Below are 144,179 nucleotides of genomic sequence, written 5' to 3'. Positions count from 1 at the left end.
CTTAAGACCCGGACCAAAATGCAGGTAAAGGACCTGGCCAGTTTTTGCGATTCGGCACTGCGTCGCTTTAACTGACAATTGCGCGGTCGTGCAACGTAGCTCCCAAACAAAATTGGCGTCCTTTTTTTCACAAAAATAGAGCTTTCTTTTGGTGGTATTTGATCACCTCTGCGGTTTTTATTTTTTGCGCTATAAACAAAAATTAAGAATTTTGAAAAAAATGCTGTATTTTTTCCTTTTTGCTATAATAAATATCCCCCAAAAATATATAAAAAAACATATTTTTTCCTCAGTTTAGGCCGATATGTATTCTTCTACCTATTTTTGGTAAAAAAAATTACAATAAGCGTTTATCGATTGGTTTGCGCAAAATTTATAGCGTTTACTAAATAGGGGATAGTTTTATTGCATTTTTATTAATAATTTTTTTTACTCCTAATGGCAGGGATCGGAGATTTTGTTCGTGACTGCGACATTATGGCGGACACATCGGACAATTTTGACACATTTTTGGGACCATTGTCATTTTCACAGCAAAAAATGCTATAAAAATGCATTGTTTACTGTGAAAATGACAATTGCAGTTTGGGAGTTAACCACTAGGCGGCACTGAAGGGGTTAAGTGTGACCTCACATGTGTTTCTAACTGTAGGGGGGCGGGGCTGGACGTGTGACGTCATTGATCGCCTTTCCCTATATCAGGGAACAGACGATCAATGACAGCGCCACAGTGAAGAACGGGGAAGCTGAGTTTACACACAGCTCTCCCCGTTCTTCAGCTCCGGGGACCGATCGCGGGACTACGACGGTGTATGGGGACCCAGGTACTTCCCTGGGGGACATGTATCAATGCAAAAGAAAGTTTTTAAAATGTAGGTTTTTAAAAGGAGCAGTGATTTTAATGATGCTTAAAGTGAAACAATAAAAATTAAATATTCCTTTAAATATCGTGCCTGGGGATCCCCTTAGTCTGCCTGTAAAGTGACAGATCTGTGTAATGTACAATGCCATAGCAATAATGACATTTCTAAAGGAAAAAATGTAATTCAAATTTGCTTGCGGCTGTAATGTATTGCCGGCTCCTGGCAATATAGATAAAAAAATAAAATACGTAGGTTTCCCCCCCAGTCCATACCAGGTCCTTCAGGGAGCTCCTCCCTCCTAAACTGTACCAGGCCACATGCCCTCAACATGGGGGAGTGTTTTGGGGCTCTGTGCCCCCCACCCCAAAGCACCTTGTCCCCATGTTGATGGGGACAAGGGCCTCTTCCCGACAACCCTGGCCGTTGGTTGTCAGGGTCTTCAGGTGGGGGGCTTATGGGAATCTAGAAGACTCTTTTTGCATTCACCTAAAAAACGTCAAAGTGTAAAAACCGCAAGAGACAGTTTTTGTCGACTCTTTTACAAATCCATCGTCAATCACGCCGCCTGACGGACCCCAAAAATAGGAAAAAAATGCAAAATGCTGCGCCTCACGACATATTACAGGAAGCACCTCCATGGTTAACAGAGGACAGAATTAAAATTAGTCCTAGTAGATGATAGGCTCAGCAATGGCATGCAATGCCAAGCTGCTGCTAACAAAGCAAACAGAATGCAAAAATAGGAAGGAAACTTGGACAGCCGCACTCCAAAAACTTTCTTTTAATAAAAATCGATCACAAAATAAACATGCCACAGCAAAAAAATTGGAACAAAAGCTAACGTTTCACACTGTAGCTTCAGTGCTTAGTCATAGCTGGTAAGCAAACTATATATTGGCTTGCATTAAAAAGGGGATTAACTCCAGAGATAAAACGATAATTCTCCCACTCTACAAAACTCGGGTCCGGCCGCACCTAGAGTTTAACAAGACACATGGGTACTCATTAAAATTAGAAGAAAATAGGTTAAACCTTAAACTACGTAGAGGGTTCTTTACTGTAAGAGCGGCAAGGATATGGAATTCCCTTCCACAGGCGGTGGTGTCAGCGAGGGGCATCGATAATTTCAAGAAACTATTAGATTAGCACCTGAACAACCACAACATACAGAGATATACAATGTAATACTGACATATAATCACATGCATAGGTTGGACTTGATGGACTTGTGTGTCTTTTTTAAACCTCACCTACTATGTAACTATGTACCGTATTTATCGGCGTATACCGCGCACTATTTTGCCCTAAAAATCAGGGCAAAATCGTGGGTGCGCGGTATACGCCGATACCCGCTTTCCTGCGCTGAATTTGAATACTGCGCCGGCATATACCGAGCGCAGTACACTCGTGTATCTTCGGGCAGTTTTGGTGACTCTCGCGCTGACGTCCTGGACGTACAGGACGTCACCACGAGAGTAGCCGAGCCTGCCCGGCGATACACGAGTGTACTGCGCTCGGTATATGTCGGCGCAGTATTCAAACTCGGCGCGGGAAACGAGCGGGGAGGACGCGAGGACGCCGCAGAAGGACGCCGGACCCGACGAAGAGGACACCCGAAGCCGCAGACGGACGCCGGACCCGACAAGGCCGTCGATGGACGCCACGAAGACACCAAAACTGTAAGTACATGTGATGGACTTTTTACCTATATGCTTCAGTTTAATCCTCCCTGCTTGTTTAAGGCTGTAATGGTATTTACCCTTCTGCAGCCAGTCCTGTTTCAAATGTTAATTGTTCTAGCCCTGTGTTTACTGGTTACTGTGATTAGATAAGTGGCTCATGTTAATTATGCTGATTGCTTCATTGTGGTAATTATCTCTCTATATGCGGGGTCGAGTTGTCTAGTTAATGTATTTAGTACAACTAGTACTCAACTCCACTGATGTCATTATCTAAAGAAAATGTGTTTTCAGACTCGGCTCCGTCGTGTCTGCCTACTCATCTGTATGGAAGCCCCAGTGTGAGGGGGGCGGAGATTTGTCATTGTAACAGTTTTGGAAATGACATATAAGCTGTGTGTTATAACATTAAACTCAGTCTTGGTTCCAGCATCCAGTCTTGACTCATGTGTGGGGGATCCTGTGATGGTCTTGTATGGAGAGGAGGGAATGCTTGACGGGGATATCATACCGATACCGTCACAATTGGTTGGTAGCAGTGGGATTTTCCCTTCTACTCTCCTTTACACCCGGGATTCCAAGCAGACACTGGAAGAACTACTGGAAGTTCGTGGAAGGATTGCTAGCAACAAAACCGAACGGGTCATCATAGCAGAATCAATGGAGATAGACCAGGAGAACGGGATTGCAGCAACGCCAGCGGTACAAGAGATGGAGACACCAGTGATTCAGGAGGAGGAATCGCCAGCCAACAAGCTAATGAGAGAGAAGCTAGCATGGTTCGGCCCGAACCCAACGCCGGATGTGGTGCTGAAAGTGATGGACCTGTTAGTAAACGCAGAACTACAGTTAAAACTGGCAGCAGTCCAACAAGCAGCCGCACCTTCTCCGAACAGTGAGTACAGCACAGCAGACACAAGGAAGATTCCGTTTAGCGCTTTTAAAGCTTTTGATGAAAAGGACTGTGAGATTGATAACTACCTGGCGGATTTTGAGCGACAATGTAACCTGCACCGAATAGCTAGAAGAGAGTGGGTTGCAATATTGTCAGGCAAACTGTCAGGCAAAGCTTCTGATGCTTTCCGGACTGTGCCAGATCAGGATATCCATAGCTCCGGGTTAAAGAAGTGCTCCTGGCTCGTTATGCAGTAACCCCAGAGTCCCACCGACAGAAGTTCAGGGACTCACGCAAAACCACGAAAGACTCTTACGCGGAATGGGCATGCCAGTTGTCCCTGTCGGCCTCTAACTGGGTTAACAGCAGCCAGGCCACCACCGCAGAGGACATTTTGCAACTAATGCTCCTGGAGCAATTTTACAATCACATCCAGACGGACGTCAAAGATTGGGTGAGAGATCGCAGGCCCATGACTCTACCAGAGGCCGCGAAGTTGGCGGATGAATATGCGGATACTCGCAAGACAAACCAGGTCACACCACGGGTACAACCTCCACGACCAACGGCACCCTCACACCCACCAGCCGCTAGATACCAACCGCCTAACAGACCGATGACATCTAGCCCTCACTACCCACGCCAGGAGGACAACGAACAACGCTGCTTCCGGTGCAAACAGTTGGGTCACTTCAAGCAGAATTGCCCCATGAATGACAACACCAGGTCAAATTGGTCTCAACCTGGGTACCGCCCACCAGCAGCAGCCCATTGTGTAGACTCGGCTTGGGATCCCCAGGAGCTGGGTCAGGAAGAACCATTGGGCACCCCTTACAAAGCCCTCATGGTACAATCTGTTATTACGGACAACAGGGAACACCATTGTCAGCTGGTCATGGGCGACAGCCATGAGCCGGAGGGGCCTTGGAGGGAGCTGGGCAGAAAGAGGCACCGCCAGCTACCCTCCAAGAAGAAGAGGTCCTGGAAGTCATATAACCAGCGGACCTGGGAGGAGAAGAAGCGACTGGAGGAGATGGAATCGCAGCGGGCGCCCCAGATGCGGGCCGAGATGTTCGCCAAGGGCCCACCGGTGGCCCCTTACACCACCACCCAGTTCCTGATGATGAAGGACCACGTGGAGAGCCTGCAGGACATGAGCAAGCAGGATCTGATCCGTGAGTACATAGAGCTGGAGGAGTGCATAAGCCGCATGGAGGAGGAGAACAACCACCTGAGGTCACAGCGGGCTGACCCCCCCAGGCTCCATGAACTGGAGATGGAGCTGGAGAAGCTCAAAGAGGAGAACCGGCGGCTGCGGAGGGAGCAGGGGGTGGCTGACCTTATGGGGCTCTGAGTCCAGTCCCCCCCCCCGGACTCTGAGCACCAGTGCTACAGCATTTCAACAAATATAACTTTTTCTTTTTATGAATCTCCTGTGACTGTCACTTCAGAGCCATAACCTGCCCCTCCCATAGCGGGACACCTAGATGGCGGCGCACAGACCCATTCGCCGTCTTCACACTGACTTCTGGTGACTTTGGGGACTGACCGGCGTGTGATCTGACGACCCGGTGGCATACCTGAGTCTGAAGCAGTTGCCAAGGGAGGTCAGTCATGCCAAACGGAGTTAACCTCGGACTAAAAGCTCTGAACCCGTCAACCCTACTGGACCAGGAAAGGTCCAACCGGGTTTTCGGGAGCAGGGAGAAAAAGGGGGGCCATTGTGATGGACTTTTTACCTATATGCTTCAGTTTAATCCTCCCTGCTTGTTTAAGGCTGTAATGGTATTTAGCCTTCTGCAGCCAGTCCTGTTTCAAATGTTAATTGTTCTAGCCCTGTGTTTACTGGTTACTGTGATTAGATAAGTGGCTCATGTTAATTATGCTGATTGCTTCATTGTGGTAATTATCTCTCTATATGCGGGGTCGAGTTGTCTAGTTAATGTATTTAGTACAACTAGTACTCAACTCCACTGATGTCATTATCTAAAGAAAATGTGTTTTCAGACTCGGCTCCGTCGTGTCTGCCTACTCATCTGTATGGAAGCCCCAGTGTGAGGGGGGCGGAGATTTGTCATTGTAACAGTTTTGGAAATGACATATAAGCTGTGTGTTATAACATTAAACTCAGTCTTGGTTCCAGCATCCAGTCTTGACTCATGTGTGGGGGATCCTGTGATGGTCTTGTATGGAGAGGAGGGAATGCTTGACGGGGATATCATACCGATACCGTCACAGTACAAAAAAATTTTTTTTAACAGGAATCCAGGTCAAGTTTAGGGGTGTGCTATACCCCGGTAAATACGGTAAGTATATTTGGTTTTAATAGGTTTCTAGAATGTCTTCATGCATGACTGTTTTTAAAATGCTGCTACATAAACCAATCTGTTTTCTTTTTAAGAATAGGCACGTTTTTTTGCGTGGCATCAAATATATCATCCTATACTATGACTTTGTGTTTTCAATGTAGTTTTCACAAAACAATGTGTCAGACTTGACCTGTTTTATTGGGTCCACCCACGTAGATTTATCAGGCCAGTATGTATTTTAAATCTCTCCGCCTTGAACAATGATTCCTGTGTTTACTCTAAAAGAGCCAAGAAACCAAGTTCTTCGAGGGGGATCACCCAGCAGCAGATGATGAGCTCCTTCCTGTGCATGTACTTTTATGAGGACTTGGCAGTCGGCACACACTTCCCTGGGAGGCTCCTGTTTATAATTAAGAGATCCCACAGACAGATTAGATGAACACTTTAACAGAGAATCCTACTAAACGGGAAAACCATTTTTAGCCAAAAATGACCTGACTTTATAAACTAATAGACGGTCAGAGTACTACATGCAGGTCTCTGCCATAGATCCAGTGTTCTGAGACTGAATTGGATCCAAGTACTGTTTGCCTGCCAGCTTACTAAAATAACCATATTCCCTCCACCACTGATGTTTACAGTGTAATGCTTGGCTTAAAGCAGAACTCCAGCCAAAAATATCAAGATAAAAATTAATAGGCCATCAAGGAAGAAATTACAAAGCCATCTTTTGCTGCAATATTCACCTTCTATCTAAAGATTTTCTCTGCAGTATTGTTTTCTGCCGATAGATGTCCTCCGTTTAATGACCAATATCATTCAACCCACTTTATTTGAGCCCAAGTTGTCTTGGACCCACCCCAGCCTATGACTGGAAAGTGAATGGCAATGGCGGCCGTCCCCCTAATCGACATGCAGGGCGTCAAAAGCATGGATTTCAATGGGGTTTATTTTTTTTGGAGGCACATGATTAGAGCCCGAGGCTCTAATTGGCTTCAAAAAAGGGTGGGCTCAGGGCGCAAAGCACTGCGCCCTGAGCCCACCCATTTGTGGGACAATAGCAAATTAATATTTGCTATTGTCTTCCTGATTCTCTTACCAGCAAATCAGGAAGCATGTTTTAAAACTTGATTGGCCAAGCGGTGAAGCGACCGTATTGGCAGCCGAGGAGGAAACCGTCAAGGAGGAGATGCAGGGGAAGGCGCCATGAAGCTGCCGAGGAGGAGGAGATGCAGGAAGGAGCCAAAGCTACCTGCAACCTAGATGGGGTAAGCATACCATACCAAAAAAAATGAGGTGGGACTTTGCATAACCTGTCGTGAAATTGCACAAGAGAAAAATCTTTCTGTAGGAACGGTGAACACAATCATTCATGAACATTGGCACGCTGGGTACCAAGACAGCTTTCCACTTTTGACCGACGCAAGAGTTGAAGTCTGCAATGCGTTTAAGGCCCCATACTCACGAGCAAACATGTCTGCTGAAACTGGCCCGCAGGCCAGTTTCAGCAGACATGTTTGGTCGTGTGTGGGCGCGAGCGGGCCGAATTCCAGCAAACATTTGCCCGCTGGGCCTTTTCCCAGCAGACAAATATTCCTGGACTTGTTTTAAAACAGCCCGCTGGAATTCAGCCCGCTCGGACATGTACGGTCGTCAGTACAGACCTACCGTACATGTCCAGGCGCCCGCCGTCCCTCGCATGCGTCGAATGACTTCGACGCATGCGTGGAAGCATTTTAAAGGCGGGCCGCCCACGTCGCCGCGTCATTGTCGCGGCGACACCGCGTCATCGACGCGGCGACACCGCGGACACGCCCCGCGTATTGTTTACGCGCGGACTTCTGTACGATGGTGTGTACAACCATCGTACAGAAGCCCTCTGGCAGACATGTATGGTGAAAACGGTCCGACGGACCGCTTTCACCATACATGTTTGGTCGTGAGTACCCGGCCTAAGGTGCATTTTGACAGGGAAGACCAGGATTTTATGGATCGCAACATTACATGTCAGGAAAACTGGACACATTTTTTTACTCTGGAATCAAAACGAGTATTAAAGCAGTGGTAGCATGCAGACCACCGCCAATTTTTTTTTGTAAAATTGCGTCGTCAGGTAAAAAGATTGCAAGTGTTTTCTGGAAAAACGTGCTGTTATTCATGTGGATTTCCTACCCCATAGTGCCTCTATCAATAGTGAATATTACTTTTGTGTTCTGAGTAATGTGCATACGTGTCTGCGGAAAAAACATCCTGGATTGATCACTTTAGGCGTCCTGTTTCTCCAGGACAACATGCGAGTTCATACTGCTCACCGGACTACATGCACATTACAGCAACTCGGCTTGGACCCCTAAAAGAGTTCATCAGACGTCAGCATTTCAGCACTGGTGACAAAGTGAAGTAGGCTGTCCTAGGATCAGGGCCGCTGTTCGAAATCTTGGGACCCCGTACAGCCTTCCTGACAGGGCCCCTCAACCCCACCTTCACCCACCCCCCTGGGGTGCAGTGAAACAACGGCACTGATTTTATCCCCCCATGCCGTCAAAATAAAAAAAGGCCCACCTTCTGGGTCCATCTGTTGACCTGCTGGGGTCCAGGGAAATGTAATTTAAAGCGAAGTTCTGGCCGCATATTTTTTTTTTCTGGCATCCCATCATAATGCACTAATAACCAAAATAAAATGTATATTTGTTTGCAAGTCGATCTGAATTTTATATTTGTTTTATACTTACAATTAAGAAAATCCTCTTCTGGCCGTTTCCACGATGATTGGGCATGTGAAGCCGAATTGCAACCTCTTCCTGGATTTGCGATGGTGACGGGCAACCAGCATGCACTTCTCGATCTCGCGGATGCACGATGCTCCGCTGGCCGTAACGCAGATTGTTTAGAAAGTTGCCATAACAACAGGCGGCGGAGGAAGGTTATGGGAACATAACAGATAGTAATAATGCGATTTGTGCTCACAGTACTGCCCATTGACTCCTTGGAAATGGTGACTCACATTTCCCAGGAGCACAGGCGAGGGAGGAACTGATGTGGAGCGTTGCGGACCCGGAAGTGGCAGATTAGGAACCACTACGTAACAACAGGTCGTTTCTGGTGAGTAAAATCCCCCCCCCCAAATGTTTATTAATATTATGAAAGGACTGTAAATATGTAAAAACGTTTTTTAGAGTAGAACTCCCCTTTAAGCCCTGGTAAGCAAGTAGGAGCTGGGGTGTGGTCTCTTAAAATCCATTTATTTATTTAGGTAGAAATTAACAATTAAAGTGGAGGTTCACCCTATAAAAAATTTCTAACACTGCATCCAGCCCAGTTGTGCATATAAAATGACACTGACCTTTTTTTTTCGTAGATAGCGCTTTGCCGTGGAATTCACCGCGGCTTCCGAAAAAAAAAGAAAAAAAAGGTCAGTGTCATTTTATATGCACAACTGGGCTGGATGCAGTGTTAGAAATTTTTTATAGGGTGAACCTCCACTTTAAGTTGCCCTGGGCTCCCCTTGTTTAACTGATGAGGCCTGGGCCCAGTACAACAGGACCTGTTGTACTGCATTATCAGCAGCCCTGCCTTGGATAGTTTAGGCGTACTGACAAATCTTTCCATGCCAAACGCTGGGATAAATGTATAAATGTAGCAGGGGAGTATATTGAAAAATAAATGCAGTTTCCACTCCTTGATACTTGTTCTTTTATTATTCAAATACAAAAGTCCTGGTTTGACTTGAATGCCCCTGAGGATTACCAAAGGTTAAAACCAGATCAAGCACAGGTACTTTTAATGTTTGCATACAAAAAGCACATTTAACGATGCATGTCTAGAGTTCAAACTTAACAAAACTTTACATTTTAGGATCTTGCTTCCTGAAATATATTGACTACAGGCATACCCCACTTTTAAGTACACAATGGGGTTTATTTACTATCGCTGAAAAGCGCAAAATCAGGCTCACTTCTGCATAGAAACCAATGAGCTTCCAGGTTTTGTTACCAGGCTTAATTAAACAAACTGGGGTTAGAAGCTCATTGCTTTCTATGAATGAATGAATGAATGAAGAATTTATATAGCGCGACGCATGCGAACTGAATCGCCTCTGGGCGCTGGTTGTTCCTGTCTCCTTTGATATCAAAAGAGATGAGTTTTGATCTTTCTCCTGAAGGCTAGGTGGTTCTCCTCCAACCGAATGTTGGTTGGTAAAGCGTTCCATAGTCTGGGACCTTGGACCGCAAATCTTCTTTCTCCTTTGGACTTGTAATTGGCTTTCGGTATTTGGAGCAGGTTTTGATTGGTGGATCGCAGAATGCGATTGGAGTTGTGAGCTTTTATTTTGTCGCATAGATAATGGGGAGCATTCCCATGGATACATCTATGCGTTAGACAGAGTGCTTTAAAGACAATTCTGTCTTTTATTGGCAACCAGTGTAGAGTTCTCAGTGAAGGTGAGATTGATTCCCATGGTTTTTTCCCAGTCACAAGTCTGGCGGCCGTATTTTGAACGACTTGCAGACGAGCGATTTGGTACTTTGGGAGTCCGAGGTAGAGGGCGTTTGCATAATCCAATCTGGAGTTTACAATAGCTCCCACCACGACTGCTATGTCTTCTTTGGGAATAAAAGGAGTGAGTTTGCGTAGTAGGCGCAGCAGATGGTGAGATCCGCTGACTACTGACCCTATTTGTGCGTCCATTGTCATGTAGGAGTCAAAGATGACCCCAAGACTTTTGACTTTGGCGCTAGGGGTGATGATTTTGCCCAGAATGGGCGGGGGTATCCATGTTGTTGCAGGTTGATTCATGCGCTTGGCGTGAAACAGGAGAAGTTCTGTTTTTGCTCCGTTGAGTTTAAGATAACTCTTTGTCATACAGTCCTCTATCAAAGAGAGGCATGTCTCTAGATTGAGATGGTGATCTTTTTTGTTGCAAATACGGAAATACAGTTGCGTGTCGTCAGCATATGAGTGATAAAGCAGTTTTTGGCTGCTAATGATTTTAAAGAGGGGACGAAGATAGATGTTAAACAGCACCGGTGATAGAGGCGATCCTTGAGGGACTCCGTGCGATACCGTGCATTTCTCAGAAGTTTGTCACTGTTTGTGATCGGTTTTCCAAAAAAGAGGAAAACCAAGATAAATCACCTTCTGCGACTTTGGCTACGTCCGTTAGCCGAGTTAGTAATAGTTTGTGGTCTACCGTGTCAAAAGCCGTGCTTAGGTCCAGCAGAACCAGGAGACAAGATTCTCCTTCGTCTGCGGCCTCGAGAGCGTCGTCCCATATTTTGAGCAATGCTGTTTCCGTACCGTGTCCGGGACGGAAGCCAGATTGAAATGGATCAAGTAGGTTGTGGGCATCTAGATGCTGTTGCAGCTGTTGTACCACTACTTTCTCCATGACCTTGGAAAGAACGTTTAGACCTGTTATGGGACGGCGATGAAGTGGGTCCTTGGGGTCTAAGGTGGGTTTCTTCAAGATGGGTTGGATTATGCCCTCTTTCAGCTGGGAGGGCACCATGCCCTCCTTGAACGAGTGGTTTATAAGCTGCGTGATAGGAGGTGCCAAGATGTCGGCGCATTCCTTCAGCAGTTTAGTGGGGATGATATCATTTGGTGCGGTGCTGTTTCGCAGAGCACCGATGATATTTTTAGTGGCATCGATGGAGATGGGTTCTAGAGTGAACTTTCCTAATTGTGGTGAATTTCTGTGGGTGTTGTGTGAGTAATTGTGGGGGGGGGGGTTCAGGGGGGTATTGTTTTGCTGAATGCTTTCCCGGATTCCCTCGATTTTATTAATGAAGTAATCCGACAATTTTTTGCAAAATTCTTGGGTGTCAGAATTGGGGGCTTCAAGACAGACAGGATTCATGGTCTGAGTGACCAGCTTGAAGAGTTTGCGGGGGCGGTTTAGGGCGCTGTTGATAGCCTTGGAAAAATAATTTTTCTTGGCTTTGAAGATTTCTTTATGATATTTTCTTGTTGTGGTCTTGTATGTGATGAGGTTTTCTTCTGAGGAGCTTCTTTTCCAGGCGGCTTCCGCCCTTCTGCGCTCTTGCTTCAGTAATGACAGCTGGTTGTTTAACCAGCTTGAGGTATTTTTTCGGATGCAGGTTTTCCATTTTGGCGCTATTAAGTCGGCTGACTGTAATAGGGCTGTGTTTATGGCATCCAGTGTTTCTAAGGTCGTTTGATGAGATTGAATTGTTTTTACTTTTTCCCTTAATGTGGTTTTGAAGAGTTCCGAATGGAGCTTCTTCTGACATCTAGTCCAGTGTGTTGTCACTGGTTTTGATGTCTTTGTTAAGGGGGGGATTTTGGAAATTCTGAACTTAATTGCATGGTGATCTGTCCATGGCAATGGTTCATTTTCCAAAATGTTTATTTCCAGATTTTGCCTGAAAATAAGATCGAGCGTGTGACCTGAAGTATGTGTGGGCCCACATACTAGTTGCTCCAGCCCTAAACCTTCCAGGTGGTTGATACAGGCGTCGGCCACGGGGTCTTGTGAGGAATTGGCCCACAGGTTGAAATCCTCGAGCAGCAAAAGGTGTTTGCTGTTAAGGGTGTAAGTGGAGATAAAGTCCGTCAATGATGGTAGAAACTGCGATTTTGGGCCAGGCGGTCTGTAGCAGAGTAGAATACGGACGGTCTCCTGGAAATTTGTTTGTAGTTGCAGAGTAAGGGTTTCCATGAATGGAAGAGGATTTTGAAGGACTGGTTTAGTGATCGCAAGGTGAGTCTTGTGAATCACCGCCAGTCCTCCTCCTCTTTGCCCTATTCTGTTTTCAGTTATAATATGATAGCTTTCAGGCACCAGTTCTCCCAGAATGGTGTTACAGTCGGCTGTGAGCCAGCTCTCTGTAATAAAGAGGCAATCTAAATTGTGTTGTAAAATGAAATCATGGATTTCTAGTCAGTGTTTTACTGCCGATCTTGTGTTGATTAAAGCACATAATATGTGCTTAGGCTGGGGCAAATGACTGAGATTCTTGCTAGTCGATCGTCGATCGACTTTCAGTAATCGCTCAATTCTTAGGGCTTTTTTGGTGATGGCTGGTAGTATTGCGGCGAAACGCCTCAGACCCCAAATGGTTTCGGCAGAATATTGCAGTTTAACCATGGTCGCCAAGCCTCAAAAAAGGGGGGGGGAGTTTATTCTAGGGAGATGGAGGGAAGATTAGCTTAATCTTCCCTTTTAGCTTGGTCCAGAGGAAGGCAAAAAACCCCGGCCAAGCTGTGCCAATATGCTGTGGCTGGGGAAAAAATTCCTTCCTGTCCCCTTAACAGGCGATCGGGTAAAGCCCTGGATCAAGTTCAGGTTGTATTGAGGGGGGGGGGGGAGTGGGGGATATTCTTACTGCTGGGTGTTGCAGAGATGGCCACTGATCAGGCAGCAGGATCCAGGCTGGGGGCCAGCTTTTGTTGGATCGGTTCTGCTGTGTACTGTTCGGATTTTGGACCTGGAGAATAGGTATCCTTCAGGGGTAGGGGAAGGGGGGGGCCTCGGGTCAGTTTGGTGGAGATAGAGGGGTGTGGGAAGCGTTGCGCCGTTAGGCCCCGGGTGAAGCCGCGGTCTTTCCTGAATTGCGGCTGCCGCGATTTTCTGCAGGCCGGCGCGGATGTTCGGAAAAACGCAGAAAACGGCCGGAAATTGAGGCGGGGAGGTGATGGGGGGAATGTCTTGATAGTACTATGGGGGTGTAGAAGGGGGGGTGAGGAGAAGGGGAGAGCCGAGCTAAATAGTTTGCTGTGGCGGCTTGTCCTGAAAAGGACGGCCGCCAATGAACCTAGTAGATGGCCCTGAGAACAGGGGCTTACCTGTAGGCTTCCCTATAGAGGTGAAGAAAAGGGAGCCAGGGGATGTCAGGGTAGTCCGGGGGAAGCCAGGTGGAAGTCTGCGGCAGGAGATCTGACCAGCAGAGGCCAGGGAGAGCGGACAGCAGTGACAGGGGGAGGATCAAGCAGGCTGGAGGTGAAAACCCTGCCTGTCTGGCTCCAGGAGCCGTACGTCCTACTGCTAGGTCCGCACGCCGATTACTACTGGAGCTCAGTTCTAGCCCTGGGGAGGAGTCACTCTTTCAGACTCAAGAGCAGGAGAAATTCAGTGAATGAGTGAAGTGACCCTGATTTTGCGCTTTCCATCTTTAGTAAATAAACCCCATTGTGTACTTAAAAGTGGGGTATGCCTGTATTTAGAATGCTGTAAGCATTTTCAGTCTAAATGTGAAAGTACAACTTAAAGTGACGCTTTCTGACAACGTCACTACGACGAAACGTACGTCGAAGCGCATCCTGGTCACGTTTCCTCTTCTGGTCACTTCCGGTTTCTAAACACCACAATGGTGGAACGCACGCTGGTTCAACACAGCGCGAGCAGGACAGCTGCTTCTCATCCCGAGTGGGTAATAGATGCTGTATTGCTTCAGTCCCGAGGCAAGGCACATTTTAAAGTAAGCGGCCACTTGGCTCATGCTTTAAATAATTGTTTTAGTAAACAGAATTATGCTATGGCCCTGCTTTTTTCATTTTATTTCTGAACAACATTATGGTGGAGTAACAACCAGATACCAGGCTCTTTCTCTTGGTGTGCACCAGCGAACGGAAGCAAATCCATAACCATACAATGCTCCACCTGATCTTTATTTTTAGTTAAAGGGGTCATGGTGGTCTGGTGAGTAGGCAGTCCTACCTTATTCACCGGGTGATGTCTTGGTAGCTGTTGGCAATGGTGATGGTGCAAGCCCTGAGTCGTCTTATAATAGGACCTTATGGACTTTCTCAAATTAATCACGCTTGTTTTTGTATAATTATGCACTTTGTTTATTTGATTATTTACCTCTGAACACTGCAATATTCATGTATTATTCATAATTTTACTGAGCACTAATGCACTTTATTTGTATCTGGATGCAATTATTGTATGCAATTTAGTTCATTGACTTAGCTCCCCCAATTGACACATACCCCACAACTTAAAGTGAAGCTGACCTATCCTAAAACATCAATAACATCAGTGCTGGAGTGCAGGTACCCACTTGAAACCTAGGTCCATGTTGTATATGAGGTCTTTACTTCTGCCCAAAATAGACTAAACCTCAACTCTTCCTGAAGCTAAGCTCCACCCTTATCATTGAACTGTCAAATGTTATAGCCTTTATTGGCTAATGGCATTTAATAATTGAATAGCGGGCAGCAGTAATAAGTTCTGGAGGAGCAAGGCCTAATCTCAATTTGAGCAGAAATCAAAGCCCCATGTACATTGGCTTTAACCACTTAAGCCCCGGACCATTTGGCTGGCCAAAGACCAGGCCACTTTTTGCGATATGGCACTGCTTCGCTTTAACTGCCAATTGCGCGGTCATGCGACATGGCTCCCAAACAAAATTTATGTCCTTTTCTTTCCACAAATATAGCTTTCTTTGGTGGTATTTGATCACCTCTGCGGTTTTTCTTTTTTGCGCTATAAACAAAAATAGAGCGACTATTTTGAAAATAATGCAATATTTTCTTTTTTTTTTGCTATAATAAATATTCCCAAAAATATATAAAAAATGATTTTTTTCTCAGTTTAGGCTGATACGTATTCTTCTACATATTTTTGGTAAAAGAATCGTAAAAGGTTTTTTTTTATTTGTTTGCGCAAAAGTCTACAAAATAGGGGATAGTTTTATGGCATTTTTATTAATCTTTTTTTTTTACTAGTAATGGTGGCGTTCAGCGATTTTAATTGTGACTGTGACATTATGGCGGACACATCAGACACTTTTGACACCATTTTGGGACCATTGTAATTTTTACAGCGATCAGTGCTATAAAAATGCATCGATTCCTATAAAAATTACACTGGCAGTGAAGGGGTTATCCTGTAGGGGGTGCTGAAGGGGTTAAGTGTGTCCTAGGGAGTGATTCTAACTGTTAGGGGGCGTGGCTATGAGTGGCATGTCACTGATCGCTGTTCCCGATGACAGGGAACAGACGACCAGTGACATGTCACTAGGAAGAATGCAGGAATATTGTGTTTACACTGACATCTCCCTGTTCTTCAGCTCTGTGACTCGATCGGGGGACACCGGCGGACATCTAGTCCACGGATCCAGTGGGCAGGGCCCCCCAGGGGGCGCGCCAGTGCACATGTGCCAAGTGATGTACAGGTACATTGCCTGGCCTGCAGCTGTCCCCCCTGCCTGCAGTAAAAGTACTGTGGGCAGGCAGAGTGGTTAAAAGAATTAGTCTGTTCCACATTTTATGAATATTATCAGTGTACTGCCACTTTCACTGTTTAAAGTGTTCAAAGCCCATTATACCCTTAAAAACCACCAATAACCACCTTAAAGTGTTAGTTCCCCTTTACAGAAAATCTATAAAGGTTCTGGCTGCTGTGTGAGCCAATGAAGAACTAGAGACATAGGAGAGCCACTGCTCTCAAGTTCCCTGCTGGAGCAAAATGGGGCTTAGGTAAGGGATGGGGGCGTGCTACACCCACAGGGCCGGATTCAGATACTTTGGAGTATCTTTATGTGCGGCATAACATATCTCAGATACGCTACGCGGCGTAGCGTATGTGTGTCGGCGTAAGCCCGCCTAATTCAAATGTGGATGATGTGGGCGTGTTTTATGTATATTAACTGTGACCCTGCGTATTTGACGTTTTTTACGAACGGTGCATGCAAATCGTCAACGCTTTAGACGTGAACGTAACTTACGTACAGCCCTATTCGCGAACGACTTACGCAAACGACGTAAAATTTTAAAAACTCGACGCGGGAACGACGTCCATACTTAACATTAGCTACGCCTCATATAGCAGGGGTAACTTTACGCCGGAAAAAGCCTAACGTAAACGACGTAAAAAAATGCGCCGGCCGGACGTATGTTTCTGAATCGGCGTATCTAGCTCATTTGCATATTCCTTGTGTAAATATACGGAAGTGCCACCTAGCGGCCAGCATAAATATGCAGCCTAAGATACGACGGTGTAAGACACTTACACCGGTCGGATCTTGGGGAAATCTATGCGTAACTGATTCTATGAATCAGTCGCATAGATACGACGCCGCACACTCAGAGATACGACGGCGTATCCGGAGATACGCCTTCGTATCTCCTTTCTGAATCTGGCCGAGAGTGTTTTCTTCCTTAATGTATAAAATGTCTTTAGAACCACTTAAAGATCAGGGCTCTTTGGGGGGCAAACTATCACTTCCAGGACTCCTTGTTCTTCTTTACGCTGAAGATAGTTTCTTAATGACATTGGTTGTATGTTTGGGGTCGTTGTCCTGCTGCAGAATGTGGGGCCAATCACACTCCTCCTTGATGATCTGGCAGGATGGATAAGTATGCTTTGAAATCTTTGCCCAGGAGAGACCTTGCTGATGCAGTATAACTACTTACCTGCTATGTACATTGGTTTTGCACAGAGTAGCCCTGATCCATCTTTTCTCAGGTCCCTTGCCGGTGCTCTGGGCCCCTTCCCCCTGCTGAGTTCCCCATAGAAAGCCGCTTGCTGGAGCCAATCACTCCTGCTTCTGCATCTCAGCCAATCAGGTGTGGAGAGACCTGGAAGAGCCTCAGATCTCGTGCACATCGCTGGTGGAGATCGGGTTTAGGTAAGTATTAGGGGGCTGAGGGGAGAGCTGCAGACTAAAGTTTTTTTTTTTACCTTTACAATCACTTTAATGCATTCTATGTGATGTTTATTAGAGCAGCAACTCTCCCAGGTCTCTCTCTCTCCTCATTGGCTCACACAGGACATTATCAATCAAAGCCAGTGAGCCAATGAGGAGAGAGCAGGGGGCGGGGCTGAGCCACACTCTGTGTGTGAATGGACATTGCTCATTAGCAGGAGCACAGCTCAGGAGTGAGCCTGCTTGAGTACCCCCATTGCAAGAGGTTTGCTATTGCTGGAACTTAGCAGGGGGGAGCAGCCAGGACCATCGTCTGAGAACCCAAAAAGAAGAGGAAAAATTGCACAGAGCAGGTATAACAAAATTTATATTTAATACAAAACACAATGTTACAACCTTTACAATGACTTTAAGCCTCCTAATCATTTTAAGCCTGTTTTTATTTAAATTAATGACTGTGTTTATTACGAAATTGATAATCATTACCCCCTGCTTGATATGATTGGGTAATCATACGCCTGGATGTATTCCTACAAAATCCCTGACTTTGTGCAAGTGTACAAAGGGCTAGATTCAGGTAGAGCCGTGCATTTTTACGGCGGCGCATCGTATCGTATTTACGCTACGCCGCCGTAAGTCAGAGAGGCAAGTGCTGTATTCACAAAGCACTTGCCTCCTAAGTTACGGCGGCGTAGCGTAAATGGGGCCGGCGTAAGCGCGCCTAATTCAAATGAGGATGAGGGGGCGTGTTTTATGCTAATTATTGGTGACCCGACGTGATTGACGTTTTTCCCGAACGGTGAATGCACCGTCCGTGGAATTTCCCAGTGTGCATTGCTCCAAAGTACGCCGCAAGGACGTCATTGGTTTCGACGTGAACGTAAATTACGTCCAGCCCCATTCACGGACGAGTTACGTAAACAACGTAAAATTTTCAAATTTTGACACGGGAACGACGTCCATACTTAACATTGCGTGCGCCTCCTAATAGCAGGAGTAACCTTACGCCGGAAAAGCCTAACGTAAATGACGTAAAAAAAAATACCGCCGGGCGTACGTACATTTGTGATTCGGCGTATCTAGGTAATTTGCATATTCCACGCCGAAAACTACGGAAGCGCCACTTAGCGGCCAGCGTAAATATGCAACTAAGATACGACGGCGTAAGAGACTTACGCCGCTCGTATCTTAGCCTAATTTAAGCGTATCTGGTTTTCAGAATACGCTTAAATTTACGACGGCGTATATTCAGAGTAACGACGGCGTATCTACTGATACGCTGACGTAACTCTCTCTGAATCTAGCCCAAAGTGTGCAAGTGTAAGAATTGATGCTGGTTTGAAGCCAAAGAGGAGTTACAACAACTAATTATTTGATTTAGATGTTTCTTCTGTTTGTATTTTGTAAATGAATACAAATAAACAATTAAAATATATATTTGTAAAAGTATTCTTACTTTACAGCAATTGTTCACACATGCCTAAAACTTTTGCACAATACTCTATGGCCCAGATTCACAAAGGAGATACGATGGCGTTTCTCCTGATACGCCGTCGTATCTCTGTTTCTATCTATGCGACTGATTCATAGAACCAGTTACGCATAGATATCCATAAGATCCGACAGGTGTAATTGTTTTACACTGTCGGATCTAAGGATGCAGTACCGCGGCCGCCGCTGGGGGGAGTTCGCGTCGTAAACCAGCGTCGGGTATGCAAATTAGGAGTTACGGCGATCCACGACGGATTTTCGCGTTCGCTACGTCGCCGCTAGTCTAGTTTTCCGTAGCAAAGTTAGTCGTCGTTTTGGGTGCCCTAACTTTAGTCAGCAAGCGTATTGCTGTCTAAAGTATGGCCGTCGTTCCCGCTTCGAAATTTAAAAATGAACGTCGTTTGCGTAAGCCGTCCGGGAATACGGAATTACGCTACGCGTGTCGCCGTTTGAAAAAATGACGTCGCTGCGCGCAAAGCACGACGGGAATTGCGAAACGGAGCATGCGCAGTAGGTCCGGCGCGGGAGCGCGCCTAATTTAAATGGCACATGCCCATTTGAATTGGCCCGCCTTGCGCCGGACGTATTTGTGATACACCGCCGCAAGTTTCCAGGTAAGTGCTTTGTGGATCGGGCACTAAAACTGGAAACTTGCGGCGGTGTATCGTAAACGGGTTACGTTACACGGCCGCAAATGTATGTGAATCTGGCCCTATATATTTAGTGTTATGTGTCCTGCACCACGTACACAGGGTCTGTAGTTTTACCTGTTTCATTGTACATATAGTTATAAACGCTCACAATTCACTTCTTGTTAACAGCGGAAATCTAGGAAATTACCTTTAATCTATGAGTCAGCTTTAAAATTATTTTTGGATTATGTAGAAAGAAAATAACTTCATGAAAATAAACAGGAAAACATGTATTACATTTTCTGTGATAAGTGAAACAATTGTAATTTTAGTTCTGGAGAAATATAATTTTTATTTTGGAAAGGGTGGAGTATATAATTTCTTATTGTTTTTTGACCACATGGGCTGTTTTTTTTTTTTAACAACATAAATATACCAGAGCAGTAAATAATCATTAAGGAAATAAATTAAAGCAGAGTTCCAGTCATTTTTGTGTTTATTAAAAGTCAGCAGCTACAAAAAAAGTAGCTGCTGACTTTTAATAAACAGCCCCTCATCTGTCCCGCGATGCTCTCACCCACGCTGTGTTGTCCATGTGTCCTCCCTCGGTGGAGCCGACATCTCTACTATGGGTACCCGACTGTGACAGCTTTCGGTTTCGTAGCTGGGTGCCCACTGTGCATGCCCGAGCGGTGCTGCGCTCCGTGACTGGTCCCAAAGTCTTCGAAGACTTCGAGTGGGAGAGCTTCTGCTTCAACACGCCTAGGCTGAACAGAACAGACGTGGGAGCAGGTACCTGTCAAATTCAGGTACCTGTTCCCCCCACCCCTCCCCAAAAACAGGAGTCGCTGAGGAGGCCTTAAAGCGGAAGTTCCACTTTTGGGTGGAACTCCACTTTAAGTTGTGAATTGAAAATCTGTGAAATTACTTGAAGACTGTAGTCCACATACGGTCACCATCAAATGTAACACAATTTGAGCAGTTCTGTAAAGAAAAGTGGAAAAATATTGCAAAGTCTAGCGACATATCCCAACAGACAAAATACATGACATGGGGGGGGGGGGGGTCCATATTTGTCAAGATCTAATGGAGATTGTACAATCAGATCGTATTGTGTATGGTAAGACTAAAGCCCTATACACATTATTAGATTTTCTGCTGATTTTTGTCTTCACATTTACCAAAACCATGTAGTGCAAATGCCTGCCCGATTGCATACAAATTGAAACTCTTATGCCTCGTACACACGATCGGAATTTCCGATGAAAAAAGTCAGACGGAATTTTTTCATCGGATATTCCGATCGTGTGTGTGCCCCATCAGAGTTTTTCCTTCGGATATTCCGACAGGACTTAGAAAGAGAACATGTTCTCTTTTTTTCAGACGGAAAAAAATGGGAAATCGGAAATTCCGTTTGTCTGTACGGAACTCCGACGGAGAAAAAAAACATGCATGCTCAGAATCAAGTCTACGCATGCTCGGAATGAAGCACCCATCAAATGCAGCCTACCAGCACCCATCAAATGCAGCCTCCCCAGTGCCCATCAATGCAGCCTCACCAGCGCCCATCAATTCAGCCTCACCAGCGCCCATCAATGCAGCCTCACCAGTGCCCATCAATGCAGCCTATTAGTGTCCATCAATGAATGTTTGCTTGCTTCCATTCATTCGGGAGTTGGGACACAGACATAGTCCTCCACCTCCAGTGCACTTCTGACACTATGTACAAATGGAGCAGCGGCTGCCTGCTGATGCTGAGACTTAGTTGGTTGTTGCAGAGAGAAGAGAGTAGGAACACCAGTGACCGGGATCCCCTAGGTAGCAGTGTGCCCTAGGCAGCTGCCTAGTTTGTCTAGTGGTAGCACCGGCCCTGAATGTAGTTGTGAGCCTTTGGGTAATTCAGCACAATTGGTCATTACATGGGTACAAGGCTCTGAATATTACCTGTAAAATTAGAATCATCTGGTTTGCAATGTGTGATATCCCACGGGTGTTATGTTAACTATGTAAAATCTCTTTTACACAACACAGTATTTCACATTAATAAAGTTAAACTCCTTGGGAATTTTTTTTTTTTTTTTTTTAGTTTTTCGGAATACTGGATTACTGGAAGCAAGGCAATAGATAAGAGCAGAGTGCCGAAATACCGAATAGGCAAAAACCTATGGGCTCCTAAAGGGTCCCGTGACAATGGATTAAAATAATGATTTGATCTGGAAAGAAATTTACAATGAAGCTTTCTTTAAATATTTACAAAAGAAAGAAAAAATGAATCAACTCGAAGAAATAAAATCTTTACATTAAAGAAAATACTGTATTACAGTAATGTACCGAAATAACGGCTTAAATTACATAAACCATAGATATCAAGTTCACATTACAGTTTGTCTCCTAAAGGTTCATCTGCTTTCAGCTGTCAGCTGTAAACATTTTGGAGCACCTATGTACGTGTAATGTACAGTAGTGATGGTCATCTCCATCTAGTGGTTGATGTGCTTACTACAGTACCTGCTGCCGATATTGTGTCAATCTCACCTCTGCTAGCGGCTAGATTGACACTCGCGATCCCCGTCGCCGGAAGCGAGCGCCAAGCTATGTCGCTCATCCCGCTCGACAGAAAAAGTTATTGTCGGAAATTCCGATCGTCTGTATGCAATTCTGACGCGCAAGAAAACACGCATCAAGTCGACGCATGCTCGGAAGCATTGAACTTCATTTTTCTCGGCTCGTCGTAGTGTTGTACGTCACTGCGTTCTTAAAGGTCAGAATTTTGTGTGACCGTGTGTATGCAACTCAAGGTTGAGTCAAAATTCCATCAGAAAAAAATCCACGTTTTGCTTGTCAGGATTTCCGATCATGTGTACGCAGCATTATAGGTCGTCCATTGAAAAATCCATAAAAGAGCCCAAAAAATCCAGATTAGTATATGTTATATTTTTCATAATTGAAACACCACTGGATATCTCATCCAATATGGTAAACCCCATGGGACTGCATGCAGCCCACACCCCAAAACATTAAACCGTGTTATTTATAAATTTAATTAATTCCCCAAAAATACAACCTAAAAAAGAAAAAAACACACGGAACAACCTATTGGCATAAATAATGGCCGTGGCCCTTTATTGGTTTGCAATAAATTATAAAATATTTCAAAATTCTTTTTATTCAATCATAAATATTCCAGTATATTCCATATATTCCATATATTCCAGTATAATTAAATCTATCTAGAAGCTATCTAGAAGCTCAGTTAGATGCTCTCTGGACATTACCCATGATTAAGTCACGTGGCAAGTGACGCAACGCGTGGGGGAGGAGTCTGCTGTACGAGATCTGTCGGAAGTTCCCGAGTGAGGACCTCTACACTTTTCGTTACTGAGTGGCTTGATTCAAAGACGGGGAGAGCGTGAGTGGATCGGCGCATAGCATTGGCAGCGGTATTGTCGTGTCTGGCTGTATTACACTATTGTGTTTCCCCTTTTCTTACATGTCCCACACCTGCTGTGGTGTATTGAGGAGGGGGGCTGAAGCCTGTTTTTTGCACCATCACTAATGACCAAGGCTGTGTCGTTGGAGCTACTGAAGTGATTTGAAGCTGAGTATGAGGCACCTGTTTCACAGAACTGTTGTATCCAGTGACACTCTCACGCTGCTGCTAATCAACATTGTTTAACCCTTAATTTTCCATCTAAGCTTACTAGAACCTTCCACGGCTTATGATTGGTTAAAAAATTCCCCTCATAACTCTTAAAGTGACAGTAACCTAAGACACTATATTATATTACCTCACAATAACTATGACTTTTTTTGAGCTGGAAGGAGGCAGGGCAGCATCAAGCCCACGAAGGCGGGCCCAAAAAACTGTTCACTCCTTTAACATTCTGTGTCATTAAGAAAAGGTGAAAAATTATTTTGCTACACCATAATTAATATGTGGACCCTTTATTGATATTGTATTGTTAAACTGAGTGAATGTGTATATGTTTATCTACATTACTTTGAATATTTAAAAACTTTAACAAAACATATCAAACAAGAAAGATCACGTCCCCTTCATCCTTCCCTGCCAGTCACAGCTATGCTGTATGGCAGAGGTGTGTAAATCTGAGTGCTGGATGGACAGAAACACATATCTTTTGGCAGGCAACAACAAATGTATATGTATATCATTGGTGTATTTAGCTGTTTACCTGGAGTTGATATTTAAAGTGGAGGTTCCATCAAAAAAACAATTTTGCTTTAAACTCTAGCTTACGACTAAAAAAGAAAAAAAAAAAAGAAACATGTTTTTTTTACTCATCTGGAAATGCCTGTTGCTATGCGGTCCCACGAAATCTGCCTTTGAATCCACCTAGGATTCTGACATCATCTCCCTCTAATGCTCCTGGGAAATGTGTGTCATCATTTCCCAGGATGCAGTGCGCTGTCCAATTATCACTCCCCATCCAAGACTTCCAGGAAGTAAGTGCTTGTAGGATTCACAATGCCCACAAGCAAAATGACAACGGTGTAGATATAGTTTTATAAACTATCTTTTTTGAATATCTATGCGGATCGGCGGCGGATTGTAAAATAGTAAGTGACCAGATTTATATTATAAAAACGCAGGATGAAAGGACATACATTTAAAAAATGCTAATTGTGGTTGGAACTCCGCTTTAACTTGTCACTTGCAGTAATGCTTAGATAAAAAATCAGGTGCCCTGGGCTGGTTGGATAAATTCCCTATGTGTACACTGACTTTCAGTTTTGATTGAAGTGTGCTCTCATTTTTCTTTCTTTTGACACAAGTGATTTCCAATAGAATGTTATTCATTAGATTCTCTGTTTATTATCAGAGAAAAGCACAGAACAATGGGAATGGGACCACGTTGGCCTAGGCGAGCAGTGAACACAATGATATCCCTGGCTGAAGGAAGAAGGTACACAATGCTTTAGCACTTAGTATTGTTGCTTTAAGGGTGAAATGAAGGTTGGCTGGTGTGCATAAATTTCCACATGCCAGTGTCGCTGTGTCGCTGTGTCATGTATAAACACATTAATGTACATTTTCAAAAGCCACAGACATGCCAACAGGCCCATTTGTTTTATCTCTTCACTGTAACATTTCACAAGTATTCATTTCTACATCATGCATGGTGTTTGAACACAGAACAACAGAAAACACCACATTCAATGTACATTTATAAACTTGAGCCTATCTTTCCACTTAGAAATTGGTCACACAATTGGTTGCTGTTAATTGTACAGTCCAATTAATGTAGAAGACAAAATGATTTATTTGTGTTGGATAGATAAAGTAACGTTTTATGGCTGTCTGTAGGGAAATGTGAATTGAACCCCGATGATAGGCTGCACTGATAGGCACTGATAGGATGGTACTGATTGGCACTGATAGGTGGCACTGATGGGCACCGATAGGTGGCACTAATGGGTGGCATTAATGGGTGGCACTGAAGGACACTGATAGACGGCACTTATAGGTTTCACTGATGGGCACTGATGATAATTGATGGGTGGCACTGATGGGCACTGGTAGGTGACACTGAAAGGCAGCACTGATCAGTGGCACTGATGATGAGGCACTGATGGGCATTGATTGGCAGCACTGGTAGACATTGATAGGTGGCACTGTTGGGCAAAGGTAGGTGGCACTGTGTGCACTGGTAGGTGGCACTGTGGGCACTGGTAGGTTGCACTGGTGAGTACTGCTAGGGGGGCAATGGCAGGTGGCCCTGGTGGGCACAGATGAGGCAGCCGCGGCTTTCTGTGTAAGGGACCGATGTACCTCTGACAGAATCTGGGGAATTACCAATCTTCTGTTTACATCATGTTATCAGGTGTCATTGGCTGACAGCTGCTCACGTGGTAAGGGACCAGGGTCGGCCTCTTACTCTGATCTGTGATCATCTCGGTGATTACAGAGCACACCGCATATGCCCCACAGGGGGTGCAAAGGCAGCTCATGCACGGGAACGGGAGGATATCATATGACAGCCTCCCTGGTAATTAAGGCCTGTGATGTACCAGTCATTCGGCTATAGCACTGACGGGAGGAGGTTAAACATGCAAATCTGAGGATGGACACACCTCCATCCTCCTTTCGTGTCCTGGAGATGCAACAGGTAGGGTCGGAAATCCGTTTAAAAGGGAGTAGAAATCCACCCTCACTTTCACGGGAAAAGGTGTTCACATTGGAAGATTAACCTTCCATATTTGTTGGGAACACAGAACACAAAAAACTGACAAAAAAACTGATAGAGACTCTAACCTTTCCATATTCTATTAAAACAATAAAAAAAGTTATGGTTTTAAATAAACTCCCCACTGAAAATTTGTTTCTGAGGTTTATGTGGGGTAATAATTTTTCTTAAACATGTGGTTAATCTTTAGGGCCCGTTTCCACTGTTGTGATGTTAGCATATGTGTTATTGTGTTTTGTGTTAAAGAAGCCTATTCATTTGAGCCGGCTGCTCAATGCAACAAATTGCAACAAAAAAAGGTGCATTCTGCATTTTTGCGAGCGCAGTGCACTACAATGCACTTCAGGGTGTTGCTGCTCTGCGCGCTGAGAATGTGCGCTGTACATTGTGCAAAGTAAATCTTCCTGACAAAGGCAATACACTGAAATGTGTCAGATGTTGATGTTGTCAAGCACACACATGGCTGGCTAAGGAGGTTTACTGGCATTTTTTGATTGTGGTTGGTGAGGATTTAAACTTTTCCTGCCATACATGGTATCTATCTGGTGGCCACTCAGCAGAGAGTCAATGCTCGTGAGAGTTTAGTGCTACTTAAAGCGGGAGTTCACCCATAAAAAATGTTTTACCCTTAGATTGATGCTCATTTTGTCTAGGGGAATCGGCTAGTTGTTTTAAAATCGAAGCTATACTTACTGTTGTAGAGAGCGATCTTCTCCGCCGCTTCCGGGTATGGTCTTCGTGACTGGGCGTTCCTATTTTGATTGACAGTCTTCCGACAGGCTTCCGACGGTCGCATCCATCGCGTCACGAGTAGCCGAAAGAAGCCGAACGTCGGTGCGGCTCTATACTGCGCACCGACGTTCGGCTACTTTTGGAAAATCGTGACGCGATGGATGCGACCATCAGAAGCCTGTCGGAAGACTGTCAATCAAAATAGGAACGCCCAGTCCCGCAGCCCATACCCAGAAGCGGCGGAGAAGATCGCTCTCTACAACGGTAAGTACAGCTTCGATTTTAAAACAAATAGCCGATTCCCCTAGACAAAATGAGCAGGAATCTAAGGGTAAAAAGTGGTATTTCCGGGTGAACCTCCACTTTAAGCATTTGTTTTCTTATGGTTTTTATATATTTTTTTAAAACATTACTACTCTATGGGGTACCTGATCTTATGAGCTAAGGCTGGGTTCACACTACGGTTTTCCCGTCCGTCAGCCGCATACGATTTATATGAAAAACCGTATGCGGCTGAAACGGACGGGAACGTATGGAACCGCACACATGTGCGTTTTCCATTGACACTAATGTTAAAGGAAAACGTATGCGTTTGCCATACTGTTTTAAAAACGACCGCAAAACCGTGGTTGAACACGGTTTTGCGGACGTTTAAAAAACGTTTTGCCAGCAAATCGTACGCACCCGGATGCATCTGAGTGCATACGATTTGCAATGCATTCTCTATCTATACGTTTTCCCGTCCGGGCCCGTACGTTTTCAATACTGAAATCGTATGCGGCTGACGGACGGGAAAACCGTAGTGTGAACCCAGCCTAAGATGAATTAATCAGTTTTGAGATACTAAACTTCTGTGACGTGTATAGTTGACACAACCAGTTGGAGTATATATTACACCAGATGCGCTATTTGATCTTCCGATAATGTCATAATATTTGGTTAGTGTGATTCCATAAATTGGCAGCACATGTGGTGCACAGGCCAACACACATTTTTGCTGAATTGAATGTTACACCTATTCCTGTGCATATTTGACACGTTGATTCCAAAAATTGCACCAATTATTCCCTATCAGCTCTAGTTTTTGATATACAGCAATAATACCATATACCACTCTTCACTCTGGTCGCCCATCAAAAATCCAGGATATAAATGTAGCAAAATATGTTGGGATGATCCGTGCAGCACTTTCGTGAAGTAGCCATAACCTCTACAGTGCTCAAATGGCAAAAATGAAACAATACGATTGGCAATATATACACACCTCCTATATGATTATAACAATAATACAGTTAATAACTTACACCAGGGGTGGCAAACACAAGGCTCGCGAGACCTTGCCATGTGGCCCGCGCAACGGGCCGTCCGTTGCCTCTAGTGATGCAACGGATCGTGACCGATCCGTGATCCGCGGAGCGCACCGCTGCCTCGGTCTTTAAAAAGGCCGCGGCTTCGGCCTAGCTCCGGAGCGGTCGGCCATCTTGGTACACCCGGCTCCTATGATGGACGTCCTGGAGATCCAATCACAGGACCGCGGGACGTGTGACGTCCATCATAGGCGCCGCAGACTCCAGAAGGTAGCAATTACAAGCCTCCTCGACACCATGCACTAGGGAGCAGAATATGACAACACTAGTGCATGGGCGGGCGGCTCTCCTCTCCTCTCCTCCCCTCCTTTCTGGCTGGCTGGCTGCTGTGACACATGTCAGGTAGGTCCATGTTACATGTATGTCAGGTAGGTGAAGTCATTTAGCTGGATTCAGAAAGCCTGTCCTAACTTTGCGGCGGCGTAGTGTATCTTGTTTATACTATGCCGCCGTAAGTTAGCGAGGCAAGTACATGTACGGCGTAGCGTAAATCGGGCGGGCGTAATGGCGCCTAATTCAAATTTAGCTGAGGGGGCGTGTTTTATGGTAATGGGGGGTGACCTTACGTGATTGACGTATTTTAAGAGCGGCGCATGCGCCGTCCGCCTACATATCCCAGTGTGCATTGCGGCAAAGTACGCCGCACGGTCCTATTGGTTTCGACATGGACATAAATGACGTAAATCCCTATTCACGGACGACTTACGCAAACAACGTAAAATTTTCGATTTTCGACGCGGGAACGACGGCCATATATAACATTACTATTCCAGCTATTTGATGGAATAACTTTAGGCCTGATAATGCGTTACGTAAATGGCGTATCTGTACTGCGTCGGCCGGGCGTACGTTCGTGAATAGGTGTATCTAGTGATTTACATATTCTACGCTGACCGCAATGGAAGCGCCACCTAGCGGTCAGCCTAAATATTGCACCCTAAGATAGGACGGCGCAAGCCGTCGTATCTTAGATAGGTTTAAGTGTATCTCTGTTTGAGAATACACTTAAACTTAGGACAGCGCAAATTCCGAGTTATTTATAAAGAAAGGAGTTCATGGATCCATAATGCATGAGCATGACCACATCCCTGGTATGTACAAGAAAAAGAGAGAAATACCCCCACAAAAAAGGACTTTAAAGACCAAACTCAAAATTACCAAAAAAGTTTAATAAATAGACCAGACAAGATACGGTTGATGCTTGTTGACAAATAAACCTTAATGGTCAAGGTAAATGTACACAACAGCAGTTGCAAAATTGTATGCAGATAGACAACACCAGGGATGAAAGTGCACCAAGTGTCAAAAGAAGAAGAGAAGGGTTTTTTTTTTACAACACAAACAGTGTATTATACAACATGTAATTTAAAAACACTCTCCAAGGGACGGTGGAGGATGTCCGACGCGTTTCTGGTCTTATGGGGAAGCAGAAGACCATCATCAGGGGCCAGAGAGATGTATGGTGTATAGGTTCTCAATCGTTGGTATACAAATAGAGTAATCCCTTGATGGTATGGCAATGGTATATGGGCTCAGAGTAAATCCCCTCTTGAAAATGGAACTGTGCGTATCCAGGAGCAACCGGAGGTCCCAATGCGGGGGGGTCCTTATTTGCAAAAACCCCTAAAAACCTTTGGAGTTTGCTCAGGTGAATCCGATTTGGATGAGGGGAGGGGAACAGTTGCTGGAGGTGGATACAGGAGCAGCCCAATGGTGTTAATCCCAAGTGTAGATACGCCCGAGTTAGGTCGGCATATCTACTGATACGCCGGCCTAACTCCTACTGAATCCAGCTAATTGTCCATGTATGTCAGGTAGGTGAGGTCCATGTATGTCAGGTAGGTGAGGCCAGTGTATGTCGGGTAGGTGAAGTCAGTGTATGTCAGGTAGGTCCATGTATGTCAGGTAGCCCATCCCATCCTATCCCACCCCACTATACCCCATCCCATCTCATCCTACCCCACCCCCATCCCATCCTACCCCATCCCATCCCACTCCATATCCCATCCCACTCCACCCCCACCCCATGCCATCCTATACCACCCCATCCCATCCTACGGCACCCCATCCCATCCACCCCCATCCCATCCTACCCCATTCCACCCCACTCCACCCCACCCCATCCCATCTCATCCCACCCCATCCCATCTCATCCTACCCCACCCCATCCCATCCCAGGGTGGATGGAAGGAGAGTGGAGGGTGCAGCGGTCAGATATTGCACACGGTCCATAGCATACTCCTGTATCCTGCATTTCGTACGCAGCAAACTCCTGAATCCTGCGCTCCATAAAACCAGTAATAAACAAATGCAGTGACAATTATTTATGATAAAAGTGGACACGTCTTACAGATACAACCGGCCCTTTGAGGGCAACCATACTGCTAATGCGGCCCCCGATGAATTTGAGTTTGCCACCCCTGACTTACACTTTACAATTCAATGTTTCCAATATACAATTACAGTTGGAAGTACATAAACACTCTCACTGTATGTGCTAACTTGTATGAAAAAACACAAACTAGGTAACAGAAGAACAAGTTGATCAGCAAGATCTTTTCAAAAACTGATATATAAATTCAACCATATTTAAGAAACTAGAGCTGATGCAGTCTAGCACAGTGTTTCTCTACTCCTGTCCCCAAGGCACCCAACAGGTCATGTTTTCAGGCTTTCCATCATTTTTCACAGGTGATTTGCTCAGTTGCACTGTCTTAGTAATTAGTAATTACCACAACTGTTTCATCCGAGGGAAATCCTGAAAACATGACCTGTTGGGGTACCTTGAGTACTGGAGTTGAAAAAAACTTGTCTAGCTAATGCAATTGTCTGAATCAGCACCCCAAATAACCCAAAGAACAGGTCTAAAAAGCAAAGCACCATAATCGATATAGCTGTCACGTGACCCAACCTTTTACCAGCTCACCTACAGGGAAACATCTGTGGGAGGAGCTTCTAGCTTCTGCCAGTCACATGTTCAAAAAATACTTAATAACCTTGGAAATACAAAGAATTTTTTTTTGTGCAAAAACATGGTGTGGGCTGTCTAAGGGGAGGTTCTGCCAATCACAGCCTGTTTCACACCCCTCCAGCCTGTACCTATTTTTTGAATGTGCTTAGAATTACAAGAAGGTGATACCTCCATCAATCAATATGTAATATCCCGCCCCTGTTGTGTTTAGCTGTTTAGTGGGCATAGAGGAGGGAGGGAGTGGGCTTTATCTCCGGGGTGTATACACCCATGTGTGTGACTCTATAGTCACGTAGGCTCCACAGATAAGAAAAAGGAGGAAATTACCAGATTAGAAGGGAATTGAAACTGGGGCATGTTCAGTAGATGTGGCAACAACTGATCTACACAATCTCAGGCTGCAGTGGGGACACAGACAAGGAGAAGGGGAAGTGAACAGCAGTATCAACCAGTTTTTTTGCAGAATATTGCAAACTAATCCCATAGTGACTAAGGTGTCTGTTTATGAAGCAGTGATCAGCGGTGATCCCAAGGATTGCCACTGATCACAGTCCATAAATGTCAGGAACCATGAATCAGACTGAGGCAGAAGTACAGTTAAATCACTCTTGTTTAATAATAAAAATAAAAAGGTAAACAGAGTAAGCGTAGTCAAAACATGCCAAAGTTCAGTAACCGGATGGGGTAGTTGGCCAAGCCAATGTCCAAGAGCCAGTGATAAAGGTAGTAGTACAGCAAGCAGGATCTGTAGACAGAGGGAACGTAGTCAAGCAGGTCTTCAACAGGAATGCAGGAGAAAGTCTCTTGTGATGTTAACACAGGCGAAGGCGAAGAGCAAATGAACGGGAAGGCTTTAAGTAGGCAGAGCTGACAAATAGGATCATCCACAGGTGGATCACTGCGGAGAGATGGGAGCTGGCAATTATCAGACAGCTGAGCTGCCAGCACAGAGAAGGAAGGGCTGAACCTAGCCCTGACAGTACCCCCTTCTCAACGACCCCTTCCCCTCGGAGGACCCCCGGGCTTGAGAGGAAAACTTCTATGGAAATCACGGAGGAGGACAGGGGCATGTATGTCCGAGGATAGGACCAAGAGCGTTCCTTCGGGCCGCAGCCCCTCCAATGCACCAGGTACTATATGCACCCACGGAACCTACGGGAGTCAACAATGGAATGTACTTCATATTCCCCATGGTTCTCAACCTGTATAGGGTGAGGACGTGGCACCAAAGTGGTAAAACGGTTGCAGACCAAAGGTTTCAATAAGGAGACATGAAACACATTAGAGATACACATACTGGAAGGAAGGTCCAACGCGTAAGCCACTGGGTTTATCCTGCGAAGGATACGGAAAGGCCCAATAAACCAAGGTGCGAACTTCAGAGAAGGAACACGAAGTCGGAGGTTGCGAGATGACAGCCAGACCCTGTCCCCGACCTAGTAGGAAGGCACAGGCAGGCGTCTGCTGTCAGCATGGAGTCTGTACCTCTCGTTAGCCTGTCGCAAAGTCTCCTGGACTCTTACCCAAGTGGAACGAAGATCCACGGAGATGTTCCTCTAACGCAGGAATACTCTGGGGAACAAACGAGCCAGGCAACATGGAAGGTTGGAAACCATAGTTTGCCAAAAACGGGGACAAATTGGAAGCAGAATACAGAGCGCTATTGTGAGCAAACTCCGCCCAAGGTAAGAGGTCTGACCAGTTGTTGTGATGGTCAGAAATATAGCAACGCAGGAATTGCTCCAAGGATTGATTGGCTCGTTCTGCAGACTGCAGGTGATACGCAGAGGAGAAAGCAAGCTGAATTCCCAACTGTGCACAAAAGACTCGCCAGAACCGGGACACAAACTGACTTCCCCTGTCAGAGACAATGACCTTGTAAGTGAAAGATCTCCCGAGCAAAGATGGAAGCCAGTTCTTTAGATGTAGGCAACTACTTAAGTGGAATACAGTGAGACATTTTCGAGAACCGGTCTGCCACCATAAGAATAACTGTGTTACCTTGGAAGTTGGGTAACTCCACAATGAAATCCATAGACAGGTGGATCCAGGGCCTCTCTCCATTGGGTATGGGTTGTAGGAGGCCCACTGGAAGGTGTCGTGGAGTCTTACTCTGAGCACACACGGGACAGGCAGCTACGAAGGCCGTTACATCAGCACATAGACTAGGCCACCAGCATTGTTGGGAAATGGCCCAAACAAGTTGATTCTTCCCAGGGTGGCCAGCAGCCTTGGGAGAATGGTAAGTCTGGAGCACAGCAGTACGGAGAGTCTCAGGAACAAAGCAGCGGTTACAAGGTTTCTCAGGAGGGGCATCGACCTGAGCAGCGAGAATTTTGACTCCCAAAGGAGAAGTGAGACTGGTGAGAACCGTAGCCAGAATACGATCAGAAGGAAAATTGTCGTGCCAAGGTGTCAGCCCTTACATTCTTAGTACTGGGTAAGAATGAGACAATGTAATTACTGTAAATCTGGACAAGAAAAGAGCCCATCATGCCCTTCTGGGAGAGAGGCGCTTAGCCTCAGACAAGAATGTGAGATTTTTATAGTCAGTAAGAATGAGAACAGTGGTACCTTCAAGGAGATGTCTCCATTCCTTCAGGGCTAAAATGATCACCAACAGCTCTCTGTCACCAATCTCGTAATTGCACTCCGCAGGTGACAATTTCTTGTAAAAGTAGCCACACGGATGCATAGCGCTGTCAGAGCTAGGACGTTGAGACAGAAGGGCGCCAACTCCCGTCTCAGAAGCATCAACTTCAAAGATAAAAGGCAACGTAGGATCAGGATGTGCCAACCCAGGAGCAGAAACAAATGCAGCCTTAAGACTCTCAAAAGCCTTAATGGACTCTGGAGACCAACTCTGTGGGTCACCGTCTTTTCTGGGAATATCAGTCAGGGGCTTGACCAGAGACGAGAAGTTACGAACAAACTTCCGATAATAGTTGGAAAAGCCAAGAAATTGCTGCAAAGGATGTAAAACCCCAAGGGTCGAGGCCACTGTGGGATAGCAGAAAGTTTCTCTGGGTCCATCGAAAAACCAGGCGTGGAAATTACATAACCCAGGAATTTGACCTGTTCCCGATGGAATTCACACTTCTCCCGCTTAGAATAGAGATTGTTCTCTCTTAGTTTCTGAAGCACTCGACAGACATCTGTATGGTGGCTCTCCAGGAACTTGAAAAATATGAGGATATCATCGAGATAAACCACCACACATAACTGCAACATATCTTGGAGGACATCGTTAATAAACTCCTGGAAAACTGCCGGAGCATTACAGAGGCCAAAAGGCATTACGAGATACGCATAATGACCAGTTCTGGTATTAAAGGCAGTTTTCCACTCTTCGCCCTCCTTAATCCTCACGAGATTGTATGCCCCCCTCAAATCAAGCTTTGTGAAACCCATTGCTCCCTTGAGGCTGTCAAATAACTCCGTAATAGTTACATACATAGTTACATAGTTAGTCAGGTTGAAAAAAGACACAAGTCCATCCAGTTCAACCACAAAAAAAATAAACAAACAAAATAAAAAAACATAGTACAATCCCATACACCCAAATCCATACCCACAGTTGATCCAGAGGAAGGCAAAAAACCCCAGCAGAGCATGATCCAATTTGCTACAGCAGGGGAAAACATTCCTTCCTGATCCCCAGAGAGGCAATCGGATTTACCCTGGATCAACTTTACCTACAAATCCTATTACTCAGTTATATTATGTACATTTAGGAAAGTATCCGGCCTTTCTTAAAGCAATCTACTGAGCTTGCCAGAACCACTTCTGGAGGTAGTCTGTTCCACATTTTCACAGCCCTTACTGTGAAGAAACCTTTCCGTATTTGAAGATGAAATCTCTTTTCTTCTAGTCGTAAAGAGTGCTCCCTTGTCCTCTGTGTTGACAGTAAAGTGAATTTCTCAACACCAAGTTCACTATATGGACCCCTTATATATTTGTACATGTGGATCATATCCCCCCATGTTCTCCTCTTCTCAAGAGTGAATAAATTCAGTTCCTCTAATCTTTCTTCATAGCTGAGTTCCTCCATGCCTCTTATCAGTTTGGTTGCCCTTCTCTGCACTTTCTCCAGTTCCCCAATATCCTTTTTGAGAACTGGTGCCCAAAACTGAACTGCATATTCCAGATGAGGTCTTACTCAACAGAATCGCATAGGCATTCTTAATGGTGAGACGATTGAGACCCCTTAATGGACTCTGGAGACCAACTCTGTGGGTTACCGTCCTTTCTGGTCATATCAGTCAGGGGCAAGGTCATAGTTCACCACTCTTCTTCTTTGCAAAAAAAAAAACAGCACCAGCAGGAGACGAGGATTTGCGTTTGAAACCTCGAGAGAGTGCGTCTGCAAGATACTCCTCCATGGCCTTATCTTCCAAGACCGACAAAGAGTAAAACTGGCCACGAGGGGATATGGCACCAGGTTGAAGGTCACTTGCGCAATCATACGACCGGAGTGGAGGCAACGTACCAGCTTGACCTTTGTCAAAGACATCACTAAAATCGTTGTACTCTTTTGGCAGGGAGGAGAGTGAAGCGGTGCACAGGTCTCTGCAAGGTTGTACTCCTTCGGCAGGGAGGAGAGTGAAGAGGTGCACAGGTCAATGCAAGGTCTCAGTTCACCACTCTTCTTCTTTACAAAAAAGAAACCAACACCAGCAGGAGACGAGGATTTGCGGATGAAACCTCGACCGGAGTGGAGGCAACGCTTGACCTTTGTCAAAGACATCGCTAAAATCGCTAAAATCGTTGTACTCCTTCGGCAGGGAGGAGAGTGAAGACCTTGGCTACCTTCTGGAAGCATCTCTTACTGCATTGTGGAGACCAGGACAGAACCTCAGCATGGAGCCAATCAAAAGAGGGGTTGTGCCTCTGTAACCAAGGATAACCATAAACCAGAGGAAACTGAGGTGAGGAAATAACTTGGAATTGGATTATCTCATGGTGAAGAGCTGCAGAGGAGTCGAGTGCTTCGATACAAAGGCAGCATCAATGAACAGGCCTGGACCCCCCGGAGTTGATTAGAGTCTGTATCTCAACGAACAACTCAGCCCACGACAGTAAATATATATGAAAGGTACTACAGCGCTAATATGATCAAATAAGGAAAAAACAACAACAAAAATAACCAAATGATAAAGCTGCATACATAAAAAAGGTGCTAAACCAGTGAAAAAAATTGGATAAAATAGGATGAATGCGCTAAATCAACCCTTGCTATTGTACAGTACACATCAATAGCTGGATTCAGAGAGATTTTGGCGGGCGTAGCGTGTTATACCTGAAGGGTTCCACAGGTACTGGCACTTTAAGGCTGGCTCCACCCAGCAGTGATGACAAGGGTCAAGGGGCATAGTAGCCATCTTAGAGAGCACATGTAAGAAGCAGATAACCTGTCCTGTTCTGAGATGCATGTTGCAGTGTACAGCCTGTACTGAAATAAACATCCATTGTTCCAGACCAGAGTCTTGTGTCCCTCACAACACTACACCGCCGTAAGTTAGAGCAGCAGGTCCTGTATTCACAAAGAAGTTGTGCTCTAACTTACGGTGGCGTAGTGTAACTGGGCCGGCGTAAGCCCGCCTAATTCAAATGTCTAAGATGTGGGTGTGTTGTATGTAAATTCATTGTGACCCCACGTAAATGACGTTTTTTACTAACGACGCATGCGCCGTCCGTGGACATATCCTGGTGCGCATGCTCCAAATTATGCCGCAAAGACTCATTGGTTTCGACTTGAACGTAGATACAGCTCAGTGCGGCGATCTCCTCATGCCGATGTATTTCCGTTGATCGCGTCACTTAAGCTTCTCCCCCACTAGTATCGTCACTGGTCACGTGACTTAGTCATGGGTAGCCATGTGACACAGACAGCTGAGCTTTTATCTTACCAGCTGCGAGTCTGTGGTCATGGAAACGGAGGATCATATAACACATCTTTGCGGGTATGTTTTAATATAAGGCTGTATAAAACATATTACATGAAAAAACTTACAAGATTAGTATTTAATACAATATGACATAAAAACAACAGCAAAAACTCACAATAAAAAAAACCCTACTGCACGGAAGGAAGTCCTGCTCCCTCCAGTGGCCAGAATAGGTACTGATGGTAGTATAATAGCAATACAATCAGAGCTAAAATGGGCAATACAAACATATTACCCTGTATATGCCTATATATACAACCATACATAATATAAAAAATGTATAAAAACCAAGGAGGGGTAAATACATAATATTAATTAGAAGCAAATTAAATATAAAATATAATTTATAAAAATATATAATTTATATAATTTATAAAAAAAAACATTTGAAATTCATGTTTTAATAATCCGATATGAAACAATTTAGATCAAGATGGAGGGAGCAGGAAATACATCCGCATGAGGAGATCGCTGCACTGAGTTGTATCTACAGGCTGTCTATGTGTAAAGGATTCGTGAGTGTGGTTTCTCTAATCAGTCCACAATCTCTGTTTTTTCTTGGCCATACTACACTATGAGCATTTTCCTTTGTTTTTTTTCTCTCCCCTCTCTATGAGCTGGCGTTCTGAATAAGCAAGTGGCAGTATTGGATTGTGGATGGGAGGTATGGTGAAGTGCTGAGCATATCACAGGTGCTCTCTATCATTAAGTCAGTCTACATCAGGAATATGCAATTAGTGGACCTCCAGCTGTTGCAAAACTACAAGTCCCATCATGCCTCTACCTCTGGGTGTCATGTTTGTGGCTGTCAGAGTCTTGCTATGTCTCATGGGGCTTGTAGTTCTGCAACAGCTGGAGGTCCGCTAATTGCATATACCTGGTCTACATGCTGGAACTGTGAATGGTTAGTTTCTTGCTGCTTTTACCTGGTGTTTTTCACTTCACAGTGTTTGCACTGATGCACAAGTGCACTTTATATATGTTTGTGGACTTTTTGTTTTTGTATTTTGTTTCATTTGAACATCTGAGTGTTTACACATATATATATATATATATATATATATATATATATATATATATATATATATATATATATATATATACACACTTGATGTGTACTGTACAATAGCAAGGGTTGATTTAGCACATTCATCCTATTTCAGCCCACGACAGGGTAACCGAAACCAGGGGCTTATCCTTCTAGGAAACTGGAGACGAAACGTACAGGAGGCCTCCGCAAGCGCTCCTTAAGAGAGAGTCTCTTTCTGAGTCTGGAGTCAGTGAGGATGGCAAATGTGATCAACTTCTCCAGCTCAGTGGGTGTATCTCGGGCTGCTATCTCATCCTTGATGTTTTCCGAGAGACCATGAGAAAAAGCTGCCACGAGGGTCTCATTGTTCCAAGCAACCTCTGCTGCCAGAGTACAGAATTCAATAGTGTAATCGGCAACCGTCCTCGTACTCTGTTTGATGGACATGAGGCACTTGGCAGCAGAAGCCTTTTGAAGGAAGCCACAAATTCTGGGTAACCCAGAACCACCGTTTTTTGCATCTCCCATAGAGGGTTTGCCCAGGTCAGGGCTCTGTCAGAAAGCAAAGATATCACGAAACCCAATTTGCTTCTGTCCGTGGGAAACGCCTGGGGCAGCATATCAAAGTATATCTCAACCTGGTTGAGAAACCCTCTGCACTGAACTGGATCATCCCCAAATCGTTGGGGAAGCAGAGCGGAACCAGACATACGTCTTAAAGAGGTAAAACTCGAGGCAGGTTCCTGCACAGGGACTACCGGGGGGCGGCCACAGTGGGAGACTCTAGACGAGAGCCGTGCGAATCAGGAGCATCTGTATCGCCCTGGTAACCTGATCCATGCGTTACTCCAGGTCATCCAATCTTAAAATAATATTATTAGTCATGGCCTTCGCCTACTGTCAGGAACCATGAATCAGACCGGGACAGAAGTACAGTTAAATCACACTTGTTTAACTACTTGCCGACCGCCCACTGTCGTTATACGTCATCACTTTGAAGATGGATGTCTCGGTAACGGCAGCAGCTGCTGCCACAACCGAGATATTCATCTCTTCAGTGGGCGGTCCTGTCAGCGATAACGGCGGTCTCCGCGGCGAACTCGCCGCGAGATCACCGTTATCGGTGGCGGGAGAGGGCCCCCCCTTCCCGCCGCTCTCCCGCGCCCTCCACCGCTTACCGTAGCCGTCGGTAGCGGCGGAGGAGATCCGGACCGTTCGGCAGCTGTGTGGGGTTGTGAGTGAAGGAAAAATCTCCTTCACCCGTCCCCATAGCTCTGCTGGGCGGAAGTGACGTCAAAACGTCAGTCCCGCCCAGCGTCTTAAAGCAACATTTTTTTTTTTGTCATTTGAAAAAATGACAGTTTCAAATTTTTTTTTTTTTTTTTTTTGCATTTAAGCCTAAATATGAGATCTGAGGTCTTTTTGACCCCAGATCTTATATTTAAGAGGACCTGTCATGCTTTTTTCTATTACAAGGGATGTTTACATTCCTTGTAATAGGAATAAAAGTGATAATTTAAAAAAAAAATTATTTCAGTCTTAAAAATTGTAAAATAAATAAAAATAAATACGAAAACCCCCAATTTTTTTTTAAAGCGCCCCGTCCCGACGAGCTCGCGCGTAGAAGCGAACGTATACGCGAGTAGCGCCCGCATATGAAAACGGTGTTCAAACCACACAAGTGAGGTATCGCCTCGATCGTTAGAGCGAGTGCAATAGGCCTACTCTGTAACTCAAAAAATGCAACCTGTAGAATTTTTTAAACGTCGCCTATCGAGATTTTTAAGGGTAAAAGTTGACGCCATGCCACGAGCGGGCGCAATTTTTAAGCGTGACATGTTGGGTATCATTTTACTCGGCGTAACATTATCTTTCACAATATATAAAAAAATTGGGCCAAATTTATTGTTGTCTTATTTTTTTATTTAAAAAAGTGAATTTTTTCCTAAAAAAGTGTGCTTGTAAGACCGCTGCGCAAATATGGTGTGACAAAAAGTATTGCAATGACTGCCATTTTATTCTCTAGGGTGTTAGAAAAAATATATATATAATGTTTGGGGGTTTTAAGTAATTTTCGAGCAAAAAAAATGTTTTAGTCTTGTAAACACCGAATCTGAAAAACAGGCCCGGGGCTTAAGTGGTTAATAATACAAATATAAAGGTTAACAGAGTAAGCATAGTCAAAACATAGCCAGAGTTCAGTAACCGGATCGGGTAGTCGGCTAATGTAATGTCCAAGAGCCAGCAGGATCTGTAGCCAGAGAGAACTTAGTCAAGCTGGTCTTCAACAGGAACGCAGAAGAAAGTCTCTTGTGATGTTAACACAGGTGAAGGCAAAGAGCAAATGAACTGGAAGGCTTTAAAGGGGTTGTAAAGGTAAAAGTTTTTTCACCTTAATGCATTCTATGCATTAAGGTGGAAAAACTTCTGACAATACCGGCCTCCCCAGCGCCGTGAACGTGCTGAAGCAGCGCAGCCATTGGCTCGCGCTGTTGTCATTCACAACAAATGACACGGTGCGTCGGTTGGCGGGGCCGAGTGATACAGTCGGTGGCAATGGCCCTGACAACAAACAGTTTATGAAACAGAGATAATCAGGGGAGAAGTGATTGAACTTGTTCTCCCGCCGATTATCTCCGCACAGTGAGAAGTCTCATTGAATGACACAGTAATGGCCAGTTTATGAAGCTGCGATCTGAGCGCTTCACTGGTGATCTGAGCCAGAATTTACACTCTCTGATTCACCAGCTCAGAAGTGGTGAATCGGGGAGTGAAGAGGGAATCCCAGGGGATCTGAGGAGGAAGAAGGAAGATTTTTAACTTCCTTCTACCTCGTTTAGACCCCCCAAGACTGTAACCATGTCCCCCTGTAATATTTATGTATATACATATATATGTAACGCTACCCCCGGAGGAGCCGCTAAATGATTAGGGACCGGCCTGCTAAGTTACCTTGGCAGTGTCTAAGGGTGTAACTGTGAGAAATAGCAACAGTGAGTGGAGGTCCAGACATCCAATAAAGAGTTTTCAATGCTTTATTGTCCAGGCCAAACACGGCCAACATCAACATACATTAGGAAGGTCAAGGTTGATGAAGGAAGAAATAGAACCATGCGGTATCAGGCCTGGATATAGAACTGAGCAATACACTGCTCTGCATTAAACTGAATGTATACACGTCGCCACTCTGCTCGGAGTGCGTAAAGTGCCCCCGGACAGACCCCTATGATAGGCCTGGCAGCCGGAGCGTCACTCTGAATAATACTGGGAGGAACGGGTCTCTCACATAGACCTGTCTCTAGGGCCCCCACCACGGGCCAATTTCTATAGAGGACTTAAGTAAAAAAAGACAGAGAATCCTCCCAGTAGACTTCTTTTGCAAATGGTCCCCGGATGACAGCAAGCATACCTGTCAGTGGTCTGGACACCCAATCCCAAACTAGGATCCTTTCAGTAGGCCTCGGAACCCAGTGGAGCACTGGGGTCCCTTCTCTCATCAGGAAGAGGTTCGCTGCAAACTTCAGCTCTGGCCAGGTGGGCCACGCCGGCACGGTCCATGGATGTGCGTACCCTGAAGGTGGATACCGCACCTGGAACGGGGACCCAACGGAAAGTTTTTCGACACATGACCTCTCTCACAGATATACCCTCCCTGCGAGGGAAAACATCCTCTAATTGGCTGCTGGGAGAAGATCTGCTCTACCAGAACCCCTCTAGCGCCAGCTGCCGGCCAGGGGTGACACTGCACTCCCTGACCACAGTCTGACCCAGTGGAACTTCCAGAATGACAGAGATCATCAAATTTAGACAAACATTGAATGAGAGCAAGGTAACTCTCCCGTTCCCCACTAAATTAAAGCATAGTGCCCATGCTGAAAGCAAGGGGGCGCTACATATATATATATATAATGGGCTAGATTCAGGTAGGGCGACGTAAATTTGTGCGGGCGTAGCGTATGTTATTTATAGAGGCAAGTGCAGTATTCACAAAACACTTGCTCTGTAACTTGCGGCGGCGTAGCGTAATTCTGTAGGCGTAAGAGCGCCAAATTCAAATTGTCAAGAGGTGGGCGTGTTTTATGTAAATAAAACATGACCCCACGTAAATGACGTTTCTCACGAACGGCGCATGCGCCGGCCGTGAACGTATCCCAGTGCGCATGCTCCTAATCACGTCGCAAATAGTCAATGCTTTCGACGTGAACGTAATCCCGACGTCCATACTTAACATTGGCTATGCCTCATATAGCAGGAGTAACGTTACCCCCGTAAAAAGCCTATATATATTATGCAAGGAGATTGTTTTTTTTATTAACATTAAACACCCGTCTGTCAGTGTACTGAGCGGTGATTATTTATCACTGCTTAATAAACTGACATCCGAGATGTTTCTGTGAATTTCTGGTACTGTAATCTCGTAAAGTCTCATGAGATTCCAGTATCAGGGGCCGTTCTGCAGTGTTGGAAGCGTTGGTATATCACTTCACTCCTCCAAGGGTGAAGCGATCTACTCCACTTCATAAACTGGCATCCAGAGGAGATAGATCTCCACTGTGAATGCCGGCGAAAGAAACAGTGAATAGATTTTACTGCTTCATTAACGGACACCTAAGTGAGTATAAACAAAATGTAATACAACATGTACTGACAGTTTTTAATGATGTGACAATTAAATTAGCACAATTGTAGCATCCAAATCAGTCTTGAGCATTAACAACCAGTTAATTTATCAATTGTAGTAACAATCATATGACAATAACAAAAAAAGTGAATTGTGAAATTTTCAGCTGACTGTGCTGCAAGTACACCTTGGAATTTCTTGATGAGTGATGCTGGATGACATCACCTCTAAACACATCAAGAGTTAAAATGTAATATTGTTCTTGATTGCACGTAACTGTGAAGACAATAAGCCTCCAGGGATTGCCTCACCCTACATCCCTAGAAAGTTTTGTTTTAAAGCTTCCTGACATGGATATAAACCCTTACACTGCCAGTCCAACAAATCACAGTCCTAATTAAATGATACAAGCATGATTAAATTATAATTACATATACATAGATAAGCACATAGGTCTTGTGGCTGAAATGTGTAAGACATTAAAAAGCCATATATTTTTATAAGACACACCCTTTTTTTCCACACAGCTGTGTGTTTGACCCTCCATCATATAAAAAAAAAGGGAATAAATTGTATTTAAAAGGGGGCAAGAGGCGGGATTTTGTATGAAGCACACGGGAGCAGATAAATAAGTTGGATATATAGTATAAAAAACAACCTTTATTTGATTCAAATTGTCATATCATTTCATATCTAAATTTTTTGCACATTGCTATGTACAGTATTAATACTTTTTAGATTTAATTTGAACCTGATATTGCACAGTGATTAACATTCCAACAAATACATTTCATATATTTACAAATACATGGAGTAGTTGATGCATATTTACATACATTGCAGTTGATGCCTGTACAGACTATTGACCTACTGGAATATCTCTTAATAGAAAAGAAATTAATATGTTAAAAGAACGTCCATTAAAAAATTGATGAATGTAGACCGGTATCGGTAGTTATCTCTATGCGTTTCGGGGCCTTATAGCCACTCATCTGGAGCAGAACGGTAGTTATCATCTATAAATAAGACAAACAGTCATATCTCAATGATCTAAAGACGTTATGGGAATATATAGGCAAAACGAAAACAAGCTCCTGCGCACGGGTGGATTGTCCAAAGTTATTCAGTATTCCACATGGAACACTCCAGCAGTGTAAAAAAACGATAACAGAGGCCTTGCTGCCTTTCGTGGACGGGGAATGTCCTAGTAGAAAACGACAAAAGCAAAGAAAGAAAGGCGCACCACCGTTGACAGGTTTAATAAAATAAAATGGTAGTAGAAAATTACTCACAAGAGTACTGACATGGTAAGCTTATCAGCAACGTTGTGGTGGATACCCCTCGAACCGCACTCCAAAATAGGGGGGATGTAGAGGTGTGTCACTGCCGGCTGACGTGTTTCGAGGCGACAAGGACCTCTTCATCAGGGCTCAGCAGTCTCAATGATCTAAAGACGTTATGGGAATATATAGGCAAATATAGGATAGGAGAGACCCCTTATATATATGTTGCCTACAGACTTAAAGAAATATTTGCGCAGTGGTGGTGCGGTATTGAGTATCACAAACCAGCCAAAAACGTTACCTCCAGGAGCAGAGGGGGCATGCAGGGCGACAACAGCCAACACAAACAGCACCCCAAGAGGTTCCAAATGTATGGAATGACACAGGTGTATGCTCAATGGGGTGACCCCAGAATAGGGGACCTCTGTGGAAAAAATAAATAAACAATATAAAATTAGTTGAAAAATGTGTTTGAAAAAATTGAGCAGGGTGAAAAGAATGAAGTGTAAGGAAAGGGAGGAAAAGAAAAAACAGAAAAGGGGAAACAGTGAGTTAAGGGCGAGAAAAGAGCAAGGAGTAGAGAAAGACCAGATTGTAAGTGAATGGTGAAGATAAATGGATACCTGTTGTGGAATGGATGAGAGCAATAATGCAATGGTGCATATTGTTCCGCAGTGAAAAGTGATGTGACATGTCCTATGTGTGAGACCAAACTAGGGGTAAAGCTCATATAGGGAGCGCCACCACAGGATTAAATTGTGTTTGTGTGCAATTCACATTAGGGTTTTTCCCTTAAAATATAGATTTGATAAACAGTTACACAAATATGGTGTAGCATAAATCACTGTAACTACCATTTTCTTATTCTAAAGGGCCTTTGCATTCACAAAATATACAGTATAATGTTCTGGGGGTTTTAATTAATTTTATAGCCAAAACTGCAGCTATTAAAATGTGTGTGAAAATGGAAAAATTGCTCTAAGGACCCTTTCACACGGGACAGATCCATCCCAGCGGAATCTGCCTGCTCAGCGGGGGATCTCTCTTCACTGATCCCTGCTGAGCAGGCAGGTCAATGTCTGCTCTGCATAGCAAAGGACAGACAAGGACAGAGCCCGCTCTTCTCTATGGGGCATGTCCATTTCCATTCTAATGTCACCCGATCCGACCCACTGGACGGATGGCGAACGTATTGCCATATGTCTGTTTTCAGCGGATTTTGTCGGATTGGATGCCTGGCTGGTGTCAGCGGACATATGTCCGCTGACATCCTCCGCCCCATAGAGGACAATGGGTGGTCCGATTGGGCCTGCCTGAAAAACGGACAGTGGACCCAATTAGTCTGCTGGTGTGAAAGGGGCCTAAGGGGAAGTGGCTAAAGTGGACTTTTTACAAGTCTGTATATTTACATTTCTGGCATGACAAAGTATACAACAAAAGTCAATTTAAAAAAAATATATATCGCTAGAAAGCAGTCTTTGAGCTTTAGTCAAGTGACTTTGCCTAGCCTAAGTTTTTGGATTACACTTGCACATTAATTAGCATGCATGCATTTGAAGCTGAACTCTATCAGATATAAAAAGACCCAAATTAATACGGCTCTCTAATCTTTAAAGCGGTATTAAACCTAAACACATTTTTCTATTTTTTATGGAAAATAAATGCAGTGGAAAAAATGCTCCACCTGCTTCTGGTTCTTCATAGATGCTCCTCGCATGCACATATCCCTTAGCCCAGCTCCCTCCAGATACATATACTCCAGTAGGGGCAGCTAGAATCCTAAGCTTCCAGCACATGCTCCTGGCTGAGGCAAGGCTGAGGCAAAGCCCATGTAGAGATCACTAGGTGCAAAGATCCTCTCCAGGCAGATTCCCAGTAGGGGAAGAAAGGACCTCTGGAAAGATGCTCTAAATAATTATTATCTTCTCAAACAATACCTCTGAACATAGGCATGCACACAGGGTGTGCCAGGTGTGCCCAGGCACACCATAATCAATGTTTACAGCACAGATTCCCCTACTGACCTGGCTCCCCCTTCCCCCTGCAGTGCTACCAGCTTCCCTCCTCTCCCACCAGCTGTTGCTGCAAGGATGTTTTAGGATGAGTGGAGGAAGGGGCCGGTAAATATGTAATTGACCATCCCCTTCCCTTTCTGAGTGATCAGTAGTGTGTGCTTGAGCTTTGGGGTGCACACACTAATGCAATACTCTGCGCACACCTGTGACTCTGAACAAGAACCTCAAGGATTGGTTGGGACAGAGAAATATTCAAACCTTTCCACACTAAGTACTGGATCCTCCTCAACCAAAACAGACAGAAGGAATCGCAACACTTAAAAGAACCAGCATAGCCCATAAAAGGGTAAACCCCTATCTGTAAAACACACTGGGGTAGATTCAGGTACCGCTGCGCATCTCCTTACGGAGGTGCAGCGTACCGTTTTTGCCCTGCGCCCCCGCAAATTAACTGCGCTACGCTTCATTCACGAAGCAGTAGCCACGTAATGTGCGTGGGCGCTCCTCAAAAATGCCCGGCGTAAGGGTGCCTAATGTAAATGATCCCGTAGGGGGCGGGAATCATTTAAATTAGGCGCATTCCCGCGCCGAGCGTAGGGAGCATGCTCCGTCGGGAAACTTTCCCGACGTGCATTGCGGCAAATGACGTCGCAAGGACGTCATTTGCTTCAAAGTGAACGTAAATGGCATCCAGCGCCATTCACGATTCACTTACGCAAACGACGTAAAATTTAAACTTCGCGACACGGGAACAACTGGTATACGTAGCATTGGCTGCCCCTGCTATTAGCAGGAGCAGCCTTACGCGGAACCCGACGGACGGAAACGACGTAAACTGCGTACGCAGGGCTCGTGTAACGTTGTGAATCGGCGTTAGTATGCAATTTGCATACTATACGCTGACCACAGCGGGAACGCCACCTAGTGGCCTGTGTAAGAATGCAGCCTAAGATATGACGGCATAAGGAGCCTTATGCCAGTCATTTCTTAGGCTGCAGTCGGCGTATCGAGGTTCCTGAATCAGGAGCATTCGATACGCCGGGGCAAGTAAGCAATTGCGCTGCGTAACTATGGTTACGCAGGTCTAATTGCTCTTTGAATCTACCCAACTAAATGTATTTAGGGGCACTTCGGCTCAGGGTAGGGTCCCTACATATTTGTTGCGGCTTCTGATATTGTTTTTCTTTTCATTTTTGTTGTAGGATTGACATGGACAGTAGCCTGTTACTCATTTATAAAAAGTTTTTTGTAATAGTGTTTTGCTTTACAAATTGTTCCTCAAGTGTGTGGTGGTGATGCTCTTTGAAATGCCTGTATCTACGTGTATATCACCGCCATAGGAATGTAGAAATTTCCACTATATTAGTACTTTCTTCCTTCCGGTGATACCTGGTGAAACTTTCTTTGGCTCTTTGATGCTCAGTCCCAAAGGTTTTAATAGAGGATGTCATCCCTTTCCTGAAAAGCTTGTCTTTAAAACAGAAGTGGTTAATAAAGGATGTTTGCAGGGAGGATATTCACAAAGCAGACTGATGTATGATTGGCCCACCTCCCCAAGCAGGAAAGCAAGCAGAGATTAGAGAAAAATATATAAGGGCTTCCCTGTATTCTATCCCCAGTGATCTCAAGTTACTTTGGCAGCACTCATCATGAGCACGCTGGCAGTGTACAGGAACATCTACACGGAAGAGCAGTTTCAAAAGGTGTATGGCACAGCTAAGGACCTGGAGAGGCCTCCACTCTCTCTAAGGGAGAGGATAGCCAGGAGCTGCAAATGTTCCTCTCATTCTATTCATACTTTTCTTAAGCAAAGGATCCCTATTGTGGCCTGGCTGCCCAGGTACAAGCTGAAGAAATGGATTCTGGGAGATCTCATTGCTGGTCTGACAGTTGGCATCGTTCATATCCCGCAAGGTAAGTTAAAAAAATTACTTTTCTATTCCACAAATGAAGTAGTATTTATCTATCTCTCTAATCTATCTATTAATCTAATTGTATCTATCTATTAATCTTATCTATCTATTAATCTAATTGTATCTATCTATTAATCTAATTGTATATATCTATTAATCTTATCTATCTAATAATCTAATTGTATATATCTATTAATCTTATCTATCTATTAATCTAATCTAATCGTATCTATCTATTGATCTTATATTATCTATCAATCTATTTTTTAATCTAATTTTATCTATATATTATTTTAATCTAATCTTATCTATCTATTAATCGAATCGTATCTATCTATTAATCTAATCTTTTCTATCTATTGATCTAATAGTATCTATCTATCTATCTATCTATCTATCTATCTATCTATCTAATCGATCTATTAAGCTAATTGTATCTATCTATTAATCTAATCTAATCTTATCTATCTATTAATCTAATCTGTCTAATAAGCTATATGTATCTATCTATTAATCAAATTCAATCTTATCTATCTATTAATCTAATCGTATCTATCTATTAATCTAATCTTATCTATTAATCGAATCTATCTAATCTATCTATTAATCTAATTTTATCTATCTATTATTCCAAACTAATCTTATCTATCTATTAATTTAATTGTATCTATCTATTAATCTAATCCCATCTATCTATTAATCTAATCTAATCTAATCTCATCTATCTATTAATCTAATATATGTAATCTATCATGTGATCAGCAAAGACCAGAGAATAAAAACCTTTGAATTATCCATGAACAGTTTTAATTAGACTTGATGGGTTGTTTTCCTATATAAACCACATACACATACCTGTGACAATTGAATATTTAATTGTGTTTGTTAGAGCACTTATATCTTTCTTGTGCACAAATGAGAGAACATTTGAAAAAAAAGTGTCACTTTAAGTTAGTTATTAAAGTAAGCTTCTGCTTGCAAATTATTTCATATTCTGGTTCATATTTGTAATTTACAACCTTGTATAAATCTATTGATTTGTTGTTATCTGTGTGTTCTGTACTTGTGTGGCGTCTATTTTCCTTATGTGCAATTGTTTTATTGCCACAAAGTGTCCATACCCCCTACAATGCATGAATTAAATACCTGTCATTAGCCTAATGTGGTGTTTGAGAAACTTTGTAGTATGGGGTAATGAAAAAAAAACTATGAAGAAACACTGACTGTTAGGTCCCGTACACACGACCAAACATGTATGCTGAAACTGGTCCGCGGGCCAGTTTCAGCATACATGTTCGGTCGTGTGTAGGCGCGAGCGGGCCGAATTCCAGCAAACATTTGCCCCCCGGGCCTTTTCCCAGCGGGCAAATATTCTTGGACGTGTTTTAAAACCGTCCGCTGGAATCCTGCCCGCTCGGACATGTACGGTCGTCAGTACAGACCTACCGTACATGTCCAGGCGCCCGCCGTCCCTCGCATGCGTCGAATGACTTTGACGCATGCGTGGAAGCCTTTAAATGGCAGGCCCGCCCACGTCATCGCCGCGTCATCATCGCGGCGACGACGCGGACACGCCCCGCGTAGTGTTTACGCGCGGACTTCTGTACGATGGTTAGTACAACCATCGTACAGAAGCCCTCTGGCAGGCATGTACGGTGAAAACGGTCCGACGGACCGGTTTCACCGTACATGTTTGCTCGTGAGTACCCGGCCTAAGAGTTACTGAGATGGGATACATATCTGTCATCTGTAAATGATTTGTTGCATATAGGTTAATGTACAGTTTATGTTACATAAAATACCTATAGCTTAAAGTTGAACTCCAGAGAAAGCCAACTAATTCCCTTTCAGTGGGGATTCCAGGCTTAAATACATATTTTTATTGATATTGGGTACCAGTAAAAAAAAAAAAATTATTTACCTTATCCATTGGCTCCCTCTATGCTTTAAGTCTGGCCTCTGCAATCGCTTCTCTAAGGCCGCGTACACACGATCGGTCCATCCGATGAGAACGGTCTGATGGACCGTTGTCATTGGTTAACCGATGAAGCTGACTTAGTTTCCATCTGCAAATGGGAAATTCTGGCTAATTTTATTAGAATGTTAAAGATTCAAACAAAAAGATTAGAACTAGATGATGAAACAATACAATATATTATTTTTAGTTGTCTTACTTATTACTTAACCACTTGGCCTTCTGAAGGTCTTACCTCCTTCAAGACCAGAGCATATTTTGCTATTCAGCACTGCATTCATTTAACTGGTAATTGCTCGGCCATGCAACACTGTACACAAATTACATCTTATCATTTATTTTCACACAAATAGAGCTTTATTTTGGTGGTATTTAATCACCACAGTTTTTTTTTATTTTTTGCTATATAAATGAAAACAATACCCAAAATAAAAAAAAGTTTTTGCTATAAAATTTTGCAAACAAATAATCTTTCTTAATACATTTAGGAAAAAATGTAGTCTGCTAAATTTTATGGAAAATTACACAAATCAGTGTATATTATTTAGTCTGTGTGAAAGTGTATTAAATGTATTAAACCTGATGTACCAACGGCCTATCTCATTTCTTGAGGCCTTAAAATGCCAGAACACTACAAATACCCCATATTACCCTTTTTTGGAAAGTAGGCGCTCCAACGTATTTAGCAAGAGGCATGGAGAGTTTTTTGAAGTTGTAACTTTTTGGTCACAATTGTTTGCAAATTGAAAAAGTAAATAAAAAAATGACAATTTTTTGTATTTTTTTTACCAATTGTCATCAGTGCAGTACCGCATCGCCATATGACTGGTATGGCCATAATCAGTGATACTGACTGGTGACAGTACAAAAAAAAAAAAATAGAATAAAAAAAAATCATTTTCTTGTTAAAATTGTTTCCTTTTTTTACATACTTTCCTCAGAGTAGTTCAGTGTATCTATAGTAACACTGTACTACTCTTGGTGATTACATTGGTCATAGCAATTATATGATTACAATCATAGTGTTCACGTGATACCCTGGTTGTTCAGAGGCCAGGTACCCTCCCGAACACAGCAGTCATAGGATTGTAATGCTGCGCAGCCCAGGGGGCAAGCTAGTTCGCATGTGCTAGGAAACGTATGTCACCTAGCCTGGGTGTGCCCCCTGTCTGCAATAAATGTACTGTGGATGGCCAGCTAGCAGATAAAGTGCAAATAAAGACTCCTGTATGACAGTGTGAAAAAGTACCAAATTCAGTACTTCACTATGGATACACTAGGTAGTGAGAAGAAATCTCTCCCAAATGAGGCGAATCCTCTTTAGGGCAATTGTCACCACAATAAATATCTCCATTGGTAGATTTACTGTATTTATTTATTCCTGTATAAACAAAAAGGCAGAAAGTGGAATTGTGCTTTAAATAAAATCTGTCATGTCACAATTCTTATCTCTGATACTTGCTTGCTTCAATACTTTGGGTCATTTACCCAGGTCAAGTATGCAGATGACTTCTGACTTTTCTCCATGATCTTTATATGGGCAATGTTATCAAAAGAAGGAAAACAACTCTACCATATATGCTTGTCTCTTTTACTAAAACAGATACTGTGACATAATGAAAGGCGAGATGGTTGTGGGATGGTATGCTTTACCTCACATGCTTTCATATGTGGAAAACTAAGGTGGAATTTGGTCCATGTGTTCCAGGCCAACTTGGCAGTGTGGAATCTGAGCCAGGTTTTGCTTCCCATTTTTGACCAGCAGAAGTTGTGATAAATAATAGTTACATAGTTAGTAAGGTTGAATAAAAACAACAGTCCATCCAGTTCAAACTGTGTAGGTGTGTGTAGAATTTTTTCCCCCCATATCCCCGTATATTGTTTTCGCTTAGATCAGCCCTCAAAATTTCCACTCGCCTGCTAGCATTTGGCGAGTGGGTTTAAGCTGGGGGCGAGTGATAACAGTTCTGCATGACCAACAGTCCAATCTGTGCCTACACTTAGAGCCACGCTGCGATTGGCGGCCAAAGAGGAAAGGTGCGTGCCCAGGAAAAGTAGTCAGGTGAGCCGCACACATGCAGAGCAGTACACAGGTGCTTTCCTTACAATTCTCGTTAAGCCATGGGACCTGATAGTATGACCTCTCTGAGCCTGGCTTCCCAACCTGACCAATGTAGCTGGAGAGCAGAGAGCAGAAGGGAACAAGTGAGCTGGAGGACTGCGATTATCACCACTCTGGGTGTCCCAGGTAGGCAGTGCAGCACAGCGTTCACCAAGAGTTGCCCTGACAAGAGAGCGGCAGTATGCTGTGCAGTGTCAGTGTGCGCTGTGTTGTGGTGTCAATGGCTATGCAGGTGTGTGAATCTCGGTGCTGGATTGTACTCCCTCCCGCTGTGCTTCAGCTCCTCTCCTCACTGCCCGACAATGAAAGGGGGAAGTGGGGACATGCAAGTGTGGAGCCGCACACAGAGGCTCCTGATTATGAGAGTGAGTAGAATAGGAGAGGGAGAGAGAGAGGAGGATGGATGGGGGTTGCAGAGGAGACAGCAAGAGAATGGGGGAAAAGACCTGGTTCTAGAGAGAAGGCAGAAGAGGAGGAGGGAGTCTTGTACATAAGAAGAGGGAGAGCAATATTTGCAGAAGTAAAAAAGGCCATGTCCCTCTGGTTTGCCCCAGTGCCATGTCCCTCTGGTTTGCCCCAGTGCCATGTCCCTCTGGTTTGCCCCAGTGCCATGTCCCTCTGGTTTGCCACAGTGCCATGTCCCTCTGGTTTGCCACAGTGCCCTGTCCCTCTGGTTTGCCACAGTGCCCTGTCCCATTTTGTTAAAGTTGTTGTTGGTAATATTTAATTGTGTAACTTGATTCAGCATAAAACATTTAACAGTGTCATTCAAAGAGATAATCTACAAGGGCGTTTTTAATGGCGGAATTAGTGGCAGGGCAGTGTATGGGTTCGATGAGGCAACTGCTGGCGAGTAACACTTGAGGCCTGGCTAGAAGCTCAGGGCTTGAAATATTGAGCCCTGGCTTAGATGCACGTCCAAGAGTCTTTTAAAACTATTTATACTTCCTGCCGACACCACTGATTGTGGAAGAGAGTTTCACATCCTTACCGCCCTGACAGTGAAAAACCCCTACGCAGCCTAAGTTTAAACCGCTTCTCCTCCAGTCTAATCGTGTGGCCCTGTGTCTTCCTACACTTCCTGGAACTGAAAAGTTTCATACTTACACTGGGATCACCATTGAGATATTTGTATATTGCTATTATATCTCCTCTCAATCGTCTCTTCTCCAAGGAGAAAACATGTAGTCGTTCCTCATAATTGAGGTCCTCTAGTCCCCATATTCATTTAGTTGCCCATCTTTGGACTCTCTCCAGCTCCAGCACATGCTTTCTGGGTATTGGTGACCAGAACTGGATGGAATACTCCATATGCGGCCGAACTAGAGTTTTATAAAGTGGCAGAATAATCGTTTGATCTCTGGAGTAAATTCCCTTTTTAATGCATGCTAATATTCTGCTGGCTTTGGTAGCCGAAGCTTGACACATTGCTCAGTCTGTTTTCTACTAGGACCCCTAGATTCTTCTCCATCCTGGAAGCCCCTAGGGGTTCTTCCCCTAAGGAGTAACTTGTGTTTATATTTTTTACACCCCAAGTGCATTACCTTACATTTTTCAATGGTAAACTTAATTTGCCATGCAGTAGCCCACTCCATTCATTTATTCAGGTCATCTTGTAAAGTTTATATATCCTGCTGTCTTGTTATTGCCTTACATATTTTTATGTAGCCAGCAAACACTGGGGTCAGGATATTTAACCCACCCTCTATATCATTTATAAATAAATTAAACAGGCTATTTAACCCACCCTCTATATCATTTATAAATAGAACAGAGCCTTGGGGTAGCCCACTAACCACTCTAGGCCATTCTGAGTATACGTTATTTATCACAACCCTTTGAACACACCCCTGTAGCCAGTTTTCTATCCAAGAACAAACCTTATGGCCCATGCCTACAGACCTCAGCTTGTAGATTAAGTGTTTGTGGGGGGACTGTATCAAATGCTTTTGCAAAATCCATATACACCACATCCACCGGCCTACCTTTGTTCAGATGGCAGCTCACTTCCTGGTAGAATGTTAATAGGTTGGTTTGGCATAAGTGACCGTTCATAAACCCATGCTGTTTCCTGCTAATGATACTGTTTTAATCAGCAAATTCTTGCATATGGTCCCTTATCATACCCTCAAATAGTTTACAAACTACCGATGTTAGACGGACAGGCCTATAGTTCCCAGGAATATATCTACCCTTTTTTGAATATTGGTACTACATGGGCTTTTCCCCAATCAGCTGTTACCAATCCTGTCAGTATTCTGTCCATGAAGATTAGGAATAGTGGTTTGGTTATAACCTGACTGAGTTCTTTAGGGACTCTTGGGTGTAAGGCATCTGGTCCTGATTAATTTATGTTAAACTTCTCTATTTCTTTCTGGACTATGGCCTCTGTCAGCCACAAGGGTAGATTCTGTGACGTGTTACAACAAAACTGTATTAGTCAGTATACCCGTCCTCTTACTGTGTGAAGACTGAGGAGAAGAAAGAATTTAATACAGCTGCCTTCTCCTTGTCATCTGTAACCACCTTCTCTTTGTCGTCCTTTATGTGTTCCGACCTCGCCTTTTTACTGTTAATATATTTAAAAAATGTATTGGGATTATTTTTACTCTCCTCCTCTATGTGTCTCACATAGTCTTTTATTTTTTTGCCACCCTGATTGCGTTCTTACACTTATTATTGCATTCCTTGTAGTGTTGGAATGCTGACACTGAGCCCTCCGCTTTGTACTCTTTAACCATATTGCTGGTCAATGACCAGGCCACTTTTTGCGATTCGGCACTGCATCGCTTTAACTGACAATTGTGTGGTCGTGCGACGTGGCTCCCAAACAAAATTGGCGTCCTTTTTTCCCCACAAATAGAGCTTTCTTTTGGTGGTATATGATCACCTCTGCGGTTTTTATTTGTTTGCGCTATAAACCAAAATAGAGCGACAATTTTGAAAAAAATATATATTTTTTACTTTTTGCTATAATAAATTTCCCCCAAAAATAAAAAATAAATCGCAATAAGCGTTTATTGATTGGTTTGTGCAAAAGTTATAGCGTTTACAAAATAGGGGATAGATTTTCTATATATTCCCACCCCCCCCTCTATCCTCTGCACTCTACATAGAGAATCTATCCATTACCAGTTTTGGTGGTGAAACACTCTCATCTCTCAACCAGGAGTACCAAATCTCCTCAAATTTGCCTTCTGTTTTCCTTCTTTTGTAGGCCAAGTGTTCTCTACCCAACAGGGAGTTAACATATGCAATCCATTGCTTCCCTGTGGGGACCCCCGGGGCCATCCAATAACGTGCAATAAGTTTTCTTGCCAAATACAACAGTCTTGTTATCATATAGTACTTTCCTTTTGTATACTCTCTAGGATCAATGGCCCCTAACAAGTATACTAGGGGATCCAATGGGACTGGTACCTGTGCCACACTAGTGATACACTGTGATACTTCCTCCCAATATCTGTGAAGCTTTGGGCATCTCCAAATCAAGTGTATGAAGTCCCCCTGCTGAACCTTACACTTTGGGCACATAGGGTACACATAACTAAAACTATAAAATAAGTTATACGGCGGCTGGTCGGCAAGCAGTTAAAGGCCATTTTTTTTTTAATATGACATTTTACGCTTTTGTTCTTCTATATTTATTGCCCCTTGGAATGCACTCGTGATACTTTTATTTAATATGTTCCTAAAGAATTCTTATTTTTCCTCTTTGTACAATGTTGCAATATTCTGCAGCATTGAGCGCAGTTTGAAAAAGTTGGCTCTTTTGAAATTTTGTGTTCTTGTACTCCCTTCTTGCCTCCCTTTCCTATGATAAATGATAATATATGTAATAATTCTGTGGTCGCTAGTTCCCAAGTTGTCCCATATTTCCACATCTGCAATCAGATCTGTATCATTTGTAATGAATAGATCTAGCAATGCATTACTTCTAGTCAGAGAATCCACCAATTGGGACATGAAGTTGTCATGTAGAACATTTAAGAAATGTGGGGCCTTTACCGAGTGGGTTGTCCCTTTCACCCAGTCAATGTCCAGATAGTTGAAGTCCCCCATTATGATGAAATTTACCTGTCTTCGTGCCATTTCTAACTGTGAAAGGAGATCCAACTCTACCTCTTTCCTCAGGTTAGGGGGCCTGTAACACACCCCCTTTAGTAATTTCCTGCTTACTTCCAGGACTGGAGAGGATGCTCTGGCTTGGTACTCAGGAAGCTACCTAAGAGAGATACTTATAAAAATCACTCTGTAAGAGAAAGAAAAGGTTTGCAAAATGCTTGTTTTTATTGCAGACTGGAAAGAGCCCTTCACCTGTCAGAGAGGAACATGTCTTGTTTAGTTAGTGCCTGTATGGCAAGGATTTATTTTTGGTTTTGTTCTGTTTTTGTTTTCAACCTTTTTAAATAAAACAGACTACAAGTCAGAATTTTAAGAAAAGTCCTGCGGTTTGGACTACCTTTTTCCCAGGGAAGGTAACCCCCACTTGAGCTAACCCCTACAATACCCACTTACCAACATATTTAAAATGTAAATCAAAATATGTGAAAGAATGCATTGCCTCCTTGTAGGGCAGTGTCTGGCCTATTCCCACATAGCCTTTACTTTAAGAAGACCAGGTTTTTAAAATGAAATCCGGGGACATATTTTTTTTATTAGTAATGGCGGCAATCAGCGACTCTGCCCGTCGCCCCCGCCCGCCTCACAGCCTGTTAAAGGGGTTGTCCTATCCATCCTTTGCATGAAGGTAAAAAAACACCTTGCAGTGACCAGCCCCCCAAGCCCCTGTTTTACTTACCCCAGCCCAGAATTTCCCTTGGTAGGGACGCGCCATCCCTCTCTCCACGGGGTTCCAGCTCTTGATTGGCTAGATTGATAGCAGCACAGCCATTGGCTCCCACTGCTGTCAATCAAAACCTATGATGCAGGCATTGGGGTGCAGGCCAAGTCATACATTTGGCGGCTATGAATGCTGAATGAATGACTCGGGAGCACGCCCGCAAGGTAACCCCCCCAGGAGAGCACTTCTCTTAGGGGTTATCTGATGCGGAGAAGAGCTGCAAAACCCCAGAAGTCGATGTTCGGGACCATTCTGTGGAAAACGAGCTGCACAGTGGAGGTAAGTATGATATTTTTGTTATTTAAAAAAAAAGGGATCCTTTACAATCACTTTAAGTCTTAATCTCCGGGCCCCGGCTACTACTGGTTGTGGAGCAGAGGGAGATATCTGCATCAGGGAAGGGAAGGACATAAACAGGCAGGTGACTGGTCGGGACTTGAGCCAAGGCAGAAGAACAGCTGATCGGAGCTGAATGGGCACCCAAAACTGAATAAATATTCCCTCCGCTCTGACAAGCACATGATCATCAGAGAGGGGCACTGATAATGGGAAAAGAATACACCCTCGAAGCTAGTAGGAGCGGGGGTTGTAATTCTGATTTTTTCTTTTTTTATTCTGCACAGACTGTCTTTGAAATTGCCCCAGCCCCTGTTCAAATCCAAACCGGGGACAAAACTGGGGACAGACTTGGACCGGGGACAGTGTGCTCAATCCGGGGACTGTCCCTGGAAACCAGGAATGTCTGGTCACCCTACTTTACTTGCCGTCAGGATTCGACATACAGGTTGCAGGGCATCACAAACTGATCAGCCCAATAGTTTCCAGGCCACCACGGATAGTAGCATGAGGCCTTAACTTTCCATATTTCTGACCCCTACACAGTTAACCACATGGTGCACATGCTAGCTTCCAGGACCAGGATGGCCAGATCTACATCAGTAAACACCCATCTCACTCCACATCTCAGGAATTGGTTGTGTTGAACACCTCTCCCATGATTATCACACAGAGGCTTCTTGCTGAAACAATTTTTTTTCTTGAATAATTCTTAAGTCCAAGTATTGCCATGAGAATAATAAGAACATGAGATAGCTTTTGGCTTTCAGCTCAAATGCAATGCCTATGCTTTCTGTCCTTGATTGTAATGTTTCCCATAGGCTATACATTTCTGTTAAAATAACACAAAACAGTGGTAGAAAGCACGGTGGTAGGTGCAAAAAAACAAGCAAGCTGCCCCCAAAAGATAGTCATGGTAATAAAAAGATTGCCACGCTAAATGTGATACTGTTCATACAGACAGAAGTGAAACAAATAATATGAAATGCAAAATCTAACATCCATATTTATGCAAATAAATTTAAAAACTTTGAAAAAAAGTCCAAATTGAATCTTCAAAACCCTGCTGTGACACTTTATGAAGAAATGATCTTCAATCCACTTTAACAATCACAACGTGAACCATCACTCATGGACTCTTACCAGAACCGAAAGACTCCACTACAAATCAGCCTGTAGATGACAATCCCATCATAGAGAAATTCGTCTCACACTACTTGGCTGGAGTTCCGCAGTATGTGGTAACATCAATGGCAACCATATAGTGCACCTAATTCACATAAAAGTCAAAATGGAAGAATCCACATAGTGTAAATTCATCTAAAACCTTTATTGTACTGGGCCCTGAGCCATAATTGGGCAAAGCCACCCTGGGATGAACACGAAGCTCATCCCTGTTGTACTTCAAAGTGTAAGAACTACTATTGGTAAAACAAATATGCTCTTTGAGTATAAAACATTCCCGTGATGTATGGTAAAAACTTCAGACAATACTTCACGCCTGTATTTAAATCTATTCAATAAGGGAGGTGACCCCAATTGTTTAATCTCCAAACCGTGATGGGCACTTCCTATATCCTAAAATGGCCGACTGGTCTGGTCAAGCCTCATTTGTGCATAAAAAGATGGCCATCCGGCCACCAAGCCTAGCTTCCTAACCAAAATGGCTGACAGACCTTGCGAGCTCCAAAGAATGGGAACCAAACCCAGCCACTCCCCCCAAAGGTGAGAGCACAAGTCCTGCAACAGAACCTCTTCTCTCTATAACTCCAGGCCAGAAGGCCTATCCTAAACTCTACCCACCATATACAGAATATTACCAACTAGGAAGAGCAAACCTTAAAGGGAAATCAAGACAAAAAGAGCAAAGTGTGCAGACAATTGACAACTCACATAAAGTAAGATGAATTATGCTTATCATGGTTTTCAAAAGCATTCTCAGCTGGGGGAGGGGGGGCACTAAGGAATCTGTCATGATGGATACACTGGATATGGTCTGGATGGCACCTGCAATAGCAGATAAAAGAGACAGCAATGAGGCACCAATCTAAATGCAGCAAGGTGGAGAAGCAGATACAGTGCACAATAATTGGCAACTCATTGTGTGTGATTGATCTCCTACATTACAGTCATTGGTTCACCTGTAGCTGGGAGGAGGAGGCAAGATCCCAAGATGGAGCAAAGGCTGCAAGGAGTGGAGTGTGGTAGTTGGGGTCACCAGGCAGCCTCAGGACAGGAGGCAAGAATAAGCATGTGTAGATCGATGGAGCACATGCGCGGACAGGAAGTGATAAAACAGGAAGTTATGTCACAGGGGTAGCAACATGTTTCGAAGCTGACACCTCTTTTTCAAACCCTGACATCACTTCTTGTTTTATCACTGTTCTTGCATGTTTTTCATTGATCCACACAGGCTTCTTTCTGCTTCCTGATATGTGGCACCCTGGCTACCACAATCAACTCCTTGTAGCAGAATCTCCAGAAGCTTGAGATCCTGGATGCCTCCTCCTCCCAGATGCACCAATGACTGTAATGCATTAGATCAACCATACACTATGAGTTGCCAATTATTGTGTGCTGTATCCACCTCTCCACCTTGTTGCACTTAGATTGCTGCCTCTGCTTAGCTATTGTAGGTTCCATCCAGACCATATCCTGTATATCCATTGTGACAGTTTCCTAGGTTGGCCTCCCCAGCAAGGAATCTTTTTGAGAACCATGGTAAGCATAATTTGTCTTACTTCATGCAAGTTGCTAATTGTCTTCCTTTAATATGTGTGTACACACGCTACACTTTGCTCTTTTTGCCTGCTTGCATCTTAGGCAGCCCATAGATGGTGTGAATTTCTTTCCTGCAACTGCAGGTTGCAGGAAAGAAATTTGCACAATTTCCCCATCAACACAGACAGTGCTGACAGGGCAATCCCTCCTGACGAGCAATTGTCTGCTCTCGGTGGGGTGGGCGGGGGAAGCTGTCCGTACCTGGAGAAGACAATGATTATTGCTAGAGGCTATAACAGCTTTCCATCAATGTAGTTTGTCTCAGCCCAGGCTGCACCCATAGCGCCATATTGACATTTTTTATCCTTAAGGGGAAATCCATCTGCCTACATCCTCAGCTGCCAACCTTAGTTACTGTATACACTTCTTCTCCCAACCCAGCTTCTGAACATAAACTTGGTACAACATGAAAAATAAATATGTGTAAAATATATGTATTAATTGTATATACCAGTGTAATTTATAGTGATCTATGAGTTGCTCATGCTTCATCATGTAAAACACTGTAATTTGTATGCATTATGTTACTTTGCCAATTGGGCTATGTTTTTCTGTAATTCAATGTATATTTCATTGAACTTGTATACCATTAGCAATTTATTTTCTGCCCTCTAGTGTTTACTGGGTCACTCTCACCCTGGGCTTTAAATATCAGGCATGGGTGATAAGGCTGTTTATTTGCCTTTAATCAACCCAGGATGCATGTGAGTCATTTGCTTATCTTTGGTCATCAGGTAAGCCGGGTAGGCTTGTGTATACATACCCTGCGCAATTGCACTTGATTACTGGCTAGCTTTATGGCCCAGTATTCAGTAATGTTATGTTATTGATTTCTTTTGACTGTCGAGCATGTATTTTGGAGATATCTGCTTATCCATCCACTCAGTGATCGACTAATGCAGCAATATACTGTACCTGCTGGCAGTCCATGAACATTATAGAGTATGTATATAGATACTATTCAGTTTTTTTCTTTTGTCTCACATATATACACCTATAAACATCGAATATTCTTTGAATACTCTTTCTATAGTTTTATGGCTTTTTGAAGTTCATATTTAATACTCAAATCTATGTTAGCTGTGGCTGTGCTCTGCTGCCCCCTGGTGGTGATTTAAGGATACAACTTTAACATAGCTATTTCTTAAAATGTTAGCTTACATTAATGCATAGACAAACAAGGTGATCCAAAAATACTTTTGGACAGTGTCTGATGATTTTTTCTTATTGTAAAATATAGTCTCCCACTTGGCTTATATACACCCCTGAAGAAGAATAGGAGAATAAATCTCGAAATGTGTTGGATGTTTACCATCTTGAGTTTATCCAACTGGTGACAAACAATCATGGGAATGTTGTAATTTACTATGTCGCACTGTATGCATATATATGAATAGCCACCACAATTTTGTGTACATTGTTTTTATACTTCATACATTTTGCTATAAATAAAGATTGTGTATACTTTTCTTCTGCTACATGGCTTAACCACTTAACCCCGGACCATTTGGCTGGCCAAAGACCAGGCCACTTTTTGCGATTCGGCACTGCGTCACTTTAACTGACAATTGAGCGGTCGTGCGACGTGGCTCCCAAACAAAATTGACGTCCTTTTTTTCCCACAAAAAAGCTTTCTTTTGGTGGTGTTTGATCACCTCTGCGGTTTTTATTTTTTTGCGCTATAAACAAAAATAGAGTGACAATTTAAAAAAAATACAATATTTTTTTACTTTTTGCTATGATAAATCTCCCCGAAAAATATATATAAAAAAAATGTCCTCCGTTTAGGCCGATACGTATTCTTCTACATATTTTTGGTAAAAATCGCAGTAAGCGTTTATTGATTGGTTTGCGCAAAAGTTATAGCCTCTACAAAATAGTGGATAGTTTTATTGCATTTTTTTTAATCATTTTTTTTTACTAGTAATAACGGCGATCAGCGATTTTTATTGTGACTGCGACATAATGGAGGACACATTGGACACTTTTGACAGCATTTTGTGACCATTGTCATTTTTACAGTGATCAGTGCTATAAAAATGCACTGATTACTGTAAAAATGACACTGGCAGTGAAGGGGTTAACCTGTAGGGGGTGCTGAAGGGATTAAGTGTGTCCTAGGGAGTGCTTCTAACTGTTAGGGGGCATGGCTTGCCGTGACACGTCACTGATTGCTGTTTCCTATGACAAGGAACAGACGATCAGTGACATGTCACTAGGAAGAACGAGGAGATGTTGGGCATGGTCACGAAGCTTGCGACCACACGCCTGGTAAATTAAAGGGGACGTATACATACGTCCATTTGCGCAGCCGTGCCATTCTGTCGACGTAAATACTCGTGTGGCGGTCGGAATGCCCACAAGCCGCATAGAACAGTGTTGGGCCAGACACATGGGGTCAGATCAGACCCATCTTTAAGAAACCCAACCTGGACCCCAAGGACCCACTCCACCGTCGTCCAATAACAGGCCTAAATGTACTCTCAAAGGTAATGGAAAAAGTAGTGGTACAACAGCTGCAACAGCATCTAGATACCCACAACCTACTTGATCCATTTCAATCGGGATTCCGGCCTGGACACGGGACAGAAACCGCATTGCTCAAAATATGGGACGACGCTCTCGAGGCCACAGACGAAGGAGAATCTTGTCTTCTGGTTCTGTTGGACCTAAGCGCAGCCTTCGACACAGTAGACCACAAGCTTTTATTGACTCGGCTAGCTGAAGTAGCCAGAGTCGCAGAAGGTGATTTATCTTGGTTCTCCTCTTTTTTGGAAAACCGATCGCAAATAGTGAAGTTAGGACCTTTCACTTCTGAGAAATGCACATTATTGTGCGGAGTCCCTCAAGGATCCCCCCTGTCGCCGGTGTTATTCAACATCTATCTTCGCCCTCCTTTTTGAGATTATTAGCAGTCAAAAACTGCTCTACCACTCATATGCAGACGACACGCAACTATATTTCCGCATTTGCAATAAAAAGGATCATCACCTCAATCTAGAGACATGCCTCTCTTTGATAGAGGACTGGATGACAAAGAGTTATCTTAAACTCAACAGAGCGAAAACAGAACTTCTCCTGTTTCACGCCAAACGTATGAATGAACCTGCAACAACTTGGACCCCCCCGCCCATTCTGGGCAAAATCATCACCCCTAGCGCCAAAGTCAAAAGTCTTGGGGTCATCTTTGACTCCTACATGACAATGGATGCACAAATAGGGTCAGTAGTCAGCAGATCTCACCATCTGCTGCGCCTACTACGCAGACTTACTCCTTTTATTCCCAAGGAAGACATAGCGGTCGTGGTGGGAGCTATTGTAAACTCAAGATTGGACTATGCAAATGCCCTTTACCTCGGACTCTCCAAGTACCAAATCGCTCGTCTACAAGTCGTTCAAAATACGGACACTAGACTTGTGACTGGGAAAAAACCTTGGGAATCAATCTCACCTTCACTGAGAACCCTTCACTGGTTACCAGTAAAATACAGAATCACTTTTAAAGCACTCTGTCTAACGCATAGATGTATCTATGGGAATGCTCTCCATTATCTATGCGAAAAAATAAAAGCTCATAATCCCAATCGGGTTCTGCGATCCACCAATCAAAATCTCCTCCAGATACCGAAAGCCAACTACAAGTCCAGAACAAGGAGAAAGGAGATTCGCGGTCCAAGGGCCTAGACCGGGCGTCACTAAATGGCGGACCGCGGTCCGGTTCCGGTTCCGGCCCCAGTGGCCATTCTACCCGGACCGCAGCCTCGCCTGTGTGTCTCTGTGGCCGGCTCGCCCGCCTGCCGATGCCGCTATATACACAGCATGGCAGGCGCAGCAGGTCTGTGCCTTCTCTCTGCACTCCCCCCTCCCCACACTGCCTGTCTGCCTTATTCACACAAACATGAATCACGACCGCGCTGGACAATGGGCGGGACTTTTTAAGTTAAAAAGTGGGTGATTGGTTGCTAGGCAGCGGGTCGGTCCCAGAAACAAATCACTCGCTTTTAATGGGAAAGGTCCCGCCCATTGTCCAGAGCGGCCACGCTCCATGTCCTGTGTGAATAAGGTAGGTTTTCTGTGGGGACGGGGAGTGTTGTGCTGTGCAGGACAGGACAGGGGTTTACTATTGAGAGGATTGTGATAGGGGGGAGTCAGTCTGCGATGGGGGGTCTGTAATTGTAGGGAGGGGGTTGTTCAGTCTGTGATGGGGGGGTCTGTGAATTTGGGGGGTCCGTCTGATTGGTGGGTCAGTCTGTGATAGGGGGTCTGATTTGGGGGGGTCAGTCTGTGATAGGGAGATCTGTGATTGTGGGGGGTTCAGTCTAAGATGGGGTGTTCTGTGATTGTGGGTGGGGGGGTTCAGTTTGTAATTGGGGGGGGGAGTTAAGTCTGATTTGGGGGGTCAATCTGTGATAGTAGGTCTGTGATTGGTGGGTCAGTCTGTGATTGGTGGGTCAGTCTGTGATAGGGGGGGATCTGTGATTGTGGGGGGGTTCAGTCTGTGATGGGGGGTCTGTAATTGTAGGGAGGGGGTTGTTCAGTCTGTGATGGGGGGGTCTGTGAATTTGGGGGGTCCGTCTGATTGGTGGGTCAGTCTGTTATAGGGGGTCTGATTTGGGGGGGTCAGTCTGTGATAGGGAGATCTGTGATTGTGGGGGGTTCAGTCTAAGATGGGGTGTTCTGTGATTGTGGGTGGGGGGGGTTCAGTTTGTAATGGGGGGGGAGTTAAGTCTGATTTGGGGGGTCAGTCTGTGATAGGAGGTCTGTGATTTGGGGGGTCAGTCTGTGATTGGTGGATCAGTCTGTGATAGGGGGGGATCTGTGATTGTGGGGGGGTTCAGTCTGTGATGGGGTGGTCTGTAATTGGGGAGGTCTGTGATTGTGGGGGGGGGGGGGTTCAGTCTGTGATTGTGGGGGGATCAGTCTATGATAGTGGGGTCTGTGAATTTGGGGGGTCAGTCTGTTATAGGGGGTTTGATTTGGGGGGTCAGTCTGTGATGGGGGGGATCTGTGTTTGTGGGGGGTTCAGTCTGTGATGGGGTGTTCTGTGATTGTGGGGGGTTCAGTTTGTAATTGGGGGGGGGGGTCAGTCTGATTTGGGGGGGGTTGTGATTGTGGGGGGGTTCAGTCTGTGATGGGGTGGTCTGTGATTGTGGGGGGTCCATCTGTGATTGGGGGAGTCCATCTGTGATTGGGGGATCAGTCTGTGATAGGGGGTCTGTGATTTGGGGGATCTGATTTGGGGGGTCAGCCTGTGATAGGGGGATCTGTGATTGTGGGGGTTCAGTCTGTGATTGGGGGGTCCATCTGTGATTGTGGGGAATCAGTCTGTGCTGGGGGTGTCCATCTGTGATTGGGGGGGGGGATCAGTCTGGGATGGGGGATGTGTGATTTGGGGGGGTCAGTCTGTAATGGGGGGTTTGTGATGAGGCAGGGGGATGTGATGTAAGGGGGGGGGCTGAGGACACTGATGTAAAAGGGGTTCTATGATTTCTGCACTGGCAAAACACAGGTCTCTATTTTCTATGTGTCCTGTTCACATTGAAACAGCGCCCCTGCGTGCTGAGCAGTGTGGTGCAAAATGCATTGGCCCAGATTCAAGAAGCACTTGCGCGGGAACAAGTGTGATTTGCGCCGTGCAAGTACTGATTTGCTCCTATGCAAATTTGCGGCTGATTCTGTAAACCAGTTAAGCCTGAAATGCGGCCATTTTCTCGCGCACGCAGCCTATTTTCGCGCAATTTTGCGCGGGGTGTAAGTTGCGCCTTCATGGAATTCCCTCAGCGAATATGCAAATTAGGTACTGCCGATGATTCAGAAACATGCGCGTGTGATGCGCATCTTGCACTGGAAGCGTGCAAGCTTTTTTCCCTGGGCAAACTTGCTCCTGTTAAAAGCAGGGGCAAGTTAGCAAAAGATGGCCAAATGTCATCTGAAGGAGCGCGCAACTTCAGCAGCACCTAGACAGACGAGCTGAACAAGCAGAGCACCCACATTTTCGGGACCTCACATCTGTGCACCAACATGCCAGGGGCAGCTATGGTTCTTGATATTCTATTGACTGAGCCGACTCGTAGGAGAACACGGGAGAGGATTTACAGAGGGCGCTACAACCTTTTTCAGATGAGTGATACTGAGGTGTATCGCATGTTTCGCTTTAGCCCTGAAGTCATCCTTGAGTTGGTAACAATCCTGCAGGATGACATCAGCAGCCCGACCCATCGGGGACAGGCAGTGCAGCCACTGGTGAAGGTAGTGGCAACCCTTCATTTTTTGGCAACTGGCTCATTTCAGTGCACAGGTGGAATGGTGGCGGGGATGTCCCAATCCAGCATGAGCAGGTGTGTGCACCAAGTGATCCCTGCAATACTCAGACGAATGGGCACACAATTTATCAAACCAACCACGGCTGACGTGCGGCAGAAGGCAATCAGTGATTTTTATTTATTAGCCAGATTTCCACGCACTGTGGGTGCAATAGATTGTACCCATGTGGCACTACGCCCCCCCCCCCCCCCCGGCTCCTCGAGCATATCTACTGCAACAGGAAACATTGGCATTCGATAAATGTGCAGATGATTGTGGATGCACATGGCCTCATATGGCATGTCCGTGCCAAACACCCAGGGTCAAGCCATGACAGTTTTATTTACCGACACAGCCCCTTTCCAACCGAGTTTGCCCAGAACATGTATGGAGACAGCTGGCTGATTGGTGAGTGACATGGGTGTCAGGTATGACTGCCCCCCCCCATGATGCACAGCAGATATGAAAGAAAAATACTTACATCTTCACTTCTACCCACAAATATGTTCACTTGTACCCCCTCCCATGATGCACAGCAGATATGAAAGAAAAATAATACTTACATCTTCACTTCTACCCACAAATATGTTCACTTGTACCCCCTCCCATGATGCACAGCAGATATGAAAGAAAAATAACTTACCAGTCCCCAAGTTCCCAACAGTGGAGTCGTACCCTTCAAGTCCCTCCACCTGCTCCTGCACGAACGTTTGTGCAATAAGCTGCTCCTCCTGATTGAGCCGGATCATACATCGCGGACCACCTCCCGTGCCACCGGTATGCTTCCTGATAAGAGCCAGTTTTTCACGGACCCTGCGCCTCATATCATTTAATTTCTTCTGGATGTCATCCCAGGTACGCACTTCATTACCCAGGGCATTGATGTCCAGGGCAATGGCTTCATATATAGCCCTCCTTTGGGCAATGGTGGTGTTTGCCCGCTGGGCACCATATAGGACTTCCTTATGTTGCTGGAGTGCAGCAATCAGGATGTCCATCTCTGCAGCCACAAAGTTGGCCTTCCTTTTTTTGGTCCCTTTGGGAGGTGCCATGTCTTGCAAAAGGGCTGAATTTCCTTGCTCAGGGGGGGTAGGAAAAAGCAGGATGAAATTCAGCAAAGAACCTGCGCAAGTCTGCTCCTATTTATTTGCTCAGTGCAAGCAGCTGAGCAGGATTTGCCCTGAAATTATGCTAGCAAACCTCTGCTGAGCCGAAAATTCCTCATTTACATAGGGGCACACCCACTTTGACTTGCACGGCCTTGCGCCCTCAGCTTTGCCTTAAACAGGAGCAAATTAAATGAACAAACGATTCCTGAATCAGGTGGCAATTTGGCAAAATTGCTCCAGCGCAGAGAAATTCAGCTGAGCGGCTCAGGTGTAAGTAATGGGCAAATCTACCTGAATCTGGGCCATTCTGTTTCTATGCACCGCAACTGATCTGTGCTGCATAAAAATGAAAGAAATGTATTTTGAGATTTTTATGTCGATTTCGATGGTGTGTGGGTCTTAAAGGTGTGTGCATGTGTGTGGTGTGGGGGCGCTGTGAAGTGGAGGATATCATGTGGCGTCATAGCACCAATATGACATTCGGACCTCCGCTGGAAGAATTTTTTTCCGACCGGACCCCCGTGAATTTTAATTCACTACCCCTGGCCTAGACTATGGAACGCTTTACCAACCAGCATTCGGTTGGAGGAGAACCACTTGGCGTTCAGGAGAAAGATCAAGACTCATCTCTTTTGATACCAAAGGAGACAGGAACAACAAGCGCCCAGAGGCGATTAAGTTTGCATGTGTTGCGCTATATAAGTTTTCATTCATTCATTCATTCATCTCATGCCCAGCCATGTCTGTCTTATCAGGCACAGTCTCTGTAGACTAATGCCGCGTACACACGATCAGTCCATCCGATGAGAATGGACCGATGGACCGTTTTCATTGGTTAACCAATGAAGCTGACTGATGGTCTGTCGCGCCTACACACCATCGGTTAAAAAAACGATCGTGTCAGAACGCGGTGACGTAAAACACAACAACGTGCTGAAAAAAACGAAGTTCAATGCTTCCAAGCATACGTCGACTTGATTCTGAGCATGCGTGGATTTTTAACCGATGGTTGTGCCTACTAACGATCGTTTTTTTCCCATCGGTTAGGAATCCATCGGTTAAATTTAAAACAAGTTGGCTTTTTTTTAACCGATGGTTAAATAACCAATGGCGCCCACACACGATCGGTTTTGACCGATGAATGCGGTTTATCAAACCATTCTCATTGGTTTAACCGATCGTGTGTACGCGGCATAAGAAGGGTTGGGAGAAGGGTGGTAATCCAGGAAACGTATATTTCTTTGGAGGAGCCCAGGTGCTTGGGAACAGAAGGGATTGTGGGAGTCCACTGGATTGCGGGAGACAGAACTAAAGGAGGGTAACAAGGAGGGTATAAAAGGGACTATATAATTACTTTTATAATTTTTTCAGACTCAGGGCTCAGGACATTGAGCTGGAATATTCTCAGTTTTTCCATGTATTCCCTTCATCAGCATAGTTCATGAAATACAGAATCTCTTGGATACAATCCAGAAATTCTTATTTTTTTGTCCAAGGACCTATGGCTCAGTTTATTAATTATACATTTCCTTGAATTACTTTAATCCTTGCAAGAGGAAATTAAACACTTGAGCAAAATAATATAAAACTCTTGCGCACGAAAGAATATCATTAAGACACACCCTAAACAGCTTGGGGACCTATTAGGGGGTCCCAAACCAAATGTAAAAAGATCGGTATTGTGGTTTGCCTTAGAAAAGTCAGTTTGTTACAGGAAATTAATGTGGAATGTGAGATATAATTTTCTTCGAAGGTCTATGTAAGAAAAAGTAATTAAAGATTGACAGATTACTCTAAGGCCCCATACACACCATAGAATCTATCCGCAGATAAATCCCATCAAATGGGTTTCTGCGGATAGATCCTATGGTGTGTACACGCCAACGGATATTTATCCGCAGAGAAATCTCCCCTGGGATGGATTTCCAGCAGATGGATATTTGCTGAGATGCACAACAAATCCATCTGCTGGAATCCATTCCAACGGATGGATCCGCTCGTCTGTACAGACTTACCGGATCCATCCGTCTAAAGGGATTCCCCGCACGCGTCGTAATGATTTGACGCATGCGTGGAATTCCTTATATGACAGCGTCGCGCCCGTCGCCGCGTCATAATAGCGGCGACGGCGCGACACGTCATCGGCAGAGGATTTCAGCGCGGATTTCAATGCGATGGTGTGTACACGCCATCGCATAGAAATCCTCTGAAATCCTCGAGAGGATTTATCCGCGGATACGGTCCGCTGGACCGTATCTGCGGATAAATCCTCTCGTGTGTATGGGGCCTCCCATTCGATTTCCCATAGAACTGTAATGTCTCCAGCTAGTTTCATTTCTTCCATAGGTTGAATTGTGCATGCTTCCTACAGCAAGTCAAACAACAATATTTATATTCCTTTATGTATATTCATTCCCCCACTTTCAAGTCACTTCATCTGACAACAGGTTGTAGTTCTTCTTGGAGAAATCCAAGGTGTTGCTGGGTTAGTATGGCAAACATATTTCTACCTGCTTGGTATAGCTTCCTAACTTGATCCTTAGGGTTTAAAAAGGCAGTGACTCTATTCTAAGAATGTCTGTTAAAGTTACTGAACGCCCTCCATATTAACTAATATCCTCTTTTGCCCATGTACCTTAATCATTTTGGTTGTCACAATATTTGAAAGGTTAACCTTTGGGCTAAGATAAGGAGGTACTACTATAAATGCGAATAAAAGGAAAATAGAACACATATAGCAGACTCTTGAGGTACCCAGACACCACAACTATAAAAAGTAAATACCAGTAATATTATTATCATCACTTTACAAGATAATTGGCACAATTTAAAATGACATGTTTCCAGATACAATCACTATAGTGCCTCTAGCCAGGGCCGTCTTTATTATTGATTGGACCCTGGACAATCATTTTCTTGGCGCCCCCCCTCCCAATGCAATTTTGTTCTCCACCTGCTCTGAGACATACAACAAATAGAAGTTTACTGAATCAGATCAGGCAGTGATTGCTATTGGTTTCCAGAGGTTACAGTGTACCATTGCCGCTCACTGACTGGCTGCTAAAGGTTACAGCACACATTATGGCTCACTGATTATTTGCTAGAGGTTACAGCGCATGACTTCTGCTTGTTGACCGGTTGTTACAGATTACTGTACACCAATACTGCTCACTGATTGGTTGCTAGAGGTTACTGGACATCCTTACCACTCACTAATTGGTTGCTAGAGGTTACTGAACATTATTAATGCTCACTGATTGGTTGCTAGAGGTTACTACATATCCTTACTGCTTAACCACTTCCTTACTGGGCACATATACCCCTTCCTGACCAGGTGAAATTTCAGCTTCCGGCACTGCGTCGCTTTAACTGACAATTGCGCGGTCATGCGACGTGGCTCCCAAACAAAATTGACATCCTTTTTTCCCCACAAATAGAGCTTTATTTTGGTGGTATTTGATCACCTCTGCGGTATTTATTTTTTGCGCTATAAACAAAAATAGAGCGACAATTTTGAAAAAAAAACAATATTTTTTACTTGTTACTATAATAAATTGCCCAATTTTTTTTAAAAAAATAATTTTTTCTCAGTCTAGGTGATACGTATTATTCTACATATTTTTGTTAAAAAAAAAAAAAAAAATCGCAAGAAGCGTCCGGTTTGCGCAAAAGTTATTGCGCTTACAAAATAGGGGACAGAATTATTATTTTTTATTATTTTTTTTTACTACTAATGGCGGCGATCAGCATTTTTTTTCGTGACTGCGACATTATGGCGGAGACATCGGACACTTTTGACACATTTTTGGCGCCATTCACATTTATACAGCGATCAGTGCAATAAATATGCACTAATTACTGTATAAATGTGACTGGCATTGAAGGGGTTAACACTAGGGGGTGAGGAAGGGGTTAATGTGTACCCTGAATTGTGTTACTAACTGTGTGTGGAGGGGGGTGACTGGGGGAGGTGACCGATCTGTGTCCCTATATACAAGGGACACAGATCGGTCTCCTCTCTCCCCTGACAGGACGTGGAGCTCTGTGTTTACACACAGAGCTCCACGTCTTGTCCCTGTAGCCGCCGATCGCGAGTCCCTGGCGGACATCGCGGCCGCCAGGCACTCGCATCGGCATCTCAGCGATGCGGCGAGCGTGCGCGCCTCCGCCAGACGCGCGCGCCCGTGCCGCTGGCTGCGCGCGCAGGCCGTAAAAACACGGCCACCCAGAGACGTAGAGCCACCCTGCGGCCGTACAAAGTCGTACGGCCGTCGGGAAGTGGTTAATAATTGGTTGCAAGAGGTTAGTGCACAACCTTACTGCTCATTGATTGGTTACTAAAGGTTACAGCACATCATCTCCTCACTGCCTGCACACCATGGACTGGGGAGGTTAGCTGACCCATCAATAGGCAGAAAACTCCTAGGCATCCTAGGACTCCTGGGATCAGTGGCAATGCTGGCGGAAGGGTGTGATCAGTGGCAATGCTGGCGGAAGGGTGTGATCAGTGGCAATGCTGGGGGTTGATGGGTCAAAACAATAAATAAATAATTATGTTCATAGTTACATTTTTTAGCAATATTGATTTGATTTTATTGTGTTTGGCACTATGCATTTGTAAGGTTCATTATCACACAGCGCTGCATTCTTTTGTTTTTTGTATATATGTTTTCACAGATTATGGGATTGTGATCAATGCTTAGCAGCTGTGAATGTGCACTTTGTTTCACAGGAATTGTTATACCACACCTGACCCTAGGTTGTAACCTCAGATTGCTTTATACCTGACGCTGATTGCACTCTCAGGTTGCTCTAGAGTAGCTTGCAAGATTTATATATTTTTATATTGTTTACCTTAGCAAGAGGCACCACTAACCAAACACTGCCATTAAGACCAAGGAACTCTCCAAACAAGGGACAATGTTGTTGAAAAGTACAAGTCAGGGTTAGGTTATAAAAAAATACCCAAATCTTTGATGATCCCTAGGAGCACCATCAAATCTATCTTAACCAAATGGAAAGAACATGGCACAACAGCAAACCTGCCACGAGACGGCCGCATACTAAAAATCATGGACCCGGCAAGGAGGGCATTAATCAGACAGGAATCACAGAGACCTAAGGTAACCCTGGAGGAGCTGCAGAGTTCCACAGCAGAGACTGCAGTATATGTACATACAGGGGCGTAACTAGAAATCACAGGGCCCCATAGCAAAATGTTGTATGGGGCCCCCCAGAGCCGCCCTAGTGTCAATGCAGCGTGACCTGTGCCCCATACAGCGTGACCTGTGCCCCATACAGCGTGACCGGTTCCCCATACAGCGTGACCGGTTCCCCATACAGCGTGACCGGTTCCCCAATGCAGCATGACCTGTGCCCCATACAGCGTGACCTGTGCCCCATACACCGTGACCTGTGCCCCATACAGCATGACCTGTGTGCCATACAGCGTGACCTGTGCCCCATGCAGCGTGACCTGTGCCCCATGCAGCGTGACCTGTGCCCCATGCAGCGTGACCTGTGCCCTATACAGCGTGACCTGTGCCCCATGCAGCGTGACCTGTGCCCCATAAAGCGTGATCTGTGCCCCATACAGCGTGACCTGTGCCCCATACAGCGTTGCCCGTGCCCAATACAGTCTGGCCTGCCTGTGCCCCATACAGCGTGACCTGTGCCCAATACAGCATTGCCTGTGCCCAATGCGGCATGACCTGTGCCCAATACAGCGTTGCCTGTGCCCAATACAGCCTGGCCTGCCTGTGCCCAATACAGTCTGAACTGCCTGTGCCCCATACAGCGTGACCTGTGCCCAATACAGCATTGCCTGTGCCCAATACAGCCTGGCCTGCCTGTGTCCAATACAGCCTCACCTGTGCAGAGGAAGAGGCAAGCCGGCCGGATCAGCAGAGAACGGGATTGCCCGTCTTCCCGGGGCTCATCGTCACATAGCCCCACCTCTTAGCCCAACGCCTTTTATGACGTCACATGTCCGACACTGGACCGGCGTTCTGTCGATCAAAGGTGCCGGACCAAGAGGTGGAGCTATGTGACATGAGCCCCGGGAACACTGGAAGTTCTAATGAAAGCTATTACAGCGGGCAATTCCGCTCTCTGCTGATATGGACAGCTCGCCTCTTCCTCTCCTCTCTCTTCCCCTGGCTGGGAGACCATGCCGGCGATGCTCTTATCCTCACCGGGCCTAGGGTTGCCACCTTTTCGTCAAGCCAAATCCAAACATTTTAGCGGCGTACAGCAATTTCTTTTTGTAGTACATGCTATAGGATGGCAAGAGATTTGGGACACCTTTGAGTTACCCTAGGAGAGTAGTAAGGAGGCACGCATAGCGCACTGCAGTGAACAGTGGCTGTGGCCAAATTGTGTTAACAGTGGAGGGGTGGACTTAAAGGGGCATGGTTAGGTAAAACAAAAGCATTTGTGTGCCCATAATATATGATTAAATAAAATAAATGTCACAGTTAAAATATGAACCTAGCCTACCTTAAAAGTGGACGATGTCAGCGGGGCAGTGAGCGGTGTCAGTAGGGCAGTGAGCGGTGTCAACGGGGCAGTGAGCGGTGTCAGCGGGGCAGTGAGCGGTGTCAGCGGGGCAGTGAGCGGTGTCAGTAGGGCAGGAGCGGTGTCAGCGGGGCAGTGAGCGGTGTCAGTAGGGCAGTGAGCGGTGTCAGTAGGGCAGTGAGTGGTGTCAGTAGGGCAGTGAGCAGTGTCAGTAGGGCAGTGAGCGGTGTCAGTAGGGCAGTGAGTGGTGTCAGTAGGGCAGTGAGCGGTGTCAGTAGGGCAGTGAGCGGTGTCAGTAGGGCGTGAGCGGTGTCAGTAGGCAGTGAGCGGTGTCAGCGGGGCAGTGAGCGGTGTCAGTAGGGCAGTGAGCGGTGTCAGTAGGGCAGTGAGTGGTGTCAGTAGGGCAGTGAGCGGTGTCAGTAGGGCAGTGAGCGGTGTCAGTAGGGCGTGAGCGGTGTCAGTAGGCAGTGAGCGGTGTCAGCGGGGCAGTGAGCGGTGTCAGCAGGGCAGTGAGCGGTGTCAGTAGGGCAGTGAGCGGTGTCAGTAGGGCAGTGAGCGGTGTCAGTAGGGCAGTGAGCGGTGTCAGTAGGCAGTGAGCGGTGTCAGTAGGCAGTGAGCGGTGTCAATAGGGCAGTGAGCGGTGTCAATAGGCAGTGAGCGGTGTCAATAGGCAGTGAGCGGTGTCAGTGGGCGGTGTCAGTAGGGCAGTGAGCGGTGTCAGTAGGGCAGTGAGCGGTGTCAGTAGGGCAGTGCCACTGTGCCCCATCAAATAATGCTGTCACTGTGCCCCATCAAATAATGCCGTCACTGTGCCCCATCAAATAATGCCGTCACTGTGCCCCAAATAATGCCACTGTGCCCCATCAAATAATGCCGCCACTGTGCCCATCAAATAATGCCACTGTGCCCATCAAATACCGCCACTGTGCCCCATCAAATAATGCCCATCAAATACCGCCACTGTGCCCATCAAATACCGCCACTGTGTCCATCAAATAATGCCACTGTGCCCCATCAAATAATGCCACTCTGCCCCATCAAATAATGTCACTGTGCCCCATCAAATAATTCCCGCCACTGTGCCCCATCAAATAATGCCGCCACTGTGCCCCAAATAATGCCACTGTGCCCAATCAAATAATGCAGCCACTGTGCCCCATCAAATAATGTCACTGTGCCCATCAAATAATGCCACTGTGCCCATCAAATACCGCCACTATGCCCCATCAAATAATGCCGCCACTGTGCCCATCAAATAATGCCACTGTGCCCATGAAATACCACCACTGTGCCCCATCAAACAATGCCCATCAAATAATGCCACTGTGCCCATCAAAAAATGCCACTGTGCCCATCAAATAATGCCACTCTGCCCCATCAAATAATTCCCGCCACTGTGCCCATCAAATAATGCCGCCACTGTGCCCATCAAATAATGCCACTGTGCCCCATCAAATAATGCCGCTACTGTGCCCATCAAATAATGCCACTGTGCCCCATCAAATAATGCCGCCACTGTGCCCATCAAATAATGCCACTGTGCCCCATCAAATAATGCCACTCTGCCCCATCAAATAATGCCACTGTGCCCCATCAAATAATTCCCGCCACTGTGCCCCATCAAATAATGTCGCCACTGTGCCCCAAATAATGCCACTGTGCCCAATCAAATAATGCAGCCACTGTGCCCCATCAAATAATGTCACTGTGCCCTTCAAATAATGCCACTGTGCCCATCAAATACCGCCACTGTGCCCCATCAAATAATGCCGCCACTGTGCCCATCAAATAATGCCACTGTGCCCATCAAATACCGCCACTGTGCCCCATCAAATAATGCCCATCAAATAATGCCACTGTGCCCATCAAAAAATGCCACTGTGCCCATCAAATAATGCCACTCTGCCCCATCAAATAATTCCCGCCACTGTGCCCATCAAATAATGCCGCCACTGTGCCCATCAAATAATGCCACTGTGCCCCATCAAATAATGCCGCTACTGTGCCCATCAAATAATGCCACTGTGCCCCATCAAATAATGCCGCCACTGTGCCCATCAAATAATGCCACTGTGCCCCATCAAATAATGCCACTCTGCCCCATCAAATAATGCCACTGTGCCCCATCAAATAATTCCCGCCACTGTGCCCCATCAAATAATGCCGCCACTGTGCCCATCAAATAATGCCACTGTGCCCCATCAAATAATGCCACTCTGCCCCATCAAATAATGCCACTGTGCCCCATCAAATAATGTCACTGTGCCCCATCAAATAATGCCACCACTGTGCCAATCAAAAGTTAACATTTTACCTGCTGTCCTGGCCTGGGGGTTTCCCTCGTGCTCCTCTCTCTCTCCTCCTCCTCCTCCTCCTGACGTTACAGCCAGACCCTGCCCTGGTGCAGAGGAAATGATTGGGGAAAGCAGTGCGGAGGTGGGTAGGCGGAGCTTAAGGCTCCACCTCTGCCAGTCACTTTACATTGCCTATTGCCTGCCGCTTATGGGGGCGTGTCGCCCACCGCCCTTTCCTCGGCCAAGCACCCTCATATACACCGCACTGTTAGCCCATACCTGCAAGTGCCAGCGCCGTCACAGCAGGCCGGCCGCCGTGGGCTGCATGTGTGCGGGAGGCGGCCGCGGGAGCTGGGAATCGGGAAGACGAGTCGGGGAAGCAAGCCTCCGCAGAGGGGAAGAGCCCGAGGCTGTGTCTGCATAAGTAGGCACTAGCGCGTCTCTCCCCCTCAGTCACAGTACACAGTCACTCTGGTCCGGGCCCCCCTGATCCTCACTCAACTGCGGGCCCCATAGCGCCCACGTGGGTTGCTATGGCGGTAGTTCCGCCACTGTGTACATAGGACAACAAAAAGACGTACGCTCCATAGAGTTGGGCTTTATGGCAGAGTGGCAAGAAAAAAGCCATTACTTTCAGTAAAAAACAAAATGAAACGTTTTGAGTTTGCGAAAAGGCATGTGGGAGACTCCCAAAATGTATGGAGGAAGGTGCTCTGGTTTGATGAGACTAAAATTGAAGTTTTTGGCCATCAAAGAAACCGCTATGTCTGGCACAAACCCAACACATTACATCACCCAAAGAACATCATCCCCAGTCAGGACTGGGAAACTGGTCAGAGTTGAGGGAAAGATGGATGGTGCTAAATACAGGCACATTCTTGAGCAAAACCTGTACCACTCTGTATGTCATTTGAGGCTAGGACGGAGGTTCACCTTCCAGCAGGACAATGACCCCAAACACACTGCTAAAGCAACACTTAAGTGATTTAAGGGGAAACATGTAAATGTGTTGGAATGGCCCAGTCAAAGCCCAGACCTCAATCCAATAGACAATCTGTGGTCAGACTTAAAATTTGCTGTTCACAAGTGCAAACCATCAAACTTGTAGGAGCTGGAGCAATTTTGCAAGGAGGAATGGCCAAAAATCCCAGTGGTAAGATGTGGCAAGCTTATAGAGACTTATCCAAAGCGACTTGGAGCTGTGATAGCCACAAAAGGTGGCTCTACAAAGTATGGACTTTAAGGGGGTGAATAGTTATGCACAGTGTCTGTTATTTGTCCTATTTGTTGTTCGCTTCTCAATAACAAAAAAAAATCTTCAAAGTTGTGGGCATGTTCTGTAAATTTAATGATGCAAATCCTCAAACAATCCATGTAAATTCCAGGTTGTGATGCAACAAAACACAAAAAATGCCAAGGGGGGTGAATACTTTTGCAAGGCACTATATGTGGTGGACGTGTCCTGTGGTTCAGCCACTCTGAGTGGAGGTTAAAGTCTTAAGCTGTAGGATATCCCCTTATCCCAAATACATGCTCCTAAATATTAGACTGCCTGATCTTTTTAAATTTCAGTTCTATCTAATGGTTCATTTTCTCATAGCTGCAAAACAGGCTATTGAGGTCTATTGGGGTGGTATATTACCTGAGTTATGCAGGGGGGTTTCGTTTTCCTACATGCAGTTCAGTGGTGATGTTTTTTTCATTTCCTGGGACTATGTTGCCCAGCTGGACAAGGTGGAAATCCCTCTTTCTGGTGAATACAAAACCACCTCTCATCACCACCATTTGCAAAATAGCATTGTACTTTATATGCGTAATAGGCGGAAGAAGGAAGAAGGGGGTACAATGTAGATTGTGTTGCTATCTCTGATGGAGAGAACTTCTGTATGGAAGGGGTGAAAAATTTGTAGTGTTGTTATGAATTCTACTCCATTGCCTGAAGTATTATTGTGACTGCTGCTTACTAATTTGAGTATTACCCCTAGCTGTATCTGCCTTGTAGAAGTGCAGGAAACACACTATCCCAGACTTAATGAGGGTATAGAGCTGAGAGTCATTTATTAAGAAAAATGGTGCAAATGTATCCTGTATTGATACTGCGCACACCCCATGTGTTTCCTTGGCAAAGTTGACAGACATGCAGTTGCCTGCTTGTGAATGTGTTTCCTGGCCAGACACCCTATTATGAACTATTGGTGATGGTAGGAAAGAGGAAGAGAATGTTGTGGCTGCTTGCTGTTGCTGCTTTTGAATATGAGCATTCTGCAGAAGATGACAGTTATCACTTTCCTATTAGAACCGTGGTGGGCAGCTGGTACAGGAAAAGCAGCAGCAAGAGGAGATGATGGAAATATTTCTTTGGGCTTTGAAGTAAAGACTGGAATGATGATGCCTTATAATGTGGAAAATATTAGCCTTGTTGTCCATAAAATGAAGTGCGTTGTTTGAGAGACAAAATTCTCAAATGTGTGTTTGAAGAGCCAAACCTAAGCTCCTGACTACATATGTTATACATGATGATAGAAACATTATGAGCAATTGCCACCTATGAACTCACACTAACAGACTTGACAATTTTAGAGGAACTTCTGTCTCATGGTAATTGTGTCTTTTTTTGTTGTTTCAGCTTTTTCAGCTTCACCACTCTTCTTTTCTCCTGTTCTCTCTTTGTCCTCCTGAGCCAGTCCCCATGTGCTACACCTTTCTATATCATCATGGTCATCACCACCTGACAGAAAGTCAGACCCAGATACAAATAAGTCAAATAGATCTAATGCTTTTTGACTGTCCTTACTTTTTCAACTCCCAGAATTGCTATGGGTACCACAATCACCACCGCTGCTGACACCTCACCACCATGCAGTATTTTGCATCAATCTTTTTGCCCATGTGGCTTATTATGCATTATGCCGCGTACACACAACCGTTTTTCATGAAAACTGCCATTTTTTAGATTGGTCGTGTGTATGCTCCATAGCAGTTTTCGCAGCGAGAAAACTGCCCGCAAAAAAATTAGAACCTGCTCTCTTTTTTCTCGTGGTGTTTCGTCTCAGTCTTTTTCTCGTCGCGAGAAACGGTTGTGTGTACACGGCATTACAGTTTATTCCTATGGGTCTCTATAATGTAAAATCCTGCTAAAAACTGTGCAAGGACTTCTTCACCACACTGCAACTCACTACATTGGGTGTCTTTGGAAATACCTCTCCTGTGTTTGCTAATGGGTAAGCGAAAGGAGTTTCCAAACCACTACATTGCCAACATGGTGCGATGGGGTAGACTCATGCAATTGGAGTTCTGTACACTTATCCTGTGCTACCATCATGCTTTTATGTCACCACTTTTTGTCATATATATTTATGAGTAAGGAAGGATTGTCATTTCATAGATTTAGATTGATATATCTAAAAGCCTTTGTTTTTTATTTGATAATCGAGTGGAGAAGTGTTCAGGTTTTTGTTTCTTTTTGTATCCATCCCGGGGAGATTCACTCTCAATATTTGAAATAGAAGCCATTATAACTGGGACAGAAGGTGATGGCAAAAAATCTTCCAATGAGGATACCTATTTTAGTGACACTTGCTACTGTGTCTTCAGAAAAGGAAATAAAGGAACATCTTCCCAGTGTGAGACAAAAAGCAAAAAAAAAAAAGGTTTTGACTTTTATTTACATTTCAAATGAGGCATTTGAAAAATGATTGTGTCATGTAGAAGTACCTCTAAAAGCACAATATGAAATTATAGACAGGAAATAACAAACAACTGAATACTCTGAGAACTTAAAATTATTGTATCCATTGTAAATGTAAAAATAACATACACATACCTGTCTAATGAATTGTTCTTGGAATTACATATTGTGATTTATTTTGCATACCAAAAAAATCAGTAACAAAAGACGGCTGAACTAAATTTCAAGCAAACCTAAATTCATATTATTTATTTGCACTAGGGATGGCCTTCGCGTTACTAACGTCAGTGGCTCCAGTTTATGGACTCTACACATCTTTCTTTCCCGTTGTCCTCTACATGTTACTTGGGACTGGACATCATGTTTCTACTGGTAAGACTACAAAATATATCAGTCAAATAACACATTCCAAATGTGAGAAATAATTTCATATCTTTTGGTCTGTGATTCTAACCCTTGGTGGGGGAAATCTGCCTAGTTTCGATTTTGTTATCCCGAAAAACTGGCAACTGATGAGCGGATAAAACTGCAAATATACAGACAGATGCTGTGTTCTAGAAGGGGTTTTAGGATTTATAAAAGTACAATATCTCATTAGGAAATTTAACAATGAAAATTTTTATAGAGGAATAATAAACTAGTGGCCTAATTAAAAACTGTACAGGGACAAACACTGAATTTTATTCTAGAGTTTTACAATGTAGTTATACCCAACAGTTGTCATTTGTAAAACATGCTAACACTACAGTTCAGATACAACTTAATTTTTGGAGTCTTTTGGGAAAGAATGCATGACTTTGAGGAGTTTTCCATCTGGCTCTCAAATCTTTTCATGATACCTGTAGAAATTAATAATATGTGCAAATTGCAATAACTTATAGCAATAAATTATTGAATTATAATTATAAAACTACAATTAATGAGCATGTATGCCCAAAACTTGTTTGATTTAAATTTTGGATAGAGTAGAATGCTTAGAATCCCTGTCAGTTTTTAATTGCCATAATTTTCCTAGATAAGGAAATTCATCTTCTCTGTTGTGGTCACCAGTCCAAGAGGTGGGTGTAAATCTTCTAATAGGGATACCTGTTCTGGTGATAACTGTCTGAGAGGGGGATTCTCTTCACCTTGTGGAGATATCCTTTTACTTCCTGTCGAACAGGAAGGGAAATCTCAATGAGAAAGAGACCACAAAAACTTTACTAAGATGAGTTTCGAACTTTCCCTACATCATGAAAACATAAAAAGAGATTTTGTCTATACATTTACTTTAAAACTTGGCTAGTTGTGCTGGGATAATACATAAACATATGTACAGACACTTGTAACAAAAGAAGACAGAGCTGCTACCAAACACAAGATCTGAAGATGGGCAATGGAATTTTAATTGATAAAGCCCATGAAATAGAAGGAAATGGTATATGGAGGATCCTCGAGGGGTACATCATTCATTTTGGGGAAGCATTGCCTAATGTCTCCTCCCCTGATATCGGCTACTAAAGAGAATCCAATGGTGTGATTTACATCATACCACTTGCTGAATAAAATAATGCTTTATTTTGCAGGTACATTTGCTGTGCTAAGCCTGATGACTGGCTCAGTTATTGATGAACATCTTGTCCAGAATCCTTTGAATAGAAACCTTACTGGGGAGGAGCAGTTGGAGATCTATGCTCAGAGAATAGGCATGGCAGCTGCTATAGCCTTTTTAATGGGACTTATCATGGTAAACACACATTTCTGATCCTCTGTAGTGGGATACTAGCATATTTTATGTGTTAGGGGGTATGTGTGAGAATTTATTAATAGTATCCCTGTTGCAGCACAGACCCCAAACTGGGCTGGCTAATTTATCCCAGGTTCCATTTTCTATGAGGCACATGGCAGCAGTTCACAGTCTCATAATTCAAGAAGCAGGTTGTGCATGTATTTGTTGCAGTTTAATGCTGATTTAACTTGGGTAGGGTGCGGGGTGAACACTGGGATACTTCAAACTTAGCAGAAAAAGATAGCAGAGGACACTGCTAACTGTACTGTCTCTTCAGTGTGCAGCTACCCTCTCTAAGTCAGGGACTAGTGAACTACAGCTTAGGGGAACTCCATTGCAAATATAAAACCAGAGCCAGCAAACTGGAATGAGCTCTACCAAAAATTAGCAAAGGCAGTCTCTGGGATCTTTCAGGCTTGTACTCTCTGTGCCCTGGGTACTTGAATGCTTTCTTGCAGTACCAGCTAGCCTATGTACTGTATGCCTCTAGGTCAGATTCTCTGTGGACTTCCTGAAACTGTTCTCAGGAACTCTGGACACAGGTACCCTAGCTCTTGCTGGAGCTGGGATGAAGATGGCCTCTTCTAAACTACAGCTATCAGCCCCAGAGGGCCACAGCCCTCAGGCTGGGTCTTCTGCCACAGGACAAGGACTCTGCTGTTCCAGGCCCCATCCTATTTATCCCTTCCAGGGATTGGCTAAGGCTGTAAGAATATGCAAGTGAGGGTCTGCCTCTTCCATCCTCCAAGTTCTGGAACCTACTAGAAATCAGGGGAAAGTGCTCAAACTCACATCCAGCAGAACCCAGAACAGTCAAAAGCAATTGAACTTCGCTCCACTGCTACAGGGGAGCAAAAAACCAAATTTGCCTTAACTTTTAGCAACCTAGCTAAGAGAGTGCTATACTTTGTTGGCACTAATAAATGTACTGTGAGTATGATTATGACAGCTCATGGCCTTCCAAATTCTATTATGTATGTAGTGCGGTAAGGGCAACTGCCCATTGCCTATTGATTCTTCAAGCTGCAATGGGCACCTAAGATATGCTAAAACAGCACGCAATGATATCCACCTTTTGCATGACTTAAGCACACTTTAGGATGCCTTATGTGCTATTGCATTTAAATGAATCAGGGGCCACTCCATGTGAGAGATTTATCAAAATCAGTGCAATGTAGGACAAAATTGGGTGGTGACATATTGTATGGCACAGATATTCTATATGATCACAAATTTATAATCCTTCCCTATTACCTGACCAAACACTCAGGCTGGGTTTCCACTGCCGTACGGAGCGGCTCACAGCAGGGGTCCAGTTTGTCCCTGTTCACCGTTTCAGGTCCAGTTTTGGTCTGAAATTTTGGCTGAATTCTGTCCTGAAATGGACCAGAAGACTCACAGCAGTCCTGTGCAATTCGCTCTGGAGCTGCCCTGGAGATGTGTAAACTGGCTCCATTGAGAGCCAGTCACAATCTCCTGACATGCAAATTGAATGCGGGGAAACCCGCATTCAATTCGCAATAGTGTGATCCCAGTCTCAAACACAAGTCACAGCTATACCATCATATTAAATTATATTTAAAGTACATTTTTTTTATTTTGGATACAGTAGGGGAGATTCCCTTTCTTTTCTGTTTTATATACACAACAGGAATTAAGAGGAATTCTCTTCAAAATTGTAGAACTGTCACTGGAGGGCCCAATTTGAGGATTTCCCTTCTATTGTCACTGAAGTGGCCCAATTTGAAGATTTCCCTTCTATACCTCTTAAAATTTTGGATTTGTTCTCACTTTAAGTCCCATTGACAGTGGTGATTCTCCACAGCAGGGACATTGCAGAAGGGGAAATCTTTCAATGGTGACACCTGTTCTTGTGTCTAAGAAGGGGTTCCCCTTTACTTTTCCATAACCACCACCTGAGTTGAAAATTAGGTAAATCTACGAAATGGGAAGCAGATGAAGACTGACAGAAGTTTAAACCATACTTCAATCTAAACAAAAATACAACCCCCCCCCCCCCCCCCCAAAAAAAAACAAGGTGAAACAAGTTAATTTCTGCAAATTAAACTCATAGAATGATTTGTCCTTTCTATCTCTTTAAAGAACATAGACATTTTGACTTTTTTACGTGTGAAGTTTATATATTTAACTCCCTCGTCACCTCTTCCTATCCTCACCTCTGGGACTTCTTCAGAGCCTGTCCCATCCTCTGGAACTCCCTCTACATAAATATGCCTTTAGGCAATCCCTGAAAACTCATCTCTTCAGGGAAGCCTACCCCACCTCTACCTATCAACTGCATTTTACTTTCCCAAACAGCTCATTCTCCCACAGTTAATGCCTTGTGTATCACTTGCCCTTCCCTTTAGATTGCGAGTGCTAACAATCAGTGCACTCCTAACCCTCTTGTTTTGAATTGTATTCTAACTATACTGTCTAGTATAGGCTGTCGTAGATGTCCAATATACAGTAGCTGAAGATATGAGAGATGTTAAGTAATTCTATTTCAATATTGTTCATCAATTTTGGTATAATCTTTCCAGGTGATCATGTTTGTCCTACAGCTTGGCTTCCTCTCCACGTACTTGTCTGAGCCCATAGTAAAAGCTTTTACCAATGCTGCTGCTTTCCATGTGACCATCTCTCAGATACAAAACATGATGGGGCTCCCTCTTCCACGCCACACTGGACATTTCACCATTTTCAAGGTCAGCCAAGAGTCTTTTGACAGCACATACAACCACAGTCTGAAACCATTGCAGTTGGAACTTTTAAGGAACAAATTGAACTAGAGTAAAGCAGATGTATTTCTTTTGATTACATAAATATACTATACTATACTGATATATTATACTAACAGTATAACAACTGTTAACTGCTAGTGATGAGCTAACTGTCTGTGTAAATCATGACTCATATGGGTCAGAGTGACTGGTGAAAATCCAAATATCCACCAATAGTTCTTAATCTACCAAGTATTTGCTTCTCCTTTCCTCTAAAATAAGTCTCACCAAGCCTGTGCATGGGCTCCTGCCTGTGAGTTTTCCATATTTATGTGACCAAGGGTGGCTTCTTATGTAATTATGTCAGTGACCAAATAAAGAACCCCACAGGGGTTTGAAAACTTTTTTGTATTAAAAAAGGTAAAATTAATGACTTACTATCAGACAGTTTTTAAATTTTTCATACACCTGTTAAAATCAGCATTTTTTGCTAGAAAATTACTTAGGACCTCCAAATATTATATACTGTATGTTCTGAAAGCAGAGGCCCTGGGGAATAATATGGAAATTGTTGCAATTTTTTATGTGGCACAATATTTGTTCAGCCCTTTCTCAAATGCAATTTTTCAGGAAAGAATACACTAAAATAAATTTTAGTATGCACAATATAATAACCAATTTTTCAGTAAAATATAATGGCAACAAGCTACAGTACCTGAAATGTTTCATAAGTGACACTTTAAAAGCCTTGGTTGTCCGTTTAGAGTTAACCATGAATTATGACTCTAGAATTATTGCTCTCACTCTGATGTTCGCAGTGAAACCTCACATGTGTTCTGCATTTACCATATACATACATGTGTTGGATCATGTATGATTGGGGGACAGGGAAGCTTTTTTTCTTGTTTTTCTTGACTTTATTAAAATATATTTTTGTTTAAATGTTTTTCTTTATTTAACATGGTTGTTTACAGTTTCTTTAGTCACAGAGGAGATTGGGGAACAGGTTCTCCTCAATCTTCTCTATATCTGGTTATCCCAGATGTTTTATACAGTCCTGGGCTTCCTGAGGAATAAGAGAACCTGGGAACCATTGCAAGCAGCTCCAGGGCTTGGGGGATGGTCCTCTTTACCACAGTAAAAGAGATAAGGTGGCTGTAGATCCAACCAGTTCACTTCAACTGAACAGCTGATCGCCAGATGTTAAAAGTTATACCAATCTTGTTTTAACCATTTAAATCCATATCTTTTGTATACGTTCTATGGATGTGAAGAGGCTAGTGTATGCCCAGCCAAAGCCAGGGGTATGCTGAGGCTTATCCAAAGCTCTGTTGAAAGGATTTTCCCACATTTCGTGACCGAATGACAACATTTTACTGAACAGGAAGAGAGAGGAACTTTACAACAGCAACACATACAGAAAAAATAACTTTTTTTTAGAGTAAAGCTGGCCATACATTGATCAAAATTTGGCTGGTTCAGCAGAGACTGTCAGGCCTCGTACACACGACCGAGTTTCTCGGCAAAAACCAGCAAGAAACTTGCTGGGAGATATTTTTTTGCCGAGGAAACCGGTCGTGTGAACATGTTCTCTATTTCCTTGACGGGAATGGAGAAAATTGGCTTGTCGAGTTTCTCGATGGCTTCACAAGCAACTCGACGAGGAAAACGATGTGTTTCGCCCGTCGAGTTTCTCGGTCGTGTGTACGAGGCCTCAGAATTTAAATCAGTATGTGGTCATACCTGTATGACAGAACTCTATCATTTGCTTAATTACTGTTGAAGGGACATGCTGGAAAATGTCCATTAGCGGCTACAGTCAGTCAGCTATTCAGTGTATTCTAACAGTGGAGGGTTTTGCTATCAGACTACAGTGTCCCAGCAGTAAGATTTCATCCTTCACCTTCTTTGTGTAGATGGAGAAATCTGTCAGTTTTTTTTGCTCATCCCTCTGGCTGAATGAAAAGAAAAAAAAAGAAAAAATGAACCGTCTATGACCTGTATCAGCGAAGCCTAAAACCCCTATCAGAATTGTTTTGTGTCTGTGTCCCTGTTGTAGATTTTCCTTAACTACCTGCCTAATAAAACTATTGTCAGGAAAGTAATGCCGCGTACACACGGTCGGATTTTCTGTCGGAAAAACCTTGGATGGTTTTTCCAACAGAATTCCGCTCAAGCTTGGCTTGCATACACACGGACACACAAAAGTTCTCTGAACTTTCCTCCGTCAAGAATGCGGTGATGTACAACACTACGACAAGCCAAAAAAAATGAAGTTCAATGCTTCCGAGCATGCGTCAAATTGCTTCCGAGCATGCATCAGAATTTTGCGCCGTCGGAATTGTTACAGACGATCAGATTTTCTGTCGGAAAATTTGAGAACCAGCTCTCAATCTTTTGTTGGCGGAAATTCCGACAGCAAAAGTCAGATGGAGCATACACACAGTCGGAATTTCCGTTCAAAAGCTAACAAAGGAATTTTGCTATCGGAATTTCCGATCGTGTGTACGGGCATAAGTGAGAAACATACATTTCTATAATAGACTCTGGATAGCTTTAAAAACTCAACAGGAGTTGTAAGCCTTCTCTGCTCTATCCAATTGTAAAAATATTTTTGGGCTACACATACACATTAAAAGGGAAGTATTTGGGAAAATATAAACACTCTGACCTGGTAAATAAGTGAAAAGGGAGGATGTAGTGGATTGCTAGTGGTGTGAATTTCAACTTATTTTCTTGGGATTACCATAGGACTTTATTTTTCAGATGCCGACTCTATTATATAACCTGTAGCTTAGCATCTGGGATATAAAGTTGGCTGCAAAAAAAATACAAAAAAACAATGCTGGCTTAAAAATGATTTGGGAAAAAGAAGTGATTGATTTAAATATAAATGGGTATTAATTACTTTACTCATAAAGTAAACCTATTGTAAACATCTAAATGTAAAAGTCAAGGTGCCAACTCCACAAGATAATGTATTAGCTTTCAGAGAGATGGGCAATCAGCTCTGGTAGTTTGTGGGCCATAGAGCTATTTCCTATGCATTCTCTACATTCTATTTTTGCTGATGACATTTTTATTTATTGCCTTATTTTGAAATGTTCAGTTTATGACTTTTTTTAAATGATAAACGTTACGTAATTTATGATATCATAGAAGTACTGCAAAACGTATTTGTTGATATTGGAAAAGAAGATGTATGTCATTTTTTTCTTTTTCTTCTTGTGTAGACATTGGTGTCTGTCTTTAGAGCTGTACATATGACCAATATAGCCGAGCTGATTATATCCATTCTCTGCTTGATGGTTCTGATTCCTATCAAGGAGCTCAATGCCCGCTTTCGTACTAAACTAAGGACACCTATTCCTGGAGAAATCATCATGGTAAGTTGCATGGTAATATAAATCTTGAAAAAGTATACTGACAAGCTGTACAATCATAGAGGACTCACGTGTGGAAGATTCTTTCTACGAGATATAAGAGTACGATTTCTCATATGAGTAAATGAAGGACTAATCAATACAGTATCTGAAGTAATTGGAACAGCCTTTAGATTTGTTGGTATGTATGCTATTTTCAGGACTTTACATATGATCTTTGGGTTTTCTGCTTTTAGAAATAAAAACATATTTTTCCCCCTTGTAAGAAGTGTCATTTCTAGTTAGATTCCCAATTGTGGTAACCACCAAAAACATTTTGTGATTTTTTTATTTTAGGTGAAATTTAGCTTATTTAAAATTGAGATTTAATTGTGATATATTTATGAATACAATACTTTGCTTATATTATAATTATTGATTACAGAGTTGTTTATTCTTAAAGGATGCTTTTGAACACAGCTCATATCTACTGAATATTGAGATGCAACCTGTGATGGACTTTTTACCTATATGCTTCAGGTTAATCCTCCCTGCTTGTTTAAGGCTGTTAATTGTAGTTACTCTTCTGCAGCTAGCCCTGTTTCAAATGTTAATTGTTTTAGCCCTGTGTTTACTGGTTACTGTGATTAGATAAGTGGCTTGTGTTAATTATGCTGATTGCTTCATTGTGATAATTATCTCTCTATATGCGGTGCCGACCCGGCTAGCTACTGAGTAGTTCAAAGAAATATCTTTATTTCAAAGGAGCTGTATTGAAGACCCCCCACTGTGTGAGGGGGGGCGGAGATTTGTCATTGTAACAGTTGTAACCACATATAAGCTCTGGTTTCTTACCATTAAAACTCTGTCTTGTTCCAGCAGTAAGCTTGTCTCATGTGTGGCTTTCTGGGCGATTCCAGGGATATCCCTCCTCGTGGAATATTGGGGTGATTGTCGTTATGGGAAGAAGGGAACGTTGACGGGGATATCATACCGATACCGTCACAATTGGTTGGTAGCAGTGGGATTTTTCCCTTCTATTCCCCTTTACACCCGGATTCCAAGCAGACACTGGAAGAACTACTGGAAGTTCGTGGAAGGATTGCTAGCAACAAAACCAAGCGGGTCATCATAGCAGAATCAATGGAGCTAGACCAGGAGGACGGGATTGCAGCAACGCCAGCAGTACAAGAGATGGAGACACCAGTGATTCAGGAGGAGGAATCGCCAGCCAACAAGCTAATGAGAGAGAAGCTAGCGTGGTTCGGCCCGAACCCAACGCCAGATGTGGTACTGAAAGTGATGGACATGTTAGTAAACGCAGAGCTACAGAAGGCTAAAGAAATAAGAGACGCAGAGCTACAGGAGGATAAACAAATAAGAGACGCAGAGCTACAGAAGGCTAAACAAATAAGGGACGCAGAGCTACAGTTAAAACTGGCAGCAGTCCAACAAGCAGCCACACCTTCTACGAACAGTGAGTACAGCACAGCAGACGCAAGGAAGATTCCGTTTAGCGCTTTTAAAGCTTTTGATGAAAAGGACTGTGAGATTGATAACTTCCTGGCGGATTTTGAGCGACAATGTAACCTGCACCGAATAGCTAGAGGAGACTGGGTTGCAATATTGTCAGGCAAACTGTCAGGCAAAGCTTCTGATGCGTTCCGGACCGTGCCAGATCAGGATATCCATAGCTACGCCCGGGTTAAAGAAGTGCTCCTGGCTCGCTATGCAGTAACCCCAGAGTCCCACCGACAGAAGTTCAGGGACTCACGCAAAACCACGAAAGACTCTTACGCAGAATGGGCATGCCAGCTGTCCCTGTCGGCCTCTAACTGGGTTAACAGCAGCCAGGCCACCACCGCAGAGGACATTTTGCAACTAATGCTCCTGGAGCAATTTTACAATCACATCCAGACGGACGTCAAGGATTGGGTGAGAGATCGCAGGCCCATGACTCTACCAGAGGCCGCGAAGTTGGCGGATGAATATGCGGATACTCGCAAGACAAACCAGGTCACACCACGGGTACAACCCCCACAACCAACGGCGCCCTCACACCCACCAGCCGCTAGATACCAACCGCCTAACAGACCGATGACATATAGCCCTCGCTACCCACGCCAGGAGGACAACGAACAACGCTGCTTCCGGTGCAAACAGTTGGGTCACTTCAAGCAGAATTGCCCCATGAATGACAACACCAGGTCAAATTGGTCTCAACCTGGGTACCGCCCACCAGCAGCAGCCCATTGTGTAGACTCGGCTTGGGATCCCCAGGAGCTGGGTCAGGAAGAACCATTGGGCACCCCTTACGAAGCCCTCATGGTACAATCTGTTATTACGGACAACAGGGAACACCATTGTCAGCTGGTCATGGGCGACAGCCATGAGCCGGAGGGGCCTTGGAGGGAGCTGGGCAGAAAGAGGCACCGCCAGCTAACCTCCAAGAAGAAGAGGTCCTGGAAGTCATATAACCAGCGGACCTGGGAGGAGAAGAAGCGACTGGAGGAGAGGGAGTCACAGCGGGCATCCCAGATGCGGGCCGAGATGTTCGCCAAGGGCCCACCGGTGGCCCCTTACACCCCCACCCAGTTCCTGATGATGAAGGACCACGTGGAGAGCCTGCAGGACATGAGCAAGCAGGATCTGATCCGTGAGTACATGGAGCTGGAGGAGTGCATAAGCCGCATGGAGGAGGAGAACAACCACCTGAGGTCACAGCGGGCTGACCCTCCCAGGCTCCATGAACTGGAGATGGAGCTGGAGAAGCTCAAAGAGGAGAACCGGCGGCTGCGGAGGGAGCAGGGGGTGGCTGACCTTATGGGGCTCTGAGTCCCCTCTCCCCCCCCCCCCCCCCGGACTCTGAGCACCAGTGCTACAGCACTTCAACAAATATAACTTTTTCTTTTTATGAATCTCCTGTGATTGTCACTTCAGAGCCATAACCTGCCCCTCCCATAGCGGGACACCTAGATGGCGGCGCACAGACCCATTCGCCATCTTCACACTGACTTCTGGTGACTCTGCAGATCGCACAAAGACTTGGGGACTGACCGGCGTGTGATCTGACGACCCGGTGGCATACCTGAGTCGGGAGCAGTTGTCAAGGGAGGTCAGTCATGCCAAACGGAGTTAACCTCGGACTAAAAGCTCTGAACCCGTCAACCCTACTGGACCAGGGAAGGTCCAACCGGGTTTGCCGGAGCAGGGAGAAAAAGGGGGGCCATTGTGATGGACTTTTTACCTATATGCTTCAGGTTAATCCTCCCTGCTTGTTTAAGGCTGTTAATTGTAGTTACTCTTCTGCAGCTAGCCCTGTTTCAAATGTTAATTGTTTTAGCCCTGTGTTTACTGGTTACTGTGATTAGATAAGTGGCTTGTGTTAATTATGCTGATTGCTTCATTGTGATAATTATCTCTCTATATGCGGTGCCGACCCGGCTAGCTACTGAGTAGTTCAAAGAAATATCTTTATTTCAAAGGAGCTGTATTGAAGACCCCCCACTGTGTGAGGGGGGGCGGAGATTTGTCATTGTAACAGTTGTAACCACATATAAGCTCTGGTTTCTTACCATTAAAACTCTGTCTTGTTCCAGCAGTAAGCTTGTCTCATGTGTGGCTTTCTGGGCGATTCCAGGGATATCCCTCCTCGTGGAATATTGGGGTGATTGTCGTTATGGGAAGAAGGGAACGTTGACGGGGATATCATACCGATACCGTCACACAACCATTCTTGTTTTATATTCCCCTGATCTCCCAATCACAATTTCTGGTGATTGGCACTTAAAATACTGCATTATGCTAAAGAAAACATACTATTGGCTACTATTTCCAGTGATATGGTCTATAAGATTGCATTCCATTGCCTTTCACCTACTTTCACATTTCTTACTAAAAAGAAGGAAAAACATTCCACGCTCATCTAAACTGTCTTTAGCAAAAACAAATGCAGAGGGATCAAGACTATCACAACTACAGCCAAAGTTAAAAATGTTAACATACAGTCAGCACTAGTTTTGCTCCCTGAAGGCACACAGAGTATATCATAAGCATACCAAATGACTGCTGCATAACTTTTACAATACAAAAAATTAACAAAGGCGTAGCATCCTACCTTATTCTGTCCTATAGACCTTTTAAATTTACAGTATGCACACCATTCAATGAGCAAATTGTAAAAGTAAGATGGTCCTTTGAAGCTAGTAACAAAGAGGACTCTCCTTCCAGAGCTCTCCATTTTTACCAGGGTGAACAACAGAAATGTCCTTTTTGCATTTCTGTAGCTCCACCATCTGGTGAAATATGGTAGCACAGCTGTACCTGTAGGGTCAGAGTGCCATAAATTATAAACACAATTGGGGCAGATCCTCAAAGAAATTACGCCGGCGTATCTCTTGATACGCCGCATAATTTCAAATTTTGCGTGTCGTACCTTAGTTTTGAATCCTCAAAACAAGATACGACGGCATCTGGGTTAGATCCGACAGGTGTACGTCTTCGTACACCGTCGGATCTAAGATGCAATTTTCCGGCGTTCCCGTCGTAATCCGCGTCGAGTATGCAAATTAGCTATTTCCGACGATCCACGAAAGTACGAGCGGCCGTGGCATTCTTTTACGTCGTTTCCGTTCGGCTTTTTCCGGCGTATAGTTAAAGCTGCTATATGGTGGCGTACTCAATGTTAAGTATCGTTCCCGCGTCTAATTTTGAAAATTTTACGTCGTTTGCGTAAGTCGTCCGTGAATGGGGCTGGACGCCATTTACGTTCACGTCTAAACCAATGACGTCCTTGCGGGAAATTTTAGGGACGGCAAATGCGCAGTTCATTCGGCGCGTATCTTAGATACGCTGCGCTGGTGCAGATCTTTGTGGATCTGCCCCATTTGGGTCTCCAAAAATTTGCTTTAAAGGCAGTGGTGAAATATCTCAGCAGTATCAGTAATACAGTTTACATTATTATATTATCTCTAATCCTTTGAAAGATTAATTTGGATTGTGTTTGCCATGAGATATTACAGAACCACACTCTTTGTGTAATCATTAAACTGGAACTCAACAACCATTTTTTTTTTTTTGGATAGAGTGGAATCTCTGTTTTCTTGTTTTTTATTACTGTCTGAGTCTCTTTTACGAAACCTCCCCCCTTCATTTCTGTAGTGATTAAGCAGAGAGGGGGGAAAGATTAGAACCTCTGACAGTTTTTAGTCTGTGTCTCTGTTGGAAAATGTATCTACACTTTCCACCCTTGTGGCAGTAAAAGAGGGGGAATCTTCCAGTGTTGAAATTTGTAAAAATTAACCTGCTTTATCCCTACTTTTTCCAAACCAAAAATAAATTAGGAGATCCACTTCATAAAAACTTGAGAAAAAATTGCTTCTCCTGCTATTTCTCTGTAGTGTAGACAAAAGACCCAATAAACAAAAACCTTGAAAATTGGTTAGTATGTAGAGCTACTCCTGCAGGAGCTGCTTGGGTTCTCTGTTCTTCTACTTTGACTAAGTCACTAAGAGAACAGCATCGGCCCCACTGACACATCAGGTTAAGCAAATAGATACTGCAGTGCTACTGGGAGCAAATTATACTGTATGTTCCCAGTGCTCAGGGTTGCCCCCACTAACTCAACCTCATCAATATATGTTCAATAATATTAAATGTCCAATGAATACAATAAGAATCTTGAAATCCTTATTATTTCATTTAAATGCTCACCAGATGATCAGACCCTTCATACAAAAATGGGTCATATCAGGTGTGTGATTAAATACATCAATGGCCACCAGGTGTCCCTCTTCTCAATGTACTCATCCAGTAGTCTTATAAGTATTTGAAAACCAAAAGAACAATTATTGTGTAGTAATGCAACAAAACAAAAACAAAGGTTAAACAAAAATTGCAGAACTACCATTTCAGGGGGAAGTGATGTCAGCATGTCAGGCTGAAAATGATATTTACACCATCTTTGTTTGTACAGAGTGTATTGTCTGCAATTTTCCCATGTAAGCATATTTTAAATAAATCAGTTGCTCTTTTTATACTACTACACTATGGGGCTGTTCTTATACATTACTTGGAGGTATTTTAATCATTTAAGGAGGGAGAGTGCAGTGACAAAGGAGAATCACCACAATATGCTATATATGGTCGTATGTGATCTATAGGTTTCCCTATTTGGTGAGAGTCCATTGCATGCAGGTGTGATACATTGGTGACTGGATTGTTTCGAAGATTGGCTGCACAGACATTGTATTTAAGGATATTGGAAGTTGTACTTTTTATTTTTATGTGAGCACATTTTCACTTTTTTGTGTTGGTTTTTCCAATACTACTACTACTATAACTGTCATTTTGGTTTTCATATACTTATGGGAGAAAATAAGAAATATAAAAATACTGAGACACCCGGTGGTCGTTGATGTATTTATTTACAGGCCTGATATGACCCATTTTTTGTATGAAGGGTCTAATCTTCTTGTTAGCGTTTATTTTTTCTGAACATTATACGGAAGATATATTAGTGAATTCAATTATTTTTTTGTATTCACAAGGATACCTAATATTATTGAACAGAAACTGGTGAGGCTGAGAGTTAGTGGGGGCAATTCTCAGAGCGCTGGGAATATATAATTTGCATTTGTGGAACCCGTCGGGGGATAAGGTGATTTCAAAACCGTGAATGATTGAAATTTGGGTTATTGTCCTAAGCGCTGGTTCTATATTTATAAACTGCTACTGGGAGCACAAATATATATATCCTGCACACAACTAGGAGTCAGTATCAAAAAGCAAACATCAGACTAACTAATGGTAAATAGACCCAGTACATTGTCATGGATTACATTAAATAGCAGTATATACATAAATGTGTAAGTAAAGGATTAGGTCAATTACAGTTTCACTAGACATTATATATGAATGGCAGATTTGAAATTTAAGCCTCCCTACCTCTTACTATGGACAATAGGCAAAGCTCTTGTGAAGGAGCTATATATATGAGCAGTCTTTAGCTCTAGTTCTTCAGCCAGCTAGCATTGGGGCCTGGTCTTTATGATGGTGCACATTAATACACACCCAGTAGAGTCTGCATGCAGTAAATAAGTCTGCTATTTAGATGACCAGTTCCTATGTCCTCAGTCTCAGGTAGCAGCAACAGATCAATGGCAGTAGTGCCCTCTCACTAATCCCAGAGATACAGCAACAGGGGTCCCGCTGTTCAGATGTCAACTTATTTCTGGATCTGCCTAGAGTGACTACGGTCCTCAGCAAACGGCCACAAGATTGTAGCAAGTTGATGTGCACACCTCAGTCTCCTTGCAGCAAAGATGTAATCCTCTCTCTCTCTTTATACCCGGTTTGCATTGGGAAATATAGTCTAATAGTCAATTAATTGCCATAGTAAAGTTTTCTTTCCCGCACCTCCCATGATTCAATGCTTCCAATCATCAAGTCTCTTTAGCTCCTTCTGCTGGTGGATAGAGGTGAGGTAGTGTTAACCCATTCAGCTGAAGTCCATTGGGAGTATAGACAGCACTACAGTACCTAAATCACTGAATGTCTCCAGCCAAGAACCTGACTACTGATAGAAACTGAAACAATTTTAGTTTTCAAAGGAAGCACTAAATAAAATGTTGTACTTTATAGGTAATTGTTATATAGGAGTAATATATAAAGATCAAGGCTTAACAAATACTTTTTGAAAAACTAATACACATTATGATTTTTTGGGCTGTATGTTTTATTTATTTGTCAAGAATAAAAGTAAAGTTTACAAAAGAAAAATGTTTCTCTTTTGCTGCAGGTCCTCCTCACTACTGGAATAACTTTTGCTTCATCTCTGGACCACCGATACAATGTGCAAATAGTTGGCAGCATACCAGCTGGGTAATAATATATATAGTCTAGACTATACGTAGAGAAATGGCCTTGACAAGATCAACGTATATATAAAATGTCACCTATGTACTCAAAGCATATCTAATCCCAGAAACATACAAAGAATTTATATTGAGACTTACCAATTCTTAGATGATGTGGCTGAGTTAATTTTCATGTTTTAGACTTTTCCCTCTTTATTTTCACCTTTTGATCTTACCAGTAAGTCTGTTAGTTTTCAACTTTAAATGTAATGTAATTTACAATCTAAAGTAGTGAGTGTACAGCTTGTATAACAGTGTAAATTTGCTGTCCCCTCAAAATAACTCAACACACAGCCATTAATGTCTAAACCACTGGCAAAAAAGTGAGTACACCCCTAAGTGAAACTGTCCAAATTGGGCCCAATTAGCAATTTTCCATCCCCAATGTCATGTGACTCATTAGTGTTACAAGGTCTCAGGTGTGAATAGGGAGCAGGTGTGTTCAATTTGGTGTTATGGCTCTCACTCATACTGGTCACTAAAAGTTCAACATGGCACCTCATGGCAAAGAACTCTCTGAGGAGCTGAATTGTTGCTCTACATAAAGTTGGCCTAGGCTATAAGAAGCAAAAAAATTGGTTTTAGCCTGGATCAGACAATCAAAAAAAATGACAATAATCATATATCTCAAAATAATTCAATGAGAATATTCCAGCTTCATCCACAAGGAATGCAGTTCTAATGGTCAAGTGCAAATAACAACAAAATGGTTCCCCCAAAGAAGACCAATATTAGAACACTATGGGAAAAACACTGAATTTTATTAAGTAGAAAAAATAGTGCAACAAAAAACATATAGAAAATGACAGATAAACAGAAATAGACCCCTACAAAAGTCCCCCACAATAACAGACCCTTAGAGGTCTGCTATGTATTTTGAGTGGCGTTTAAATTCAATGTGACATCTTTTATTTTAAAAAAAAGATGAAGATGTAATTTACCATTGATGTCATTAAAAAAAAAATTCTCTGTAAATGTCAGTGCTTTAAAAAAATCCTAGCCACATTCTGCACCGATACAGTATATGTTCCCCAGGGCAGTGCCCCCATTTTTTACACTTTCTTAACCCCTTTTGACAGAAAATGGGCATTTTTTATTTTGACAGATTCAGCTCCCATTGATTTCAGTGGACATCAGGGTCGATATCTGAACTTCTCTGATGTTTACTGAACCCCGCTAAAACCAAACCCAGGGCAGTACATCTTATCTCTCCTAGCATCATGAAATGCATAGGAGCAGGTGTATTACTCCTATATTGGATAAAGCCCTGTACACATGGGCCAAATGTCGGGGTGGCATCAGCCGGTTCAATAGAAATCAGCCAACATTCAGTCCGTGTGTACTGCAGCAGGTCTGATAGAAGATGGACGTTCGGACGTTTATGCTGATCGGTGCTTTCAGCCAATGGCTGAGAGCGCTGACTGGAATGTTCTGTCGGGGAGCCGTCCCCCTGTCAGAACACAAAAGAACAGCTGGGGAGTTCGCTGTACTAACATCGGATTGTAAGTGAGCTGTCAGTTTCTTTTTTTCGTTTAGCCTGCTGGGTTGAATTTTTTTTTAAAAATAGCAGCGTGTACTAGGCTTAACATGTATGAAACTCATTTGGGGCTTTTATAAGGAGAGCAGCTTCACTTTTGTCTTTGGTGCTATACTGTAGCTAGATTTTTTAATGATTTAGATTTTTTTTTTATCAAATACTCAGTTTGAATTCCTTAAGTTTGTGAGGGGATTACTTAAAATCTTCAGTAAATGTTGAATCATTAATTGTAAGTTCTTAATTTCTGTTTTTTAAAACAGTTTCCCAGTGCCTAAACTTCCTACCCTGAAAGCTATCCCTGATGTGATTGGAGACACAATTGCCATCACATTTGTAGGCTATGCTGTATCCGTGTCACTGGCTATGATCTATGCAGAGAAACACAGATATACCATTGACCCAAACCAGGTGAGACATAAGATACTATTGTATACTATTTTATCTTAAAGTACACATTGGATTACAGCTTATTAAAGGAATGCTATCACAATGGCTATTTACAGCCAAGGCTCTCGTGCAACTCTAGAGACGACTATTGTCCAACTCCTGGCTGTGGCTTGAGGAAATGTTTTGATAATGGAGATAAAATCCATGGGTGGACCCCAAAACATATCTGACTTATATTGTTTAAAGTGCATTGAACAGCACAGCATGTGTGTGTTATTGCATGGGTAGTGGTGTAGTGAGGATCAGATGTGTTTGTCTTGAGTATGAGGTACCATTTAAGATGAATGGGCACACACCATATGGCACATATACTGCATGTTGTTGTACCACACATTAAAATGCTCATAAACACACTCTACAACACCCGTGTAGAGGTGTGGATTTAGCCTTAATGTTTAGGTAATTACCAACTACATAACACATTATAAGTATGGTTACAATTTGTATATAATGTCTGTAGATATTACATTCTCCAATATATTTTGCCATGATTAAAAAAAAATAGGGCCCATTTAAATCTATGAATTTAACACCACTTGTTTTAAATGGTCCTAATTCATATCTGTGCAATGCTTTGACATGTGTTGTCCATTTTGTTATGCGTCAGCCTACATTATAGGGTTTATTGAAGAAAGTAGCAGTGTTTGAAAATGTATAATTGTTGATAACACATGTAAAACACATGAAAGACACACAGAGCTGTGCAAAGCTGGTCTTAGAATGTTTCTTACCCATCTGAAGGAATCACTTAGAAGTTAAAGTGGATGCAAACCCTCACCTATACCCAATGAAATGAACAGCCTCAGATGATAGATAGAGAGTTAACAAATCTCCTTACCTAAGTTTTGCTTGTAAATCTGCTGTCTTCGGCTTTCTACACTCTTTAGAAAGTGCATATCATGTTAGAAATCTTTTTTCCTCTTTCACCAGTGGGAGGGGAGTCTGGGCATACACTGTGTGTGAGCTGATTGGAGGAAAGGCAAACAAGGGTGCACACACTGCCTCATGCAACGAATGGACACACCTGGTTCGAGGTGTTAATCTCGGCTTACCACCGTCAGTAGCATTAAGAAGAAGGAATTGATTGCACACTCAAATCCAAAAAGATGCAATTTGAAAAATTCTTTATTGTCATAAAGAAGATGAAAGATGAAAAAGTTGACGCGTTTCACACGTAAAAATCATGCTTGTTCACGATTTTTACGTGTGAAATGCATCAACTTTTTCATCTTTGCAAGCTTGTCTGACTTATGACAATAAATAATTTTTCAAATTGCATTTGCACGTTTTGGATTAGAGTGTGCAATCAATTCCTTCTTCTTCGAGGAAAGCCACACACCCCTCCCCTCTCCACATAGGCAGAGGAACAAAGAAACTTGCAGAGCTGCAGCCTGAATAGAAAAGCTCTCTGCTATTCTACCTCTAAACACCCTGTCCTGAAACAAATTTCCAGCTGCTGTCATCTCCTGTGTCGGAGAGCTTGTCAGAAGTTATCATGCTAATAACAGCAGCAGAAAGACAAGTAAACGCTACAGATATATGTATCTAGGTCAGATTTCATGAATGGAGTTTACAACCACTTTAAAGTAGAATTCCAGGCTTTTACTAACTATGCTTAAAATAGTTCCTCCCTCCTATACAGTACAGACCAAAAGTTTGGACACACCTTCTCATTCAAAGAGTTTTCTTTATTTTCATGACTATGAAATTTGTAGATTCACACTGAAGGCATCAAAACTATGAATTAACACATGTGGAAATTCTACATAACAAAAATGTGTGAAACAACTGAAAATATATTTCATATTCTAGGTTCTTCAAAGTAGCCACCTTTTGCTTTGATTACTGCTTTGCACACTCTTGGCATTCTCTTGATGAGCTTCAAGAGGTAGTCACCTGGCGCAGCACCCCAACACTCTCCTTTTTGGTCAAATAGCCCTTACACAGCCTGGAGGTGTGTTTGGGGTCATTGTCCTGTTGAAAAATAAATGATGGTCCAACTAAACGCAAAACGGATGGAATAGCATGCCACTGCAAGATGCTGTGGTAGCCATGCTGGTTCACTATGCCTTCAATTTTGAATAAATCCCCAACAGTGTCACCAGCAAAGCACCCCCACACCATCACACCTCCTCCTCCATGCTTCACGGTGGGAACCAGGCATGTAGAGTCCATCCGTTCACCTTTTCTGCGTCGCACAAAGACACAGGGTTGGAACCAAAGATCTCAAGTTTGGACTCATCAGACCAAAGCACAGATTTCCACTGGTCTAATGTCCATTCCTTGTGTTCTTTAGCCCAAACAAGTCTCTTCTGCTTGTTGCCTTTCTTTAGCAGTGGTTTCCTAGCAGATATTCTACCATGAAGGCCTGATTCACACCGTCTCCTCTTACCAGTTCTAGAGATGTGTCTGCTGCAAAAGGTGGCTACTTTGAAGAACCTAGAATATGAAATATATTTTCATTTGTTTCACACTTTTTTGTTATGTATAATTCCACATGTGTTAATTCATAGTTTTGATGCCTTCCGTGTGAATCTACAATTTTCATAGTCATGAAAATAAAGAAAACTCTTTGAATGAGAAGGTGTGTCCAAACTTTTGGTCTGTACTGTATACCAACTAACTTGTGTAAAAAAATGCATGTACTATTTTCAGCCAACTCCAGTCTGGTCATGTGATCTCACATATAAGGTCTGCCAGTGCCTGATACAGGGGAGAGGAGAGAGCATTGAAGAATGGCTGGTAATGTCTGAGTGGTATTAAAAAGAAGAAGGTAGGGGGGGCTCACTGACTGAATAACTATGTAACTAAATGGGTGAACAGAAGGGTAATTGATAAGATAAAAACTGATCAATTAATAAAATGTCCAAACAAATCCAAAACATGCAATTCCAGTGCAAAAATAAACCAAGTGGACAAGTAAAAAAAAAAAAAAAAAAGTGAAATAGGGAATCAGTAACCCATATAAGACAGGTGGATAAAAATCCAGTAAATAAATAAATAGATAAATGTGCAACTGACATCAATTAATGTGCATACAAGTGCAAAAGTGGAAAAGTCTGATACAAAATAAAGTCTTCAAAAAAGTTTATATTTCATACTGATGTGCAATAAACTCCAAAAGTGCAAGCAGGCAATTTTCACAGGATCACAGTGATTACAAAAGTGCAGGTGCTGTTTTTCTTCCAGTGCAGGTGCTAAAAACCGTTTCCCCCAGCCTCTCACTTTAGTAGGCTTAAAATAAAATCCTTGCTGCAATATCTCTTTAGGACTGATTACTGCTCTCTTCTCATTGTCGTCCCAGCTCCTGATTTCACATGCACAGCAGGCTTACACACACAAGTTCCTGATGAGATCCAATAATCCACAGATCCAAAGCTCCAAACACGGCCAGCCTCCTCACATCAGCTCACAATAACATAGAGGAGAGAAAGGAGCGCTCCATAGTGCAGTAGGTTAAAAAAGGGGGGATTTACTAAACATAAAAATCACACTTACAATAAAACAGAGAATCGTCAGCGTTATGAACATATGAACTGCTGGTCTCGGCCGTGGCCGGGAGTGCGTCATCACAGCTTCCAAGTCCTTCACGCGTATCGTGACAGACTACGTCACTTTCTCAAAAGGATGGAAGTTTATTTGATCTCATCAGGAACTTGTGTGTGTAGGCCTGCTGTGCATGTGAAATCAGGAGCTGGGACGGCAATGAGAAAAGAGCAGTAATCAGTCCTAAAGAGATATTGCAGCAAGGATTTTTTTTTCAGCCTACTAAGGTGAGAGGCTGGGGGAAACTGTTTTTAGCACCTGCACTGGTAGAAATACAGCACCTGCACTTTTGTAACCACTGTGATCCTGTGAAGATTGCCTGCTTGCACTTTTGGAGTTTATTGCACATCAGTATGAAATATGAACTTTTTTGAAGACTTTATTTTGTATCAGACTTTTCCACTTTTATGCACATTGATGTCAGTTGCACATTTATCTATTTATTTATTTACTGGATTTTTATCCACCTGTCTTATATGGGATTGCCTATTTCACCTTTTTTTTATTTTTCACTTGTCCACTTGGTTTATTTTTGCACTGGAATTGCATGTTTTGGATTTGTTTGGACATTTTATTAATTGATCAGTTTTTATCTTATCAATTATCCTTCTGTTCACCCATTTAGTTACATAGTTTTTCAGTCAGTGAGCGCCCCCTACCTTCTTCTTTTTAATATTATTATTTATGTGCGAACATTTTTAGGTGGCTGCTGCTATTTATTTTTAGGTTTTAGATTATTTCCCTTTGGTATGCGCATTAGTTCCCCCCGTTTTTAATACAATGTCTGAGTGGTGATATCACCAATTCTATAGGCTTATTATGGACCATTCTCCTCTCCCCTGAAGCAGCTGCTGATTAACACAGGGAAGTTGATCATGTGATCGGACGAGTGCAGCCTGAAAATAGGTACTTAGGGGCAGATTCACGTACAGCCGCGCAATTTTGTGCGGGCGTAACGTATCTGATTTACGTTACGGTTCCGCAACTTACACGGGCAAGTGCTGTATTCTCAAAACACTTGCTCCGTAAGTTGCGGCGGCGTAGCGTAAATCCCCCGGCGGAATTCAAATTCGGCGGGTAGGGGGGCATGTAAATTAAGCGCGTCCCCACGCCGAACAAACTGCGCATGCGCCGTCTTTAAAATATCCTAGTGTGCATTGCTCCAAATGACATCGCAAGGACGTCATTGGTTTCGACGTGAACGTAAATGCCGTCCAGCCCCATTCACGGACGACTTACGCAAACGACGTAACTTTTTCAAATTTCGACGTGGGAACGACGGCCATACTTAATATTGGCTGCGCCTCATAGACCCAGGGGCAACTTTATGCCGGGAAAAGCCTAACGTAAACGTCGTAAACTTGGCTGCGTCGGCCGCGCGTACGTTCGGGAATTTGCGTATCTAGCTAATTTGCATACTCGATGCGGAATTCGATGGAAGCGCCACCTAGCGGGCAAAAAAAAAATGCAGTTTAGATCCGACGGCGTAAGAGACTTACGCCTGTCGGATCTAATGGATATCAATGCGTAACTGATTCTATGAATCAGTCGTATAGATACGACGGCGCAACGCAGAGATACGACGGCGTATCTGGAGATATGCCGTCGTATCTCCGTTGTGAATCTGGGCCTTAGTGTAAGTGTTAGGAAGGTGGAGGGAGCATTTTTAAGCATAGCTAGTTAAAGCCTGGAATTGTATTTATTGGTGGTGAATCTGAAATGTGTTTTACTTTCATGTAGCTTTGTACTTTTCACCATTCTTAGAAGTTAATAATGGGATCTATTTTTTTAGGAACTCTTGGCTCATGGGATATCCAATATGGTCTCCTCACTCTTCAACTGTTTTCCCAGTTCTGCTACTTTGGCTACAACGAACATTCTTGAGAGTGCTGGAGCTTACACTCAGGTGAGATTTTATACATTTCTGAATTAAAATGTATGTTTGGAGAAATTCCTCTTCAGAGATCCACTGTCTTGTATGCCATATTTACCTAGCACTGATATCATTATGTAGCTTTTTAGAGAGTACATAGATTGATTCACATTAGTCCATCACCCAAAAGCAGAGTTCCGCCAATTTTTTTAAAAGAAAAGTCAGAAACTACAAATACTGCAGCTGCTGACTTTTAACATAAGGACACTTACCTGTCCAGGGTGCCCGCAATGTCGGCACCCGAAGCCGATTCGTTCCTCGGCTCTTGGTAAGGGAATCAGGAAGTGAAGCCTTAAGGCTGCGTGATCCCACTGGTCCCTGCTGTTTTCTATGACCTGTGTGTCTTCCAGAAGACAGCGGGGGGACGGAGGAGGCGCCGGACGTGGCGTAGGTTGCCGCGGGTGGCTCGGCTACCTATGCCTGGAAGTGGGAGCAAAATACACCGAAAGGTGCCAAATGTGACAACGGAGGGGGGGATTACAAAAGCGTAAGTTAAATTTTTGGGTGGAACTCCGCTTTAAGTTCCCTAACACACCTAGATACACACTGACACAATTTGGGAATAAGCCAATTAACCTACTTGTTTTAGATACCATATAGACTTGTGGAAAAGTGACATTCAATTTGATGCACACCTGAGCAACTCACACTATGACACACAGGGTATCACCTGGACAGGAAATAAGATCATTTTCCCTATTGGAATTTTTACTCTATTGAAAAGTATGTTTTTGTATTGCTATTTATTTTATGTTTTAATGATTCTTGTTGAGGAAATCAATAATTAATATCTAATAGAATCTCACAATATAAAAACAAATGTATAGAGTAGGGTTTTAAATTAATAGAATGATGCTTCCTTTGTAAGGCCTTGTACACACAGAGTGATTACATCAGTGTTCCATGCAGGGCCGTGTTTACCTGTACGGGATGCACAGGTGTACCATGCACTGCCCATTCATGTCTATTGGGACAAAGTGAGTGCATAGACATAGCTGCTGTGTCCCAATATGACATCTACCTGTATGTGGGGTGCAGGTGTGTGTCCCGGAACTTACCCTGGGTGCATTTAGTGGCTGTGCTCCCTCAACTGCATGGATGAAACATTGGAAGCATCATCTGTGTCCGTGCAGCCGTGTGTCCCAATAGACAACAGAGGGACCGCCAGCATGGGCTTGCACGTACCACCTGTGCATTCCCATGCAGAGAAACACAGCCTTGCACAGGGTGCGGATGTAATCTTACTGTGTAAATGAGGCCTAAATGTTACATTTATGTGCATATTTTTAGCTTTCAGGATTCTTCACCAGTGCTGTGGTACTAGTCGTTCTGATTTGGGTTGGTCCTCTGTTTAATTACTTGCCAAAGGTAAGAGTTTTGTACACAAAAATAATTGTATGGGGTCAGGTGGAGATATATAAAAAGAGGATCTGTAATTGATTTTTTTCTTTTTTTTTTTCCTATAGCAATAAAAACTAGTGAGGAGGGATTGGGAGTACTGTCCACCTGCCATAAAAAATTGTATTCCATAACATAACCCTCAAAACACTCAAATTGCCCCAATAGTGTGGCAAGGGAAAGCATTGTCTGCAGCTTCTGTTACAAACAACAGAACAAGCACCAGCACCTGGTGACTTATTTTCTACTAACTTTACTAAAGTTTGAAATAACTATTTATAATATTAAGGGTCCATTGACACTTCATTCCTGTGTGTTGGGTTAATGTACGCTTTATTGTGTCACACATTTACATGCCTTATGGAAATGCATAAGAACTGACAACAAAACAGACATGCAAATAGCACCTTAACATGCTAGCACATGTGGCGTGTTAACGGGCAGTATGCTAACATACTACAGAGAAAAATTGTATTTTACCACTAATAACTGGTTATTACAAAGTAATTGAAAAGCACTTCCTTATAGAGGATAGGTGTGCAGTAACCATTGCAACTACTCAGATATAAACTGTAGAATGCAGCAGAAAATGTCCCTGGTTTTCTATCATAAGCATTAGTTGCAGAAAAGACAGCTCACACCATCCTTACTACAGGATTCTCATACACACCCTCAGCATTTATGATGTAGAAGCCCAGCAGAAATCTTTCAAGCTCCGGGTATGAGCCAGGTTATTCTACATATATTTTGTGAAGCTTTAGTAATAAACCACAATATACTTAGCAATCAATCAACTTTAAGCACAACCTATGTTCTAACTTGTATAGGGAAAAAATGAAGTACAACATAAACTACTTAAAGAGGATCTTTACCCTGCAAACAAAAACACACTTCCCTGTCCGTGGATCTAGCAATGTCTTGACCCGACCCAACTCTTTGCTGGTCTTCGGGTCTAGGTGCTGGTATCTTAACTGTGGGCAACTGACTGTGATTCCTTGCAGCTTCACAGCAGGCTGTCTGACTGCACACGCACAAGTTGTACAGGCCCCCGTAAATCTTCCCACAGTCTCCTGGGACCTGTGACGTGTCCCAAGAGGCTGCAGGGGAGGGGGGGGGGGCAAAATTCTGGTCGGATCGACACAGAGATACAACCAGAAGTGGGAGCAGGTACTTGTCAAAATCAGGCCCCCATAGCAAACCGCTTGCTATTGCTCCCATGTCCTGCTCTGTCAATGAGGAGGGAGAGAGCCTTTAGAACCACTGTAAAGGGAAACTATATTATACGATATGTAATGATTTTGGCTCCACTTATTTTAATTAATTTAAAAATAATTCTAACTGATATGTTATATATGTGGTATTTATGTATATAAAATCTTTGTTTTGCAAATAAACACAGCATTCACAGAGCATTCTGGGCTTTCCAAGGTGAGAGCAAAGCAGAAGCAGTTTGCATTTATGATCTCTCTCTTTCTCTCTCTGATTGAAACAATCTTACAGAGCCATCTAAAGTGATGTGGAGGAGAATGAGCTAGTGCCTGGACCCATTTGGTTGTGCGTGTATATATATATATATTTGCGTTTGTACAGTTCACTTTGAACTGTAAATAACAGATTTTCTTCAACAGAGAAGCTAAGGAGAACCTAAAAGGAAGCTTAGAATTCAACTGCTTTCACACTTGGTGGGAATGCCCACGCATTAAAGGCTTCTGGAATAGAATCTTTTGTTTGCTGCGCAAGGTCACAAGCCTTGCAATCCCTAAAACTCCCAAAATTGTCTTACTGATGTCTACGAATGCTCGAAGCCTCTTCTAAAACTCACTCACTTTATACTGCTAGGCGCCAACATGACCTTGGCTTGAGCATGGAAGAAATTATCAGCGACATTTGCTGCAGCCAAATTAAACATTTCATGGATAATGGTCCAGGAGAAGGCGGTCAGCACCCTCCTAGACACCACTAAAGCATTTGAGGTGGTGTGGGAACAATGGAGTGTATATATACATCAGCCCCTGTAGCCCACTGCACCTTTGTTTACTCCGAGAGAAACCCTGATGCCTGAAGCTTATTCTGTCTCTAAACTATATTTTCCTTTTCTTTTCTTCATTTCTTCTCTGGGTCTCTCCCTCGCTTCTTTCTCTCTCCAAGTCTTCATTGCTTGGTTACCTTTAATTATTATTTCTGAGGAACATGCATTTGGGCAACTTAGGCAGGTTTTCTTCTATTTGTGATAAGCCTACTGGGATTATGGTCATAACACCCATTAAGGGGGATATTATGCTTCTTAATAATTGAACCAGTACTCCATCTTCCGTTTACCAATATGATAGTGTTTCTTATCAAGTTGGCACCCATGATAGATATCTTTGCTAATAATAATATGACATGTAACTGCCAACCTCTTTTCACAGTTTATTTGGCCATATTTCAATGTCAATAATTTTGATGCATTGTCCCTTTCTGTAAACATCACTGGTTACATCAATATAAAAATTATTGAAACAGAATTCAACCAACTGGCCAGCCCTGAAAACCAAAAACAATTAAATATAATTATTTTATAGCACTGATCATAATAAATAAAAAGAAATTGTAAAAAAAAAAAAAAAATACTATTTTTCAGTGCATATTTTAAATACATTTTACCAATGATAGGAAGTTTACAGCAATAAATTGACAGCTATAACAGAGTATTCATGTGAAGAAGTTGCAAATTTACACATAATATAAAGATACAATGTGGGACTTTTGTGGTTCACTATGGATCCAATCATATTAACTTTATATTGTTTGTTGTGTATTGACCTGTATGATTGTAAAGAGTCATTGAACAATTAAAGTATTGGCAGTTTGCATCATTTATATTGCTCTGTAATACAAGCAGTTTTAGTTGGCAACTCTTTCCTGTCATTCTGTAGGCAGTACTCGCATGTATAAATGTCGTCAGTCTCAGACAGATGTTCATCCAGTTCCAGGAGCTTCCAGAATTATGGAAAATCAGCAAAACTGACTTTGTAAGTATATTTCATAGTTTATAAATAGGACAAGCCAACTAAAATATACAATTTAGAAGGTTACTAAATCACCTCTATGGTGAGCAAGCATCACTCTTAGCGGAGTCACGTAGAATGATGTCAGGGTTGGGAATGCAAATTTGAATAGTCTCTAAGCAATTGCACCAGATTTTCAGCCAGTCCTCAGTACTCAGGCTAGGAGCCAGGCTTGTGGCTATACACTTACCTGCATTACAATTTTATTATACAACCTCCTTCACATTTACCAACAACTATGTAGTGCAAGCAACTACCTTATTGGATATCACCCTTTTGGAGTGTTTTCTGAGTGTTACATAAAAAAGACACACACAGCAGAAACATGTTGACTGTTCAAATATGCCTTCAAACTACATGGGAGTTGATAAATGTAATGTGGATTGTATAAAGACTGTAATGCGGAATTTAATGTGTGTCGTTTTTTTTATATTCTGACAATTGATTACAATTTATAATAGCCAATATACAATTTAATCTCTACTTTATTCAAATTTTCTGTATTTTATTTAACATTATTTTCACTGATCTACTATTCCCATAAGAAGGAAGTGTCAATACGCTTGGCATGCCACTTACAGAAAGTGCATATTAGCTTTTCTTTTACTTATTTTACCATGTAGTCATTCTTTAAAATATTCTGAAGGAGAAGACTGACTGGAGATGATTTTCGAAAGGCAAACAGGAATTTTCTCTTAGTGAATGTGGTGAAAATTCACTTTGCAAAGAATACACAATTACGCGCAAGGAAAGTAAAATTTAAAAAAATAAAACAGTATTTCTGCTTGCACATGATTGGATCATGGAAGTCTGCAATGCTTCACTTTATTCACTCAACTCTGGAGGGAATTCCTTTGCAATGTGAACAGCTTATTTGTGTTTATTAAATCAGCCCCACTGAACTTTTAAAGTGTATCTATGCCCACAAACACAACTTTTTTATTTTATTTTGGATAGCATGGGGAAGGATTTGAACTAAGACAGGAAGTTAGTAAAAATCTCTCTAATGCCTCTTACGCACGACCATTTTTTTTCAGTCGGAATAAACTCAGACGGGTTTTTCCGACGGAATTCCGCTCAAGCTGTCTTGCATACACACGGACACACCAAATTCCATCAAAAACACAGTGACGTACAACGCTACGACGAGCCTAGAAATATGAATTTCAATGCTTCCGAGCATGCGCCAAATTGTTTTTGAGCATGCGGAAAAAAGAGAACATGTTCTCTTTCTAAGTCCGTTGGAGTTTCCGACGGAAAAAGTCAGATAGGGCATACACACGTTCGGAATATCCGATGAAAAAAGTCAGACGTACATGTGTATGTGGCATAACAGCCACTGCTATATTTAAGTAGGGGAATGCTTGAACCCTGTCAGAAAGTGAGGGGAAATCTCTCTAATGAAGCCACAAGTGGCATTAAAATATAGGCATTTATTTTGAAGATGTCTGCCACCTGTTGACAGCAAGGGAAAATACAGAAGGCAAACATGACATAGAATGCTAAACAAAAATTCAATGACATCTCATCTTTTTTTACAGTCTGTCTGGGTGGTTACATGGTTGGCAGTAGTAATCCTTAATGTAGAAATGGGCCTGATGGTTGGTGTTGTTTTCTCTATGATGACAGTGGTTTGCCGAACTCAAAGGTACAGTCTATTAATGTAGTATTAATGTTTATTATTGTGTTTATTATGCTTGGTTTTAATAAAAAAATATTTTTCTAATATGGATAAGTAAATCAGAATTATCCAATATTTAATATAATACATTTTTTTGATTCATGATTTCCTGAATGTATTAATTGCATTATTCTCAGCAGATCAGTCAGCTTTACTTTTATATATACAGGAGAAAAGTGATGAATTAGCTATTTTCCTGATCTGGTCACTCCAGTTATAGCAACAGCATTAAATTGAGCACATTGGTATATTTTGGTTTATTTGTCCTTTTCAATTTATTTATTAAAACCCAACTCCAGAACACTCTTTTTTTACCTGTAATGTGATGATGACATACCATTTGTCAAAGTTTTCTTGTGTGTGTCCTCACTTGAGAGACAAAGTAACTGGTTTACTCCATATAGTAAAAAGACCTTTTATGTGTAAAGTGCTTCAATAACACCAATGGATGGAGCATTTGTGGATATATCCAATCAATTACATGTGAATGGCTGACATGTATAAAATGCTTGAGACTCCCTGTTGGTCCTTTAACTTGATAGGTAACCTCTTAAAGTGTAATTCCACTTTTGCAGCTAAATTAGGAAAATACCTACTTTATATTTGTTACATGTCCCCACATAGCATAACTTTAAAAAAAAATTAACATGTTGGTCAGGCTTTTTTAGATGCTCTATTTTTTCATTTTTTTTATCCAGTAAGAAAAAAGCATGCTAATTTTCTTTGTTTATGAGGGGGCAGGGCCGTTGATAGAAATCATGGGGCCCCCTGTACATAGATCTCCAAAAACAAATGTAAAAAAAAGAATTTCTTAATCAATTTAGGTCAATATGTATTCTGTTACATGCTTTTGTAAAAACAAATCCCAATAAGCATATATTGATTGGTATGTGCAAAATTTATAGCATCTATAAACTATGGGATATACTGTATTTATGGAATTTGTATTTATTTATTTTTACTAGTAATGGCGGTGATCAGTGGCTTATAGTGGGACTGTGATATTGGGGTGGACAAATTCAACACCTAACTGACACTTTTGACACTTTTTTGGGGACCAGTGACACTAATACAGTGATCAGTGCTAAAAAATGTGCACTGTCACAGTACTAATGACACTGGCTGGGAAGGGGTTAACATATAGGCAATTAAAGGGTTAAATATGTGCCTAACAAGTGTTTTCTTACTGTGGGGGAGGTGATTTTACTAGTGAAAGGCATAGATCCCTGTCCCTGCTTTGCAGGAACACATGATCAATGTGTTCCATACAGACAAAACTGTGATCTGCCTTGTTTACATAGGAATACTGCCGTTCTGCCTGTGTACAGAATGATTGGTGGGTACCACTGATTGGCTCCGATACCCAGAAAAGCGCAACCGCCCTGTAGCAGTAAATCTGCTATGGGGTGGTCGGCCACTGGTTAAGATCATCAGCATTATGATAACTCACAGGCAGCAGGTGCTCTATCATGGCTGACAGTGTCACAGTGTGTCACATGACATGGCTGTTGGGTGCTGACCCTGTTAACTTTTTACCAATAAATTAACAAAATCAGCACCCAATAAGCCATGTTATGTGCTAACTAAGGGTTATAGGTTTAGAGGCTGGGCTTCCTGCATGGTATGTTAATGAGGAAAGACTTAGGACAGACTCACTATGACATTGTTCAAAAAAGCCTTACAGTCAGCCTTGACACCTTCTCCTGAGAAACATTTAAAAAGGTAAGATTTAAAAAAAAAAAAATTTAGATATGCTCCATGAATGGGAACACATAACAAACATATAGTGGGGTTTTCTCAAATCAGAACGCAAATGTGGAAATACACTTAAATGAAGCCTCCTGATGTAGGAGGAGTTGGGGCAAACTTGATAAGAAAAGACAGGAAAAGCCGATGTACTTTGCATTTTGTCATCATCACTTAGCCTGAATTTTTCAGGTGTGCTACAGTTTCACTATTATGACTTTAGCTGGCCATACATTATACATTTTTCTTATTCATTTTTTTTAGATTTACCTTCAACTATGTAGAGTCATGGCCAAACGTTTTGAGAATGGCACAATTATTAATTTCACAAAGTCTGCTGCCTCAGTTGTTATGATGGCAATTTGCATATACTCCAGATTGTTATGAAGAGTGATGCGATGAATTGCTATTAATTGCAAAGTCTCCCTTTGTCATGAATTAACTTAACCCCCCAAAAAAATCCACTGCATTTTTAGCCCTGCCACAAAAGGATCAGCTGACATCATGTTAGTGACACAGGTGTCAGTGTTGACAAGGACAAGGCTGGAAATCACTCTGTAATGCTGATTGAGTTAGAATAACAGATTGGATGCTTTAAAGAAGGTTGATGCTTGAAATCATTGTTCACCTTTGTTAATCATGGTTACCTGCAAGGAGACGTGTGCAGTCATTATTGCTTTTCACAAAAAGGGATTCACAGGCAAGGATATGCTGCTACTAAGATTCCACCTGAATCAACCATTTATCGGATCAAGAACTTCAAAGAGAGAGGTTCAGTTGTTGTCAAGGAGGCTTCAGGGTGCCCAAAAAAGTCCAGCAAGTGACAGGACTGTCTCCTACATTTGATTGAGCTGCGGGATCAGGTCACTACCAGTGCAGAGCTTGCTCAGGAATGGCAGCAGGCAGGTGTGAGTGCATCCAGGGCCATCTTAATAGTCTCATGGGCCCCTGGACAAAGTAATGCTATGGGCCCCTACAAGGTTGCCCCAATTTACGCACCAACTCTCAAGAATGGAAGTACAATATTTCTACTTTACAGTGTGTCACTTGCCACCATCCCCTGTCACCAGATTCAGCATGTCTGAAAGGGGGGGGGAGAAGGAAGGGAGAGAAGGATGGGGAGGTAGAAGGATGGGGGAGGGAGAAGGTAAGCGGGAAAAAAAGAGGAGCAAGGAGTAGGGAGGAGAGAGAGGAGGAGGGGGAGAAGGAAGGGGGGAGAAGGAGGGGGGAGGTGGGGGAGAGAAGGAAGGCGAGGGAGAAGGAAAAGGGGAGAGAAAAGGGGAGAGAAGGAGAAGGAGGGGGGAGAAGTGGGGGAGAGAAGGAAGACGAGGGAGAAGGAAGAGGGGAGAAGGAAGGGGAGGTGAAGAATGATGGGGGGAGGAAGAAGAAAGGGGGGAGGAGGGAGAGAGAAGGAAAGCGGGAAAAAGAGGAGCGAGGAGAAAGGAGAAGAGAGAGGAGGAGGGGGGAGAGAAGGAGGGGGGAAAGAGGGAGGGGGGGTGAGAGAAGGAGGGTGAGGGAGAAGGAAGAGGGAGGTGTGGAGAAGGAAGGCGAGGGAGAAGGAAGAGGGGGAGAGAAGGAAGGGGGGGGGAAGAGAGAGAGAAGGAAGGGGGAGAGAGAAGGAAGGGGGAGAGAGAAGGAAGGGGGGAGGGGGGGGAGAGAAGGAAGGTGAGAGAGAAGGAAGGGGAGGGGGGAGAAGGAAGGGGGAGAAGAAAGGGGGAGGTGGGGGAGAAGGAAGGGGAGGTGGGGGAGAAAGGGAAGGGGGAGGTGGGGGAAGGAAGGGGAGGGAGAAGAAAGGGGGAGAATGAAGGCAAGGAAGAAGGAAGGGGGGGAGAAGGAAGGGGGGGGAGTGGGGGAGGGAAGGAAGAGGGGGGAGAAGTGGGGGAGAGAAGGAAGGCGAGGGAGAAGGAAGGCAAGGGAGAAGGAAGGGGGAGAAGGGGGGGAGAGAAGGAAGGCAAGGGAGAAGAATGGGGGGGAGAAGAAAGGGGGGGAGGAGGGGGAGAGGAGGAAAGTGGGAAAAAAAAGGAGTGAGGAGGAGGAGGGGGGAGAGAAGGAGGGGGGAAAGAGGAGGGGGAAGAGAAGGAGGGGGAAAGAGAAGGAGGGGGAAAGAGAAGGATGGGGAGAGAAGGAGGGGGGAGAGAAGGAAGGGGTGGGGGAAAGAAAGGGGGAGAGAGAAGGGAGGGGGAGGTGGGGGAAGGAAGAGTATGGAGAAGGAAGGGGGGAGAAGACGAGGGGGAGAAGGAGGGGGGAGAGAAGGGGGAAGAAGGAGGGGGGAGAGAAGGGGGAGGTGGGGGGGGAGAAGGAAGAGGGGAGAGAAAGAAGGGGGAGAAGGAAGGGGAGGGGGGAGAAGGAAGGGGGAGGTGGAGGGAGAGAAGGATGGCGAGGGAGAAGGAAGGGGAGGGGGGAGAAGGAAGGATGGAGGTTGGGGAGAAAAGGGTGGGGGGGAGAAGGAAGGCGAGGGAGAAGAAAGAGTGGAGAGAAGGAAGGGGGAGAGAAGGAAGGCGAGGGAGAAGAAAGAGTGGAGAGAAGGAAGGGGGGAGAAGGAAGGGGGGGAAGGAGGGGAGAGAAGGGGGGGAGGTGGGGGAGAGAAGGAAGGGGAGGGGGAAGAGTGGAGAGAAGAAAGAGGGGGAAAGAAGGAGGGGGAGAAGGAAGGGGGGGAGAGAAGGGGGGGAGAAGGGGGTCTGGTCACAGTGATCACTTACTTGAATGGTCCCCGGGGGCTCTTAGTGACTTCTCTCATTCTTCAGGTCTTTGACTTTTTATTTTTCCCGCCCACTCATCCCCTTCACAGACGTAGCTAGCAGCACACATGCAGGGAGAGAGGGGCGGGAGAAGGGATGTTGAGGGTACAGGACAGAGCAGCGTGTCACTGCACATTGAGCAGTGAGGATGGAGCGACTCAGCAGCCATCAAAGGAGGGGGAGGAGAGGAGAAGCTGGATTGAACTACAGGTTTCCTGGCCATTCCCGGGTGTGCTGCGGATGTTCCACGAACGACGGAAGGTGTTTCTGAACTTTCTGGTAATGTGGAGATCCGTAGTTAGCTGGTATCTTCGACGGTGATGTGGAGCTGTACACCGCCGAAGATACCAGCTAACTAAGGCTCTCCACAGCACCAGAAACACCTTCCTCCGCTCGCGGAACATCCTTAGCACACACAGGAATGGCCAGGAAGAAATGCACCCTACCAAGCTCCCTCCCTCACTTCTTTCTTCCTATAGAGCGCCGCCGCTGACTACTCATTCAGCGCACCTCAAGCGCACGCACCAACTGACACTCCTCCGGTGCCCCGGCTAGTGCTATTTGTCCAGCTCTGATGGGGCCCCAGGTGAACATGGGGCCCCCGGGCTGTGCCCAGGGGTGCCCGCTCAGTAAGACGACCATGAGTGCATCTGCACGCACAGTGAAGCAAACCTTTTGGAGGATGGCCTGGTGTCAAGAAGGGCATCAAAGAAGCCACTTCTCTCCAGAAAGAAATCAGGGACAGACTGATATTCTGCAAAAGGTAGAGGGATTGGACTGCTGAAGACTGGGGTAAAGTCATTTTCTCTGATGAATCCCCTTTCCAATTGTTTGGGGCATCCGGAAAAAACCTTGTCCGGAGAAGAAAAGGCGAGCGTCATTATTAGTCCTGTGTCATGCCAACAGTAAAGCATCCTGAGACCATGTGTGGGGTTGCTCACATTGTTGCTTAAGAACACAGCCATAAATAAAGAACGGTACAAAACATCCTCATAGAGCAACTTCCAATTATCCAAGAACAGTTTGGTGATGAACAATGCCTTTTCCAGCATGATGGAGCACCTTGTCATAAAGCAAAAGTGATAACAAAGTGGCTTGGGGAACAAAACATCAACATTTTGGGACCATGGTCAGGAAACTACCCAGATCCTCATCCCAATGAGGACTTGTGGTCAATCCTCAAGGGGCAGGTGAACTATAAATCCCCCAAAATTCTGACAAACTCCAAGCATTGATTATGCAAGAATGGGCTGTCATAAGTCAAGATGTGGCCCAGAAATTGACTGACAGCATGCCAGGGCGAATGGCAGGGATCTTAGAAAAAAAAGGTCATCACTGCAAATATTGACTCTTTGTATAAACTTAATGTATTTGTCAATAAAAGCCTTTGACACTTCTGAAATGCTTGTAATTATACTTCAGTATACCATAGTAACATCTGACAAAAAGATCTAAAAGCACTAAAGCAGCAGACTTTGTGAAAATGAATATTTGTGTCATTCTCAAAACTTTTGGCCACGGCTGTAGTACAAGGGCCTGCCTGATTGTAAACAAATTAAAAGTGTTTAGGTTTAACCTTATATTATATGGTTTTGGTAACTCTTATGCCCTGTACACACATCTGATGAAAACGGACAGTTTTCATCGGACGAACTGATCGTGTGTGAGCCCCATCAGTTTTTTTCCCATCGGTGAAAAAAAATAGAACCTGTTTTATAATTTTCGTATGGTTAAAAAAATGATAGAAAAAAACGATCGTTTGTGAGGGAAATCCATCGGTCAAAAATCCACACATGCTCAGAATCAAGTCGACGCATGCTCGGAAGCATTGAACTTAATCTTTCTCTGCACGTCGTTTTGTTTTACGTCACTGCTTTGGACATGATCGGATTTTTAACCGATGGTGTGTAGGCAAGACTGATGAAAGTCAGCTTCAACAGATATCTGATGAAAAAATCCATTGGTTCATTTTCATCAGATGAACCGATCGTGTGTACAGGGCATAAAGGAAAATTGTACAAGGCAATTGCATGTATGGCCAGCCTTATGCCCTGTACACACGATCGGTCAATCCGATGAGAACGGTCTGATGGATTTTTCCATCAGTTAACCGATGAAGCTGACTGATGGTCAGTTGTGCCTACACACCATCAGTTAAAAAAACGATTGTGTCAGAACGCAGTGACGTAAAACACAACAACGTGATGAAAAAAACAAAGTTAAAAGCTTCCAAGCATGCGTCGACTTGATTCTGAGCATGCGTGGATTTTTAACCGATGGACGTGCCTACAAACGATCGTTTTTTTTCTATCGGTTAGGTATCCATCGGTTAATTTTAAAACAAATTTAAAAAATTTTAACCGATGGATAAATAACCGATGGGGCCCACACACGATCGGTTTGGTCTGATGAAAACGGTCCATCAGACCGTTCTCATCGGATTGATCGATCAAGTGTACGCGGCATTACACTAAAATTTGTTTTTTATGTGTTATTTTTTTTAAACAATTTCTGTTTATTTACATTTTGCTATGCCTTTTAGGACTCAGTGCTCCGTCTTAGGAAGAGCAGTCAATACAGAAATATACCGACCAATAGACCAAAATGACAAGGTATAAACTTTCAGAACAAACGCTCAATATGCCTACAAATTCTTCCAAAAAAAATGTGTCCCCATAGAATGCAAACAATATTATAACTCAGTGCTTGAGTGCTTACATAAAAAAAAAAGGTTTGAATGTGATTTCTTAGACATGAATCAAATTGCCACAAGTAGGCAATATAGCTAGAGATATTATTTGTACATGTAAAACTTAAAGGTATAAAGCTGGCCATAGAAGGATTGAAATTCAGCAGAGACCAGTCAAATTTTGATCCATCTATGGTTGTTTCCACTTCAGAGAATTTGATCTAACGATTGACTTCTCTCGAATGTTGCTGTTCGAAAATTTAATCTTAATCAGCACATGTAGGAGATTGGTTGCAATGCTGATCAGTGTATTCTGACGGTGGAGGAGTCCCACTGTCAGAATACAATAGCGCATTCATCCGTCCACCTTGATTGTGTGGATGGGGGAATCCGTTCGTTCCATCTATGGCCAGCCTAACTCATTGATAAAACAGTTTTATCCATATAGGCATGGTTCATTGTCATCATCGGAAGTTTCGCAGTGAGAAAAGTCATTTTGGAGTACAGCCTCATGCACACGACCGGTTTTCCCGACAGAAAAACTGCCATGAGAGCTTTTGGCCAGGAATCCCAGCCGTGTGTTTGCTCCTCGCAGTTTTTCCAAAGGGAAAACTGGCCAAAAATCGCCAGACAAAAAAACAGAACCAGCTCTCTTTTTCCCCCCTGGGAAAACCAGCGGACTTTTGCCTGTCAGTTTTTGGTAGTTTTCCTATGGGAAGAACTGCCATGGAGCATACACACGGCCGGGATTCCCGTCCAAAGCTCCATCACAGTTTTCCTGTCGGGAAAACCTCTCGTGTGTAGGGGAAACACTGACCAAGCAGGTTCTCGGCTTTCCCCTCGGGATCCCGCACGTGTGTACAGGGCATATCTGTAGACAGGAAATGGTTGCAAAAAGGTGGAAATTAATAACACTCAGGCCTCGTACACACGACCGAACATGTCTGCTGAAACTGGTCCCTCGGACCAGTTTCCGCGGACATGTTCGGTCGTGTGTACGGCCGACCGGACAATTTTACGGCGAATCGGACAGGTTTCCAGCGGACAAATGATTCTTAGCATGCTAAAAAACATGTCCACTGGAAGCCTGTCCGTCGGACATGTTCGGTCGTCTGTAAGACACACCGGACATGTCCGCTCGGCCGAAAGCCCTCGCATGCGTCAAAGTGATTCGACGCATGCGTGGAAGCATTGACCTTCCAGGGTCGCGCACGTCGCCGCGTCATCATCGCGGCGACGGCGCGGCCACGTCACCGCGTTCGCTGTCCGCGGGAAATTTGGTCTGATGGTGTGTACAGCCATCAGACCAAAATCCGCCAGCGGACATGTCCGATGAAAACGGTCCGCGGACTGCTTTCATCGGACATGTCCCGTCGTGTGTACGAGGCCTAAGATGCAACAAAGAATGACCTTTTTTTTAAGTATTTATTTAAAACAATATCAATTATTTTGATACACAGTGCATTAGCAAATTAAATGCGATATAATTAGTGTTTGCTACTTTATATCTACTTTATATTAATTTATAATTACTGTTTATATAATTGATAAAAATTGATTTGTGCCCTAGCCCAACATTCCCCATTTATGGCAAAGATCAGATTACCAGTGAGGAGTCTTGCACAGGCCAGTCAGGTTGAATAGCATTGCCCAAAATTCTGCCAAAGAACATATTTTGGCAGGTAAAGTTGTTCACGTATATGTATTTCAAATGTGTTTTTTGGATGGGAAGGTCTGAAATGGTGACATAACTTTTAAATTACCCCCCTATGGGTATTTTAACTGGCAGAAAATCTTGGCTGTCCAGCTATAAGTTGGTGACCCACCCTTCCCACAATTCTGTCCTGTATTTTTAGGAATTTTATCAACTCTACATGGTATATTGTTTACCCTGATTAGGACATTTCTAACATTGTCCCTAGATCAACATTTAGGGCTAATAACCATTGAATAAAGGATTGTTTTAGTGTTTTCAGGCCTATCTAATATTCCCTTGCCCTTCAGACATATAAAATAAAATTGTTTCCAGTTGACACTCATTAAGAAAGGGAGCAACAGGTCACAGAATCCATTACAAATTACAATGAGTACATTACATTAATTCCGCATATTAAAAGGACCAATGCAATCAGCAGGCGATAAAAAGTCTCTCAAACAATAGCATGCCACAACCCTCAATTTCCCATTCGCTTAATAAAAAAACAAATTCCAACATCAAATGCCAAAATGTAACATTTTCTTTTAATTAGTGCTATGAAATACCAGGCGTGAAGATCCTGTCCTATAGTGCTCCGATCTACTATGGCAACAGGAACATTTTTAAGGAAACTATGTGCCAAATTGTGGGACTGACACAAGAAAAAATACGAAAGAGAGAAAAAGCCCTAAAAGCCCTGGAGCAGGGCAGTAATATGAGTATCACAGTGGTGGTAAGTCTATGTCTGTGTACCCTTCTGTTTTGCAATATTGGCAAGAGCAGTTTATTTAGCAGTCTGCAGTAAATTGAGTAGTTTAAAGCATGCCACTTGTGTGTTATTTGTACATGATTAAATTGACCATATTGATCAGTCTTATTTGTACCTGAGTCTATTGCCACTTTTACTTGTACCTGATTCTATTGACCATTTTTACTTGTACAGTGGGGATCGAAAGTTTGGGCACCCCAGGTACAAATTTGTATTAATGTGCATAACGAAGCTACGGAAAGATGGAAAAATTTCCAAAAGGCATCAAATTACAGATTAGACATTCTTATAATATGTCAAAAAAAGTTAGATTTTATTTCCATCATTTACACTTTCAAGATTACAGAAAACAAAAAAATTGCGTCTGCAAAAGTTTGGGCACCCTGCAGAATTTATAGCATGCACTGCCCCCTTTGCAAAGCTGAGACCTGCCAGTGTCATGGATTGTTCTCAATAATCGTCTGGGAAGACCAGGTGATGTCAATCGCAAAGGTTTCAAATGCCCAGACTCATCTGACCTTGCCCCAACAATCAGCACCATGGGTTCTTCTAAGCAGTTGTCTAGAAAACTGAAACTGAAAATAGTTGACGCTCACAAAGCTGGAGAAGGCTATAAGAAGATAGCAAAGCGTTTTCAGATGTCAATATCCTCTGTTCGGAATGTAATTAAGAAATGTCAGTCATCAGGAACAGTTAAAGCAAGATCTGGAAGACCAAGAAAAATATCAGACAGAACAGCTCGCAGGATTGTGAGAAAAGCAATTTAAAACCCACGTTTGACTGTGGAAAGATCTGGCAGACACTGGAGTGGTGGTACACTATTCCACTATAAAGAGATACTTGTACAAATATGTTCTTCATGGAAGAGTCATCAGAAGAAAACCTCTTCTACGTCCTCACCACAAAAATCAGCGTTTTAACTTTTCAAATGAACATATAGACTGATGCATTTTGGAAACAAGTTCTGTGGACCGATGAGGTTAAAATAGAACTTTTTGGCCGGAATGAGCAAAGGTACGTTTGGAGAAGAAAGGGCACAGAATTTAATGAAAAGAACCTCTGTCCAACTGTTAAGCATTGGGTTGGATCAATCATGCTTTGGGGTTGTATTGCAGCCAGTGGCACAGGGAACATTTCACGAGTAGAAGGAAAAATGGATTCAATAAAATTTCAGCAAATTTTGGATGGTAACTTGATGCCATCTGTAAAAAAGCTGAAGTTAAAGAGGATGGCTTCTACAAATGGATAATGATCCTAAACACACCTCAAAATCCAACAATTACATCAAGAGGCATAAACTGAAGGTTTTGCCATGGCCTTCACAATCTCCTGACCTCAACATAATTGAAAATCCATGGATAGACCTTAAAAGAGCAGTGCGTGACAGACAGCCCAGAAATCTCAAAGAACTGGAAGACTTTTGTAAGGCAGAATGGGCAAAGATACCTCAAACAAGAATTGAAAGACTCTTGGCTGGCTACAAAAAGTGTTTACAAGCTGTGATACTTGCCAAAGGGGGCAGTACAAGATATTAACTCTGCAGGGTGCCCAAACGTTTGCAGACGCCATTTTTTTGTTTTCTGTAATTTTGAAAGTGTAAATTATGGAAATGAAATCTAACTTTTTTTGACATATTATAAGAACGTCTAATCTGTAATTTGATGCCTTTTGGAGATTTTTCCATCTTTCCTTGGCTTCGTTATGCACATTAATCCAAATTTTTACCTGGGGTGCCCAAACGTTCGATCCCCAGTGTACATGGTTCTGTTGACCACTCTTACTTGTACTTGGTTCTACTGACCACTCCTACTTGAACTTGGTTCTACTGATCACTCTTACTTATACATGATTCTATTGACCACTCTTACTTGTGCTTGGTTCTATTGACCACTCCTACTTGTACTTGGTTCTATTAAGCACTCCTTCTTGTACTTGGTTCTACTGACCACTCTTAGGCCCCGTACACACGAGGAGACATGTCCGATGAAAACAGTCCGTGGACCGTTTTCAACGGACAAGTCTCCTGGGAGCTTTTGGTCTGATGTGTGTACACACCATCAGACCAAAATCCCCGCGGACAGAGAACGCGGTGACGTAGAAGACACCGATGTTCTCAAACACAGAAGTGCAATGCTTCCACGCATGCATCAAATCAATTTGACGCATGCATGGGATTTCGGGACGCTGGTCATAACCAGCGGACATGTCCGATTAGGTGTACTAACCATCGGACATGTCCGACGGACATGTTTCCAGCGGACAAGTTTCTTAGCTTGCTAAGAAACTTTTGTCCGCTGGAAACCTGTCCGCTAGGCCGTACACACGGTCGGACATGTCCGCGGACTAGTTTCAGCGGACATGTTCGACCGTGTGTACGCTGCCTTACTTGTACATGATTCTTTTGAAGACTCCTACTTGTACTTGATTCCACAGACCACTCTTACTTGTACATGATTATATTGACCACTCCTACTTGTACTTGGTTCTACTAACCACTCTTACTTGTACATGATTCTATTGACCACTCTTACTTGTACTTGGTTTTACTGACCACTCTTCCTTGTACATGATTCTATTGACCACTCTTACTTGTACTTGGTTTTACTGACCACTCTTCCTTGTACATGATTCGTTTGACCACTCCTACTTGGATCCACTGACCACTCTTAATTGTACATCATGGGTCTCAAACTGCCGTCTCTCCAGCTGTTGCGAAACTACAAGTCCCATTATGTCTCTGCCTGTGGGAGTCATACTTGTAACTGTCAGCTTTGCAATGCCTCATGGGACTTGTAGTTTTGCAACTGCTGGAGGGCCGCCATTTTGAGACCCCTGTTGTACATGATTCTATTGACCACTCTTACTTGTACTTGGTTCTACTGACCACTCTTACTTGTGCATGGTTCTGTTGACCACTCTTACTTGTATGTTTGTTCTACTTAAAGTAAACATACGTTTTTCAGATTAAGAACTTTACTTAGGAGGACCATACATTTACAGAGGCAATACCCACTATTCCTTCATGGTCACTGCCCATATCTAGGCTTAATTTCAGCCACAAAACGAGAAAAGCCTTAACTAAAGCGAAGAGCCAAATAATACATCTGGCAAAGTGGTAAATAGTTCCGTGTTTTCACTGACGCAGCAAAGAGGCTTAAATCGTTTGTTACCCCAACACTTCATATTCCTGTACCATGTCCTGGTGTTCCAGCCAGTCCCTCTGCTTTCCTATTTAAAACTGACTACACTAGACATGAGAGCACACTGTGGTCAGTTCTCTAGCTATCCTGGGAACTTATTGTACTCTCCTCCAATGATCAGACTTGTTCTGACACTGCCCGCTGTACAGCCATTCACTGGGAAGATTAGTGTGCTGCTGCTTCTCCTCCCCCATCTCTTATGCAGCTGAGAACAGAGGGAATAAAATCTATACAAAAATGTTTTGCCTTTCGTTTCTATTTTAAATGGAATGGGTTGTTTTACAAGATGATCATTTACAATCACTTTAAAGCATTTTGTTGTGGATACAGCTTTGGGATATAACTTACTTCTAATGAAGTGTGTCCTATGCCCTACAAGCTGTTGCTTACTGTAGAAATCTGACGTTCACTGAAGCCAGATTCTCCCCCACCAGTCATCTTCTGGTGTTGCAGGGGGTTAAGACCAGTGACTGCAACTGGGAAGCATTGACTCCACTCACCGTTCACTTTGTCCTCTCCTGTCCAGTCATAGAACTTGTATTATTGTTTCCCAATATACAAATCGCTCTGTGAATGGAGGAGGGAGAATGACAGGGTCTACCTCCTGTTAAAGGACATCTCTGTAATCTTGCATTTTTTGCTGATATGGGACTTCAATCAACAGTCATTTTGGAATATTGTTGGAGTGCTTTCCTTTCCCTACGTTTGGATTAGGTGTCTCAATTTAGCCAAGCACTCTCACCTCAAAAAGGGTTACATGAGGTCAATTTAGTGTGGTTTTATGCATCACATGTTAAATTAGCCACTGAAAGAATTTTGTTACATCTGTTCAATAAGTGAAAACATTCTGCTAAAAAGCTTACAGGTTCCGGTGCAATTTAATGTGTTAGCTGAAGCAATGGGAAATAAACTCTGTGAACTACAGAACTATTATGAAGTTGATGATAGAGATAGATGTTCTGCAATCGTAAAACATTGAATGCCCTAGGGTGACAACACTGCTCCTCCAAAGAGTAAGCATTGTCACCCTAGGACAGCAAGTGTGATACTGGCAGGATAACCAGGTGAAAAGGAAGGTAAAAAAAAAAACTTGGCATGGTGCATGGTGACTCGGCATGGTGCAGCTTTGGAAAAGGTTCCTGTGCTACTTTGGTGTAATTTAGAGTGTGGCTTGGCCCCCAGAGAATATACAAAAACAGAGACAAGCCACAAAAGGTTACATTAGGGTCACTCACACTACATAATTGCACTGAAAATTGTGGCAAAATTACGTTGAAGTAGTGTAAACCGATCCTAAACCTCAAATACAGTGGAGAAAAACTGGGCCTGCTTCTACAATTGCGTGGCTTTAATTTGTATTTTATTTTGCAGGATGTTGGAATAGCAAATCCAGTTTATCGTGCAGATGGATGTAAAACAAAATCAGAAACAGGTAAAATAAATCTTCTATTCTTAAACATTACAGAAATGCTGGACATTGTAAATGCTAAAATCTATTTACAATAACAGTTTTTGCCTCAGCACTTTCCTTATAATATCTTTCTGAAATATTACCTGTACCAGCAGCAGATTTCTCTAACCATCATCTCCATTGTGTTGGCAACAGAACTTTCCTTTTTTCTTTTTGTAATTTGTTGTCTTAACAAAGAGTCAGCTAGGGCAATCAGGCAGCTAAGAGAGAGAATTATGAAAAGGTTGAGAGGACTTCTGTTGAAAAGGGAAAATATTGTCAATGGAAACCCTTGCCTGTTTCAAGACTTAAATTGACAGCAGCGGCTATTATTATTATTATTGTACACGATTTATATAGCGCCAACAATTTACGCAGCACTTTACAATGTATAGGGGGGACAGCACAATTACAGTATGTAGCACTACCCACGGAGGGGCTGCTGGTTTGTTTTGGGTGGCACATTTACCTCGTGGCTCTCCGAATTCCTAGGGGTGTACGTTGGGGGTGTACGTTGCATATAGCGGTAGTAAATAAGGGCCAGATTCAGAGAGAATTACGTTGCTCCACGGCAGCGTAACGTATCTGATTTACGGTACACCGCCGCAAGTTTACAGCGTAAGTGCCTGATTCACAAAGCTCTTACCTGTAAACTTGCGGCGGTGTAACGTAAATCCGCTCGGGGCAAGCCCGCCTAATTCAAATGGGGCGGACACCATTTAAATTAGGCGCGTTCCCGCGCCGAACGTACTGCGCATGCTCCGTCGGGAAAATTACCCAAAGTGCATTGCGCTAAATGACGTCGCACGGACGTCATTTGTTTAGACGTTAACGTAAATGGCGTCCAGCGCCATTCACGGACGACTTACGCAAACGATGTGATTTTTTAAATTTTGACGCGGGAACGACGGCCATACTTAACATTGCTTAGAACACCTAGGAGGCAGCCCTAACTTTACGACGCGTATCGCTACGGAAACTACATAAATTTAGATCGACGGGCATCGCGGACGTTCGTGAATCGCCGTAACTAGTCATTTGCATATTCTATGCCGACCGCAATGGCCTCGCCACCTAGCGGCCGGCCTAGAATTGCATCCTAAGATCCGATGGTGTAAGTCAATTACACCTGTCGGATCTTAGGGCTATCTATGCGTAACTGATTCTATGAATCAGCCGCATAGTTAGGACGGGCGGATCACAGAGATACGACGGCGTATCTCTTTTGTGAATCTGGCCCATAATGTCCACAACAGGTGTCTTTTGCTGTGCTCTTTATTACCCAGCCGGGTAAAAACAATAAACTGGTGATGAAAGGATAGAGTTGAAGGAAGAAGGAGAACAGCAGATTCAGGCGTATTATTGGGAACAGTCCTGCTCCCACATGTAAGGCCCCGTACACACGTCCGAGAAACTCGACGGGCAAAACACATCGTTTTGCTCGTCGAGTTCCTTGTGAAGCCGCCGAGGATCTCGGCGAGCCAAGTTTCCCCAGTGACTAACGAGGAAATAGAGAACATGTTCTCTATTTGGCTCGACGAGTTCCTCGTCGGTTTCCTCGGCCAAATGTGTACACAAGACCGGTTTCCTCGGCAGAATACGACTCCCATCGAGTTTCTGACTGAATTCTGCCGAGAAACTCGGTCGTGTGTACGGGGCCTAACAGTTTACGGACCACTCCTTACTGAGTGGGCTTAGCGTACCCGGACAGGCCTCTCTCACTGACCTGGCAGCCGGAGTATCACTCAAAACTTTTTTGGGGAAAAGTCTCTGACACAGACCCTCCTGCAATGAACTTGAACTTGAGGAAAAGTCTCTGCCACAGACCCTCCTGGAATGGACTCAGGGAGAAACCTCTGCCACAGGCCCTCACTGATTACAATTACGGAGACAACCCTCCTTAAGGAATTGCGTCTGGATCTTCTTATAGTTGCTCAGGTACCGACTGACAGGTGATAAATCCTTCAGTGTCTGGCTACCTTGATCCCCGGTGGTTTGTCGTAATCCTTTTGGATCGCCAGCCTCTCATTGGCTCTCCGCAGATGCACTCCCCACCGAACAGCTATGCCATTTGGGATCTTCAAAAATGGTAACCCAGTCGATCACTGGGTCCCCGCCGCTGCTCAAATGTTCCGGACCAACACAGTCCTGCAACCAGGAACACCACGTGGCACGCACGCCCCGGCCAGGTAGGCCATAACGCCGTGATGTGGCCACCCTAAAGGTGGGTGCCACACTGGAAGAAGACCCAGACTAATGGCGTCTTCCCTATAAATACCCTCCCCCAGCATGCACAGCGAGGCTCAAACCTCCTGATTGGCTGCTGGGGAAAAGCACCCAAACCTTGACTCCACTGCTGCCATCTTCTGCACTGGGGTGGGAAGAACACCCCAGTACAACAGAATGAGACATCCAAGCTGAGACAGAGACCTTGTTTTGAACATAACAATTTGGATCAGAGTCTACTAATGCTCTGATCACCCTCTAAATTTCAATAGCACCGGTACTTGGAAGTAACCAGGTGCTAAAAATACAATACAGAAGATACAGGAGGGCCCTGCTCATAGAGCTTACATTCTAAAGGGAGGGGGTGGTGGTACAAAAGGTAATAGCTGCAGAGAATGATTTGATGGGGGTGGCTCTCGGACAGTTGTTAGGTGGGTGTGGGATAGGTTTCCCTGAATAAATGAGTTTTCAGGGATCTCCTAAAGGTGGACAGGGTAGGGGCTGATCGGACCTAACAAGGCAGGGAGTGCAAGAGGATGGGAGAGGCTCTGGAGAAGTCCTGAAGGCGAGCATGGGAGGCGGTAACAAGGGAGCTAGAGAGCAAGAGAATAGGAGAGGCCCAAGGACGGAGCCTTGGGGTACCCCAACAGAAAGAGGAAGAGGAGCGGAGGAGATGGAGTTCTAAGTGACACTGAAAGTGCACTGAGATAGGTAGGAGGAGAATCCGGATAAAGCAGAATGACAGAGGCCAAGGGAGTGTAGTTTGCTGAGGAGGAGCAGGTGGTCAGCTGTGTCAAAGGCAGCAGAGAGGTCTAAGTGTATTAGTATGAAGTAATGGCCATTGGTTTTACATACCTGTCCTGTATTCTAGCTATGTCGGCACCCCAGCCGATGCTTCCATCGGCTGTCGGGTGCTGCCACTGCCATTGCTGGTAAAGGAACCCCGGCAGTGAAGCCTTGCTTCACATGTGCGAAGCTCGATGCACTTTTTTACTGACCTTGCAGCAGGGGAAGCAGGAGGGAGGAGGAGAGGGCCAGAATTCTGACGTACCTCGCTGCGGTGAGGTCTGAAGGAAGTGGGGACAGGGTACTTACTAACCCCTCCCACCCCCCCGAAAAGTGCCAAATGAGGCACCAGCGGGGGGGAGGAATCAGATAAGCGGAAGTTCTACTTTTGGGTGGAACTCTGCTTTAATAAATACGAAAAGTGATGTTAAATATGTGGATGCATAAGCTGAAGCCTTCTTTGAAAGGATTTTATGAGACCAACCCTCTCTAATAATAAACATTTCTTTTTGTAGACCCTGAAATCAGGTCGCTTATCATTGACTGCAGTGGTGTCATATTTATTGATATTGCAGGAGCCCGTCTGTTCATACAGGTAAATTACTTTTACTTTACATAGAATTTTCTTTTCAGAGTTTTCTGAGCTAAAAGCTGGAAGGACTCTAAAGCTTGCCATACTCATTATTTTCATTCAGCCTGAAGGCTAATCGAAAAAACAAAATGATTCCTCCTATACAGCATGGATGGGTGAATCTCTTCCTGTGCCTATTGCATTTAGTCAGCTGGCCCTGTTGGCTCCCAAAATACCTGAACAGCAGCTGATTGGATGCAGCTGCTTTTCAGCCTATAATTTTCCACCCAGCTGCTTTCTTTTTCCTATTGAATGATGTAAATGGCGAGTGAGATTGAGCAAAAAGGGTCAATCACATTGTAAAATTTAATACGCTTATTATCAACTAAAAAGATAACTCCACTTTTATAGTTACATAGTTAGTCAGGTTGATAAAATACACATGCCTGTCTAGTTTAAAGTGGATTTAAACCCGATTCATGAAATTTGAGCTGCGCACATATATCTGCAGTGTTTTCTTATCTCTCTTCAAAGCATTATGTCCCGTAGCTTTCTCCTGCTCCGTTCTTCTGTTATCAGCCTGATAACTCCTGACAAATTCTCTGTCACATATTGTGACAGAGATGTAGGTGGAACACACACACGTGGAGAGTAGGAGCACCCACAAAGCTTTTATTGAACGGTAGAGAGGTTGACACACAGCCAGGTAGCAGGAATTACAAGAGTCAGTAACACAGGGTAAATGTACAGGGGGGTAGTAGAGACCATGCTGGTAAAGGGTAATCCGTGCCAGGCTGGCCAAACAAGAGAGATAACAGATTTCTAACAGGTAGGGGTAGTCTGTGCACATTTCCGGGCACACAATGACAGAGTTCTCTCTATTTACAACACTAGCTGACAAAGGGTTAATCCGCTCCCAGGATGGCACACAGCCAGGGTTGATAGGCACAAGATAATCCTTTTCCAGGATGGCACACAGCCAGGGTTGATAGGCACATAAGATAATCCAGGCTTGGTCGCTTGGATGGAGAAGGACAAATCAATGCATTTCACCACTAGATGTCCTCAGTCTTCCATATTAAATGTCTCCAAGCTTTATTCAGCTCGGATGGCGGGAGGCATACTGTGAGTGTAGAGCATTATGGACCCACTCACCTAAGGATGTGTCACCAGGGCGCCCTGCCCACACGATTTAATTATGCAGACAGCATTACTGACATTACCATGCCAGTGCTGCTCTCTGCATCATCAAGAACTGTTAGATGAAAATCCGTAGAGGACCCTGCATGTCATGTGAATGCCCTAAATAAGACTGGAAAAGGTAAGTAAACAAAATAAAAGCAAAAAAATATAGTGAGGGGACTCCAAAAGTTAACGTTGAAGTTTTAAGCACAAAAGTCACCTATTACTTCTTTTATTATTTCCATTTATGGTTTTTCCATGGACTTTATATGGACTTGATTTATATGTTTTTTTTATGTTTTCTTCACATTTAAATACAAGTTTTTTTCACTCATCTAACACCCGTCAGAGAGTATAATAGTAAACACCCGGCCGGGGGTTTATTTATTTATCTATTTACTGTGTTTTTGATGTTATACTCTGTCCACTAAGGTTGATGTCTCACCTTTAGCTAGCGCTATTTTATTTTAGGACTCACTTACACCCCGTTTTATAGTAGTAAACACCCGGCCGAGGGTATTTCTGCATCAGCAAACACCCGGCCGAGGGATTAATATAAATTAAGTTATTTACATCTCACGCTTCACATCTCCCATTGAATCACACAGTTTCTCACAGCCTATACCCAGCTGGGGGTAATACCAATTTTGTTTGCAGTAATTTTTGACTTTGTTGCACTGTCAGCGTCAGGCTGACTCTCCTCCCATTAGAACAGCGCCATACCTACACTCCCTTCTCCTTTGATCTTTTTACTCCACCTAGTGGTAGTAAATAGTAGGGGCAGCAGTTCTTCTTTTACAAACATCTTTATTTTATTTTATTTTCTGTCTTGTGTTTAAACTATGCTGTGTAAAAGCCCTGAAACTGCTGCTGGGTGCCGAACATTGACTGAGTTTAGTTGCCATTGAAAATGATTGGCACCCGAACAAGCATGCTGCATTTTGCCATCACTGCAGTGTGATTTTGACTTGCGGACAGAATTGCAGTAATTCTTTATTTTATTTTCTGTCTTGTGTTTAAACTCCGCTGTGCGGATCCACCCCATACGTTCTTTCCTTTTAATTACCGTATATACTCGAGTATAAGCCGAACCGAGTATAAGCCGAGGTACCTAATTTTACCACAAAAAAATGGGAAAACTTATTGACTCGAGTAGCTACTGTAAGCGAAAAGATGGTCAACAATGCCCATTTGCATGTCTCACTGTGCCCATTTGCACGCCTCACTGTGCCCATTTGCACGCCTCACTGTGCCCATTGCAATCTCACTGTGCCCATTGCAACCTCACTGTGCCCAACCTCACAGTGCCTATTGCAACCTCACTGTGCCCATTGCAACCTCACTGTGCCCATTGCAACCTCACTGTGCCCAACCTCACTGTGCCCATTCACACTGTGCCCATTGCAGCCTCACTGTGCCTGAGTCAGTGTACCTGAAATTATTGACAGGCTGCTATTAATTGTTTAAAAGTCGCGGTCTCCTCCTGGTCCCTTCTGTGATAGGTGTTTCTCAGCAGACACAGTTCCGCCTTTCACGGATGTTCTCTCATCCTCGGACTCAGTTTCCCAGCAGACACAGTCTTCCGCTAATCACGGACATCCTCTTGTCCGAGGATGAAAGGACGTCTGTGATTGGCAGAACACTGAACACAGTGTCTGCTGGGGAACTGAGTTCGAAGATGAGAGAACGTCTGTGATAGGCAGAACTGTGTCTGCTGAGAAACGCCTATCACGGAAGGGACCAGGAGAAGACTGCAACTTTTAAACAATGGACGCCCGCAGCCTGTCAATAATTTCAGGTACACTGACTCGAGTATAAGCTGAGGAGGGTATTTTCGGCCTTAAAAAAAGGGCTGAAAAACTTGGCTTATACTTGAGTATATATGGTAATGGCCCTGTAATCTATTTTTTATAAAAATGGTTTCATGATGTGTTTGTCTGCCTCATTGTAACATTCCCTATAAGCTCCTGATATTTTCCTTTCCCCCCTAACTTTTATGTGTTTGGAATGAGTAGTGTGCCTTGGTTGCGAGTATGTGCCCTACTCTATGCACACTACAAATCTCATAGTCCATCTCAGGAGTGAGTAAGAGAGGGTGGCTACCTACATATAATGGGACCACTTTATTGCCACTTTAATGAAAATAAAGGCATGAGAAATGTACAGTATGTACAGCTTTCATAATACTTTTGATTGTTAATGCATATTAATGAACTATGGATCTCAGGATTGCTTCCAAATGTTTGCATGCTTAGGCTTAGAATATTTTCTTTGTTTTTTATTCAGATGTGCATTGAGTGTCAGAAGGCTGGAATGCATTTGCTGTTATCTGGATGTAATGGTGAGTACATTTGCTATACATATCTAACAGGGAGGAATGTAGATACATTTAAATTTTAATTAAATCTAACTGACTTATCACACAACACAAATTTAGAATAGAATGTTATTCTGTTTGTATATATGGACTGTATATGAATATATCCCTCACTTAGATACAACAAGGATCACATTGCAAGGAATCAGAATGAACTGATCTTAGACTCGGATTGTTGTCTACATTTTACTGAACATACGATACGTAATATTCATTAGTATACATATTATAGCATAGTTACATAGTTGGTAAGGTTGAAAAAAGACAACAGTCCATCCAGTTCAATCTGTGTTGGTGTGTGTGTATAGAAAATAATTTTCCATATCCCCGTATATTGTTTTTGCTAAGATGCACGTACAAGAGTCTTTTAAAACTATCCATACTTCCATTTGACACCACTGATTGTGGAAGAGAGTTCCACATCCTTACTGCCCTGAAAAAAAAAACCTACGCAGCTGGAGGTCCACACTAAGAAAAAAAATTACACCAAAATGCTACAAAGAAATTGAAAAAAAAAAAAACACTTTTTACTTACCAGAAATTGCAGTTGCTAGGCGGATCTTCCTAATCTACCTCTTCCTAGTCCACGGCTGGTCTTCATCCTTGCGTTGTCTTTTGGGGAATGGGACGCAATGCCTTCTGAGAACTGTGTGTATCCCAGAGAGCAGATGCCCATTCATACAGCGTTGTGAGACTTGCACATGCGTAGTAGGAAACGGGCAGTGAAGCCGCAAGGCTCCACTGCCTCTTTCCCTTAGTGAGGATGGCGGCGCCGGGACCTGCCACGATCGAGGGATCAGCCTCGGGGGGCCGACATCGCGGGTGCCTAGGACAGGTAAGTGTCCTTATTACAAGTCAGCAGCTATAGTGGAACCCCACTTTAAGGTTAAACCGATTCTCTTCCAGTCCCATCGTGTGGCTCCGTGCCCTCTTACACTGCCTGGGACTGAAATTTCATCCTTCGATGGGCTCACCATTGAGATATTTGTATATTTCTATCATACTTCCTCTCAACCATCTCTGCTCCAGAATAAAATTAGCGCTTGTAGTCGTTCCTCATAATTGAGGTCCTCCAGTCTCCATATTAATTTAGTTGCCCTTCTCTGGACTCTCTCCAGCTCTAGCACATTCTTTCTGAGGATTGGTGACCAGAACTGGACAGAATACTCCAGAGATGGCCGAACCGAGATAGCAGTTCCTGGATCTCATATATTAATCTTTTATAACTGAGTATAACCTTTAAGCTTACAGTATTTTGCTTTTATTCCAGCAAAGGTTCTTAGAACACTGGTGTCTATTGGTATCATGGATCATCTCACTGAAGAGCAGGTCTTTGTAACTCTGCACGATGCCGCATGTTACGCAGAGCAAAATATGGTAAAGGATGAATGTTTTTCGTATAATGTTTTTATTTAGCTGTGTTAAATTGCTTAGAATACCTATTATATTACAACCATAGGCAGTGGCGGCTGGTGTTTTTTTCTTTTTGGGGGGGGGGCGGTTGGGACATCAAAGCCCCACACTTACCCCATCTAATAAGTGGGCGGGTGGGCAGCGTGTCTGGCGAGCAGCGGCTTTCTTCCTCCCTCCTCCTGTGGATCATGGCGGTTTCCACCGAACATCTTACTCCTCCTCCTCCCAGGTGTCCAATAGGATCGCCTGTCCTTTCAGCCAGTCTGGAAACAGGTATCAGACGCGCGCTTCCTGATTGGCGGAGAGGCGATTCAGTGTTAAAATAGCAAATATTCATTTGCTATTTTAACACACCTGGGTGGGCTCCGAGCGCAATGCTCTGCATCCAGAGCTCAACCTATTTTGAAGCCTCTGGCTCTAATCAGGTGCTTAAAAAAAAAAAACTGCCACTGTAATTCATGCCCCCGGTGTCCTGAAAAAAAAAAAATATAAAACCATTTATCATTTTCCTTCCACTTTACAATTATGTGCCACTTTCTGTTGGTATATCACATAAAATCCCAATAAAGTACATTTGGGTTTTTGGTTGTAACATGACAAAATGTGGAACATTTCAAGGGGTATGAATACTTTTTCAAGGCACTGTATAAGCATAAAAGTCTTTAAGGGAGCAATTAAGTTAGATTGTGCCAACTCACTATGATTAGTGTAGTCTCTGTAACCTGAATAGCACCCGTAGCTCTGTAAATGGTTACTTTTAATGACACATGTGGCCTTCACTCATTATGGATCAGTACAAATATACATTTTTAAGAAATAGTCATCAAATAAATATCACCCTCCACCAATAAAATTACAACTTTGTCAAAACTCACACACAAAATTGACGTCCGAATGCCTATTTTTCACTTTTATGATCTATGGCCCCAAGATTTTAAAGCTAATAAAGCCAGAAAATGGATCCATGTGGATAAAATACCTTAAAGGGTCATGAAAATCGATTTAAATCTTTTGAGATATAATCATCTCATGTGCAATGCTGTTCCTTTAAATATGGATCCCTATAAGGTAAGTAAGAGAAATATCTTGGGTATTACCGCTATCACCAATCATGTTAAAGATACTTGGGACCAAAAGTGTTACAGCAGGACTAAAGTTGACTAAGTCAATTTATCTAATTTATACATAAGGGATATTCATCATCACTACTGGATATTATCAGAGCAAAGCGACATACACAGGGTTCTATCACTTTTCACATTTGTGTAATGTCTTAACACAGAGCCTATAGTCCATTATATCCATGCTGATAAGAGTCCATAGGAGGCCATTGCTTAGATATGTCAAAAGAGGGTAAATGAAAATATCTTAGGTATATCTATCACCAACCATGTAAAATATAAATGGACTAGCCTGCTGCATAATTTTTTCACTTTGATTTTCAGGGTGTCATTGAATTCAGCCCTCTGTAGGTTGATCATTTTCATCAAACGATGTGGCATCTTTTCATTCCTAACACATTACCCAGTCCATATCAGTATAGATATCCAGCATGAGATTTTACTCATTGAGATCTGATGTGTTTTCAAAGTGTTTGTTTATTTTTGAGCAGTGTATATATAATGCAATATATATATATATATATATATATATATATATATATATATATATATATATATATATATATATATATACTGTGTATATATATATATATATATATATACTGTATATATATATATATATATATATATATATATATATATATATATATATACTGTGTGTGTGTGTGTGTATATATATATATATATATATATATATATATATATATGTGTATATGTAGTTTGGAAAAATATTACTGAATATAATGTGAAGTTATTTTGTAATGTCAGCAACCCCCTCTATGTAAGATGACCCCACAGTATAAACTATGCTTGTGATCAGTCATTCTTGATTTCCATTTTGAAACTGGTCAATTCTTTTTTTACTTTTTCTTTTGATAAAATATGCATTGCTGATATTTGTTTTGTTGTATTTTCTCTTACAGGACGACCTTACACGGAAAAGTCCAATGGTGTGGGTTTGACCATTTCATTCGCTGAAATGAGGATAGACTTGATGTGTGTGTAAACACTGGATGTGTCAGAACCAGCAGAGAACTGTGGAGTTTTAGCCCTGAAATAATAGGAGGTTCACTTTATGGAAGCTTTCAAGAAAAATGGGCAAGATATAGAACTGTGTGACAAGGAGCACTTACCATTCTGTCCAAAAAGACTGACATGAATTTGCACAGACAGTACTGTGTATAAAGTATTTTATTTTTTGTTTTAATTTGGTGTCATGAACACTTTACAGATCATGTTTATGAGAAAGCCTTTGTAGAATTCAGCCCTGTGCAAACCCTAAATATACATTTTTACTATGTCAAAAAATAAATGACTATCCCTGAAAGCCTTTGGCTGCAGGAGGACGATTTTGAGCATGTCTCATAGTTTTATCCATAATTGTTTCTAAAGGGAATTTGATCAGCTCAAAGGACACCTGAGCTGAAAGACGTATGGAGAGTACCATTGCTGACTGCCTTCTGAAAATACTAGTTCAGTTACTGTCTCTGGCTTTAATGCTTTCAGTCTGCTATAAACATGAAGCATCTGCAGTCAAAACTTCTGGTTTGTAAACTTGTTCCATCTTAGCCTGCAGCCTCAGCTCCTGATTGACAGCCCGTCATCTGGCATTTTCAGCAGATGTCAAAAGAGACAACTTGTGTATTTTTGGCAGCATAGGTTTCCTTTTAGGTGACGTGAGTCTGACACTTTCCCAACGTTTGTTAACAGAATCTATTTCCTATGAGCAGGTATGAAAAGATTCATGCTATCAACAGTGATATGTCACCTCTCTGGTTACATTGCTCTTGCTCTTGTAGCACAGCTGTAGCTCCTGTATCAAGGCAGTATTGTTGTGATGTGGTATGATTTATGGCTCTTACATAGTAGTTGTGTTCTACTTCTTCTACTATAGCCAACATTTTGACTATTTAATATGACTGTGATTCTGAATATCAGTTTACTTGCAAAATAACATTAATGTGTTTGTACCACGCCAAGTGGTCTACCAGGAATACATTCCCAAATGCATGACACTACTAAGTGCATCCACTTTCATGATGAAATCTTTGGCATGTAGTGGATGAAACAAGATGGTTATTGCTTGTAAGTGGGGCCTGAGTGGTGTACCAAACTTATGGAAGAACAATGACACAGGGTGGCATGGCACATATTTTAACATGAAGAAATTAACAAAATTGAGGAGTCAACCAACAAGGCACAAGAGTCAAATATAATCTTGACACTGTGCATTGCACCGTTTCGTTGTCTGCAGAATACTAGTAAGGAGGTCGATTTTACTACCCAGTGATACCAGTTCCACTTACACTTTCACTGTGCCAGTGGAGTGTGCCATTGGAGGGATGGTTAACTGCTGCTAGATTCTGCCAGGCCTCTGTGGAATCTGTCTGGGAAATTGGCATTGTGGACACCCTGGAGAGGAAACCTACACGTTTCTACTGGTCTGGAACCCCTACCTAGTACTGCACCTTCACCTTTCCTACACAGAGGAGCTCTTTCCTTATTGACTAGCTTCCTGCAGGCCCCACCAATATTTATAGGGGCTTACATAAAGGTGGATACCCAAATCTCACAGGACTTCTGCATACAACTGGATCACCATTCTCCCCAAGATGGCCATCTGGAGACCAAGATGGAAGACATTTCTTCCTCATTGGACTCCTACCAAAATGAAGAGGCGCAATGCCACCTTCAGGTTGGATAATATACCGCAGTCTACACCTGCCTACATGCTGATGCTCCTGGGGGAGAGGATGGGAGAAACACAATACCGAAATTGCAGTATTTCATGATAATATTACAGCAACTTCGATGGCCTTAGGCACATACACCATATAGCTGGGTGAATCTCAATATCCAAATTAAGGACTCTTTTCTTTAGTTTAGATTGCTCTCTAAAAGCAGCTACAGTTACCTGCATCTGCTCTAACCAATTTCGGACATATGACTTTGTAAGAGCAGTCTCAGTTTCCATCTTTAATAAGTATTGAATCCTTTTTTGTCAGTCAAGCTTTTACCAAGTTCTTCCTTGAGATAATTCAGGTCTGCTGGGTAAAATCTTCTAACACTGTTCTTTCTGGGCGAGGTCCAGAAAAGAAAAGACTTTCACTCACAGCACCATTTGGGGCCCAGAAAAGAATGAACACTCTGGAAGGTTGCTCCAAATATTTATCACCTTCCCTCAGCTCACACCACTGACCCTACTCTTAGTAATTTGGTAGAAAGGATAAATATTGATAACTCAGTCATTAGCTCTTCCCACTCAGACTATTGGAGTCTCCTCAACAATGCTTGGGAGAAGCCATAAATATCCTGACCTTAGGAACACCTACGGAAAGAATAAACTCCAGCTGGTTACAGACACATATTTTAGGTAGCAATAGTACTGCTTAACACAGGTTCCCTACACCAGTATTTCATTATTTTAGCATAGGAGACCTTAGTTTGTGTAACGGTCACCACCGTTTACGATATCCCATCCATCAACCACAACAGCTTATCTGACACTCCAACCAACAGGACCTGATCCATCCCATTTCCCATAATACCCAAGACTTGCTGAAAGAGGATACAATCCAGCCCATCCTGAAAAAACCTACCCTGGACCCCAAGGACCCAACTCACCGCCGTCCCATAACAGGCCTAAATGTTCTCTCCAAGGTAATGGAGACAGTAGTGGTACAACAGCTGCAACAGCATCTAGATACCCATAATCTACTTGATCCACTTCAATCAGGTTTCCGTACCAGACACGGGACGGAAACAGCATTACTCAAAATATGGGACGACGCTCTTGAGGCCGCAGACGAAGGAGAATCTTGTCTCCTGGTTCTGCTGGACCTAAGCGCAGCCTTTGACACGGTAGACCACAAACTTTTACTGACGCGGCTGGCTGAGGTAGCCAGAGTCGCAGAAGGTGATTTACCATGGTTTTCCTCCTTTCACTGGTGCTTTTCAACATCTATCTTCGCCCTCTCTTTGAAATCATCAGTAGCCAAGAACTACTCTATCACTCATATGCAGACGACACGCAACTGTATTTTCGCATTTGCAACAAAAAGGATCATCATCTCAGTTTAGAGAAATGTCTCTCTTTAATAGAAAACTGGATGACTAAGAGTTATCTTAAACTCAACAGTTCCAAAACAGAACTTCTCCTGTTTCACGCCAGTCGTAAGAGTCAACTAGCAACAACCTGGACACCTCCGCCCATTCTGGGCCAAATCATCACCCCTAGCTCCAAAGTCAAAAGTCTCGGGGTCATCTTCGACACCTACATGACAATGGATGCACAAATAGGGTCAGTAGTCAGCGGATCTCACCATCTGTTACGCCTACTACGCAGACTTATTCCATTTATCCCCAAAGAAGACGTAGCAGTCGTGGTGGGAACAATTGTGAACTCCAGACTGGACTATGCAAATGCCCTTTACCTCGGACTCCCAAAGTACCAAATCTCTCGTCTGCAAGTCGTTCAGAATACGGCCGCCAGACTTGTGACTGGGAAAAAAACATGGGAATCAATCTCATCTTCATTCAGAACCCTTCACTGGCTGCCAGTAAAGGACAGAATTGCTTTTAAAGCGCTCCGCAATATCTTTGCGACAAGATAGAACCCCCACAATTCCAATCGCGTTCTGCGATCCACCAACCAAAATCTGGTCAAGGTAACCATAGCTAGATACAAGTCCAAAGGAGAAAGAAGGTTTGCTTTCCAAGGTCCCAGACTATGGAACGCTTTACCAACCAGCATTCAGTTGGAGGAAAACCACCTGACCTTCAGAAGACAGATTAAAACTCTGCTCTTTTGATGTCTAGAGACAGGAACAACGAGCGCCCAGAGGCGATTTAGTTCGCATGTGCCACGCTATATACGTTTTTCATTCATTCATTCACACAGCTCTGGGTTCTGGTTTCAAATGAATGACATCTTTAATGGTACACTCTCAGGGTTTTATACAGTTCAAGCATGAAAGGAACAAAGACTCTCCACCCCCCTCATCACACACTGGGGCTTCAATACACCTTCAGATGGGCTAATTACTAATCAGTATCCAGACATTTCTGCACCGGGCTGACATTTTTAACATGACCTAATTACTACACTTGAGAAGTCACATTCCACATCTTAGACAGACGTTCTGTCTCCGCATACAGCTTGACAAGTTTCATTCCACATCTTATATCAATAGAATTCACACAAAGCAGCATCACACAATGAGAGGTCTTTCAGAAGCAGACTCAATTAGCATGTCAACAGTCTACACAGGGGAATGAGTCACTATTGACCGGTTGGGTCAACATTAACCAAAAACTTGCAATATCTCAAGATCCTGCAATATGAACTATCAGTAATGTCCCATCTCATGGAATTTCTAATTAATATTTCTCAGTCACCCTATGCCCAAAAGGGACACAAGAGTGATTAGTGACGCTGGCACAGGAGTACCCCTCATCCTTCCAAAGTCTCTGTTTGTCACGGGTCATTCCGTTACAGTTTGATTACAACTTTTTTCTTTTTACATTTACAAATCATGTACGAATCTGCATAAACAATGCTTAAACTCAGCACTGCATTTTTCTTAATATAACTAAAGTTTCACTTTAAGACACCATTGGTGGCTACTCTTTGATTTGATGACATAACATGGTCTACTTTACAAAGTAACATAATACATGTTACACAAAAGGAAAAATTGCGCTTATCAATACAGGTGGAAATTAACACAATAAAAAATAGGGAAGCAGCAGCTCATGTGCAGATGCACATAAATAAGTATGGAAAAAAAAGAGGGGGGTAAGCTGCGCTAATGGAACCCAGACTGGGTGAAGCCAGTCCACACAAAATATGGGTATTGCTCCAACCCTAGGGGGGTGAGCAATGGTATAGGACAGTCCACACTGAGTGATTAAAAGTTTTTTTCCGTCTTTCAAGAGTCCGGATAATAACCAACACCAAATGCTCCTTCAGCTGGACAGAATTTTCCTGTGATAAATTGCAGTTGTCACCCTGTGGATCCACAGCACACTCTAGGTGAAAGCCCACCACCACTTATGACAAGCAGCTTACCAGAAGGTTACCAGTATACAGCGGTCGGCTATAACCCAGCCGCGGCCTTTTAGGGGGATCCTACTTCCGGGAATCGTACCACCTTTAGCTTCCGTACGTATGACCAACACCACCATACGATTCATAAGTAAGAGAAGGCAGACATAGTATAGCACCGCAAGATATATTTATTTTTTTAAAAAAAGCAATCCGAAAATTACTCACATGGTTTAAAAGTTAAACAGACGTTTAAAATTTTGTTTGTTGCCGGCCGGCGAACGGGTGAAGCGGAGCCCTTCCTTCTAACGCGATGACGTCACCGCACGTCCTCCCAGACGCGTTTCGTCATTGGACGTTATCAATGGGATAGGGCGTTGCGGTGAGTCATCGCTTATATGGGCTCTAACCTCATCATGAGGTGTGAACAAAGTACAGAAAACACCATCTTGGAAAGTGGCAAAAATGCCAATACCTGCCCTTAGCTATATAACTGTAGGGATATGGTGAGTGCTGGTTCAAAGGTACATACTGTGCAACGTCCAGACACTGACGAGCACGTTCCTTAATGGACAGAAAAAAATTCATAGAATAAAAACATAAAATATATATACACAGCGTAAGAAAACAATGTATGCATGGATTACTATGGAGGAAATGAATCCCACATAACAGTTAAACAGAACGGGACAAAACTAAAACATAATGAAATAAGTAATCCCACTGCTGTCTCTCTCCTGCGCCATCTATTGGTTTCTAAAGGGATGTCATTAAGATCATATTATATCCCAAGTTTTAAATAAGACCAATAGTACCTCCCCAGTGATTGATAGCTGCCAATCACGGACAAAAATTAATAAATCATATGTGTGTTAACGTATAAAATACTTAGTGTCATAATGTATCTTAAATATTTGTATTGCTCTAACTCTCGATAGAGCATTGAGAAAAAAACTTTATATTTCTGTGCAAGATTCTCTAATTTAAATAAATAAATAATAAATAGTGAATATTATGTGCATATAGAAATATTATAGAAATATTAAATTAGCTTAGCTATTTAATTAAAAATATTGAAGCTAAGCGAGTGAAAAAATAACCCCAGATAATCTCACTCAAGGGTCACTAATATAAGTGAAAAAACAATTAAGCTAATATAAAAAATATGAAAAAATATATATATAAAATTTCTCTTTCGATCTAGAGAAACTGTGCTGTAAACAAATTGCAATGTGCAATATGAGCCTAATATAAAAGACTGATATCTACAAACAGAAAACTGTAGAAAAAGAAAAAGAAAAAAAGACAAAGGAAAAAAGCGGGGGAGGGGGGGGGGATGGAAGAGATATGTCTATATGATATATATAAATATATATAAAAACATATATAAAAACCTCCTTCTGTGATAAAAACCTCACAGGGGAATCAGGTGTTTGCTATACCAATGTCAACCTCACCATGGGGTCTACATACAACAAAGCATGCAAGCCTTACAGGTGGTTAAATGTTACCCATAACATTAATCTTAGGCATTGTTGATAAACGCATTCACGTCTGTTTCAATATTGAGGCCATGCGGAGTATATGTTTTTAACCGGTATATCCAGCTCATTTCCATCTTGGAGATGGATCTAACAAGATGGCTACCCCTCCAGTTGGGTTTGAACTTATCAATACCCAGAAACAGCGTGTTGGCAGGGTTTTTATTATGTTTAAGGAGGTAATGTTTTGAAACCGAATGGTTTCTAAAACCCGACAATATGTTTGTGATGTGCTCATTAATGCGGACTTGTAGGGCCCGCTTAGTACGTCCCACGTATTGCAGGCCACATGGGCACTGCAAAAGGTAGACGACCCCTGTGGATGCACAGGTAATGCACGGTTTGATAGTGTGCTCCTGTCCCGTGACAGTGGAAGTAAACGTGGTGACACGTCTCTGGCCACAGGAATTAAAAGAGCACACTCTGCACTTCCTGCATTTATAGTAACCTGTCAATTGGTCAAAGAATCCCATACCTCTTATAGGGGGATTCAAGACGTTCACAGCTACTCGAGACCTTAGTGGTTGTGCCCCTCTAAATATAACCTTGGGCTTCTCTGGAAGTACCTCCTTAAGAACATTGTCATTCAGGGCCAAATGCCAATGTTTAACAATAATGTCCCTTATGCTCTTGTGCTGAGCCGAGAAGGTAGTAATAAAGGGGACTCCTATAGGGAAAGTCTCCTGATTAGGGACTCTATCCACCAGGAGCTCCTCTCTCCTGGTATTAAGAACTTCATCCCTAACTGCCTTCAAGGGTCCTGATCTATATCCTTTCTCTAGGAATCTCTTAGTCAAGACTTCAGCCTGAACCATGAAATCTCTATTGTTACTACAGTTCCTCCTTAATCTTAAAAACTGGCTTTTAGGCACACCAGATATCCAGGGCCCATAGTGGCAACTGTCAGTAGGGATAAACGAGTTTCTGTCGGTCTCTTTAAAAAAGGTAGAAGTTTCAAACCTACCTCCCACTATCTTGATACTTAAGTCAAGGTAATGGATTTCGGATTGACTGGCCTCAAATTTAAGGAGTATCCCCCTATCATTCTGGTTAAGAGAATCCATAAACAACAGCAAGTCTCTATGGTCCCCTGCCCATAGGAGGAGGATGTCATCAATATACCTAGCCCATAGGGCTACTTGGGGTATATTCCTGGACCCGATGACATCCTCCTCCCACTTGGCCATAAACAAGTTGGCCAAGCTTGGGGCGTACTTGGCCCCCATCGCCACGCCAGTATCCTGCCTATAGAAATTATCCTCGAACCAAAAGTAGTTCGAGGCGGCAGCGAATTTTAATAGGGTCATGATAAAAATTATCTGTCTCTCGTGTAGGCCTGAATTGAGTTCAAGATAATATTGGACTGCTTCAAACCCGAGATGATGGGGAATGATGGTGTATAATGATGTTACATCAATTGTAACCATCCAGGTATCACTAGTAGGGACTTGACCGCACAACAAATTAATGATGTGTTTAGAGTCCCTTACATATGAGGGAATCTGCTTAACGAGGGGCTGCAAATAAAAATCGATATATCTGCCCACCCGGGACGTAATGGAATCAATCCCACTCACTATGGGACGTCCCGGGGGGCAGACAGGATTCTTATGCAGTTTGGGTAAATAATAGATTGTGGGTGTACGTGGGGCCTTGGGTACCAGATACAATCTCTCTTTGGGGGTTAGAATGCCATCATACAGGCCTTTATCCACCAACAATCTCAATGTTTTAGTATACTGGGTTCGAGGGTACCAGGAGAGAGGAGCTCCTGGTGGATAGAGTCCCTAATCAGGAGACTTTCCCTATAGGAGTCCCCTTTATTACTACCTTCTCGGCTCAGCACAAGAGCATAAGGGACATTATTGTTAAACATTGGCATTTGGCCCTGAATGACAATGTTCTTAAGGAGGTACTTCCAGAGAAGCCCAAGGTTATATTTAGAGGGGCACAACCACTAAGGTCTCGAGTAGCTGTGAACGTCTTGAATCCCCCTATAAGAGGTATGGGATTCTTTGACCAATTGACAGGTTACTATAAATGCAGGAAGTGCAGAGTGTGCTCTTTTAATTCCTGTGGCCAGAGACGTGTCACCACGTTTACTTCCACTGTCACGGGACAGGAGCACACTATCAAACCGTGCATTACCTGTGCATCCACAGGGGTCGTCTACCTTTTGCAGTGCCCATGTGGCCTGCAATACGTGGGACGTACTAAGCGGGCCCTACAAGTCCGCATTAATGAGCACATCACAAACATATTGTCGGGTTTTAGAAACCATTCGGTTTCAAAACATTACCTCCTTAAACATAATAAAAACCCTGCCAACACGCTGTTTCTGGGTATTGATAAGTTCAAACCCAACTGGAGGGGTAGCCATCTTGTTAGATCCATCTCCAAGATGGAAATGAGCTGGATATACCGGTTAAAAACATATACTCCGCATGGCCTCAATATTGAAACAGACGTGAATGCGTTTATCAACAATGCCTAAGATTAATGTTATGGGTAACATTTAACCACCTGTAAGGCTTGCATGCTTTGTTGTATGTAGACCCCATGGTGAGGTTGACATTGGTATAGCAAACACCTGATTCCCCTGTGAGGTTTTTATCACAGAAGGAGGTTTTTATATATGTTTTTATATATATTTATATATATCATATAGACATATCTCTTCCATCCCCCCCCCCTCCCCCGCTTTTTTCCTTTGTCTTTTTTTCTTTTTCTACAGTTTTCTGTTTGTAGATATCAGTCTTTTATATTAGGCTCATATTGCACATTGCACTTTGTTTACAGCACAGTTTCTCTAGATCGAAAGAGAAATTTTATATATATATTTTTTCATATTTTTTATATTAGCTTAATTGTTTTTTCACTTATATTAGTGACCCTTGAGTGAGATTATCTGGGGTTATTTTTTCACTCGCTTAGCTTCAATATTTTTAATTAAATAGCTAAGCTAATTTAATATTTCTATAATATTTCTATATGCACATAATATTCACTATTTATTATTTATTTATTTAAATTAGAGAATCTTGCACAGAAATATAAAGTTTTTTTCTCAATGCTCTATCGAGAGTTAGAGCAATACAAATATTTAAGATACATTATGACACTAAGTATTTTATACGTTAACACACATATGATTTATTAATTTTTGTCCGTGATTGGCAGCTATCAATCACTGGGGAGGTACTATTGGTCTTATTTAAAACTTGGGATATAATATGATCTTAATGACATCCCTTTAGAAACCAATAGATGGCGCAGGAGAGAGACAGCAGTGGGATTACTTATTTCATTATGTTTTAGTTTTGTCCCGTTCTGTTTAACTGTTATGTGGGATTCATTTCCTCCATAGTAATCCATGCATACATTGTTTTCTTACGCTGTGTATATATATTTTATGTTTTTATTCTATGAATTTTTTTCTGTCCATTAAGGAACGTGCTCGTCAGTGTCTGGACGTTGCACAGTATGTACCTTTGAACCAGCACTCACCATATCCCTACAGTTATATAGCTAAGGGCAGGTATTGGCATTTTTGCCACTTTCCAAGATGGTGTTTTCTGTACTTTGTTCACACCTCATGATGAGGTTAGAGCCCATATAAGCGATGACTCACCGCAACGCCCTATCCCATTGATAACGTCCAATGACGAAACGCGTCTGGGAGGACGTGCGGTGACGTCATCGCGTTAGAAGGAAGGGCTCCGCTTCACCC

At 43.3% G+C, this 144,179-nt stretch overlaps 1 protein-coding gene across 1 annotated transcript; it reads left to right on the top strand.

Annotated features, from left to right (window-relative positions):
- Positions 1-47,211: 47,211 nt before the first annotated feature.
- On the top strand, positions 47,212-134,222 carry LOC120929454 (solute carrier family 26 member 10-like). The gene is made up of 18 exons (XM_040340888.1): positions 47,212-47,571; positions 79,799-79,909; positions 81,103-81,263; positions 83,849-84,013; positions 87,262-87,414; positions 95,189-95,271; positions 97,104-97,251; positions 102,629-102,742; positions 104,060-104,137; positions 107,086-107,181; positions 108,759-108,865; positions 115,925-115,994; positions 118,321-118,500; positions 123,108-123,168; positions 126,714-126,793; positions 130,238-130,292; positions 131,599-131,705; positions 133,786-134,222. Exons 1-18 carry the CDS (start codon positions 47,307-47,309, stop codon positions 133,822-133,824), a joined length of 2,073 nt encoding a protein of 690 aa, XP_040196822.1. The 5' UTR covers positions 47,212-47,306; the 3' UTR covers positions 133,825-134,222.
- Positions 134,223-144,179: the final 9,957 nt, after the last annotated feature.

The sequence above is a fragment of the Rana temporaria genome, chromosome 2 (genome assembly GCF_905171775.1).
Source record: "Rana temporaria chromosome 2, aRanTem1.1, whole genome shotgun sequence".
NCBI lineage: Eukaryota > Metazoa > Chordata > Amphibia > Anura > Ranidae > Rana > Rana temporaria.
The sequence above is the reverse complement of the archived record's forward strand: the minus strand, read 5'-3'. Positions and strand labels throughout refer to the sequence as shown.

Coding starts and splice junctions, on each gene's coding strand:
- LOC120929454 (XM_040340888.1), top strand. CDS start 47,307: ATGAGCACGCTGGCAGTGTACAGGAACATCTACACGGAAGAGCAGTTT. Junction 104,138..107,085: donor TGTTTAATTACTTGCCAAAG/GTAAGAGTTTTG, acceptor GTCATTCTGTAG/GCAGTACTCGCATGTATAAA. Junction 108,866..115,924: donor GTGGTTTGCCGAACTCAAAG/GTACAGTCTATT, acceptor TATGCCTTTTAG/GACTCAGTGCTCCGTCTTAG.